General features: G+C 44.1%; 1 protein-coding gene across 4 annotated transcripts; it reads left to right on the forward strand.

Annotated features, from left to right (window-relative positions):
* The first annotated feature begins 43,291 nt into the window (after positions 1-43,291).
* On the forward strand, positions 43,292-91,580 carry KLHL10 (kelch like family member 10). Of its 4 annotated transcripts, none has more exons than XM_056519596.1 (5): positions 43,292-43,357; positions 49,150-49,639; positions 49,854-50,471; positions 73,352-73,501; positions 91,156-91,580. In XM_056519596.1, the coding sequence occupies exons 2-5, from the start codon at positions 49,223-49,225 to the stop codon at positions 91,534-91,536; spliced, it is 1,566 nt and encodes a 521-aa protein (XP_056375571.1). In that variant the 5' UTR covers positions 43,292-43,357; positions 49,150-49,222; the 3' UTR covers positions 91,537-91,580. The 4 variants fall into 4 exon arrangements, with proteins under 4 accessions (XP_056375571.1, XP_056375570.1, XP_056375572.1 ...); XM_056519595.1 differs by lacking the exon at positions 43,292-43,357 and adding an exon at positions 43,548-43,706; XM_056519597.1 differs by lacking the exon at positions 43,292-43,357 and adding an exon at positions 44,544-44,804 and having other exon boundaries at positions 73,352-73,494; positions 91,156-91,426.
* Positions 91,581-144,179: the final 52,599 nt, after the last annotated feature.

A 144,179-nucleotide genomic window follows, 5' to 3' on the forward strand; every position in this document is an offset into this window, starting at 1 on the left:
ATCTGTGAAAAGCTGTAGGTTCATACATTTTTCAGGTAGCTGTGGGGGCTTTCTTGCTGCCAATAATATTTTTTCTTTCATATGGAAAAAATGCACGTGTAGATTTACATCTCTTGGGAAGGTAGTGGGGACAGAATTAGGTTTGGGGAATCTATGTGCCCTATCCAGCGTGAGGTGTAAGGCAGATAGATGAGGCAATAGGATATGGAAGAAGTCCTTGAGATATAAAATCAGATTTTCCTGCTTAACCTCCTCCGGTAATCCTCTCACTCTGTTATTCCTCCTTGAGCGGTCCTCCATATCTTGGAGTTTCAGTTTGAGGCCAGCTACTTCATTCTCCAATTTTTTTACAGAATAAGCCACTGTATTATGAGCTATTGTATGCTCTTCTAGTTTTTGCTCAATATGCACAGTACGGGTGGCAAGTGTCTGTATTTCTTTCTGGATATCCTGTACTGCAAGAAATACAGACACCTGCCACCAGTACTGCTCATATTGAGCAAAAACTAGAAAAGAACACAGTGGCTCATAAAACAGTGGTGGATTCTGTCAAAAATTTGGAGGATGCTCTATATAGCTAATGAATGATATTTAGACAAATAAAAATAGGTTGGTGAGAGGGAAAGGATGGGCTTTGGGTTTAGTTACCCGGAGTACCCCTTTAAGACACCAAATTAAAGCATCCCAAGGTCAAATACATCTACAATAGACATATGCAAATCCTATTGCAAAAGTACTAAAGAAAAATATCTGCTTAAAGCTTAGTCTGCAAACATGCACTACAGTAGTCCCTCAACATACGATGGTAATTCGTTCCAAACGAGCCATCGTTTGTCAAATCCATCGTATGTTGAGGGATTCGTGCAATGTAAAGTATAGGAAGCTGTACTCACCTGTCCCCGCCGCTCGCGATGGTGTCTCCGCCGCTCCTGATGGTGACCCCAGGCCTCCGCTGGGCTCTCCTGGTCCTCTCCGGTCCTCCGATGTCTTCTCCGGTCCTCTGCCTATAGTTGTTCACTAAATCAGAAGTCTTTTTCCTGGGGTAGGAACAGCTTCATTTTGAAATGGACTTATGCGGTTTATCTTTGGACACAGAGTTGCACCACTGAAGCCATGTAACACATCGGGACTACCACCCTAATCATGTAGAAGAAAGATTATACCCAGCACTCACCAGTAATGCACAGTGAAGATTTATTATGCAGTGTAGTACAAGGACGCGTTTCGGCGTGGGAGCCTTCCTCAGCTGTCTGCCTTAGGCAGACAGCTGAAGAAGGCTCCCACACTGAAACGCGTCCTTGTACTACACTATAGCATAATAAATCTTTACTGTGCATCACTAGTAAGTGCTGGGTATCATCTATCTTCTACCTGCAGGAAGAGAGATAAAAAACAAACACTTGAGGTTTTTTTTATCTCTCTTCCTGCATTTCCAACCCATATTGAGTTTTTTCAAGATTTGGGCACCACACTGCGCACTCCACCATCTCAGTGGATCTTTTTATAACAGGATATAAAAGGGCCTTGCGTTCCTCTTTCTCTCCAAATTACCATCTGTCTGGCTACAGGTGTCTTGGGGCGCCATTTCACTCTGGGTGGCTCCCCATGCGCACCTGGTGAGTCCAGTCTTTTTTATTGTATAATTGTAGTACTGGATGATTGCTTTTCCTTTTGTAATTTTGTCTGTTTTTCTTTCTTCTACCTGTGGCTTTACCCTACATCGTGCACCACCGCAGATTCCACGGAAGTGCCGACATATCCCTATATTGTACCACCCTAATGATGAACCCACTTACTTCATTTCCCTATGGGCACCATACACTAACAAAAGTTGTGATCAAAATGTATACTAACAACCTGTTAGTTTTTTAAATTATGCTGAGAAGCAAGTAGATCAAATTACAAATGGTGGATGTGCGGCTGTGTTTCTCTTTTTGTGTTGTACATTTATGGTCTCTCCCTTCTCCCATAGCCAGCACTCCACTCCACCCATTTGGCCCAGGCGTTTTTAATTAGCAGGAAACTGCATAAGGGTTTCCTCCTACCATTCTCCCAGCCCTCTGGCAGTGAGCACATGGTAGGTTTCATACTGGTGTGGTTCTCTGTGGCGGGCATTGTTTCTGTGATGCTTTGTCTGTGGGGTGGAGTGGCCCAGAGCTAGGGGTTTGGTCGGGCAGAAGTGGGGCTGCCTGGCCACTGGGTCGCTCCCCCCTTTGGGCATGGGGTCTCGGAGGCAGTGGTCGCCACCGGGGGCTACGCCAGTGTTAGGTTAGGGACCCACTCTAACGAGGTGACCTTGACGTGGTAAGTGGGCTTGTACTTTTTGATCAAAATGTATACTAACAACTTGTTAGTTTTTGAAATTATGCTGAGAAGCAAGTAGATCAAATTACAAATGGTGGATGTGCGGCTGTGTTTCTCTCTTTTTGTGATACACAAACAAAAGGACAACTAAGGCTTCCCGCGCATTATACCCTGGAAAGAAGTGAAAGTGGAAGTGCAGAGCAAAGTATAAACACAAAGGATTGTAGGTATCCATACGCATTCTCCCAGTTCCTCAATACATATGAACACTCACCACAGCTGAGCCTTCATGTGATCTGAATGGAGAGAAGGGGAGCAAGCCATTCTCATATCCCTTGGCTTATTTCTCTGAGAGCAAAGTAATTGGGCAATTAAAATATCTTTATCTAAAGGTGAATGTTTCATTTTTTTTTGCCTTTTCTTGTCATTCTATCTGGCTGTATTAAAGGGGTACTCCACTGGCCAGCATTCTGAACATTTAGTTCCGAATGCGGTGTGCGCTCTACATGGGTTGGCCATGCCCGCTCATGTCATGCCCGATGTCACACCAAGCCCCCTCAATGCAAGTCTATGGGAGGGGGCATGGTGGCCACCATGCCCCCTCCCATAGACTTGCATTGAGGGGTGTGCCCCGACATCACAAGGGGGCGTGGCCAACACCAGCAGTGCAAACACAGCGTTTGGATCTAAATGTTCCGAATGCTGTCCAGTGGAGTACCCCTTTAAGGGGGTTATCCACCATAAGGTGATTTTAGTGCGTACCTGGCAGACAGTAATGGACATGCTTAGGAAGGATCTGCACTTGTCTTGGGGCTAAATGGCTGTCATGAGATTACCATAACACTGTGGCTAGCTTTTTGTGAACTTGTATTTCCTGTTTGACTTTTCTTTTTTTGACTACAAATCCCACAGTTCCATTTTCCTCTCTCCCACACATCAGCCACCCCACCCATTGAAACAAAAGACCTGTGGTTTTCAATCAGGGTGCATACAGCTGGTGCATTAGTTGCAGATTGATCTGTCTCCCACCAAGCGTTCTCTCCACCCATTGAAGCAGACAGGCTCCCTGTCATCAACTGACTAGTGAGTCAGGTCTCGGCAGCATTGCACCCTGGGAAAAATCTGGGACAACAGTCATTTTGTATGCTGTTAAAAATAAATATTGGGGGTGAAAATCACATAACAATTGTGAGAAAACCGTCACGCACAGGTACAGACACTATATTATGAACTACACTAACTTTATAGCCCCTGTAGCATAGTCAAATAAAAAAAATCCTGGAATACCCCTTTAATACAATATTCTGAGAAATTTGCCTTTACTATTACAGTTACCTATTACTACAATATCATAAAGTGTGGAATTATAATTTCAAAGTAAACCTAATAGTGCAGTCTCATGTTATACTAATGTAGTAAATATCATGGCTAGCCTACAAACAATGTACATGATTCATGATATCAGACGACATGATGACTTCATTCTAGACAAACCCTACTCACTAAAAAATAACAAATTAACATTGGGATTAACATGATGTCAGTGAGATTACTGTCTCCAGAAAATCCAGTTCAGGTGCCTTAATAATCACTAGTTAGGTTCTGATGTACAACTATACAGTTAGATATCCTGTGCAATCTTCATATGGCTAGACTTCTGCATGCATCATAGGCAATATGCTATGTAAGCATATAATATTCAGTCTACAAATCTTGGGGCTCTGCGTGAATTTAATGTCCAATAAACTCAAACTTTTTTAAACTTTTCTTTGTGTGATATTATTGTGTAATGGCATATGTGACCTACTAATACACTGATTCACAAAAATGATAAAACTCCAAGAAGTAGTCAAATGAAACTTTATTTGTGTGAATGTGATTAAGATATATGTAAGTGATTGCAGTGTAAGGCTGGGTTTACAAAAAGGATTTTGCTCAGTGTTTTTATCCAAAACCAAGTGGGGAACGGACACAGAAAAAGGTGCAAATCTTTCCATTTTCTCTGTGTCGGTTCCATTCCTGATTTTGGTAAAAATAGTTTGCAAAGTACTATGTATAAACCCAGATTAAGAGCGAAAGGATAGGTGCATTTGGGAAAACTATATAAATTAATCCCTTAAGGACTGAGCCCTTTTTTCACCTTAAGGACTCAGCCCTTTTTTGCAATTCTGACCACTGTCACTTTATGCATTAATAACTCTGGGATGCTTTCACTGATTATTCTGATTCCGAGATAGTTTTTTCGTGACATATTCTACTTTAACACAGTGGTAAATTTTCGTTGTTACTTGCATCCTTTCCTGGTGAAAAATGCCCAAATTTCATGAAAATTTTGAAACTGTAGCATTTTTCTAACTTTGAAACTCTCTGCTTGTAAGGAAAATGGATATTGCAAATAAATTATATATTGATTCACAAATACAATATGTCTACTTTATGTTTGCATCATAAAATTGACGTGTTTTAATGTTTGGAAGACACCAGAGGGCTTCAAAGTTCAGCAGCAATTTTTGCAATTTTCCACAAAATTTTCTAAATCGGAATTTTTCAGGGACCAGTTCAGTTTTGAAGTGGATTTGAAGGGCCTCCCTATTAGAAATACCCCATAAATGATCCCATTATAAAAACTGCACCCCAAAGTATTCAAAATGACATTCAGAAAGCGTGTTAACCCTTTAGGTGTTTCACAGGAATAGCAGCAATGTAAAGGAGAAAATTCTAAATCTTCATTTTTTACACTTGCATGTTCTTGTAGACCATATTTTTGAAATTTTACAAGGGATACAAGGAGAAAAATCCCCCCAAAATTTGTAACCCAATTTCTTTCGAGTAAGAAAATACCTCATATGTGGATGTCAAGTGCTCTGTGGTGCCAGAACAGCAAAAAAAAAAAAAAAACACATGGCATAGTATTTTGGAAACTGCACCCCTAAAGGAACATAACAAGGCGTACAGCCTTAACACCCTACAGGCGCCTGACAAATTTCTGCTAAAGTTGGACAGGAAAATGTAAAATTAGATTTTTTTCACTAAAATGCTGGTTTTACCCCAAATTTTTCATTTTCACAAGGGGTAATCGGAGAAAAATCTCCCAAAATTTGTAACCCCATTTCTTCTGAGTATGGAAATACCCCTTATGTGGATGTAAAGTGCTTTGCGGGCGAAATACAATGCTCAGAAGAGGTGGAGCGCCATTGGGCTTTTGGTGAGAAAATTTGGTTGGAATAGAAGTGGGAGGCCATGCGTGTTTACAAAGCCCCCCATGGTGCCAGAACAGTGGACCCCCCCACATATGACCCCATTTTGGAAACTACACCCCTCACAGAATTTAATAAGGGGGTGCAGTGAACATTTACACCCCACTTGCGTTTGACAGATCTTTGGAACAGTGGGCTGTGCAAATGAAAAAATGTTTTTTTTTTCATTTTCATGGACCACGGTTCCAAAAATCTGTCAGACACCTGTGGGGCATAAATGCTCCCTGTACCCCTTGTTACATTCCGTGAAGGGTTTAGTTTCCAAAATGGGGTCTCATGTGGGTATTTATTGTTTTGCGTTTATGTCAGAACCACTGTCAAATCAGCCACCCCTGTGAAAATCACCAATTTAGACCTCAAATGTACATGGCACGCTCTCACTTCTGAGCTATGTTGTGTGCCCGCAGAGCACTTTACACCCACATATGGGGTATTTCCGTACTCAGGAGAAATTGTGTTACAAATTTTTGGGGTCTTTTTTTTCCTTTTACCTTTTGTGAAAATTAAAAGTGAGGGGCAACACTAACATGCTGGTGTAGACCCCAACTTTACCTTTTCAAAAAGGGTAAAAGGAGAAAAAGCCCCCCAAAATTTGTAACACAATTTCTCCCAAGTATGGAGATACCCCATATGTGGCCATAAACTGTTTCCTTGAAATACGACAGGGCTCTGAAGCGAGAGAGCACCATGCACATTTGAGGCCTAAATTGGGGATTTGAATCCGCCACAAAAATACCCTACGGCAGTGTTTCCCAAACAGGGTGTCTCCAGCTATTGCAAAACTCCCAGCATGCCATGACAGTCAGTGGCTGTCCGGCAATACTGTGAGTTGTTGTTTTTCAACAGCTGGAGGCTCCATTTTGGAGACAGTGCCTTACAAGACTTTTTTTTTTATGGGGGGGGGGGGGGTGTAGGGGTATGTAGTGTTTTACTTTTTATTTTGTGTAGTGTGGTGTAGTGTTTTTAGGGTACATTCACATGGGCGGAGGTTAACAGTGAGTTTCTTGCTGGGAGTTTGAGCTGCGGCCGCATCTCAAACTTGCAGCAGAACTCGTTGTAAACCAGCCCATGTGAATGTACCCTGTACATTCACATGGGGGGGGGGCAAAACTCCAGCTGTTGCAAAACTACAACTCCCAGCATGCACTGACAGACCATACATGCTGGGAGTTGTAGTTATGCAACAGCTGGAGGCACATTGGTTGCAAAACACTGAGAGTCTGTTACTTACCTCAGTGTCTCGCAACCAGTGTACCTCCAGCGGTTGTAAAACTAGAACTTCCAGCATGTACAGCCTCTCAGTGAATGCTGGGAGTTGTATTTTTGCAACAGCTGGAGGCATACCGGTTGCAAAACACTGAGTTAGGTAACAAACTCTGTTTCACAACCAATGTGTCTCCAGCTGTTGCAAAATTGCAACAATCAGCATGCATTGACAGTCGAAGGGCATGGTGAGAGTTGTAGTTTTGCAACAGCTGGAGGCACACTGCTACAACTCCCAGCATACCCTTTGGTAGTCTGTGCATGTTGGAAGTTGTAGTTATGCAAAAGCTGGATGCACACTTTTTCATAGAAAAAAAGTGCCTCCAGCTGTTGCATAACTACAATGCCCAGTATGCACAGACTACCAAAGGGCATGCTGGGAGTTGTAGTTGGAACTCCAGCTGTTGCAAAACTACAACTCCCAGGATGCCCTTTGGCTTTGAATGCCGAGATTTGTTGCTAAGCAACAGCAGGAGGTGAACAGGCCTCACCTCCTGCTGTATCCGGCGGCCGGGACTGCCACTGTATCCTGCCACCGGGACCGATCCTGCTGCTCCTGTTGCCGCCACCGATCCTGAGGGGAACCCCGCCGGACCAGGGCAAGGTAGCAGACCCCCACCGGCGCCGATCTCCGCTCCGATCACCTTGCCCGATCAACGCCCAGCAGGTCCGTGATTGGTCGGTCGTTCCTATCGATCAATCACGTCATCGTGAGGCGGCCGTGCCACCTCACTTCTGCTGGGTAAGGGTGAATGGGGCTGTCTCGGACAGCCCCATTCACCCTTTTTTTTCATGTCATCGGTCACCAGAGACCCGATTGACCCGGCAATGCCGCAAATCGCAGGTCTGAATTAATGCGCGATTTGCGATATTGGGGGACCTCAGGACCCCCCTGGGCGATATGCTGGGATGCCTGCTGAACAATATCAGCAGGCATCCCGGTCTGGTCCCAGGCCCATACGCCCTGAGTCCTTAAGGACTCGGAAATCGGGGCGTATGGATACGCCCTGTGTCCTTAAGGGGTTAAAGGAGACATCTCAACTGGATTCATGGTGAGATTTGGTTGGGCATAGAGGCCTACAGATTTCATATGGCATTTCCAGTGGTGTATGTAGGTTTTGTGCTGCCCTAGGTTTCAGAAAACTCATGCACTCCTGAAATATAAATTTGTTTGTCCTTTCTTATCAAGACCACACCCTTTTCTGTTTAAGACCCACCCCTTCTATTTAAACATCACCTTTTACTATTCTGACCCCACTTTCCCTCTGTATGCTCTGCCCTTTCCTTTTTGGGCTCCACCCTTTCCTCTGTTTATTGAACATTCATACGGAGTGCCTATTTGTATATTTTGTTGTTTGGTGTACCATTTGAAATGTTTTGTATATTTTGTTTAGGGATAATGGATCTTTAACCTTTAGCCAACATCAGGCATAAATAGATGCGCTTGCCGTCTGGGACTTAACGCACCAGGGTGCAAATGTATGCCCTGGAGCATTAAATGACTATAAAACGAGCACAGGAACTTCATAGCAGTGCATGTAGGCTACTATCAGTAGCAGGACACTCACCACTAATGACGGGAAGTGTACCTCTGCTCATCATTAACCCTTTAGATGCAGTGATTGATGCCAATCACGGCATCTAAAGTATTAAATTAGATATGCCAGTTAGCCCAGGGAGCTCATCGGACCCCCACGATATGATAGCAGGTGTTTAATGAGCTAAAATGTGGTGGAGGGTCCCCTTACTTGCCTCCTGCGGCCGGATCGCCGATCCAATGACGCAGTCTGGCTTAGACTTATAGACTACAGCCTTTATAGACTTATAATGGAGTCTATCTACTGCAATGGTGTTTGTGTGACACGTCAAAAGTTTTTTTTTATGTCAGTAATGCTTTAAATACATGAAAAATTAGTTAGTTTCAAAATATTGGAAATATTTCATTGGTTCATAGATGGATTTTCTGATACAGAGGACTTAACTCCCTTTTTCTTTGTACACAGCAATAACGTTAGTTGATAAAATTTGGAAACTGTTTGGCCCGCGAGCCATGCTGTTTATGTAACTCTCAAAGTTACGTAAACAGAGACTCCTGGAAGGCTGCGCAATTGTGCATCCCTCATTGAAGTTAATGGGAGTTTGCTGCTTTTGGCTTTCCTGACCACTTCTGGCCACTGCAAACAGGCCGGAGGAGCCAGAGAAAGCCATAAGGAATGTGCTGGGCCAAACCTTTAAAGAGAAACTCCCTCTTGTTATCCTGCATACATTTTTGCTTGACTTAAAGGATTACTCCACCCCTAGACATCTTATCCTCTTTCCAAAGGATAGGGGATAAGATGTCTGATCGTGGGGGTCCCACCTCTGGGGCCCCCCGTGATCTCCCTGCTGCACCGAGTGAGCATCAGGTGCAGTGTCGGAGGCTCGTGACGTCACGACCGTTACACCCCCTCCCATAGGATTGCATTGAGGGGGCGTGGCAGGGATGTCATAAGCGGGGTGTGACCACGACGTCACTAGCCCCCGCCACGCACCGTCAGTCATTGATCAGACATCTAATGCCCTATCCTTTGGGTAGTGGTTAAGATGTCTAGTGGCGGAGTACCCCTTTAAATTCATAATGGTGGCTAGTTGTGATTTTATAGGACATATGTTCAGGTGCTGAGGACATCTATTTTATATTTTCAGCAATGTCTGTTTAGATCCTCCCTAATGTACTCTAGGTAGTACCCATACCTAGTAGCTGAACCTTCCTATAGTGCGATTGTTTGGATATATTGAGACTATTATCAGTTGTGTTTATCGCCCCAATTATCATGTGATCTGCCAAATTTTGCACATTGTGGGTTGCTGTCTGCACTCCAGGGTTGCTTTTCTTTTAGATCTTTGTTGTGAAGATCACAAATGGTAACAACAATGTGTTTGCACCTAGAACTTTGTGGAGAATTGAGAACATTCCATTCTGTTAAGCAATTCATGTCATAAGCAACGGCGGCAAAACTGCTGAGATAGCGACACAGCTCCCACGTGGGAATAATCGCGTGTGTCCAGTCACAGAGCAGGAGCTGTCAGAGCTGCATTGTGCAAGACCAGTAGCAATATCGGTATTCTTGTGTTCAACTAAAGGGCTGTATAGTCAATGCATTCTACACTGTCAGTGATTCCTCTCTTGGAAAAAAATGCTGCTTTTTGTAAAACAAACGAAGAGCCTATATTTAACCCTTTCCCACCCTATTACTTATAGTTACGTCATGAGTGAGAAAAATAATTACGTAAAATGGCGTGCAATTATGTACATTAACAGTCTTTACAGCGAGCGCAGGATGCTCGGCATTAACTCTTTAGACTCTTTGATCAAAAAGTAAAATTTCTGGGTTAGTAGGGGGTTAGTAGGTCGGGGCTGATCAGAACTGATCAGCTGGGATAATGGCCAAAGAGTCAAACCTGCCTTAGTTCCGTCTGATCATTGATCCAGCCTCAACAGCTGAACTAATTTATGCAGGAAAATTCATCAACTGCCGAGCCGAGAAGTTCGTGACGAATCGAATTTACTGTAAGTTCGCTCATCTCTAGTAGGCATAGCATGGAAGAACAATGTAAGCCAGTGTTTCCCAACCAGGGTGCTTCCATGTGTTGCAAAACCACAACTCCCAGCATGCCTGGACAGCCAAAGGCTGTCCAGGCATGCTGGGAGTTGTAGTTTTGCAACATCTGGAGGCACCCTGGTTGGGAAACACTGATGTAAGAAATTTTAAAAATTTTTTTGTAACAAATAATAGGTGCAATGTCCAAAATTGATGATTTTGTGGTCACTTCATTACCAGAAAAAAGGAATAAAAAGCGAACAAAAGATTACATCAAAAGACAAATAACAGGTACCTTATGTGGCATCATACATATAGAAAAAAAAGTGCTATAGGGGTCAGTAAAGGAAAATTGTAACCCCTTCCCACCCCAGGATGTACTGTATGCATACGTCCTGTCAATCACTGCCGCAGCTGCCGAGACCGGAATGGCGCCGGTCTTGTCAGCATTAACCCCATAGATGCAGTGATCAGTCTTGATCACGGAATCTATGGGGTTACAGGGGAAGGGGGCTTTCCTTGTCCACCAGCGGGGTTTCCGCGATGCGATGTCGGGATCCCGTTAGTTGCCATGGCAGCAGGACACAGCTGATGGCCTCCTACCTGCCTAGTACGGAAGCCTGTGAGGTCCAGCCATAGTAGTGTACACTGACAGTTATACTGTGCTGCAGTTCAGATGTACTGCAGCATAGTATAACCGGTAAAAAGTTAAAAGTAAAAAAATTTAAAGGTTTGAAATAAATTAATAAAGTGTAAACAAAAAAGCTAATTGTATCTATCCGGCACTGTGAACGCCGTAAAAATAAAACAACAAAAAAATGCAAGAGAACATAATTTTGGTTCAAAAATGGTACCGATAAAATGTACAGCTCGTCCCGCAAAAAATAAGCCCTAACACAGTGGGGTAAGACAGAAAATATTGTCAGAACATGACAACCCAAAAAAGGGGAAAAAAGCATTTTGTTGAGAAAAGAGAAAAAGGATATAAAAAAGCTATATAGGGTATATAGTGGGTATCACCATAATTGTACCAACCTAGAGAAGGGTTTCCCAACCAGGGTGACTGCAGCTTTTGCAAAACTACGACTCCCAGCATGCCTGGTCAGCCAGCGGCTGTCCAGGCATGCTGGGAGTTGTAGTTTTGCAACAGCTGGAGGCACACTGTGTGGGAAACACTGACCTAGAGAATATAAATAAACATCATTTTTACCATACAATGAATTCCATAAAAAAATTATTTTAAAAAATGCCAGAAATTTTCCACTTTTTCACAATATTTTAGAGTTTTTCATAAAAAATGCTGCATGAATCAACAAAGATTTACCACTAATATAAAGTACAATATGTCATGAAAAAACAATATCAGAATCGCATCGCTAAGTAAAAGCATGTCTGAGGAATTACCACTTAAAGGGGTACTCCAGTGGAAAAAAATGTTTTTTTTTTAAATCAACTGGTACCAGAAAGTTAAACAGATTTGTAAATTACTTCTATTATAAAATCTTAGTCCTTCCAGTACTTATCAGCTTCTGTTTGAATTTCTTTCTGTCTGACCACAGTGCTCTCTGCTTACACCCCTCTGTCCATGTCAGGAACTGTCCAGAGCAGGAGAGGTTTGCTATGGGGATTTCCTCCTGCTCAGAACAGTTCCTCACATGGACAGAGGTGTCAGTAGAGAGCACTGTGGTCAGACAGAAAAGAAATAAAAAAAGAACTTCCTGTGGAACATACAGCAGCCAAGTACTGGAAGGGTTAGGATCTTTTAATATAAGTAATTTACAAATCTGCTTAACTTTCTGGCACCATTTAGAAAAAAAAATTTCCACTGGAGTACCCCTTTTAAAAAAGCAGGACAGATTTGAAAAATTGGGGCCGGTCATTCAGGTCAAAACAGGTGGCGTCCTTAAAGGGGTACTCCACTGGAAAACATTTTTTTTTTTTTATCAACTGGTGCCAGAAAGTTAACCAAATTAGCAAATTACTTCTATAAAAAAATCTTAATCCTTCCGTGCTCTCTGCTGACACCTCTGTCCATGTCAGGAACTGTCCAGAGTAGGAGCAAATCCCCATAGAAAACCTATCCTGCTCTGGACAGTTCCTGACATGGACAGAGGTACCAGCAGAGAGCACGGAAGGATTAAGATTCAGACAAAAAATGAAATTCAAAAAGAAAATAACCTCCTGTGGAGCATACAGCAGCTGATAAGTACTGAAAGTACTGTGGTCAGACAGAAAGGAAATTCTAAAAGAAAAGAATTTCCAGTGAATCATACAGCGGCTGATAAGTACTGGAAGGATTAAGATTTTTTATTTTTTTTTAAGTAATTTGCAAATTTGTTTAACTTTGTGGCGCTAGTTGATAAAAAAAAATAAATAAATAATATTAATAATAATAATGTTTTCCAGTGGCTTACCCCTTTAAGGGGTTAAGCATATTACATTTTATTAAAAGTTGTATTTTCTTTAAGTAGTAAAATCAAACAAAACTCTACAGAATTAAGATAACCTGTTATTTTATTCATTTGCCCTTTTTTTTTTTATATTTCTTTTTTTGTCCTGACCACAGACTTTGCAGTAAAATTAATGAAGTCATTGCAAATACAACTGGTTCCACATTAAACAAGCCCCCCAATATGGCTCTGTAGGTGAAAAGTGAGACTTAAAGGGGTACTCCGGTGGGAAAAAAATGTATTTAATCAACTGGTGCCAGAAAGTAAAACAGATTTTTAAATGACTTCTATTAAAAAATCCTTATCCTTCCAGTACTTAACAGGAGCTGTATGCTCCACAGTAGGTTTAATAGTTCTTTCCAGTCTGACCACAGGCATTGCCCTCTATGGGGACGTCAATGTCTGTGCGGTCCTTGCCTCGACTGATTAAGTTGACGCTGCCCACACTCGGCACACCGGATTTTGTCTGTCCGGAGATTACACAGTGCCAACGTGGCCTAAAAGTGAAATATGTTAACATCTAAACACAGATTCTTGCCTCCCAGTGTTTCTTCTGCCTAAAAAAATGTGTCAATGTGTGTTGCATTTTTCGTTACTTTACTTTGTAAGAAAATCCTGCTGATCAAACAATCACTTGACTTATAAGAGGAAAAAAGCAAAAAAAAAAATAAATAAATAAAAAAAAAAAGGCAACAAAAAAATCCCTCACATACTAAAATTCACTTATTTTGGAAAAAATAAAACTTATACCATGGCAATGGCAATTCTGTTCTGTGGAAACATACCCTATGCCAGTGGTCTCTAAACTATGGACCTCCAGTCGTTGCAAAACTACAACTCCCAGCATGCCCGGACAGCCGTTGGCTGTCCGGGCATGCTGGGAGTTGTAGTTTTGCAACATTTGGAGGTTCACAGTTTGAATCCCATTGCCCTATGTGATACAATTCCATTATGTTTTTTTGCCTTTATAATGCTTAGAAAGTTGCGCTTTCCTTCCTCTAGCCAGGAGATGGCAGTCTTGTTCCAACATTTGTATGGTAAAATATAAACTGACAAAAGTAATGTTTTCTTCTTTTTTCTTATAGTGGTCTTAGATGAGTAATTGCTAAACAGTGAATATTTTATGTGCACCACACAGTGCTAGTGCAGTAGGTGTAAGGTGGGAAAGTGTTTTACTATATATCAACTGGTGCCAGAAAGTTAAACAGATTTGCAAATTACTTCTATAAAAAAATCTTAATCTTTCCAGTACTTATTAGCTGCTGAATACTACAGAGGAAATTATTTTCTTTTGGGAACACAGAACTCTCTGCTGAATCAAGAGCACAGTGCTCTCTGCTGACATCTCTGTCCATTTTAAGAACTGTCCAGAGTAGGAGAAAATCCCCATTGCAAACATATGCTGCTCTGGACAATTCCTAAAATGGACAGAGGTGTCAGCAGAAAGCACTGTGTTCCAAAAAGAAAAGAATTTCCTCTGTAGTATTCAGCAGCTAATAAGTCCTGGAAGGATTAAGATTTTTTCCACCAGAGTACCCCTTTAACCCCTTAAGGACCCATGATGTACCGGTACGTCATGAGTCCGCTCCCGTCCGGGTCGAGCCTGGCCTCTAACAATAGAGGCTGGGACCCGTGGCTAATAGCGCACGGCACTGATCGCGGTGCCGCGCGCTATTAACCCTTTAGACGCGGCGTTCAAAGTTTAACGCCATGTCTAAAGTGAAAGTAAATCATTACCGGTTAGCTCCGGGGGCTGTTCGGGATGTCCGTGGCGAAATTGCGGCATCCCGAAATGGCTGTGACACAGCCGAATGACTGCTCAGTGTCTGAGATCCAGCCATGAGCAGTCAAGTGGCAGAATCATTGATCAATGGTTTCCTATGAGAAACCATTGATCAATGTAAAAGATCAGTGTGTGCAGTGTTATAGGTCCCTATGGGAGCTATAACACTGTAAAAAAAAAAAAGTGAAAAAAAAGTGAATAAAGATCATTTAACCCCTCCCCTAATAAAAGTTTGAATCACCCCCCTTTTCCCATAAAAGAAAAAGTGTAAATAAAAATAAACATATGTGGTATTGCCGCGTGTGGAAATGTCCAAATTAAAAAACTATATCATTAATTAAATGGCGGTCAATGGCGTACGTGCCAAAAAATTCCAAATCCAAAATAGTGTATTTTTGGTCACTTTTTATATCATGAAAAAATGAATAAAAAGTCAATATGTAATATCAATACAAAAATTGTACCGCTAAAAACTTCAGATCACGGCGCAAAAAATGAGCCCTCATACCGCCCCATACGCGGAAAAATAAAAAAGTTATAGGGGTCAGAAGATGACAATTTTAAACGTATTAATTTTCCTGCATGTAGTTATGATTTTTTCCACAAGTACGACAAAATCAAACCTATATAAGTAGGGTATCATTTTAATTGTATGGACCTACAGAATAAAGAGAAGGTGTCATTTTTGTGTAGAAACGGAAGCCCCCAAAAGTTACAAAATGGCGTTTTTTCCGTTTCGCCGTAGATTTTTGGGTAAAATGACTGACGTCATTACAAAGTAGAATTGGTGGCGCAAAAAATAAGCAATCATATGGATTTTTAGGTGCAAAATTGAGAGTTATGATTTTTTAAAGGTAAGGAGGAAAAAACAAAATTGGGATTAAGGACATTCAGGAAAGAAACAGTCCAAAATTAACCATAGTTACATGGTGTTGCATAGACATTTATTTCAAAGCAGCTGGGCCTCCAAATGTCTATGCAACAGAAGTGGAGACGAGTGGGCTTCGAGTAATAAACATTTTTTTTTCATATGAATTGACTCTGGCAAGTTAAACAGATTTGTAAATTACTTCTATTAAATAATCTTAACCCTTCCAGTACTTATCAGCTGCTGTATGCCCCAGAGAAAGTTGTATAGTTTTTTCAGTCTCTCTGCTGACACCTCTGTCCATGTCAGGAACTGTCCAGAATAGGAGCAAATCCCCATTGCAAACCTCTCCTGCTCCGAATAGAGGTGTCAGCAGAGAGAACTGTGGTCAAACAGAAAATAACTATACAACTTCCTCTGGAGCATACAGCAGCTGTTAAGTACTGGAAGGATTACGTTTTTCTTTCCACCAGTGTACCCCTTTAAATTTTATGAAATCATGCTCACTCTAAAATTCAAACTTTTTTTAAATCTATTTAACCACTTCTAGACTGGGCCAGTTACCCCCCCCCCCCTTCCACCATTTATGAATAGACACAATTTCCTTTTTTGAAATGCAAATCTGAAAGCAATAGTTTCCTCTCATTTGATTTTTCACATATCTTGTATGCTGTTTTTTTCTATGAAACATACATTTTTAAATTTGTGTCATTTTTTCATTTTTTTTATGTCATATTTATATTAACATTATATATTAAAGGGGTACTTGGCCCCTATACATGTTATCCCTTAACCAAAGGATAGGGGATAACATAACTGATCACGGGGGGTCTAGCCACAGGGACCCCCCACAATCTCAGGGCTGGCGATGCGGCTTTACAGTCACGGAAGCCTGGGGCTTCCACGATCGTGACGTCACGCCACGCCCCCTAGATTCATGTCTATGGGAAGGGGTGTGGCCAGTCATACAGAACTGCACGGAGTTCGCACCGCACATCGGATGACCGGGGTGCTGCGGCAGAGATCGTGGGGGGTCCCCAGCAGCCGGACCCTGGCGATCAGACATGTTATCCCGTATCCTATTGATAGAGGATAACATTTCTAGCAGCAGAGTACCCCTTTAATATCACTAAGTGACTCTAGATAACTTTTTAAAATTGTGTTCCCTTCCTGGTGCAGTTTTCATGTAGGAGGAGAGGCCAGAAGCTGTGGTTTGAACATTTTTTTTTGTTTTATTTATTTATTATTTTATATTTAATTTGTTTTTGTCTTTTGTTTTTGTTTGTTTACTTTTTGTATTTTTTTAATTGCGTCCCCCTTAGGTCATAAAAGACCTTTTGGGGAGCATCTTAACATTCCAATACAGTTTCATTTTATTTCTGATTTTCCTGTAATTGGGGCTGACAGATTAGCCTTACTTTTAGGGGGAATACAGTCCCCTGGCACTGCCGCTGCCCGGTGTAATGAAGAAAACTGTGTCCCTGTAGTGGAATGTGACCCTTCACATAGGGACACAGTTTTCTGCCTTACAGCCCGCTCCCTCTCACTCCATCCCCGCTACCCTCTCTCCGTAGGATGGGGACTAAGTTTCCCACAGTTTCTCATCTCCACAGCCTTTCTTTCACCTGCCCGCTCAGCACATGGGGGGTTACACAAGAATTATGGCTGTGCTGTGTTTACAAACCTTAGTGATCATTGTGTATTACAATCGGTAAGGCAGGAGTAATAATAAGCCATTTCTACCTATTCTTTACAGATTCCACCATGTCTTTCCCCTGCAGTGACACCACCTCTGTGCTACTGCAGACTTTGCAAGGACACGTGGAGGCTTTCATGTTTGTGCACAATAGATAATCCAAAGATAAGTAAAACTTGTAAGCACTAGTCCTGCTTGCTTCAAAGAGACAATGTTGTCCTTATAAAGTCACAAAGAATAATTTATTTGGCACATAAATAATGCATTTCTGGCCCGAAATGGGCCCTTTGTTAGGTACAGTACCTGACGAAGGGCCCATTCCGGACCAGAAACGCGTTGCTTTTGTGCCAAATAAATATATAAGGACAACATTGTCTCTTTGAAGCAAGCAGGACCAGCGCTTACAAGTTCCACTTTTCTGAGTATTATCTGCCATTTTAGTTGGGCTTACTTGGGCTACTTCACTTGGGGCGTGTGTCCTTTTTTCATTTTTTCTTTCTGATTGTTCATGTTTGTGCAGAAAGTATTATTCATTTTAGCTGATGCACCATTTCTGTATTGATTTCTTGACTCCCAATGCAGTCTACATTTCCTATGATGCCTCTGGCTTTGAAGAGAAAGAGTGCACAGTCTCATCACTGTACATGCTCTGCTTCATATACATCCCAAATATTCTCTGACAGACAGTGTTGGGGTTGAGAAGGATTGAGCATGCTGACCGCCCAAACCTTTTGTTCCAGGAGAGATTAGACAAGTCTTTCAGCAGCTTAACCCCCTCTCTTTCTTACGAACACATGAACGCTAGGCCAAGCTGTTTACTCTATGTGTATAGATAGTGAGAGATAGCCTTCATTCAGATAAGAATAGTCATATTTATAAGGTCAGTTTATGTGCAGAAAGTGACAGATCAATGTCCCCTAATTTACACTACAGAGTATAAGTGTATCCTGTGGTCACATCCTTTTATCCTTTACCTGTCAGCTCTAACATGCAGGAGCCAGGGGAAATCATTGTTAAGCTGCATCCAGGGTCAGCCCTACCATCCATGTTAGTGTTGAGCGCGAATATTCGTAAGGCAAATTTTTACGGTGAATATCGACACATCGCGATTTTTGGAATATTTAGAATATAGAGCTATACATTGTTACGCTGAGCGCTCCGGGTCCCTGCTCCTCCCCGGAGCGCTCGCGGCATTCTCCTCTCTGCAGTGCCCCGGTCAGGCCCGCTGACCAGGAGCGCTGCACTGACATTCACGACGGGGATGCGATTCGCATAGTGGGACGCGCCCGCTCGCGAATCGCATCCCAAGCCACTTACCCGTCCCGGTCCCCGGCTGTCACGTTCTGGCGTGCCCGGCTCCGCTCTCTAGGACGCGCGCGCGCCAGCTCTCTAAGATTTAAAGGGCCAGTGCACCAATGATTGGTGCCTGGCCCAATCAGTCTAATTAGCCTTCACCTGCTCTCTGCTCATATAACCTCACTTCCCCTTCACTGCTTTGCCGGATCTTGTTGCCTTGTGCCAGAGAAAGCGTTTAGTGTATGTCCCAAGCCTGTGTTCCAGACCTTCTGCTGTTGCCCTTGACTACGACCCTTGCTGCCTACCCTGACCTTCTGCTACGTCCGACCTTGCTCTTGCCTAGTCCTTTTGCACCGCGCCTGTCTCAGCAGTCAGAGAGGTTGAGCCGTTACCGGTGGATGCGACCTGGTTGCTACCACCGCAGCAAGACCATCCCGCTTTGCGGCGGGCTCTGGTGAATACCAGTAGCAACTTAGAACCGGTCCATCGGTACGGTCCACGCCAATCCCTCTCTGACACAGAGGATCCACCTCCAGCCTGCCGAATCCTAATATACATTTATAATGATGAATATTCAAAGCTTGTGGTCAAAGCTTGTGGTCAAAAGAAGGCTCCAGTATTATTTACTGTGTGAGTCGTTATGGAGTGCGAATATTTCGTATATGCGAATATGCAAATATTCGTGAATATCGGCATTTCCGGAGGACACTGATCCCTCCCTTTTTTTTTAGCTTTAGATAGGGTAGGTTAGTTTAGCAGATAGGTTCTAGTGTAGGTTTTAGTGTTATTTAGTTGAAAGATATAATCGCACATGCGCACTATACAAATTTCATTATTATTTTCACATAGCGAATATGCGAATTTCACGATCATAGGGCGAAAATTCGACCATATATTCGCAAAATATCGCAAATTCGAATAAGGCCCCTGCCGCTCATCACTACCATCCATTTAACAAAGGCTGCACCTTGACAGGGGCGAGCAAAAAAATGTTTTCCCAACACAAGTGCTCCCTAGCTAATGGGGATCCCCAATTGAGCAAGCACCACTTTCAGCTGTATGCACACAAGCGCATGGAGTTAAAAGTTTCTTTTCAATGTAAGCACAGGACTTGAGGGGTGAGGAGACCATGACCTCTGCAGTGCAGGCACAACCCCACGCAGTGCAGGCACAACATCACTCATTGGCACCTGTCTTGTGGAGAAGGAAGGATAGGTCTTGCTATGCAAGGGGTCATTACTCTGGATAAGACATATGTTTTTGTTTTTTATCTTGGCATAAGGTGAGGGGATATAGATACTGTGGGGATGCCTAGCTAGCTACCTACCAACCTGGCTACCTAGCTAACTGGCTACCTACCTGGCTACCTACCTATTGTAGTGTTTAACTTCCTATACACTAGTGGACAGATATTTGGCTGACCGCTGTTCCTCTTTCCTTCAAAATACTATGTACATAATGACTTTCCTTATACTACATATATTTTCAATAAGAAGAGGGGCATAGTCTTCTGTTAGACAACACTATAGGAACAATGGACTAAGCATGCAAAATCTTCCTTCCTCCCAACATCTGTCAATGGGGAAAAATTGGGACCAGTAAGTTCAGCCAACTTTAGGAAGTCATTGAAATCCTGTTTATAGTCCATTGTTCTCTCTGTTATTATGAAGCCTGTTATGGCTAGCATATATTTTAAGTAAAATTAGAAACGGGTGTATCCAGCTCACCCTTGGATTTGCGCTCGGACTGGACCAGGACTCGTCCACATGATATGCAAAGAGAAAGACTGTCCAGCGCCAGATCGTGGAAAGGAACTTCTTTATTAGGTTGCCATAAGAAACAACAGGAAATCAAGTGACGTGACCCGCAGGCCGAAACGCGTCATGTCACTTGAGTTCCTGTTGTTTCCTATGGCAACCTAATAAATAAGTTCCTTTCCACGAGCTGGCGCTGGACATTATTTTCTTTGCATTTTGAGTAAAATGTCTGATCAATTAATAGAGATTTATAAAATTTTCTTGGAAAATTACAATTTATTACAAATTCGTTTAATTCTGTTTTCAAAATCTACTTACTGTGAAGTCTGTAATAGCTATAATTTCCAGCTGTCATTGTTGCTTATAAAATTGGCAGTCTAATAAGAGATCATCTGTTTGCCAACAGGAAAAATTATTAATAGTCTGCATTTTCTTGCTGTTATATGGCCTGTAAATATATGAAAACTGAGATATAATTCATGCCAAGCTGTGCAATTGTAAAAGTACTGTACTATAACTGAGGAGTTTTGGTTATTATGAATTGTTGGCCACTGTTGATAAGAGAGACTATAACTGTTAGCGGCTTCTGCTTACTGGTCGGGAACCTCAGATCAGATATCATGATTGCGGCGCATCGGTTCCATTCATGAATTCTAGTAAGCCTGTTACCATGTATCGCCACGCGCTACTTTGTTTACAAATGTAACTGAGTGGCGCATGCACAGATTAGGTATACCGGCTTCACGGAGAGTCGGCATGAATAGAAAGTTAATAGGAGCCTCCAGCGCTGCCGAACATATAAATATGGGGAAATTTTACCCAGGGAACAAAGGGTTCCTTATAATACATATGTTTAACGTGTTATTTTTGTATTTCTGTTATTTTATGTCAAGCTTTTATGTGACCTTTTACCCGGAACAAGTGTGTTCCCGGGTCTTTTTAAATGTTTGTTTCACTGATTTATATATGCCTGATGAAGAGTCCGGCACAGGGACTCGAAACCTTTGTGTTGCAATAAACCTTCTTCCATATGGAGCTCCACGCTTAAGCCTACTATTACCTACTAAGGGGGAGAAGCGCCCGTAACCGAAGTCCTCATTTTCAGTTGTGCTCCTTCTTCTTGGTTCACATTGGCCTTTATTGTACTAGATCAGATATCATGGCTGGCTGACTGTATCGCCTAAAGTGACTTCAGCGTGAGGTCACTATTTCAAACCAGCAGACTGAATGAATGATGGCTATTAGGCTTCCTTAGTTCCTCACTTAAAGGAAATCTGTCACCAATGTCATCTGCACTAACCTGTCGGTACCGACAGGGGATGTTCGGTAATCTTGTCTGTTAGCTTCAGCTCCGGGCCCGGCTTTGGGCACGGGCGGAGCTTAGTAATGTCCCTGCTGCTGGGACCCAGCAGACAGCAGCGAGGTCACTAAGCTCCGCCCATTCCCCAAGTCGGGTGCTTGGAGCTGAAGCTAACAGACACGATTACCAAAGATCCCCTGTCGGTACCGACAGGTTAGTGCAGGTTACCGGATATCCCCTGCACGTAACAGGACAAGGTAAGTACCGTTGTCATCAGTGTCACCTGCCCTACCTGTCGGTACTGACAAGTTAGTTCAGGTGACACTGGTGACAGATTTCCTTTAAGGCTGGAACAAAAGGATAGAATTATTTACTAGTCTGACTGTCTGGTATGTACTGTGTATATAACATGTACTGTATATGCACAGAGATATAAAAGTAGTGCCCCAACACAGTAATTATCCCCCCCACTAGTGCCCACACAGTAGTAAGCCACCAAATGGTGCCCTACAATAGTTAACCCCCTAATTTTTCCCCCACAAAGTAGTTGGCCACCATTGGTGCTCCAAACAGTAGTTAGCCCCAGGGTCAAGTCCAGGGAATAAAAGTGTGGAAACTCACCCCAGATTTTCACTCCTTGGGAACAGTGTTCCTGCTGTTCCCATACATTTCTGTAGGACTTTATCCCAGGTTAGCCCCTATTAGTGGCCTCAAATTGTAGTTAACCCCCTATTAGTCCCCCATATACTGGTTATCCCATTAGTGTCTCCAAAAGTTTGCCCCTCAATAGAAACCTTGTGCCCCACACGGTATCCCCCCCAACTTAAAGGGGTACTCCAGTGGAAAACTTATTTTATTTTTATTTTTATCAACTGGTGCCAGAAAGTTAAACAGATTTGTCAATTACTTCTATTAAAAATTCTTAATCCTTCCAGTACTTATTAGTGGCTGTATACTACACAGGAAATGATTTTCTTTTGGGATTTCTTTTCTGTCACGAACCACAGTGCTCTCTGCTGACACCTCTGTCCATTTTAAGGACTGTCCATAGCAGCATATGTTTGCTATGGGGATTTTTTCCTCCTCTGGACAGTTCCTGACATAGACAGAGGTGTCAGCAGAGAGCACTGTGGTCGTGACAGAAAATAAATCCAAAAAGAAAATAATTTCCTCTGTAGTATACAGCCACTAATAAGTACTGGAAAAAATAAGATTTTTTTTTAATAGAAGTAATTTACAAATCGGAGAACCCCTTAAAGGGGGGGGGTGTACTGTGTGGGGCACAAGGTTCCTATTGAGGGGCAAACTTTTACCTAACAGAGTGCCCTTTGCACCAATTATAAAAATATAAAAAAAAAAAAAAAAAGAATCTTTCTTTTCCCAGCTGTTGCACTGAGGCTCCTTTTCCAGCAGGATGTGCCTAGTGTAGGAAGTGTGCGTGATGATGTCATCATGCTGCCTGTGTCTGGACGTGACCTTGTTGGCGATTGTTGAGTTGAGAAAGTAAGGAGCAAGGAGCTGATACTATACTCGGTCCATCACCAGAACTTAGTGCTTGCCTAGGAATGTGGGACAAGTAGCTCTAGATTCCCAGAGCAAATGTGGCTGAGCTTGTGGTTATGCTTCCTTTCCTTCTCCCTGATGTACAGGATGTTATGCATTATAAACCTTTATCTCCACTGCTCCATGGCTCGTCTTCCTCTCCGTCACAGGAGGAATTGTGTTTCACATACTGGACAGCAACTCTAGTGAGCAATAGAACAGAAGAGTTGTATCTTGTAGCAGAGCTTGTAGCTACATTGGGTTTCTCTTGGTGCCTCCAAACCCCTTCAATAGAATATAATCACAACACACTTTACTTGCATTGGTATAACAAGCTTGGTGGTTAGACTACTGCAACGAGCCACACAATCTTTGTGTTAACATTACACACAAGGTGGCACTGCTGCTTTAATGTTTCTGAATACAACTCTGACATAACAGTTAACCAAAATGTGTTTGTCTCTATCACTAATTTCAGATTTTCACTGACTTTATAACAGCTACCTGAACCCCTTTATATGGGCCTTCTCTTATATTCCCACTGTATGACTACTAGTTAACCCTTACCAACCCAGGCCCCAATCCAAAAGGCCCTCTTCAGAATCCTTGTTCTAACAGAAAGGAGGGTAGTCGCTGCTTCCCAGACCTCATTCTCAAGGGTTACACTCTGCGACCCCTACTCTTACCATCCAAGCTAAGTTTATATTTCTTCAGGACTCACCCGTTCAGGCTACACTACTTGTCTTATCATCAAGGCCACTTCTCAGGCCTCCAGGGAAACCAAAACTATATTGCATCAAATGGCCCCCCAAGGTCAGCCACCAACAGGATATAGCTCCAGCTTTTTTCAGATTTGAGCACATCCCTCTCTTCCCTAAGTGTTTTACCTGTGCTGATGTTCCTTAAAGGGGTACTCCACTGCCTTAGCATTTGGAACATTTTGTTCCGAACACTGAGTGTGGGCGCCGGGGCTCGTGACATCATGGCCACGCCCCCTCCCATAGACTTGCATTGAGAAGGGAATCTGGGCTCGGGATGTCACGAGCCCCAGCGCCTGCACTCAGTGTTCGGAACAAAATGTTCAGAATGCTGGAGCAGTGGCGTACCCCTTTAACTACAGCCCCAGCAGACTGTCCTTGAGCCATTTAGTCCCAGGCTGACAATACAGCTGTCACATACAGCTAACACAATGCTGCAACATAACAAAATGTGAAAATAGTGAAAGGGTCTGAAAACTTCCTATATGCATTGCAAATATATGCAATGATTTAAAAATTGTCCACATCGGAAACAAAATTGAACAACAATTGTCATATAGACGTATGGCCAGTAGAGGTCGCTCAGGTCACATTGAGAGTTAAGAACATTTAGATGAATACAAAGCAAACAGAATATGAGGTAAAGACCACATCTAATTGGTACATACACAATACAAGTCATGAAGTGAATTGTAATTTCACATCAAATCTGAAAGTATTATCCACTTGTCCTGACTTAGACCCCTTCTTGCTGCAGGTAAAAACAAGAAGATGAAAATGCTGTTACTCATCCTGATATTTTACGCTTTTGGCTTTAGATCGCACCCTCCTGTTATTTCAGTATCTATCTGAATATCATGCAATCATATTTAAAGGTTTCAGTCATATTGCTCTTCTTTCCTCAAGGTTATACTATTCCTCAGGTTTAGGCTCACAGATATGTTTTATGGCCCATATTTTCTCATCTGTCAGTATTCTCTATCTCAGCCCCTGTTCACTTCTATGTCGTGATTTATGTTTTTAAAAGAACCAAATAAAAATGGTTAATACATGGAAAGAATCATGATGTAAAGTAATAAAATAAGGTAGAACAAGATTGCGGCAAGACACTTTTTTCAAGAGTAGCTCATCACCGGAGAATATCACCTCTTAGGCCTCCATAACGTACCTGTATATCATAGTGGTGTTAATATGGTGGTGCAAAAAATCTCTTGTACCTGGCGCTGCTACTTCTGGTCGAGGAAGGAGGAGAAACTCCAGGGATACCGCCAAGCGATTTACTAAATAAAATAATAAAATACAATGATGCCTTTCGGGAGTCACCACCACCTTCTTCAGATTGATGGGGTACAAACAGTTTAGAGGCACAATACAGCAACAAATGGGCACCCAAACACATTGTGGGTGGAGTCACAGTTACCACATGTGTGGTACTATACATCAAAAATTCACTATACACAGATGTACCTATAACATAATTACAATGAGTTTATTATAAGTACATATAGAAAATAATACACACATAAAAGTAAATACTTATATCCTTTTGGGCAACCACAATGAGGCTTGAAGTTGAATGGGAATGAGGCTTTACACACAGTGGATAAACACGTGGATCCTGCCGCTAACAAACAAAACAAAGCATGGCAGAAGCAAGGCCACATGGATATTAACACATATTATGCAGTGTAGAAAAAGAGATAAATAAATGGCCAAAATTATACAAATAAAAATAATTTTATATATACAGACACCGTATATACATAAAGCATATAATTTATAGATAAGTAGAATAAATATTAATAATGGTGAATATAATAAAATTGTCATAATAATGATTTTACTTTATTTGAGTATATTCACCATTATTAATATTTATTCTAATTATCTATAAATTATATGCTTTATGTATACAGGTATATAATTTTATTTATTTGATTTTTATCACCGCTATATATCATAATAATTTATTAATATATAATTTTGACCATTTATTTCTCTCTTTTTCTATACTGCATATTAAAGGAAAGATCCAGTGGAAAAAAAACTTAGCCCCTATCCACAAGATAGGGGCTAAGTTTTAGATCACAGGGGGTCTGACCGCTAGGGCCCACCGCGATCTCTTGTATGGAGTCCCATCTCTCCTCCACAGTAGCACGTCACGACACCCGCCCCAAGCCCCCTCCATATAGCTCTATGGGAAAACCATTCTACTATCTTTGCTCTCCCATAGAGCTATATAGAGGGGGCGGGGCGGCCCCCTCTTCAGGATGGGGTTGTGACGTGCCACTGCTGAGGAGAGCCATACAGGAGATCTTGGGGGGCCTCAATGGTCGAACCCCCCCGCGATCTAAAACTTATTTACAAGACTATCCACAAGACATCTCCTTTAATATTTTAATATTCATGTATCACTCAGTTGATGTGAGCGGCCATCTATCAGAGACGTCAGTCCCTGTGGCTTTTTGCTCTTTTGTTCTTGGGTAATACACGAGGCGCCAGTGTTTTTCTATGGAATGGGCTCGGGTGCCAATAAGCCTGTTTTGTGAGTTATCACAAAGCCTCAGTGTACAGAGCCCTGCTTGTCCTCAGTGTACAGAGCCCTGCTTGTCCTCAGTGTACAGAGCCCTGCTTTTCCTCAGTCTACAGCTTGTCCTCCTGCTTGTCCTCAGTGTACAGAGCCCTGCTTGTCCTCAGTCTACAGCTTGTCCTCCTGCTTGTCCTCAGTCTACAGCTTGTCCTCCTGCTTGTCCTCAGTGCACAGAGCCCTGCTTGTCCTCAGTGTACAGAGCCCTGCTTGTCCTCAGTGTACAGAGCCCTGCTAGTCCTCAGTGTACAGAGCCCTGCTAGTCCTCAGTGCACAGAGCTCTGCTTGTCCTCAGTGCACAGAGCCCTGCTTGTCCTCAGTGCACAGAGCCCTGCTTGTCCTCAGTGTACAGAGCCCTGCTTGTCCTCAGTGTACAGAGCCCTGCTTGTCCTCACTGTACAGAGCCCTGCTTGTCCATACTGTACAGAGCCCTGCTTGTCCATACTGTACAGAGCCCTGCTTGTCCTCAGTGTACAGAGCCCTGCTTGTCCTCAGTGTACAGAGCCCTTCTTGTCCTCAGTGTACAGAGCCCTTCTTGCCCTCAGTGTACAGAGCCCTGCTTGTCCTGTCTGCAGCTTGTCCTCCTGCTTGTCCTGCCCGCAACTCCTGTATTTTGTCTCTATACTTAAAGGAATATTCCAGACAGAAGCATTTAACATCTATCTATTGGATGCTTACTTGGTAAATCAAGGGTTGAAGGGGCGGGGGGGGGGGGGGGGGGGTTTGGGGGGGGGGGGGTCAAAAGGGAACCCAAGTTTTCCACTGTGGAGGTCCCAGCAGTCAGACTGTCTCTGATCTAGTATTTGTCACTTATCTGAGCAATAGGAAATAAATTCTTTTGGAAGGAATAGTCCTCATAGGGTTTTCCTAAAAATACATTTTTCTCACATCCATTAGACACCATAAAATAATGATAAAAAATGATTTCACCCCGGCTCATCCTGCCAGCAGTGAACCTGCCTGATCTGATAACACTAGTCTTTAATGTATTCTGACACGACAAATGAAATCCTAAAGCCTCCCTATCTTATCCAGCAACTCAATTGCATGTTGAGCCCTGCAATACATTACTCAATACCCTGCCTTAATATGGCCAGCGATATTAGAAATTGTTTAATTTATATGTAGATTACAGGATATACCTGGAGTAATAGACTTTCAGCAAAACTAATAAAACATTATTGTCGGACAGAATAATAGATCATTATCGTCACATGTCATTGACATATTCTATTGCTGTGTTCTAGTGTTATGTAATTCGTTTTAAAAAACTAAATTGGCCATGCCACTGCAGTTGGAAACAAAGTTACTTCCAAATGTTTTAGAGAAGAGGGGTCTTGGCTCTACGAACAAGATGGCCCTGTTACTACAGTGCAGTATGGACAGTGCTTTAGGCAAAGCTGTAAGCTTAGGAAATCACAGTTCTAAAGTGGTAAAGTAGAAAGGGAAAAGATTGTGGCACCCACCCAGAGCTGAAGTAATCTTTTTAGGCTTTATTTAGCTCAAAACAAGGCAAGATGTGTTGCAATCTTCTTCCTTCCCTACTTTACTACTTTGGAAATAAAGTTACTTGTTTAACCACAAAGTTTTGCCTTGTGAGCAAGGAATGCCCTGTTACAGGCTAGTTTTGGCCTTAAAAGGTTTTAACCATCTTTAAAAAAAAAAAAATAATAATAATTTCTTGCTAGGGGCCAGGAAAAAAATATATAAAAACCTTTACTCACCTAGTCCTTGTCCCACACTGGTCCCCCTCAGTTCCAGTTTAGCATTGTTAGGTCCCCTGATCTTCAGCCTACTTCCTGCTTTTGAGATGAGCTCTAGTTGCAGGACCTGCCCGTTTAGCCAATCACTGGCTAAGGTGGGGCACGACTGGCCAAGGTGGGACGCTACCACCTATTAAAGAAGCTTTTGCCATCCAGGATAAGTAACCCCTTTGTATGTTTTTCCCTCTACTGTAGGTCAATTTTGAACACCCTTACTAGCTTAAAAAATAAAATAAAACATGGGCTAAGCCCCCTTTCTCCACAGATCCCATAGCAGCTGAATGATCTGCCTTTATGGTATTTCGTATATTACTCTACCGATGCTGAGCACAATTACGTATAAGATGCCTTTTGAAGTGGAAATATGTTTTGGCCTCATGTGAATTTTATTTAAATGACTTTATAAAAGTGCTTTCTATTAATGTTCCAGTGTTTACATCAAAAGCTTATAAGACTCACTTGTACAATAACATCATTCTCCACATAACAGTTCTAAATTGCTTACTTTAAGGCTTTCGTTGTCACGATAATTTGGGAACAAATGTGAGTTTATTAAGAAGGGACAAGTAAATAGACTTTCTCTACTCTACATTATGCTTTGTCATTATCCAGATATTGTGTATAAACAGATTTGTCAATAAGCCTTTGTTCTACGCCTGCAGCCTCATATTTCCTATCTTAAGAATAGATTGAACAGCTCTGTGTAACATTAAGGTGTTAATTCATTTTAGTTTCATAACTGTATATATCGTCTATTCAAGGAAAAAAGTCCTTTGAAATCGTCTGATGCCTTTTACTTGTAACCTATTGTCTATGAATCATATCTGATTTAGAACAAAACAAGTTACCAGCACAAAGTAAACTGCGATGACAGCTGTCAGACCAGGATAAAACTGTAGACTTAATTATTCTTATTCCACTTTTAAAGGAAATATGACATTTTTAGTGCTTTTGTTTTCCCCATTGAACTCAATAGAGAACAACCATGAAAAGGCTGCAGGAATTGGTAATTTATGTTAAAGGGAAACTGACAGCAGCATCACATGCACTAACCAGATGGTACAGGCTAATAATGTGAGTGACCCTGATTACAAGGGTCTTTACCTTTTTTGCCCAAAAATCCTAATATGTACATTATTGACACATTTGAGACTTTGTAAGTTTGCACACATGTAATTTGTTTTCACTTTTATGATTACAACTTTCACATTTATGTCACTAGTTATGTCCCGTCATTAGGTAGGTAGGATGCTTCAATTGGTAGGCATTTTTCTCCAGTAAGTAGTTTTATCCATTACGTAGGTTCCCCTGAGTAGATAGGTGCACCTTGTAGGTAGGACCCCATGTAGGTAGGTTCTCCTATAGTTAGGTCCTACTGTAGGAAGATCTCCTTATAGTATACCCCTGTAGGTAGATTTTCCCCTGTATGTAATGCCAACTGAAGGTAGCCCCCCACTGTAGGTAGGCCCCCCCATATATATTATCTCCCCTGCATGTAAGCCCCCCTGTAAATAACATCTCCTTTGCAGGCAGGTAGTTTTCATCCTCTTCTATACATAAAAAATATCCATACACCTTTCCCTGATCTTGCTCCTTGTTCCTGCACAGTCCACCAGTATCTACTTTTCCCTGCCTGCTCTGCAGGTGCATGGTGATGTTACATGCAGTAATCCAAAACAATGATCCGGTGAAAAAATTCATTTAAATCTATAACCTTAATTCCAAAATCATTAAAAAATCCAAAACAACATAGAAAATGTAAACATATAAACTAATCTGACCTGATTAGTTTGTATGTTTACATTTTCTGTTCTGTTTTGGACCCCCCCAAAGTTGCAAAATTGTCTTTTCAAATTCCTCCCACAAATAATATTTTGTTGGCTGCACTGTACATTTATTGTGAAAAAAAGGGGTTATTACAAAGTACAATTGGTTGCGAAAAAAAACAAATCCTCATATGGATCTGTGGATGGAAAAACAAAAGAGTTATGGCTCTTAAAAAGAAAGGAGGAAAAAGCGAAAATGCAAAAATGAAAATCCTCGAGGCCTAAGTGGGCTGTTTCCTTAACCCCTTAATGACCAAGCCCATTTTCACCTTAAGGACTGCGCTGCGGGCGATCTGATCATCCAATCAAAGTGCCGCAATGCTGCAGATGCCGTGATCTGTATTGATCACGGCATCGGAGGGGTTAATGGTGGACATCTGCGCGATCGCGGATGTAGGCCATTACGGGCGGGTCCCCGGCTGCTGCTAGCAGCCGGAACCTGCCGTGAATGACGCGAGCACCCTTCCGATGCGCTCGGTCATACACAGGACGTAAATATACGTCCTGGTGCGGGAAGTCCCGCCAAACCAGTACGTACATTTACGTCCGTGGTCGTTAAGGGGTTAAAGTTTTCATTTTTTTTCTTTTTACACTTTTTAAGTCCCCTGCAGTGTTTTTTTTTATTTACTTTTTCTTTACTTAGTCTATGAAACTGAAGAACTTTTGTTTTGTTTCCTTTTTGTTTTCCCTTTTCAGATGATACCTAGAAGACTTGGAAAGAACATTCGCCCTACAATGTGCTGTATGTGGACACTGCTTTAACCCCTTAAGGACACATGACGTACTGGAACGTCATGTGTCCACTCCCGATCTATAACGCGGGGCCACGGCGTGGCCCCGCGTCATAGCGGTTCGGGCCCGGCCTCTAACAACGGCCGGGACCCGTGGCTAATAGCGCGCGGCATTGATCGCTGTGCCGCGCGCTATTAACCCTTTAGACGCGGCGTTCAAAGTTGAACGCCGCGTCTAAAGTGAAACCGAAAGCATGCCGGCTAGCTCAGTGGGCTGTTCGGGATAGCCGCGGTGAAATCGCGGCATCCCGAACAGCTGACAGGACAGCGGGAGGGCCCCTACCTGCCTCCTCGCTGTCCGATCGCCGAATGACAGCTCAGTGCCTGAGATCCAGGCATGAGCAGTCATGCGGCAGAATCATCGATCACTGGTTTCTTATGAGAAACCAGTGATCAATGTAAAAGATCAGTGTGTGCAGTGTTATAGGTCCCTATGGGACCTATAACACTGCAAAAAAAAAGTGCAAAAAAAAAGTGAATAAACATCATTTAACCCCTTCCCTATTAAAAGTTTGAATCACCCCCCTTTTCCCATAAAAGAAAAAACACAGTGTAATTAAAAATAAAAATAAACATAAATGGTATCGCCGCGTGCGGAAATGTCCGAATTATAAAAATATATCGTTAATTAAACCGCACGGTCAATGGCGTGCGCGCAAAAAAATTCCAAAGTCCAAAATAGTGCATTTTTGGTCACTTTTTATATCATGAAAAAATGAATAAAAAGCGATCAATAAGTCCTATCAATGCAAAAATGGTACCGTTAAAAACTTCAGATCACGGCGCAAAAAATGAGCCCTCATCCCGCCCCATACACAGAAAAATAAAAAAGTTATAGGGGTCAGAAGATGACAATTTTAAACGTATAAATTTTTCTGCATGAAGTTATGATTTTTTCCAGAAGTGCGACAAATTCAAACCTGTATAAGTAGGGTATCATTTTAATCATATGGACCTACAGAATAAAGGTAAGGTGTCATTTTTACCGAAAAATTTACTACGTAGAAACGGAAGCCCCCAAAAGTTACAAAATGGCGTTTTTTTTTTCAATTTTGTCTCACAATGATTTTTTTTCCCGTTTCACCGTAGATTTTTGGGCACAATGACTGACGTCATTACAAAGTAGAATTGGTGGTGCAAAAAATAAGCCATCATATGGATTTTTAGGTGCAAAATTGAAAGAGTTATGATTTTTTAAAGGCAAGGAGCAAAAAACAAAAATGCAAAAACGGAAAAAACCCCGGTCCTTAAGGGGTTTTTAAAGGAAATTCATCTGTGATAAATTATAGTAGTTATAATAATGACCAAAGTGGTATTTTCAGAATGTGATTTGTGAGTTGCAGGTTGCTAATACAATAACACAAGACACACAATGAGATACCTTTCTGTTTCCCGGAAAACCTCTTTAAATGGACAAGGCCACTTAATTTTTTTTTTACTATGTCCTAGAGACATGTAAGAAGCTTTGATCAGTCAAGGTCTCATTGCTGTTAATCTTACCGATCAGAAAAATGAGGCAGGAGAAGTGCCAAGAAGTGCAGTTTACTCCCTAGTTTGTAGTGATCCATGTATCGCGGCTCCAATCTATGTCTATGGAGTACCATAATAAAGACTGCTGAGAGCCGGGAAGTAAACTGCGCCGCCACTGGCTTATCCTTGCTCGTTCTCCTGATTGGTGGAGGTCTCTGCACTGAGACCCCGGCTGATCAAAACTTTTGGCATGTCTCATTGATCAGGGTTCGATAAGGAAGATTCTTCTATTACATTCATTTGCTCTAATAAGGCACATGGAAAGGAGTTTACGCAATGAGCCATCCCCTTTTAATGTTCCAGTTTCTTGTGCCATTAATCTAAGTGTTAACTTTATTTTCCACAGGATACTGATAAACCTTAATAGGCTCAGGGATGAATTTTATGCATTGCTAATGGATTCTTTGTTTCTCAATCTGTTCCAGTTATCTTGTCTACATGTCTGATTGTAAGTCTGTGCTGCTTATCTGTTCCTCTGAGGTTCATTATACTGTATCTATAGATCATCCTGTATGGGCGATTTATTAAACCGTATGTGCAATCAAGCAATACATTAGAAGCTTAATTGTTATAGCTCTCTATTATCACATTAGTATGTTTTCGTATATATAACCCATTGCCAGTAAAAGTGATGCTCTCAGTTAAAATCAATCTATCTACTTAATAAAATGATTCTGTGCGATTGTTTACAAACAATATATACACAATATATATGTTTGTGTTACGCCAGGGGACTTGTAGTGGTAATGTAGTGGGTTGATGTGATAAGGGTAGCATTCCTTGATATGTGACTTAGCTTGAGTGGCATAACCCAGAGTCCCTCTATGAGCCCACACATTTGACAGTTTAAAATGTTTTTTTCTAATAATGAGCAACAAGTTTAAAGGGGTACTCCGTCCCTAGACATCTTATCCCCTAGCTGCACCCCAAACATCCGATGCACAGAGCGAACTTTGCTCCGTGCCGGATGACTGGCGATGTGGGAGGGGACAGTTGTCACGTCCCCTCCCATAGACTTGCATTGAGTGGGCGTGGCCATGACATCACAAGCTTGGCGTGACAAAGACTTAGAGAGCCTCTGGCGCTCTAAATGAACGCCAGGTGCAGCAGAGAGATTGCCGGGTTTCCCAGTGGCGGGACCCCCACAATCAGACATCTTATCCCCAATCCTTTGGATAGGGGTTAAGATGTGTAGGGGCGGAGTACCCCTTTAAGTTCTAGCTTCTATTATTTATCTATGAGTTCTTTATTTATCTGTTGGATGCAGGTTACATGTACTTACATATTTATTTTATGCCACTTGGCAGTATTTTGTACCAGTCTTTGTAAATCAAACCCACATAGGCAGAGAAAACTAAAATGGAAAAGATTTGCACCTCTTCTTCTGGACCCATTCCTGGTCTTGACTTACAAACACTGATGGAAAATATTGACCTGCTGCGTGAAAGTGGCCTCAGTCTGTGTTTGCAAAAGGGAGTTTTTTTTTTAGGAAATGTAAAATATGTGTAGCTCACTTAGGATAAAAGAAATAATGTGCTTGAGGTTAAAGGTGTTGCCTTCACCCAAAAGGCCTAATGTAATATGTAGAAATTATAAATAAAAAATATTTATGTGAACCAGTCCTCAAAAGTACAGGGGAGAGAAAAAGGAAAAGACTAGTGGAGATGGGATCCAAGAAATGGTCTTTATTATATAAAAAGGATATATATGACCAATCGCCTAGCAGGGCCCTTGCTAAAGGCGAATGGAATATACTGGGTAAAAAATAATAAAAAATACAGAATATAGTAGGATTAAAATGAGATAAATATGATGGGTAAGTAGCACCAAAGAAAATTCATTAATTAAATATCTGCTGCATATATCAGGAGAAAACGTTCTCAGTCCATGTAATTCATAGGGATATTTCAATGAAAAATCCACAAGAAATGTCCAGAATGAAAAGTCACAATTAGTTTGGGTGTGTCCGGAGTAACGATATATGGTAGTGAGTGTAGCCACAATAGCTACAATAGGAAATTCATGGACAGGTAATGCAGACAATGTGGCAAACACTGTCAGCGATGAAGATGTCAAGTCTCGGTGCACAGCACCACTCACCCTCCTTTGGAGTCCTCAGGTCCGGGCTGGCACGGCTGAGTCCGGCACTCTGGATATCAATGCCCGCCTGGGTGGTATACTGGGTGAATGGCTGAATCTCCGGGGGTCCGAGTGTCCTGGGCTGGCACGGGAGGCGTCCGGCCTTGGGGAGGATGATGTCCAGGAGTAACTCTGCCGACCGGGGCTGTGAGAGGATGCAGGTAACAGGTGGTGCGGATTGCACGTATGAATAAGGTGCTAACAGCGCGCGTGCAGCAGTGGTCCCGGAATCGTGGGCATCCAGCTGTTGCAATTGGAATATGGCAGATACAGTCTATTTGAAGTGATATACACTTATGGATAAGGTGCAGATAATGGGCTAGACGCGTTTCAAGGCCTCGGGCCTTTTCTTCAGTAGCTATAGGTGTGGATAAAGGGTGGAAATGCTGGTTTTATATAGTCTCCATGCAGTGATGATGTAATACTAATTGGAAAAGAGGAAAAAGTGGAGACTGGAAGTTTCAGGTATGTTGTAAAATGGGTAATGGATCCAGATAGAAAATGGGAATAGGGAAGAGAAGAAAGAAAAGAAAACATAGGGATAAAGATGGTGGATTAAATATGAGTGTGAGTCAGGAGAAAAAATAAATAGATAAATAAATAAAAAAATAATGGTCATTGGGTATGTGTAGAGATGCACTATGGATCAAGACTATAGTGGAAATCATGAGAAAAAATATGAATAGTAAAATTCTTAAAAGGTGTGTGAAAAAATAAATAAAAATAAAAATAAATAAATAAATAAATATTTTGATAAAAAAGTGAACAACTGCAATGCAAGATATGATAATGTATTGATAATGATGTAAATGGTACATATGTAGTTTATGGTGTGTATAGAAATTAAAATTATATAAAGTTAAGCCACAGTGGGAATGGATTAATTGATGAAATTTAGTAAAAATGTATATAAAAATTAATTGATAAAAGATAGAAATTAATTAATAAAAAATATGAAAATGGATGAATATGATATAAAAAAATATAAAAATGTAAAAAAGCAGGAGGAGGGCACTTCAAAGGAGAGGTCCATAGACATGTTCTGTCGCTGACAGTGTTTGCCACATTGTCTGCATTACCTGTCCATGAATTTCCTATTGTAGCTATTGTGGCTACACTCACTACCATATATCGTTACTCCGGACACACCCAAACTAATTGTGACTTTTCATTCTGGACATTTCTTGTGGATTTTTCATTGAAATATCCCTATGAATTACATGGACTGAGAACGTTTTCTCCTGATATATGCAGCAGATATTTAATTAATGAATTTTCTTTGGTGCTACTTACCCATCATATTTATCTCATTTTAATCCTACTATATTCTGTATTTTTTATTATTTTTTACCCAGTATATTCCATTCGCCTTTAGCAAGGGCCCTGCTAGGCGATTGGTCATATATATCCTTTTTATATAATAAAGACCATTTCTTGGATCCCATCTCCACTAGTCTTTTCCTTTTTCTCTCCCCTGTGCTTTTGAGGACTGGTTCACATAAAGAGTTTTTTTTTTACTTCTGTGAGTTTAAAGTTGGTGTTTGTTGTTGAAGCTTCTGTTTTAACTACAAAAGAAGAAAAGTTGATCCAGCGCTTGAGTAAAATCTTCAGCTTTATTGTAAATCCTTTAAAAAGCAAACTTCACTCCATAGTGCAGAAAACTTAGCCATCTGGACGTGTTTCGTGCAGATCACCTCTCTTTATCACAGTCTGTGATAAAGAGCGGTGATCCGCTTGAAACGCATCCAGATGGTCAAGTTTTGTGTACTATGGAGTGAATTTTGCTTTTAAAAGGATTTACAATAAAGCTGAAGATTTTACTCAAGCGCTGGATCAACTTTTCTTCTTTCCTGCTTACACAACGTACCCAGTCAGTACAGATCCGTGCGGAGAGGTTCAGTGGGAGATCAGCTGACTAACTTTCTTTTACTGCTACTTCTGTTATAACCCACTTATTTTAAGGCCAAGTCAAGCTTTTCGAAGAAAATCACAGAATTTCTTTAATTTACAAGTCTCATGGAAAGACGTCTAATTATCTTGGTATCTAATGTGAATGACAAAATCAATACATACAATGAACAAGCTTCTAACTATTATGTCTGTGCGTCCCTTGAGGACAAAGCTAAAAAAGCTAATAGTGGATGTAATGAAACTAGACTTTGGAAATGTGATTCCTTGTTTGTAATATCTAGAAACGTATGTCTACCCTCTGATCTGTCTTGGTATCTGCTATGTGTTAACATTTCCCTATTCCCTTTATTTGTTATCCAATTTACATTTGACTGTGGGTATTAAAATATCTCTGACACCTAAAAACCTTAATTTTGCTGTGATCTTTATGGGGTGTATTTAATAAGACTGGCATAAAACTTTAATATATCCCCCCCATGTTTGTAAATGTGTCAACTGTGCACCAATTAGCTACATACAGTGTCTGGTAAATAATATATATATATATATATATATATATATATATATATATATATATTTTTTTTTTTTTATTTTTTTTATTTTTTTTTATTTTTATTTTTATGGGAAACTATCACTAGGAAAAATATTTTTAAATCAACAGAAACACATAAAGCCTTAATAATAATTCTGCATCTGACCGTGTCCTGACTGACTTTGATCCCATAGCTTTACATACAGTATATAAAGCCTCATTCAATACACTGCGGTGGGTACTTGCGATCATCGCATGTAGTGACCTATGGCCACAAGATGTTGCTACTGGAACATCAGTAACATCTGGCAACAATTGGTCACCACCTGTGGGCATCCTTGTCTTTCATGTGATTATCTCCACAGAGTAACCTCCCCCCATCTCTGAAGGTATACTTTCGAGACAACACTGAGGCAGAAGTGAAGCGCTGGGGAGCAAGGAAAGGATATTTCTTTCCTTCTTCTGAATAACACCTATAAATTATGCCGAACATTAATAAGAGGATTTTCTGACAACAACGCTTTATCACATCAATCAGACATTTTAAATACAGTCAATTTTATCCTATCGACTTCCTATCTTATTCATCAAACCTGTTACATGTTGAACCCTGCAATACCCGGATTTAATTTGTGCAGCAATATTAAAATAGTTTTTTTTAATTGAATTGAATTTTTTTAATTTATGTGCATAACTTCCAGCAAAACAAGTGAAACATTATTGCCAGACAGAATAAGAGATCGATATCATGACATCATCAACTTAGTTTATTCTTGTGTTCTAGTGTCAAGCCTTGTTCTGTAACTCATTTTTAACTAAATGACTTACTGATAAAAGTAGGATTCATATAATTGAAAACATTTTGTTATATATACCACGTACTTGCTGTGTACTGTAAGTGTATATATTTACACATACAATATATGTTGTAGCACTTTTCCATCTCAAGGCCAAGAGGAGGGGTAGCAGATAAGAAGGGCACAATTTATAGAATTAAAGAAGCCCTCCCGGAAATGTTTTTCTCCATATATATATATATATATATATATATATATATATATATATATAAGGATAAGTTGGCCAAACATACGAATACACAACTATTCCATGGACCTGGCATACAGGTGCATGCTGCTAGGCTAAATTTACACAAGCAGGAGAATACAGCAGCACGCTGCTAGCACAAAGATATATATGAAATATGAAATGCTATATTGCTACAATGCAAAAAATGCAAAAATTTAGGTGCTTTGCTCACCATTTGGCGGCCATATAGTTTGGACCATCCCACCACGATAAGGTGACCTCAATGGGACGGACCCTACACTGTGAATTTGCCTCTGTGCAATCAGTTACTAGGCTTGCAAGGTCTGGAACATCCTTTTTTGTGTTATACATATGGGGGAGTGGCTACCTCCATGTTGGCTCCTGCCCCCCACCCATCTTTATAAGGTGCTGGATGTTCCAGACCTTACAAGCCTAGTAACTGATTGCACAGAGGCATATTCACAGAGTATGGTCCATCCCAATGAGGTCACCTTATCGTGGTGGGATGGTCCAAACTATTTGGCTGCCAAATGGTGAGCAAAGTAACTTCATTTTTTGCATTGTGCTAGCAGTGTGCTGCTGTATTCTTCTGTTTATGTCTATTTAGCCTAGCTGCGTGCACTTGTACACCAGGTCCATGCAGTAGTTTGGTATTAGAATGTGCTGGCCAACTTATCCTTTTTTGTAACTACCTGGCTATCTACCTACTTTCCTGGCTACTTGGCTACCTAGCTACCTACCTTCCTGGCTACCTAGCTACCTACCTGGCTGCCTACCTATCTGGCTATCTAGCTATCTAACGACCTGAAAAGCCTTGAAAATGGCTGGGTGAGCCAGCTGAAACGTTGCCTAACACGTCTTTTGAATAAATCACCTTTTTTTTTGCTGACACCTGGTGTGCCACTGTCTATTTGATTTTTCTGTATTTTGGAGGGGTAACCAACCTAGACCCGACACAGTAGGCACCCGAGCACCTTTTTTATTTACCCTGGAGTGCTGCTTTCCTGCTCTATCTATCTAACGACCTGGCTCTTTTCCTACCAACCTGGCTACCTACCTACATATCTGGCTACCTTCCTTACAATGTATTTACCTTATTTGGGGGAGGGGTGGAATTAATCTACCCAAGTGAACATCTAACTACTGTGGGACATACTTACCTAATGAGGGAAATACCTACTAAACACTTTTACTGTGTTGGGCACCAAGGGGGTATTATTGAAGTTTTGGGGCCTATAGATGGGGAGTTCACTGGAAAAATTTGGAGTCTAAAATATTTGTCCTGCAGATGCTGGAGAGATACATTTTTGACTGCAATCCCTGAATGTATCTGTAATTACCTACATGTTACACAGATCTTACACTTATATGTCATACAGATCTGTGTACAGCTTGTATATACCTCTATTTAGTCCTGTATATAATCACTTATATAGTATACAGGTACTGTGTACAGCTGGTATCTGCCTCTATAGAGTCCTGTATATAATCACTTATGTGATATACAGCTCATGTGTACAGCTGGTATCTACCTCTGAATAGTTCTGTATATAATCACTTACAGTGCCTTGCAAAAGTATTCACCCCCTTGCCTGTTTTCATATTTTGGTGCCTCACAATCCATTAACATGGATTGTTTAAGGATTTTGATAATTTAATTTACAGAACATACCCACAACTTTGAATATGTTTTTTTTTATTTATTTATTGTGAATCAAACAACAAATAGGACAAAATGACAGAAAAAGTCAATAGGCATATCAATTCACACCCCTAAAGTCAATACTTTGTAGAGCCAACCTTTTGCGGCAATCACAGCTCTAAGTAACTTTGGATAAGTCTCTATGATCTGCCACATCTTAACACTATGATTTTGCCAATTCCTCTTGGCAAAACTGCTCCAGCTCCTTAAAGTTGGGTGGTTTGCGCTTGTGAACAGGGCTCTGACCAGGCCATTCCAACACATTTACATGTTTTCCCTTAAACCACTTAAGTGTTGCTTTAGCAGTGTGTTTGGGATCATTGTCCTGGGAAGGTGAACCCCCGTCCTAGCCTCAAATCATGCACAGAGTGGTACAGGTTTTGCTCAAGAATATCCCTGTGTTTAGCACCATCCATCTTTCCCTCAACTCTGACCAGTTTCCCAGTCCCAGCTGCTGAAAGAAATCCCCAAAGCATGATGTGGCCACCACCATGTTTCACTGTGGGTATGGTGCTCTTTGGGTGATGTGATCGGTTTGCGCCAGACATAGCGTTTTCTTTGATGGCTGAAAAGTTCAATTTTAGTCTCATCAGAGTAGAGCACCTTCCTTTTGGGAGACTCATACATGCCTTTTCGCAAACTCAAAATGTGCCTTTTTGTTTTAAGCTGAAAGTAATGTCTTTCTTCTGGCCACTCTGCCATAAAGCCCACCTCAATGGAGTGTACGGCTTATTATTGTACTATTTACAGATAATCCAGCCTCTGCTGTGGAACTCTGCAGCTCCTCCAGGGTTACCTTAGGTCTCTGTGCTGCCTCTCTGATTAAAGCCCTCCTTGCCCGGTCAGTGAGTTTTGGTGGGCGTCCGTCTCTTGGCAGGTTTGCTGTTGTGCCATGTTCTTTCTATTTGGTTATGATAGATTTGAGGGTGCTCCTGGGGATCATCAAAGATTTGGATATTTTTTTTATAACCTTACCCTGACTTGTACTTCTCAACAAGATTGTCCCTTACTTGTTTGGAGAGTTCCTTGGTCTTCATGGAAGTGTTTGGTTACTGATGCCTCTTGCTTAGTTGTTGCAGCCTCTTGGGCCTTTCAAAAAAGGTGTGCATATGTAATGACAGATCATGTGACACTTAGATTGCACACAGGTGGACATCATTTCACTAATTATGTGACTTCTGAAGGTAATTGGTAGCACCAGAGCTTTTTATAGTTTTACTAACAAAGGGGGTTAATACATACGCATGTACAACACAAATAGAGAAACATAGCTGCACATCCACCATTTGTATTTTGATCTATTTGCTTCTCAGCATAATTAAAAAAAAATGAACAGGTTTAAGCATACATTTTGATCAAAAAGTACAAGCCCACTCGCCACGTCAAGGCCACCTAGTCAGAGTGGGTCCCTAACCTAACACTGATGTAGAGCTGGGCAGCAATCACTGCCTCCGGAACACCATGCCCACAGGGGGAACGACCCAGTGGCCAGGCAGCCCCACTGCTGCCTGACCAAGCCCCTGGCTTTGGACCGCACCACCCCACAGACAAATCATCACAGAAACAATGGCTGCCACAGAGAACCACACCAGTGTGAACACCTACCATGTGCTCCCTACCAGGGGGCTGGGAGAATGTTAGGAATAAACCCTTATGCAGTCTCCTGCTAATTAAAAACACCTGGGCCGAATGGGTGGAGTGGGGTTTCCCCCTGTGGGCATGGTGTCTCGGAGGCAGTGGTCACCGCCCAGTGCTAAGTCAGTGTTAGGTTAGGGACCCACTCTGACTAGGTGGCCTTGACGTGGCGAGTGGGCTTGTACTTTTTGATCAAAATGTATACTAACAACCTGTTAGTTTTTTTAATTATGCTGTGAAGCAAGTAGATCAAAATACAAATGGTGGATGTGCAGCTATGTTTCTCTATTTGTGTTGTACATTTGTAATCTCTCCCTTCTTCCATGGCCTGCACTCCACTCCACCCATTCGGCCCAGGTGTTTTAAATTAGCAGGAGACTGCATAAGAGTTTCCTCCTAACATTCTCACGGCCCTCTGGTAGGGAGCACATGGTAGGTGTTCGCACTGGTGTGGTTCTCTGTGGCGGCCATTGTTTCTGTGATGCTTTGTCTGTGGGGTGGTGCGGCCTAGAGCCAGGGTCTTGGTCGGGCAGCAGTGAGGCTGCCTGGCCACTGGGTCATTACCCCGGTGGGATTGTTGTCTCGGAGGCAGTGGTCGCCACCCGGCACTATTCCAGTGTCAGGTTAGGGACCCACTCTGACCAGGTGGCCTTGACGTGGCGAGTGGGCTTGTACTTTTTGATCAAAATGTATAGTAACAACCTGTTAGTTTTTTAAATTATGCTGAGAAGCAAGTAGATCAAAATACAAATGGTGGATGTGCGGCTGTGTTTCTCGATTTGTGTTGTACAGGAATACATACGCACATTACAATTTTCTGTTTTCATGGGTCAGGAAGGAGTTAATGGGACAATGCCTTTAAAGGGGTACTCCACTGGAAAACATTTATTTTTAAATCAACTGGTGCTAGAAAGTTAAACAGATTTGTAAATTACTTCTATTAAAAAATCTTAATCCATCCAGTACTTATCAGCTGCTGTAATGATCCACAGGAAGTCCTTTTCTTTTTGAATTTCCTTTCTGCCTGACCACAGGGCTCTCTGCTGACACCTCTGTCCATTTTAGGAACTGTCCAGAGTAGGAGCAAATCCCCATATGAAACCTATCCTGCTCCGGACAGTTCCTAAAATGGACAGAGGTGTCAGCAGAGAGCACTGTGGTCAGGCAGAAAGGAAATTCAAAAAGAAAAGGACTTCCTGTGGATCATTACAGCAGCTGATAAGTACTGGAAGGATTAATATTTTTTAATAGAAGTAATTTACAAACCTGTTTAACTTTCTAGCACCAGTTGATTAAAAAAAAAAGGATTTCCGGTGTACCCCTTTAAGTAAAAAAAAACTTCCTGTGAGTCAGGCTGGAGATCATATGACCACGTTAAAGTAAAAAGACATGTAAAATGTGCTGTAGGACTAGTGATGGTACGTGTATTTGAATTTTTTTTTAATTTGATCTTTTTTCACATTTTTTTCACTTTTTAAATTTTTTCCACCTTTTTCACTTTTTTTTTTAAACTCATAATTCAATGGAGTACACATCTGTACTCCATTGAATTATGCCCACGCCTGTCAGTACTGACAGGCATAGGATAGATCAGTGCCTACCTTAGGTAGGACTGATCGCTCATATTGCCATGACAACGGAGGCAAGTGTAAGGCGCTCTGCTTTCGCTTTGCAGAGCGCCGATCAGTGACAGAGGGAGCTCCCTCCCTCTGTTACCCTTATAGACGCTGCGGTCTCAGTGATGCCCCCCCTTCACAATCGATCGCTTCACACAGTGAAAACAGTGAAGTGAAAGAGGAGAGTGTGGAGGAGGAGACCCACAACAGATCCCTGCTATTGGTCTGTCTGTACTGACGGACCAATAACAGGGATCGCCAGCCGGGGACTGCTGCGATTGGTCCGTTTCCGGCTTCAGGGAGGCTCGGCTATGAAGCACAGTCGAGCTCAATAAACTGTCACAGCGCCTGGCGGCACTGTGACAGTTTATTCTCATCAGTTACATGTGCACGGTGTTGCGGAAAGTCATCCCTAATCATCAGGTACATGTACCTGATTTTGCGAGAAGGGGTTAATTTAGATTTCTACAGCCATTTAGATTCTATGGGGGAGATTTATTAAAACCTGTGCACATGAAAACTGTAGCGGTTTCCCATAGCAACCAATCAGATCGCTTCTTTTTATTTGTCAGTGGCCTTTTTAAGAAGGAAACAAACAATCTGATTGGTTGCTATGGGAAACTGGTCAACTTTTTCTCTAAACAGAATTTCATAAATCTCCCCCTGTGTCTGAACTGTGTCTGGTAGTACTGCAGCTTCCAGGGTTACATTCCAAAAAAGGTGTACTAATGTCTATGGCAGTTTCCCTAATTTTGGGGGAAAGAAGGTTCAGGTATTTTGGATTATGCTAATAATCTTGATAATAATCATATATTATTTATATAGCGCTATCAAATTACACAGAATTTTTTTGTCTTGAATTTTGTGGAGTTGAGGGAATTTTATTAAAAGTTTGCAAGATGTGGGGCAAATGTTGTGCAAGTACACTAAAGAAGGCTGTGAGGCTAAAAACATGTAAGGATACCTTTTTCTAGAGCTCTGCTTGGGGTGATGAAGATTTGCGAATTTTTGGACCGTTTTCATTGTATTTTTGTATAAATAATAAATTTCTGACCACTGCATGCACAACCAGTGAAAAATGTCTATCAAGTCAGTATTGCAAAAATTCCTTCAGATACAGGGATGTTAAAAATATTCAAAAAACATGGCACATGCAAAAAATACTCAAAATACATACACAAAAATAAGGACCAAAAACAGGCATAACTACTGCCCCTAAACATTTAGCTGAGCTACTAGTTTCACAAGGTTTTTTTTTCTTTTTCTTTATAACATTGTTGCCCTTTTGCTTCACTTACTAAAATCATGGTACAATAAAAAACAAAACATAAAAGCAACTGATGAAGTCGGCCTGCTGATCAGCTGTGATCGCAGGGGAAGCTCTGGTCAGCCATACAGTGTGTGTAAATGTATAACTGCATGGGGACCATTCAGAAGATATGCCTTGGCCAGGCCATAGCTTTTGGTATTTAAGGGCTATTTTAGGGCTCTAAAAAACATAATCAGATAAAGAAACAAAAGACTAGATTTGGTATTTAGCTGAGACACAGATATCCTATTTGACCGCTGTGTTCAGAACTCCATCACACATGACAGAGTATGATGTCATAAAAGAACTTGAGACTTTATTCCACAATGTGAAAGGCTTGGAGAAGAGATGACAGGATAGGACACCATACAGTATTCTCGTCATGGATAGTGGTGAACGTTTCCCAACCAACAACATGGATACCAAACCGTGTCACATGTTTTGCTCTATTTATAATGAGCTGAGAGTGGATGGCAAGTTATGTGATGTCTTCATCCAAGCCAGCGGGGTTGAGTTTAAAGCTCACAAGATCATACTATGTGGCTGCAGCCCATACTTTAGGTAAGTGTTTATCATGTTTAGAGAGAATTACATTTTTAGGCCCCCTTGACATATATTTTTCTCCGGCCCTTTACTGCTGCTCACATTGATTTGAATGGGACAGTTCAGATCATCCAGCACTTCAATTGGAGCTAGATCGCCAGACACACTGGGCAGAAGAACGTATCTTTCAGTGCTCCCATATCTGGCATCTAAAACACATCCATCGCTGGACACATTGATGCACAAACTTCAACATGTCTAGCACTGGATGTGTTAGAGCGCTGGAGGCATCGCTGGGGAACGCAGCACATGAGGAGTGTCAGGACATGCTAGGAACTGTTGTCTTGCAACAGCTGGAGAGCAACAGCTCAAAAGCTTTCACCTTAATTAACCGTTTTCCAATTCTTTAAATAAAATAAAAATAAACATATTTGACATAGTCACGTGTGGAATATTCAGAACTATTAATATAACATATAATATTCAAAATCAAATGTAGGCAAAAGTTGTAAAGAAAAATAAAAAGTTATAGGGGCCAGATTTTATGAATATCTATTTTAATGGATTTTCGATAAATATAAGTCTAGGCTATCAATATGAATCAGTGTACAGAACAAAGGGGTCCTTTAATCGCTATACAGGCACAGCAACTTGTCTGTACATGGAGTTATGTCTGCTGCTGCTGCTCACCCCATTCAGTAGAAGATGATGAGCTGCATTATCAGGTACAGTTACATATATAATGATTATCATTTTTTTATAGCGCACACAAATTCTACAGTGCTGTACACTTAAAGTGGTATTCCGGGTAAAAATATTTTATCCCCTATCCAAAGGACAGGGGATAAGATGTGTGATCGCGGGGGGCAGGCTGCTGGGACCCCCCGCAATCTCCCTGCAGCACCTGCATTCTATGCGGGAGCTGCGTCTCCAGTTTTGGAAACCTCCGGGTTTCCGGGACTGGGGACGTCATGCCACGCCCCCTCCATTCATGTCTATGGGAGGGGGCGTGATGGCTGTCGGGCCCCCCGCGTTCGCACATCTTATCCCCTGTCCTTTGGATAGGGGATATAATGTTCTTAATACCCCTTTAAATCAGTTCCTGTCTCCTTTGGGGCCCACAATCTTACTGATCAGTGTGTTTTGGTGAGTGGGAGAAAACACAAGCAAATGGGGAGAACATACAAACAACTAATATAGACCGCCTCAAACTTCTAATATAGACTGCCTCAATCAATAATAGCATGAATATACTATAAAACAGAAAGAGGCAGAGCTTCCCATGGGATGGTATTGCTGGATTCTAGGTGTGTTCATGTAGGAACAAAAAATTGCAAAACTGCTCACCTTTGGTAGTTGGTGTGTGAGCCACAACTACTGTTTCTGTAGGTATCCAAGGAAGTGGTGCCGCTTTTCCGGGGTCGGTGTGGAGAGATTCCAGGCCGATGGTTATAATGGAAAGAGATGCAGGAAAAAAATGGAATGATAGCGCAATCCACTCAGATGTTGGTTTAAATAATAATCTTCTTTATTAAAGCCAAATCACAACGCATTTTGAGACTTACACATGCCTCTTCCTCAGGTAAAAACAGGCTTACATACCTGCAGAATAAAAGTGTCTGTTTAAAAGGATTTTCTTGGCACCAAAAATCACCAGGCCACGCCCCCTGGGGGCAGGGCTACGGATCTGAAATATTAAACAAATAAATAATAATAATCATTATAATAAATGGCCTCCTTATTTGGTGTATGTGTCACGTTTTTTTTAAATTGTGATTTTGAGGAACTGGGTTAGTAGAGGATTTTAGTATGTATACACATGTATAAACGGTGGATGAAAATGGAAGAAAATGTTGGACGGTGGTGCATCACCGGACTATGTCCATACATTCCTTGAGGCCTGCAGGTGACATCGTATTCAGTTTGTAGATCCAATATGACTCCCTGTCTTGTAGTTTTTCAAATCTGTTGTGTGTTTCAATGGGGATGCTTTCTATGGCTATGATTTTGTATGCAGAAAAGTTATTGTTGTGAGATTCCTTTGCTTGGTGTGAGATGCTGTGGAACAAAAAGCCCTTTTGGACGTTGGACCGATGTTTGTTCATCCTTGATCTTAGTTGTTGTATGGTCCGTCCGACATATTGTAACTTGCATTCACATTCCAATAGGTAGATGACGTGTTGTAGAACAGTCGATTTTGTTTTTTATTTTGAAGGTTTCCCCTGTGGTGTTACTTTTGAATATTTTTGTCCCATGCTGAATATTCAGGCAGCACTTACAGGAATTGCTCCCGCATCTGAAGGTACCAGGTCTTTTTTCTATGACTCTTGCGGCTGGTTGTTGGCTCTTGAGTCGACTAGGAGCTAATTTGCTTTTGAGTGTGGCAGCCCTTCTGTATGTTAGGTGTGGTTTTTTGGGAATGTGCTGATTTAGGACTGGGTCTTTTAGGAGAATGTCACAGTTTTTTTCCAGAATCTGCCTGATGGTGTTGTGTTTCATGGAATAAGTGGTTATAAAGTTGTGTTCATATTCGGTTTGGACTTTTCCCTTTTGTCCGCTCTTCTCTTTCTTCCTGTTTGGGTTCACCACTCCACTGAATTCCACATTATGGTCTCTGGAGTCTATGCTCCTTTCAACAGTGCCATTTCTCTCCTCCCATTCCTCTGTCAGGGCTCGCTGGTAGGCTGCTTTTATAATTTTTTGGGGGTATCCCTTTTCGATGAGGCAGTTGGATATGGTGTTGCTTTGGGCTTCATAGTCTTTAGTTTTTGTACAGTTTCTACGTATATGGTTAAATTGTCCATATGGTAGATTTAGTTTCCACTTCCTGTAGTGGCAGCTGCTGTAGGATAGAAGGCTATTACAGTCCACTTTCTTGAAGTATGTTTTGGTTATGATCTTACCTTTTTCACTGAATAGTTCAAGGTCCAGGTATTCCATATGGTTGTCACATTTGCCAGTAAGTGTAATATTGTTATGGTTATTGTTTAGATGATTTGTGAATTCCATGAATTCTTCTCTTTTTCCACTCCAGATAAATAGCAAATCAACTATGTACCTCTTGTATAGTTTTATGTTGTTTGTCCAGGGGTGTCCCAGTTCCTCAAAATCACAATTTCAAAAAAACGTGACACATACACCAAATAAGGAGACCATTTATTATAATAATAATATTTTTTTTATATATTTATATATATATATATATATATATATATATATATATATATATATTTATATATATTTTTGTATTAATATTATTTTTTTTATTAATCATTTTTTTTATAATATGTGTATGTGTATGTATATATATATATATATATATATATATATATATATTTTTTTTTTTTTAGTTCAATCATTCATTATACAAACTGTTGCAGGTTGGCGCACTTCCCTCCCCCCCCCCCCCCCCACAGCGCAAGCTATGGCTTCTCCAAAGGCTCCACCATCCCTGCAACATCTAAACTGTCATCACTAGTATCTTGCACAGCTGGCGCCTGCACACCAGCGCCCAGCATGTCTTCAGTTCCAGCTCCGATCGCCCCAACACAAGAATCGTCATCATTAGTATTTTTCACAGTTGGCACATACGCAGGAGCGCCAGCTAGCGCTTCTCATGCTGGTACCCAGCAAACTAACAGGACCGGCTCCTCAACACAGGAGCGCATTACAAAGGAAAAAACCCCGTGTGTTTATTGTCACTAAGAAAAACTGTTTTCTACTGTTCTATCTGCATGCCAAAACCACTGGAGCTCATTATGCTATTTTAAGTTTATTTTAAATGCATGTTTAGTCATTAAACTGACGTCAGGTCCATAGCCCCGCCCCAGGGGGCGTGGCAACACAATTTTCAAATGCGTGTTTAGTCATCTAACATTAAACTGATGTCTGGTCCATAGCCCCACCCCCAGGGAGGAAGAGGCATGTGTAAGCCTCGAAACACGCTGTGATTTGGCTTTAATAAAGAAGATTATTATTTAAACCAACATCTGAGTGGATTGCGCTATCATTCCGTTTTTTTTCCTCCATCTCTTTCGATCAATAATAGCACATTTCTAACAGGCATTGTTCTTTGTGAGATTTGAACCTAGGACCCCAGTGCTGCAAGGCAACAGTACTAACCATGGAGCCAACCTAGCTAGCTTGGGGAAAACACTAATAGGGTTGCAGTGATCAAGAAAGCCCTGCGGCCCCTTTAGACTGATAACATTTGAGGGAACAAAAAACAAAACCACTTAATCACACTGATTTTTACTTTTAAGGGTAAGATATATTTTTCTTTCTGCAAAACCCATGTAATCTATTTTTATTCCATGGTTGATGGTTATATATGCTCTAATTCCTGACTTCATTTTATTTGCAGAGTATTGTTCACAAGTAATTGGAACAACAGTGAACAGAAAATATATGAAATCCCTGGCGTGTCTCCAGACACCATGGAAATGATTCTAGAGTATGCCTATACCTTGAAGGTCCGAATCAACATGGACAATGTGTTAAATCTCATTATTGCGGCAGACTACCTGAACATTGTAGACCTTGTAGAAATTTGCTCTAACTTCCTGATGAACCAACTCTGCCCGCAAAACAGTATCGGCATCTACAAGTTCACTGACTATTATTATTGCCCCGACCTCCACCAGAAGACATGTATGTACATCTTGCATCATTTTGAAGATATAATGAAGACCTCAGATGAATTCCTTGACCTTTCACCTTCAGATCTTAAAAGTCTTATAGAAAAAGAAGAGCTGAATGTTAAACAGGAGGAAATTGTATTTGAAGCCATTATAAAGTGGATCAATCATAACCCAGCAAGCCGGAATCAGTATATCTCACTTCTTCTCCCAGAGGTATGTTCACCTAAATATTTAAAGGGTTTCTGTGTATAGTTGATGTTTTATCGCTCACATATGCCAGTACTGGTGTTGGTCTGTATACTGTATAATGTTGATTTTTATTTACTTCATCTTTTTTTTTTTTTTAAGGAATAATTAGTTGTCTTACTGTATACTGCTTTAATTAGTTGTCTTACTTAATGTATACTGCTTTACTGTTTTTTTCTAGGTTCGCTTTGCCTTTATGCATCATGACTACTTTAACAACATTGTCAAAACCACCAACTATGTTAGGGATGATAAAAAGTGTAAACCTATCCTTCAAAATGCCTTCAGAGCTCTACATGACCTGACTATGGATGGCTTCCCAAATTTTGAATTTGAAAACCTTATGAGCACACCCCGCATTCCTTATTCTGTCTTGTTAGCTACTGGAGGCTGGAGTGGAGGAGGCCCAACCAATGCTATTGAGTCATATGATGCGCGTGCTGACAGATGGTTCAACGTTACATCTGAAACGGAGAATCCGAGAGCTTATCATGGAGCAGTATACTTAAAGGGCTACGTCTACATCATTGGTGGATTTGACAGCGTGGAATATTTTAACAACGTAAAACGTTTCAACCCAGTCCTAAAGACATGGCAGGAGGTAGCACCTATGTACTCAAAAAGATGTTACGTCAGCGTCACCATCCTGAATGAAAATATCTATGCGATGGGAGGCTTTGATGGCTATTTTCGTCTAAACACTGCTGAACGATATGAGCCAGAAACCAACCAATGGAGTTTGATTGCCCCTATGAATGAGCAGCGGAGTGATGCTAGTGCCACCACACTTAATAACAAGGTAAGAGGATACTGATCGATGTTAAAGAGAATCTGTGAGCAGGAACATGGTTCCAGATCTCAGAGCATTATCTCATAGCTCTAAAAACGTTGACTGTAGGGATATAAACATTTAAACATAATCTGTCATCAGCATCACCCATATTAACCTGTAGGCTTGTAGTGCGAATGGCACTGATAACAAGGTGTTTACCATTTTGTGAACTGTGGCTCCGTTCCTCTGTTATGTCTGTTTTTCTGTATATGCAAATGAGCTGGCTTGGTGCACATGGGGTGTTCCCAAGCCCAAAGTGCACCCTGACATCCTGCCTGCTTCCTTCTATCAAACACCCTCTTGGCACGTACTGCACAAGAGTGATTTCACAGTGGAAGGGTTATGCACATTCAAAAGGTGTTCGTTTTGGGTAAATCAAGTTTTTACGTTTACTGAACAGTGAGGCATACATTGTATGACTTACCAGGGTGACATTCACATTCATTCAGTAAATGTTAACTGGTGTAGAGTGAAGTCCAGCTCTTCTCCCAAGCCCGCAGCGTGGACTGGCGTGGGCAGCGCCTGAATATGTAGACTGAAATACAAATGGATGTCCAGCGCAAGTGGATGCAGAACAGTGCTCTTTTTTGCGGTAAAAACTTAAGTGCATGCGAGACATACGGTAGGTACAGGTGACGCGTTTCGCCCCTGGCGTCAGGCCTTAGTCATATGACTAAGGCCCGACGCCAGGGTCGAAATGCGTCACCTGTACCTATGTCTCGCATGCACTGAAGTTTTTACCGCAATAAAGAGCACTGTTCTGCATCCACTTGCGCTGGACATCCATTTGTATTTCATTCAGTAAATGTGTCAGGCTTCTTGGAGGTAATCATCCCCACTTACACATGTTTCCTGGGGCAGCCTAGAGACTGTTAACTGAGTGGTGAGGCATACAGTGTATGCTTTGCCTCTCAGTGAGTGTAAACTTCTAAACACTACTTCTGTGATGATTCAGAGGACTCCAATTTCTCATGAATCAAATACTGTAAGACTCACTGGGTACCCACATGTGTAAAGCATTTCTCACCATCCACCTCAGGATATGTTGAGTTTAGTGATAAATTAAGTAAGGACACATCTCTATGCCTTGTCACTGCATTACTGACTGTGCACTCAAATGTGAACCCCTTGCCAGTGGCATCATATCATTCAAGGCAAGAAATATTTTGCAAATAGTATTCATAATCTTTACTCAGTACTTAGTTCAAGCCCTATTTGGCAACGGTTACAGCCTACAAGCCTCCTCTTGGGTTGGATCTCACCAAATTGGCACACCTGGATTTGGCAATTTCTGCAGTTCTTCTCTGCAGATCCTCCCAAGCTCTGTCAGATTGGATAGAGACTGTCAGTGGAAGCAATTTTAAAGGGGTACTCGGGTGGATTTTTTTTTTTAAATTAGCTGGTTCCAGAAAGTTAAACAGATTTGTATATTACCTTTATTTAAAAAAAATCTTAACCCTTCCAGTACTTATCAGCTGCTGTATGCTTCACAGGAAGTTCTTTTATTTTTGAATGTATTTTCTGTCTAATCACAGTGCTCACTGCTGACACCTCTGTCCATGTCAGGAACTGTCCAGAGCAGGAGGTTTGCTATGGGGATTTGCTCCTGCTCTGGACAGTTTCTGACATGAACAGAGGTGTCAGCAGAGAGCACTGTGGTCAAACAGAACATCCCATGGAGAATACGGCAGCTGATAAGTACTGGAAGGATTAAAATTTTTAATAGAAGTGATTTACGAATCTGTTTAACTTTCTGGCTCCAGTTGATGTAAAGAAAATTGTTTTCCACTGGAATAGCCATTTAAGTCCTTCTAGAGATGTTTGGGTTTGCTTATATGCAACATATTTACAGGGGGGGGGGGTGATAAATTTGGCACACATAACAAAAAACAAAAAAATCACTTCAGAACACCACTTTGTATGACTCCTCCTCTCCTCTGCAATTTTTCTGCATGCTTTTTGTGAGACTTTTCAACCCGTTTACGCAAACTGTTTACCATTAGTGGTGACTTCTCGCAACATTAGGTACAAGTACCTGATGACTTTAAACAGCCGCAGCGCCGCGATCCCAGTTACACACTGCCTGGTAATGGGTGTCATCATCCAGGGACCAATCGCACAGGTCCTTGGCCCAGGATCACTGCTATTGGTCAGTCTGTGTGACAGCTGACCAATAGGCAGCATTTTAAGCCCGGGAAGCATCGCTCCTCCTGCTGACTGTCTCCGACGCTTCAGTGTGATGAGAGAAGCGATCGGAGAAGCAGCCTGTATAGGAGAGCCAGCATCTTACCACAGATTGCCCCCAAATATCAATAAAAAGCATATGTTAACCCCTTAAGTGACAATGACAGTGAGGCAGGAAGGAGCAGAGTGTAGTAAACCTGCCAGCTGTCAGTGTGTCAAAGATCATCATAACCACAGCTCATCCTGTCAGTCACTGTTTAACGCCTTCACTGCCAGTGGTCATCCTGTCAGTTGTCATCCTGTTTCGTTCCTTTGGTTTATTAAAAAAAAGAAAAAACTAAAAACAAACAAACAAAAAAATACACTTTTAGTAGCATCTAGGGAAAGTTTAAAGTTGGATTCGCCCTTATTCGCCTTCACTATCAGTGGTCATCCTGTCAGTTGTCATCCTGTTTAGTTCCATTGGTTTATTAAAAAGAAAATACAAAAAAGTAAAAAAGTTTTAAAAAAATACACTTTTAGTTAGCGTCTAGGGAAAGTCTAAGGTTGGAGTTGCTCTTATTAGGGCGAGTGCTCTGTTACATACCAGCATTCAGTGACACAGTTTTTACATTTTACCTGCCTCCCAGATCTATATCTAGGGTGCCATCAGTAGGGAGTTGAGACACCTAGTTGTATCGCCATCACTGTCCTGTACCTTATCACTGTCCACCTGTGCTTGACATCTACAAAAATGACTAAGCGTGTCTACAGTGCAGAAGAGGCCTATGAGATGCTGTTTGCCGTTTCTGGCTCTGACAGCGGAGAGGATCTGGAATTTTTAGCATCCTCATCATCCTCATCTGATGAATCCCCTGAAAGGCGCCCTAGGCCTAGTGCACAAGAGCAGCCAAGTTCAGATGTCCATACACGGATCCCCACTAGTAATTTTATACCCCAGATCCCCGATTTAACAGCCACCCCGGGCATCCATGTAGACACCACAGGGTTTTGGGAAATTCATTTTTTAATAGTTTTTCTCGCTTGACCTGATAAACCTCATGGTGGCAGAAACAAATTTGTTTGCAGAGAAATTCATTGCATGCAATCCCAGCAAATATTATGCTAAGCCCCACAATGGACCCCTACTGATGCCACAAAAATGTACAAGTTTTGGGGACTTGTACTAAATATGGGCCTTTGCAAAAAAAAACACTATCAGGTCCTATTGGGATAAAGACGTCCTATACCATACCCCTCTTTACCTGCTTGTTATGTCTAGGACTTGATTTTAAATTTTATTTAGATTCCTGCACTATAATAATAATGATGAGTGCCTACCTCAAAGTGACCCCGCCTTTGATAGGCTATCTAAAATTCAGCCTATAATTACTCATTATAATTGTAAATTTAGTCAAGTTTCTACCCCCCCCCCCCAAAAAAAAAAAAAAAAAGGATTTCAGTCTACGAATCTCTGGTCCATTTCACGGGCAGGCTACGTTTCAGGCAGTACCTTCCCAACAAAAGGGCTAGGTACGGATTAAAGCTGTATAAACTTTGTGAATGCGCCACAGGTTATACATTTAATCCATCCCTTACTGGACCATGGTTACCACGTGTATTTTGATAATGTTTACAACAGTGTCCCCCTTCTGAAGTCCCTTGCTGCCACAAGTACAGTTGTGTGTGGCACCATCAGAAAAAATCAAACAGATCTACCGAAAACTTTTATTGTGACACCAGTGCCCAGAGGACAAAGTACGGCTGTTTGTTCAGACACTCTGATGTTGCTCAAATACAAAGACAAATAAGATGTCCTTGTGTTGACAACACTCCAAGGTGACCAGTCAATCCCAGTCCCAATCCGAGGGACCATCAAGCGTGTGTGTATCCAGGATTATAATAAATACATGGGAGGGGTGGACCTTTCCTATCAGGTCCTGCAGACCTACAGCGCCTTAAGTAAATCTAAGGCATGGTATAAAAAGGTGTCCGTGTACCTGACCTAAGTTGGGCTGTATAATTCCTTTGTCCTTTATAGGAATGCTGGCCACAGAGGGTCCTTCCTAGAATTCCAGGAAGCAGTCATTAGATCTCTCATATTTGGGGAGTAGAAAGAAGAGGCCACCACTTCTCCCCAAATGGAGGTCTCAAGAATTGTCCGTGGACAACATTTCCCTGGCATATTACCTCCCACAGAAAAGGAGACCCCAAAAACTTTGTTGCATCTGTTATGCAAAAGGGGTTAAAAAATATACAACCCATATTTGTTAAACGTGCCTCTCTAACCCAGGCCTCTGTATTGGCGAATGCTTTCGAGCTTACCATACAGCCCCTGAATTGAAAAAACTGTAAAAACAAAATTAGTTTCTCATACTTCCTGATTTCTTTAATTTAATTTTACATCTGCTTTTCCCCCATTTTACCATCTGAAATTCCCTTAAAAGCCCCCCAAAAATTCCCATTATATTCCTAGATGAATAGTTTGATGAGTAAAATAAAACAAGGAAAAATTCCCATTATATCCCTAGATCAGTGATGGCGAACCTTTTTGAGCCCGAGTGCTCAAACCGTAATGCATGCCAACTTTTTTTCCCCTCAAAGTGCCAGCACAGCAATGAAATCAGAATACTGATGTGTGTGGGATGATGTATGCTTGAGGGGTGCTGTGTGTGTCTGAGGGGTGCTGTGTGTTTCTTAGGGGTGCTGTGTGTTTTTCTGTGGGGTGCAGTGTGTTTTTGAGGGGTGCTATGTGTGAGAGGTGATGTGTGTTTGAGGGGTGCTGTGTATTTGCCTGAGGGGTGCTGTGTGTCTGAGGTGCTGAGTGTGGGGTGATGTGTGTGTGTGTGAGGTGCTGTGTTTGAGGGGTGCTTGTGTGTGAGGGGCTGTGTTTCAGGGGTGCTGTGTGTGTCTTTGGGGTGATGTGTGTTTGTGGGGTGCTGTGTGTGGGGGTGATGTGTGTGAGGTGCTGTGTTTGAGGGGTGCTGTGTGTGTGAGGTGCTGTGTTTCAGGGGTGCTGTGTGTGTGAGGTGCTGTGTTTCAGGGGTGTTGTGTGTGTGAGGGGCTGTGTTTCAGGGGTGCTGTGTGTGTCTCTGGGGTGCTGTGTGTTTGTGGGGTGCCGTGTGTGGGGGTGATGTGTGTGTGTCTGTGGGGTGCTGTGTGTGTTTGAGGGGTGCTGTGTGTCTGAGGTGCTGTGTGTGGGAATGATTGTGTGTGTGTTTGAGGGGTGCTGTGTGTCTAAAGGGGCTGTGTGTGTTTGAGGGGTGCTGTGTGTCTAAAGGTGCTGTGTGTGTGTTTGAGGGGTGTTGTGTGTGTCTGTGAGGTGCTGTGTGTGGGGGTGCTGTGTGTGTGTGTTTGAGGGGTGCTGTGTGTGTCTTTGGGGTGATGTGTGTTTGTTGGGTGCTGTGTGTGGGGGTGATGTGTGTGAGGTGCTGTGTTTGAGGGGTGCTGTGTGTGTGAGGTGCTGTGTTTGAGGGGTGCTGTGTGTGTGAGGTGCTGTGTTTCAGGGGTGTTGTGTGTGTGAGGGGCTGTGTTTCAGGGGTGCTGTGTGTGTCTCTGGGGTGCTGTGTGTTTGTGGGGTGCCGTGTGTGGGGGTGATGTGTGTGTGTCTGTGGGGTGCTGTGTGTGTTTGAGGGGTGCTGTGTGTCTGAGGTGCTGTGTGTGGGAATGATTGTGTGTGTGTTTGAGGGGTGCTGTGTGTCTAAAGGGGCTGTGTGTGTTTGAGGGGTGCTGTGTGTCTAAAGGTGCTGTGTGTGTGTTTGAGGGGTGTTGTGTGTGTCTGTGAGGTGCTGTGTGTGGGGGTGCTGTGTGTGTGTTTGAGGGGTGCTGTATGTCTAAAGGTGCTGTGTGTGGGGGTGCTGTGTGTGTGTGAGGTGCTGTGTGTGGGGGTGCTGTGTGTGTGTTTGAGGGGTGCTATGGGTGCTGTGTGGGGGATGGGATACATAATACATACATAATACAAAATACATACATAATACATTTAAAAAATTAAAAAATAATTTATTTCAGCTACCGGGTTGGATGCTAGGTCAGTGCTGTAGTAGTTTTTAGTATATTTGCTGGTACAAGAGCACGGACTGCAGAGAGTGGGCCGTGTCCCGTGTATCAGAACAAAGGAAAAAAGAAAGGTGCCTCTTTCAAGGTGCTTGTAGCTTTAAAACATCAAACCTTTAATCTGAATGCATTAAAAATAGAAAAAGGTGGACATCATAAAAGAGAAGCGAGACTCCAACATGTTTTGAGCAAAATGTAGCTCTTCATCATGGCTACATGTAGCCCGAAACGCACTGGAGTTTCACTTTTCTTTTATGATGTCCACCTTTTTCTATTTTTAATGCATTCAGATTAAAGGTTTGATGTTTTAATACTACATGCACTGTTATCCTTGGAAGAGCTGGAGGAAACTTTCTTTTATCTTTTGTTCTGATTCATAATACATATATACATACGTCATACATACATACACACATCACACATACATAACACACTACCATATATATATATACACACATCATACATACATAATGCATAAATACATCATATATAGAAACATACAAAGATCATACATAGATAATACAAACATCATAAATAGATAATACAAACATCATACATATATAGTACATGCATACATCATATATATAGTGCATGCATACATCATACATATATAATACATACATCATACATACATATGCACATCATACATAATACATATACAAATCCATAATATATACATATACACATCATACATAAATACATCATACATACACACATCCTACATACATAACATACATGTATGTATTATATATGTATGATGTTTGTATTTATGCATTATGTATGTGTGTGTGTCTATATATATATATATTATACATATATACATACATAATGCATAAATACAAACATCATACATTTATAATACATACATACCTAATATACACATGCACACATCATACATAAATACATCATACACACATAATACACACACCATACATACATATTACACACATCATACATACATATTACACACATCACACATACATTCCACCCCCCCTCCCGTCCTCGGTCACCTGCGGCAGCCATGTTGGGGTCAGAGGCCGGGCGCGTGCACTCCCATCTGCTGCAAACTTTGCACCATCGCCCACTTCTTCCTCACGCCGAGGAATGTACACTGGGCACCAGGAGTTGTGGCCAGGAGCATCTCAGGAGGTGGAAGCAGACGTGCGCACCTGCAGTGCAGCCCCTGCGCCTGCCATTAGCGCAGCAGTGTGCTCGGCCGGGGAAGGGGGGATAGAGCGGCCGGAGGGGATAGAGCGGCCGGAGCCGCAAATAAATAAAAAAATATACATTTTTAGAAATTCCGCCAAGACAGATGGCGGAAAGGCATCCATGGTGAACTATGACCGCGTGCTCACAGAGGGGGGCTCGGCGTGCCACCTGTGTCACGCGTGGCATAGGTTCGCCATCAACGCCCTAGATGAATACTTTGATGAGTGAAATAAAACAAGCAACAATTCCCATTATATCCCTAGATGAATATTTTGATGGGTGGAATTTTCTTCAAGGAGGCACTCATGTTCTTGGATCTTTTGTGAAGTGTTTCCTAAAAAAAAAAAAAAAAACATTTAGCTCTCATTTCCCTTCATATATTATCTCATAAAGTTTACAATAGCAAAATTGATGCTCTGAAATCCTTTGGGGACTCCTATTGTTTTGGGCCCTGCTATGTGTAAAGACTTCAAATTAGGACCACAATGGGGATATTTTTGTTCACAAAAGAAATGGAGTTATAAACTCTGTGGTGCATTTTGTCATTTTTGTAAGTGCAGTCACAAAACATGACTTTAACGAGACATACTGGTGAAAAAAAACTGCATTTTTTTCAATTATTTCACCTATTTTGCCTAAATTTGTTAAAAAACTGTGGGGTCAAGATAATCATGACATCCAAAAATGAATTCCTCATGGACTCTAGTTTTTAAAATGGGGTACATTATGGGGAATTGAATTGTTCTGGAAAGTGTGCAATGGGGCCTGAGGCATTTCCAAGCAAAATTGATGCTCTGAAATCCTCTGGGGGCTCCTTTAGTTTTGGACCCAGCCGTGTGTCCAGACTTCGAGTAAGGACCACAACAGGGATATTTCTGATCACAGAAGAAATGGAATTATAAGTTCTGTGGTTCATTTTGTTATTTTCATGTGCACAGTACAAAATAAATTACTTTAAAGTTACACATTGGTGAAAAAACACTGAATTTTTCAATTATTTCACATACCGTATTTTTCGCCCTATAGGACGCACCGGCATATAAGACGCACCCAATTTTAAAGGTGCAAAATCTAGAAAAAAAAGATTCTGCACCCAACAGTGGTCTTCAACCTGCGGACCTCCAGATGTTGCAAAACTACAACTCCCAGCATGCCCGGACAGCCGTTGGCTGTCCGGGCATGCTGGGAGTTGTAGTTTTGCAACATCTGGAGGTCCGCAGGCTGAAGACCACTGGTAGGAGTTAATACTTACGTGTCCCCGCCGCTCCGGACCCGTCACCGCTGCCCTGGATGTCGCTCCATCGCTGTCGCCACGTCCCCGTGGTGTCCCTGACGCTCCAGACGTCTTCTTCCCCGGGATCCACGCTCTCCGTCTCCGTCATCACGTCGCCGTCATCACGTCGCCGTCATCACGTCGCCGTCATCACGTCGCCGTCATCACGTCGCTACGCACGCCGCTCCTGTTGGATGACGGGACGGCGTGCGCGACGTCGTGATGACGTCGAAGGAGAGCGCCACCATGCAGGGGATCCCGGCATGGAGCAGACACCGAGGAGGCAGGTAAGGTCCCGCCCGGTGTCCTGTAAGCTGTTCGGGATGCCACGATTTCACCGCGGCGGTCCCAAACAGCCAGACTTTCGCTTCAGATGCGGCGGTCAGCTTTGATCGCCGCGTCTGAAGGGTTAATACAGGGCATCACAGCGATCAATAATGTCCTGTATTAGCCACGGGTCCTGGCCGTTGATGGCCGCAGGGACTGACCCGAAAGGTGTATACGCCCCCAGTTTCCCCCCCAGTTTTGGGGAAGAAAAAGTGCGTCTTATACGGCAAAAAATACGTCACTTTGCCTAAATTTGTTCATACAACTGTGGGGTAAAAATGCTCATAACATCCAAAAATGAATTCCTCAGGGACTCTAGTTTTCAAAATGGGATATATTATGGGGAATTTAATTGTTCTGGAAAGTGTGCAATGGGGCCTGAGACATTCCCAAGCAAAATTGATGCTCTGAAATCCTCTGGGGGCTCCTATCGTTTTGGACCCTGCCATGTGTCCAGACTTTGAGTAAGAACCACATCGGGGATATTTCTGATCACAAAAGAAATGGAATTATAAGTTGTGTGGTGCATTATGTTATTTTCATGTGCACAGTACAAAATAAATTACTTTAACCTCTTAAGGACCAATGACGTTGAGGAACGTCATGGCACCCTGGGCTTTAAGGACCAATGACGTCCCACAACGTCATGGCGTTTTCCGGTCCCTTCCGCACGCCGGGCAGAGATCGGAAGCGGATGCCTGTTGAAATGCTTCAGCAGGCATCCAGGGCAAACGCCGAGAGGGGCCATGTGGGTCCCCCATGTCGGCGATCGCCGCAAATCGCAAATCGTCGCGATCTGCTGCGATACCGGCTGATCGGGTCTCTGGGACCCACCGCCCGGTAATTTTGCATGATCCCGGTTGTCACAGACAGCCAGGACCATGATGGAGGCTAGGAGCGAGGTGGCAAACCGGCCACCTCCTCCTATACCCTGCGATCTGTCGGTTAGCTAACCGACCAATCGCAGGGGGGGGGGTTACTTCCTCCCGCCCTGCCCGGCCCCTGGAAGTCCGGAGAGGACGGGAGGAAGACCGGAGGACGCGGCGGGGGACGGCCCAGGTACTTACCTCTTCCCTGAAGACCCGGATCCCGGCGATGAAGACGGCGGCGGCGACAGGTGAGTTCCTCTTCAGCCGCGTTCGGGCCCTTTACAGAAATGCACGTCGCCGTAAAGTGACATGCATTGCTGTATTGGGACCCTGTATACTACAACTCCCAGCATGCCCAGACAGCCCTTGGCGTCTGGGCATGCTGGGAGTTGCAGTTTTGCAACATCTGGAGGTCTGCAGTTTTGGGACCAATGTGCCCTTCCAGATGTTGCAAAACTACACATCCTCAGTATGCCCTTACTGTCCAGGCATGCTGGGAGTTGTAGTTCTGTAACATCTGGAAGAGCACAGATTGGGAACCACTGTATTAGTGTTCTGCAAACTGTAGTCCTCCAGATGTTGCAAAACTACAACTCCAAGCATGCTGGGAGTTGTAGTTTGGCAACATCTGGCTCTAAAGATGTTGCCGAACTACTACTTCCAGCATGCCTGAGAATGTTTGGGAGTTGTGGTTTTGCAACAACTAGAGGCACACTGGTTGGGAAACATTGTCTGTTTCCTAACTCAGTGTTTCCCAACCTGTGTGCCTCCAGCTGTTGCAAAACTATAACTACCAGCATGCACTGAAAGACTGTGCATGCTGGGAGTTGTAGTTTTGCAACAGCTGGAGGTTCCCCCCCCCCTGTGAATGTACAGGGGGCTTACAGTGAGTATCAGTCTGCAAGTTTGCGATGCAGCAAATTTTGCGCGGCAGTTCAAACTCGCAGCGGGAAACTCGCTGTAATCCCCCGCCCGTGTGACTGTACCCTAAAAACACCACACTACACTGCACTAACACAAAATAAAATAAAAAGTAAAAAACACTACGAATACACATACCCCTACACAGCCCCCCTCCTCTCCCCAATAAAAATGAAAAACGTCTGGTACACCACTGTTTTCAAAATGGAGCCTCCAGCTGTTGCAAAACAACAACTCCCAGTATTACCGGACAGCCGTTGACTGTCCAGGCATGCTGGGAGTTTTGCAACAGCTGGAGGCACCCTGTTTGGGAATCACTGGCATAGAATACCCCTATGCAAATCCCTAATTCAGGCCTCAAATGCACATGGCTCTCTCACTTCGGAGCCCTGTCGTATTTCAAGGCAACAGTTTAGGGTCACATATGGGGTATCGCCGTACTTGGGAGAAATTGCCTAACAAATTTTGGGGGGCTTTTTCTCCTTTCACCCCTTATGAAAAGGTGAAGTTGAGGTCTACACCAGCATGTTAGTGTAAAAAAATTAATTTTTTACACTAACATGCTGGTGTTGCCCTATACTTTTCATTTTGACGAGAAGTAAAGGGGAAAAAAGCCCCCCAAAATTTGTAATGCAATTTCTCCCAACTACGGAGATACCCCATATGTGGGCGCAAAGTGCTCTGGGGGCGCACAACAAGGCCCAGAAGGGAGAGTGCACCATGTACATTTGAGGTGATTTGCACAGGGGTGGCTGATTATTACAGCGGTTTTGACAAATGCAAAAAAAACAAAACCCCACATGTGACCTCATTTCAGAAACTACACCCCTCACGGAATGTAATGAGGGGTGCAGTGAGAATTTACACCCCACTGGTGTCTGACAGATCTTTGGAACAGTGGGCTGTGCAAATTAAAAATTTTGTACAGCCCACTGTTCCAAAGATCTGACAGACACCAGTGGGGGGTAAATGCTCACTGTACCCCTCATTACATTCTGTGAGGGGTCTAGTTTCCAAAATGGTATGCTATGTGGGGGTTATTTTGCTGTCCTGGCACCATAGGGGCTTTCTAAATGCGACATGCCCCCCGAGCAAAATTTGCTCTCAAAAAGCCAAATATGACTGCTTCTCTTCTGAGCATTGTAGTTCGCCCGTAGTGCGCTTCAGGTCATCTTATGGGGTACCTCCATACTCATAAGAGATGGGGTTACAAATTTTGGGGGTATTTTCTGGTATTAACCCTTGCAAAAATGTGAAATTTGGGGGGGAAACACACATTTTAGTGAAATTTTTTTTTTTTTACGTATGCAAAAGTCGTGATACCCCTGTGGGGTATTAAGGCTCACTTTATTCCTTGTTACGTTCCTCAAGGGGTCTAGTTTCCAAAATGGTATGCCATGTGGGTATTTTTTGCTGTCATGGCACCATAGGGGCTTCCTAAATGCGACATGCCCCCGAGCAAAATTTGCTCTCAAAAAGCCAAATATGACTCCTTCTCTTCTGAGCATTTTAGTTCGCCCGTAGTGCACTTCAGGTCAACTTATGGGGTACCTCCATACTCAGAAGAGATGGGGTTACACATTTTGGGGGGTATTTTCTGCTATTAACCCTTGCATAAATGTGAAATTTGGGTGGAAACACATTTTTGTGACATTTTTTTAAACATTTTTTACATATGCAAAAGTCGTGAAACACCTGTGGGGTACTAAGGCTCACTTCATTCCTTGTTATGTTCCTCAAGGGGTCTAGTTTCCAAAATGGTATGCCATGTGTTTTTTTTCCTGTTCTGGCACCATAGGGGCTTCCTAAATGCAAGATGCCCCCCAAAAACCATTTCAGAAAAACGTACTCTCCAAAATCCCCTTGTCGCTCCTTCGCTTCTGAGCCCTCTACTGCGCCCGCCGAACAATTTACATAGACATATGAGGTATGTGCTTACTTAAGAGAAATTGGGCTACAAATATAAGTATACATTTTCTCCTTTTTCCCCTAGTAAAAATTCAAAAATTGGGTCTACAAGAACATGCGAGTGTAAAAAATGAAGATTGTGAATTTTCTCCTTCACTTTGCTGCTATTCCTGTGAAACACCTAAAGGGTTAAAATGCTGACTGGATGTCATTTTGAATACTTTGGAAGATGCAGTTTTTATAATGGGGTCATTTGTGGGGTATTTCTAAGATGAAGATCCTTCAAATCCACTTCAAACCTGAACTGGTCCCTGAAAAATTGTGATTTTGGAAATTTTATGAAAAATTGGAAAATTGCTCCTGAACTTTGAAGCCCTCTGGTGTCTTACAAAGGAAAACGCTTGTCAATTTTATGATGAAAACATAAAGTGGACATATTATATATGTGAATTAAAAAAAAAATATTTGGAATATCCATTTTCCTTACAAGCAGAGAGCTTCAAAGTTAGAAAAATGCAAAATTTTCAATTTTTTCATCAAATTTTGGAATTTTTCACTAAGAAACGATTCAAGTATCGACAAAATTTTACCAATAACATAAAGTAGAATATGTCACAAAAAAAAAAATCTCGGAATCAGAATGATAGGTAAAAGCATCCCAGAGTTATTAATGTTTAAAGTGACAGTGGTCAGATGTTCAAAAAACGCTCTGGTCCTAAGTGACACATTGGTGGGAAAAAATTAATTTCTCCTTTTTTCCTCCTGCTTTGCATAAGTTTGCTCCAAAAACGGTGAGGTCAAAATACTCATGACACCCCTGAATTAATTCCTTAGGGGGTCTAGTTTTCAAAATGGGGTAATTTTTTTTTTGGGGGGGGGGGGTTTCTATTGTTCTGGCAGATTATTCCTTTGGCAATTGTGCAATGGGGCCTGAGTTATTCCCAAGCAAAATTGATTCTCTGAAATCCTCTGGGGCCTCCTATCGTTTTGGACCCTGCCATATGTCCAGACTTCGAGTAAGGACCACAACGGGGATATTTCTGATCACATAAGAAATGGAGTTATAAGTTTTGTTGTACATTTTATTATTTTCATATGCACAGTACAAAATACCGTATTTATCGGGGTATACCACGCAACGGCCTATAACACGCACCCTCATTTTACCAAGGATATTTGGGTAAAAAAAGTTTTTTCCCCAAATATCCATGGTAAAATGAGGGTGCGTGTGTGTGCATGTATACCCCGATACATCCCCAGGAAAGGCAGGGGGAGAGAGGCCGTCGCTGCCCGCTTCTCTCCCCCTGCCTTTCCTGGGGTCTAGAGCCCTGCTGCTGGCCCTTCTCTCCCCCTGGCTATGGGCGCCGCTGCCCATTCTGTCCCCCTTACTATCGGTACCGATGCCCCATTGCCGGCGCCGACAGCCAGGGGGAGAGAAGGGGCAGCGGCACCCATTGCCCCGTTGCCTCTCCCCATCCCCGGTGGCATAATTACCTGGGTTGGGTCCGCGCTGCTGCAGGCCTCCGGCATGCATCCCCTGCGTCGTTGCTATACGTTGCCGTGCAGCGCATAGCAACGACGAAGGGGACGCACGCCGGAGGCATGCAGCAGCGCGGACCCGACCCAGGTAATTATGCCACCGGGGATGGGGGGAGGCAACGGGGCAGCGGCAACGGCAATGGGTGCCGCTGCCCCTTCTCTCCCCCTGGCCGGTACCGATTGTCACGATGCCGGCTGGCAGGTGGTGGATCCTCTGTGCCAGAGAGGGATTGGCGTGGACCGTGCTAGAGGATCGGTTCTAAGTCACTACTGGTATTCACCAGAGCCCGCCGCAAAGCGGGATGGTCTTGCTGCGGCGGTAGTGACCAGGTCGTATCCCCTAGCAACGGCTCAACCTCTCTGGCTGCTGAAGATAGGCGCGGTACAAGGGAGTAGACAGAAGCAAGGTCGGACGTAGCAGAAGGTCGGGGCAGGCAGCAAGGATCGTAGTCAGGGGCAACGGCAGAAGGTCTGGAATCACAGGCAAGGAACACACAAGGAACGCTTTCACTGGCACTAGGGCAACAAGATCCGGCGAGGGAGTGAAGGGGAAGTGAGGTGATATAGGGAAGTGCACAGGTGTAAACACTAATTGGAACCACTGCACCAATCAGCGGTGCAGTGGCCCTTTAAATCGCAAAGACCCGGCGCGCGCGCGCCCTAGGGAGCGGGGCCGCGCGCGCCGGGACAGAACTGACGGGGAGCGAGTCAGGTACGGGAGCCGGGGTGCGCATCGCGAGCGGGCGCTACCCGCATCGCGAATCGCATCCCGGCCGGAGGTGGTAACGCAGCGCCCCGGGTCCGTGGAACCGACCGGGGCGCTGCAGTGAGGGAAGTGTAGCGAGCGCTCCGGGGAGGAGCGGGGACCCGGAGCGCTCGGCGTAACAGTACCCCCCCCCTTGGGTCTCCCCCTCTTCTTGGTGCCTGAGAACCTGAGGATCAGACTTTTGTCCAGGATATTGTCCTCAGGTTCCCAGGACCTCTCTTCTGGACCACAACCCTCCCAATCCACTAAAAAAAAAGTTCTTCCCCTGACCTTTTTGGAGGCCAAGATCTCTTTGACAGAGAAGATGTCCGAGGAGCCGGAAACAGGAGTGGGGGGAACAGATTTAGGAGAAAAACGGTTGAGGATGAGAGGTTTAAGAAGAGAGACGTGAAAGGCATTAGGGATACGAAGAGAAGGAGGAAGAAGAAGTTTGTAAGAGACAGGATTAATTTGACACAAAACTTTAAAAGGACCAAGATAGCGTGGTCCCAACTTATAGCTCGGGACACGGAAACGGACATATTTAGCGGAGAGCCATACCTTGTCTCCAGGGGAAAAAATGGGAGGAGCTCTTCTTTTCTTATCTGCGAATCTCTTCATGCGAGAAGAAGCCTGTAAGAGAGAATTTTGGGTCTCTTTCCATATGGTGGAAAGATCACGAGAAATTTCATCCACAGCGGGCAGACCAGAGGGCAAGGGGGTAGGGAGGGGGGGAAGAGGGTGACGGCCGTACACCACGAAAAACGGAGATTTGGAGGAAGATTCAGAGATTCTGAAATTATACGAGAATTCGGCCCAAGGTAGAAGATCTGCCCAGTCATCCTGGCGGGAGGAAACAAAATGTCGTAAATAGTCACCCAAGATCTGGTTAATTCTCTCTACTTGTCCATTGGATTGAGGATGGTATGCAGAAGAAAAATTTAATTTAATCTTGAGTTGTTTACAGAGAGCCCTCCAGAATTTAGACACAAATTGGACGCCTCTATCCGAGACGATCTGTGTAGGCAACCCGTGAAGACGAAAAATGTGTACAAAAAATTGTTTAGCCAACTGAGGCGCTGAAGGAAGACCAGGAAGAGGGATGAAATGTGCCATTTTGGAGAATCGATCAACGACCACCCAAATAACAGTGTTGCCATGGGATGGGGGTAAGTCAGTAATAAAATCCATACCAATCAGAGACCAAGGTTGTTCGGGGACAGGAAGAGGATGAAGAAAACCAGCGGGCTTCTGGCGAGGAGTCTTATCCCGGGCACAGATAGTGCAGGCTCGCACAAAGTCCACCACATCAGTCTCAAGAGTCGGCCACCAATAGAAGCGAGAGATGAGTTGCACAGATTTCTTAATGCCCGCATGACCTGCGAGATGGGAGGAGTGACCCCATTTGAGGATCCCAAGGCGTTGGCGTGGAGAAACAAAGGTCTTTCCTGGAGGAGTTTGCCTGATGGAGGCTGGAGAAGTGGAAATCAGGCAGTCAGGAGGAATGATGTGTTGAGGAGAGAGTTCAATTTCAGAGGCATCTGAGGAACGAGAGAGAGCATCGGCCCTAATGTTCTTATCAGCAGGCCGAAAGTGAATTTCAAAATTAAATCGGGCAAAGAACAGAGACCACCTGGCCTGACGAGGATTCAGCCGTTGGGCAGACTGGAGGTAGGAGAGGTTCTTGTGATCGGTGTAAATAATAACTGGAAATCTTGATCCCTCCAGCAGATGCCTCCATTCCTCAAGTGCTAATTTAATGGCTAGAAGCTCTCGATCCCCGATGGAGTAGTTCCTCTCCGCCGGAGAGAAGGTCCTGGAAAAGAAACCACAAGTAACAGCATGCCCGGAAGAGTTTTTTTGTAGAAGGACAGCTCCAGCTCCCACTGAGGAGGCATCAACCTCCAATAGGAAGGGTTTAGATGGGTCAGGTCTGGAGAGCACGGGAGCCGAAGAAAAGGCAGACTTGAGTCGTTTAAAGGCGTCTTCCGCTTGAGGAGGCCAAGACTTGGGATCGGCATTTTTTTTTGTTAAAGCCACAATAGGAGCCACAATAGTAGAAAAATGTGGAATAAATTGCCTGTAATAATTGGCGAACCCCAAAAAACGTTGGATGGCACGGAGTCCGGAGGGGCGTGGCCAATCTAAGACGGCAGAGAGTTTATCTGGGTCCATTTGTAGTCCCTGGCCAGAGACCAAGTATCCTAGAAAAGGAAGAGATTGGCATTCAAACAGACATTTCTCTATTTTGGCATAGAGTTGATTATCACGAAGTCTCTGAAGAACCATACGGACATGCTGGCGGTGTTCTTCAAGATTGGCAGAAAAAATCAGGATATCGTCCAGATATACAACAACACAGGAGTATAGGAGATCACGAAAAATTTCATTAACAAAGTCTTGGAAGACGGCAGGGGCGTTGCATAGACCAAAGGGCATGACCAGATACTCAAAGTGTCCATCTCTGGTGTTAAATGCCGTTTTCCATTCATCCCCCTCTCTGATGCGGATGAGATTATAAGCACCTCTTAAGTCCAGTTTGGTAAAAATATGGGCACCTTGGAGACGATCAAAGAGTTCAGAGATAAGGGGTAGGGGGTAGCGGTTCTTAACCGTGATTTTATTAAGACCTCGGTAGTCAATGCAAGGACGTAGAGAGCCATCTTTTTTGGACACAAAGAAAAATCCGGCTCCGGCAGGAGAGGAGGATTTACGGATAAAGCCCTTTTTTAAATTTTCTTGGACGTATTCAGACATGGCAAGAGTCTCTGGGACGGACAGAGGATAGATTCTGCCCCGGGGTGGAGTAGTGCCCGGGAGGAGGTCAATGGGACAATCATAAGGCCTGTGAGGAGGTAGAGTCTCAGCTTGTTTTTTGCAAAAAACGTCCGCAAAGTCCATATAGGCCTTAGGGAGACCGGTTACATGAGGAAGCACAGGGACACGGCAAGGTTTACTGGGAACCGGTTTTAAGCAGTCCTTGGAACAAGAGGGCCCCCAACTCTTGATCTCCCCAGTGGACCAATCCAGGATTGGGGAATGGAGTTGAAGCCAGGGAAGTCCAAGAAGGATTTCAGAAGTGCAATTGGGGAGGACCAACAGTTCAATCCTCTCGTGATGAGATCCGATGCACATTAGAAGGGGCTCCGTGCGGAAACGTATAGTACAGTCCAATCTTTCATTGTTTACACAATTGATGTAGAGGGGTCTGGCGAGACTGGTCACCGGGATGTTGAACCTGTTGACGAGAGAGGCCAGGATAAAATTTCCTGCAGATCCAGAGTCCAAGAAGGCCACAGCAGAGAAGGAGAAGGCAGAGGCAGACAACCGCACAGGCACAGTAAGACGTGGAGAAGCAGAGTAGACATCAAGGACTGTCTCACCTTTGTGCGGAGTCAGCGGACGTCTTTCCAGGCGGGGAGGACGGATAGGACAATCCTTCAGGAAGTGTTCGGTACTAGCACAGTACAGGCAGAGATTCTCCATGCGGCGTCGTGTCCTCTCTTGGGGTGTCAGGCGAGACCGGTCGACCTGCATAGCCTCCACGGCGGGAGGCACAGGAACAGGTTGCAGGGGACCAGAGGAGAGAGGAGCCGGGGAGAAGAAACGCCTCGTGCGAACAGAGTCCATATCCTGGCGGAGCTCCTGACGCCGTTCGGAAAAACGCATGTCAATGCGAGTGGCAAGATGGATGAGTTCATGTAGGTTAGCAGGGATTTCTCGTGCGGCCAGAACATCTTTAATGTTGCTGGATAGGCCTTTTTTAAAGGTCGCGCAGAGTGCCTCATTATTCCAGGATAATTCTGAAGCAAGGGTACGGAACTGTACGGCATACTCGCCAACGGAAGAATTACCCTGGACCAGGTTCAACAGGGCAGTCTCAGCAGAAGAGGCTCGGGCAGGTTCCTCAAAGACACTTCGAATTTCCGAGAAGAAGGAGTGTACAGAGGCAGTGACGGGGTCATTGCGGTCCCAGAGCGGTGTGGCCCAAGCCAGGGCTTTTCCAGACAGCAGGCTGACTACGAAAGCCACCTTAGACCTTTCAGTGGGGAACTGGTCCGACATCATCTCCAAGTGTAATGAACATTGGGAAAGAAAGCCACGGCAAAACTTAGAGTCCCCATCAAATTTATCCGGCAAGGATAGTCGTATTCCAGAAGCGGCCACTCGCTGCGGAGGAGGTACAGGAGCTGGCGGAGGAGATGATTGCTGGAGCTGTGGTAGTAACTGTTGTAGCATAACAGTCAGTTGAGACAGCTGTTGGCCTTGTTGCGCAATCTGTTGTGACTGCTGGGCGACCACCGTGGTGAGGTCAGCGACAACTGGCAGAGGAACTTCAGCGGGATCCATGGCCGGATCTACTGTCACGATGCCGGCTGGCAGGTGGTGGATCCTCTGTGCCAGAGAGGGATTGGCGTGGACCGTGCTAGAGGATCGGTTCTAAGTCACTACTGGTATTCACCAGAGCCCGCCGCAAAGCGGGATGGTCTTGCTGCGGCGGTAGTGACCAGGTCGTATCCCCTAGCAACGGCTCAACCTCTCTGGCTGCTGAAGATAGGCGCGGTACAAGGGAGTAGACAGAAGCAAGGTCGGACGTAGCAGAAGGTCGGGGCAGGCAGCAAGGATCGTAGTCAGGGGCAACGGCAGAAGGTCTGGAATCACAGGCAAGGAACACACAAGGAACGCTTTCACTGGCACTAGGGCAACAAGATCCGGCGAGGGAGTGAAGGGGAAGTGAGGTGATATAGGGAAGTGCACAGGTGTAAACACTAATTGGAACCACTGCACCAATCAGCGGTGCAGTGGCCCTTTAAATCGCAAAGACCCGGCGCGCGCGCGCCCTAGGGAGCGGGGCCGCGCGCGCCGGGACAGAACTGACGGGGAGCGAGTCAGGTACGGGAGCCGGGGTGCGCATCGCGAGCGGGCGCTACCCGCATCGCGAATCGCATCCCGGCCGGAGGTGGTAACGCAGCGCCCCGGGTCCGTGGAACCGACCGGGGCGCTGCAGTGAGGGAAGTGTAGCGAGCGCTCCGGGGAGGAGCGGGGACCCGGAGCGCTCGGCGTAACACCGATAGTCAGGGGGACAGAACGGGCAGCGGCGCCGATAGCCAGGGGGAGAGAAGGGCCGGCAGCAGGGCTCTAGACCCCAGGAAAGGCAGGGGGAGAGAAGCTGGCAGCGACGGCCTCTCTCCCCCTGCCTTTCCTGGGGGTGTATCGGCGTATAACACGCACATAGACTTTAGGCTAAAAATTTTAGCCTAAAAAGTGCGTGTTATACACCGATAAATACGGTAAATGACTTTACAGTGACACATTTGTGCAAAAAACTGAATTTTTCCTTTTTTTCCTCCCGCTTTGCATAAGTTTGCTCCAAAAACTGTGAGGTCAAAATACTCATCACACCCCTGGAAGAATTCCTTAGGGGGTCTAATTTTCAAAATGGGGTCATTTGGGGGGGGGGGGGGTGTTCATCATTGTTATCATAATGAGCTTTTACAAAATGTTTAAAAATGCTAGCTAATAAAGTTTGAAGTCTTATAAAGTATTCAAATTTTTTTTTTTAACTGATGGCAAAATAAAGTAAAAAAATTGAAATATGTAACTGAAAAAAAAATTCATAGTATATAGATACTTACTTCATATATAACAGTTGAAAGTAGCAAAAAACTTAAATTTTTTAAAATTTCTTGCAAACTGATATTTTTCGCCAATTTATAAAAATGTTATCACTTTTTTTTTACACGTAAATGAAGTACAATATGTCACAAAAAACTATCTTGGAATTGCGTTGATAAGTAAAAGCGTTCAAAAGTTATTACCACATAAAGAGACACATGTCAGATTTGAAAAAAAGGCATTGGTCATTAAAGGGGTACTCCGGTGAAAAACTTTTTTTTTTTTTTTAAATCAACTGGTGCCAGAAAGTTAAACAGATTTGTAAATTACTTCTATTAAAACATCTTAATCCTTCCTGTACTTATTAGCTGCTGAATACTACAGCGGAAATTCTTTTCTTTTTGAAACACAGAGCTCTCTGCTTACATCACGAGCACAGTGCTCTCTGCTGACATCTCTGTCCATTTTAGGAACTGCTCAGAACAGCATATGTTTGCTATGGGGATTTCCTTTTACTCTGGCAGTTCCTAAAATGGACAGAGATGTCAGCAGAGAGCACTGTGCTCGTGATGTCAGCAGACAGCTCTGTGTTTCAAACGGAAAATAATTTCCTCTGTAGTATTCAGCAGCTAATAAGTACAGGAAGGATTAAGATTTTTTAATAGAAGTAATTTACAAATCTGTTTAACTTTCTGGCACCAGTTGATTTAAAAAAAAAAAAGTTTTTCACCGGAGTACCCCTTTAAGATCAAAACAGGCTGTTGAGTAAAGGGGTTAAAAGTGCTCAAAAAAGGCGGTTATGACCTGGCTTTGACTTACAACATTTTGAAGGGTTTGTGTCTTTTTTATGCCTATGTGTGCCATTTGCACATCATAAATTCTTGACCACTGCAAAGGGAAAACTAAAATTTGCTTAGGTAAGGCTGTTTCCAACTTTATGCGTGCCCACAAAAGTCCCCAAAATCGTGCTTAGGCGCATGTGAGACTATTTGTGCGCCAGGAGAAAGCAAAAAAGAAAAAAATGCTTTAAATGCAATGATTAATCTCCCCCATTGTCTTTTTGGAAGGTAAAAATTCAGCCTATTCGAAGCTCGGTTTTCACTCTGATACTCTGAGATCTTATATAGACAGGGCTGTGTCTTCCTAAATCCTGTCTAATCAGCTGAATTTTCCACAGCTGACTTCAATCAAGGTGTAGAAACATCTCAGAGATGATCAAGAGAAATGAGAGCAAACCCCCCCCCCCCAAGCTAAATTTCAAGTTTCATAGCAAAGGGTCTGTAAACCAAAGTTTAGTTTTTCCTTTATACCCCAGAGAGCAAAGTAAAAACAGAATTTTAGAAATGTTTGCAATCTTTGAGATATAAAAATGTATCTGCTATCCTAAGGGTGCGTTCACACGTCGGAATTCTCGCGGATGAATTCCGCGAGCTGAGCTTCCGCCTGGCGGCCGCCACCGATAGGACTTTGGCGCTAGGGCCGCGGGGCACTGAGCAGTCACCATTGACGGCTATGCAGTGCTCGCGGAATCCGCGCAAAGAATGAACATGTTCTTTCTTTGCGCGGAACACTTTCAGCGGCGGAAATGTCGGCTGCTGAAATTCCGCAGTGTGAACGGGTCTCGCGGAAACCCGTTCACACTAATGTTAAAGTTCACACCGCGGAATTCCGTAGTGTGAACGGGGCCTAAGATAGGGAAAAGTGTCAGATTACTGGGGGTCCCACCGCTAGGACCTTCCGTGATCTCCTGTACAGGGCCCCGGCTCTCCATCTAAATGAAGTTTGTCAACCACCGCACAAAGCAATGGCCAACATTCCCCCTTCATGCAGCTCTACAGGAGAGCTGGAGATTTCCTAGTGCAGCGTTCCAGCTCTCCCATAGAGAAGCATCGAGGGGGCGTTTTAGCCATCGCTTCATGTGGTGGTTGACACGCCCCATTCAGGAGCAGAGCAGGAGATCATGGTGGGTCCCAGTGGTCGGACTGGCACAATCTGACACTTATCCCCTATCCTTAGGACTTTTTCTATCTTGAAGATCTCTTTTTAATAAAATTGCAAACATTTCTAAAATTCTGTTTTCACTTGTATCCACTTGTATCCAGGGGGTATCCAGAGCAAAATAATTGAGTAAAACTTTATTTATTTATTTTTTAACTTAGGCACAAGGCTGCAACATAGCAAAATGTGTAATATAATAAAAAATGATGTCTGTTTTTTTATACAGATATATATATGTGGAGGATTCAATGGAAATGAATGTTTATTCACTGCCGAGATGTACAACCCTGCTACAAAACAATGGAATATGATCACTCCAATGATGACCAGGCGTAGTGGAGTGGGAGTTATTGCCTATGAAGAAAAAGTGTATGTGGTATGGACTCCTATATAATACCTGTTATTAGGCATGCAAACCATGAAAATGTGAAAGCTTACGCATTCAATAATCAATTACTTACTTGTTGCAGGATGGTAAAGAGGTATTCCGGGCTAAAACATCTTATCCTCTATCGAAAGGATATAAGATGTCTGATCGCGGGGGGCACGCCGCTGGGACCCCCCGCCATCTCCCTACAGCAGCCCGCATTCTATGCATAGCTGCGTCTGCAGTTTCGGAAACCGAGCTTCCCAGACGGGGACATGAGGTCATGCCATGCCCCTCCATTCATGTCTATGGGAGGGGGCATTGCGGCCGTTACACCCCCTCCCATAGAAATTAATGGCGGGGGCGTGGCGTGACGTCATGTCCCCGTCTCAGAAGCCAGCGGTTTCCGAAACTGCAGACGCAACTATGCATAGAATGCGAGTTGCTGCAGGAATATCGCGGGGGGTCCCAGCGGCAGGCCCCCCGCGATCAGACATCTTATCCCCTATCCTTTCGATAGGGGATAAGATGTTTTTGCCCGGAATACCCCTTTAAGGACTCAGCGTTTTTAGTTTTTGCATTTTCGTTTTTTCCTCCTTACCTTTTAAAAATCATAACCCTTTCAATTTTCCACCTAAAAATTAATATTATGGCTTATTTTTTGCACCATCAATTCTACTTTGTAGTGACATTAGTTATTTTACCCAAAAATCCACGGCAAAACTGAAAAAAATATATAATTGTGCGACAAAATTGAAGAAAATACACCATTTCGTAATTTTTGGGACTTCCGTTTCTACGCAGTGCATTTTTCGGTAAAAATAACACCTTATCATTATTTTGTAGGTCCATATGGTTAAAATGATACCCTACTTATATAGGTTTGATTTTGTCATAATTCTGAAAAAGATCATAACTACATGCAGGAAAATGTATATGTTTAAAAATATCCTCTTCTGACCCCTATATGGGGATGTATGAGGGCTCATTTTTTGAAGTTTTTATCGGTACCATTTTTGTTTTGATTGGACTTTTTGTTCGCTTTTTATTCATTTTTTTTAATGGTATATAAAGTGACCAAAAATAAGCTATTTTGGACTTTAGAATTTTTTCACGTGTACACCATTGACCGTGGGGTTTAATTAACGATATATTTTTATAGTTTGGACATTTACGCATGCGGCGAAGCTGGATGTGGATCCTCTAACCTGTGTGGCTCATGACTTGGACCGTATCGGGGAGCAGAGTCTAAGGTGCCACTGGTCTTCACCAAAGCCCGCCGCAAGGCAGGATGGGCTTGCTGTGACAGGCGACACCCAGGTCGCTACCCCCGAGACGGCTTGACCACACAGGTAGCTGGGCAAGGTGAGGTACAGGAGGATAAGGCAGTAGTGGAGTCAACGTAGTAAAAGGTCAAGGCAGGCGGCAAGGTCCAGAGTCAAATAATGTAGCGGAAGGTCTGGGTACATGGAAAAGGCAAACAGGCTATAGGGAACGCTTAATCTCAGGCTAGGGGCACTGAAGATCTAGCAGGGAAGTGTGGGAGGTGCAGGGACTTTATAAGTAGTGTTGAGCGGCATAGGCCATATTCGAATTCGCGAATATTCGCGAATATATGGACGAATATTCATCATATATTCGCGAATATTCGCATATTCGTTATATTCTCGTTTTATTTTCGCATATGCGTAAATTCGCGTATGCGAAAATTAACATATGCGAATATTAGCATATACAAAATTAGCATACGCGAAAATGCGCATATGCGAATATTAGCATATGCGCATTTTCACATATGCGAATTTTCGCACGCCAGTCTCACACAGTAGTATTACAGCCTTCTTTACACCACACAAGCTGGAAGCAGAGAGGGATGATCACTGTGATGTGTACTGTGAAAAAAATAAATAAATAAATAAAAAAACGAATATTCGTAATTACGAATATATAGCGCTATATTCGCGAAATTCGCGAATTCGCGAATATGCGATATTCGCAAATAATATTCGAATTGCGAATATTCGTGAGCAACACTATTTATAAGGTAGTGTCAGGTGCAAACAGAAATTATGGGCGTACTGGCCCTTTAAATCTCAGAGCTCTGTTGCGCGCGCCCTAGAAGACGGGGGCTTGTTCGACTGAGCCGAGACACAGGAGTGGAAGCGGCAGCAGTACAGGGTGAGTAACGGGCTGGGATTCTCATGTGGGCCCGTCCCGCGAAACAAATCCTGACCCCCCCTGGCAGCCAGGGACAGGCTGGGATAACAATACCCCTCCCTTTGGTCTCCCCCTCTTTTTTGAGGACAAGAACATGTGAATAAGGTCACGGTCTAGAATTTTGTCATGCGGCTCCCAAGATCTTTCTTCTGTGCCAAATCCTTCCCAATGCACAAGGAAAAAAAGTTTTCCTCTGACCAACTTGGAGTCCAAAATTTCTTTGACCACATAAACATCGGAGGTACCAGAGATTGGAGTAGGAGTGATTACTTTTTTAGAGAAGCGGTTATGAATAACAGGTTTCAAGAGGGATACATGAAAGGAATTCTGGATCCGGAGAGAAGAGGGCAGATGGAGAGAATAAGCCGCAGGGTTTAAACATTTTTTGATTTTGTAGGGACCCAGTTTATAACACGGAACTGTTACGCCGAGCGCTCCGGGTCCCCGCTCCTCCCCGGAGCGCTCGCTACACTTCCCTCACTGCAGCACCCCGGTCGGTTCCACGGACCCGGGGCGCTGCGTTACCACCTCCGGCCGGGATGCGATTCGCGATGCGGGTAGCGCCCGCTCGCGATGCGCACCCCGGCTCCCGTACCTGACTCGCTCCCCGTCAGTTCTGTCCCGGCGCGCGCGGCCCCGCTCCCTAGGGCGCGCGCGCGCCGGGTCTTTGCGATTTAAAGGGCCACTGCACCGCTGATTGGTGCAGTGGTTCCAATTAGTGTTTACACCTGTGCACTTCCCTATATCACCTCACTTCCCCTTCACTCCCTCGCCGGATCTTGTTGCCCTAGTGCCAGTGAAAGCGTTCCTTGTGTGTTCCTTGCCTGTGATTCCAGACCTTCTGCCGTTGCCCCTGACTACGATCCTTGCTGCCTGCCCCGACCTTCTGCTACGTCCGACCTTGCTTCTGTCTACTCCCTTGTACCGCGCCTATCTTCAGCAGCCAGAGAGGTTGAGCCGTTGCTAGGGGATACGACCTGGTCACTACCGCCGCAGCAAGACCATCCCGCTTTGCGGCGGGCTCTGGTGAAAACCAGTAGTGACTTAGAACCGATCCTCTAGCACGGTCCACGCCAATCCCTCTCTGGCACAGAGGATCCACCACCTGCCAGCCGGCATCGTGACAGTAGATCCGGCCATGGATCCCGCTGAAGTTCCTCTGCCAGTTGTCGCTGACCTCACCACGGTGGTCGCCCAGCAGTCACAACAGATTGCGCAACAAGGCCAACAGCTGTCTCAACTGACTGTTATGCTACAACAGTTACTACCACAGCTCCAGCAATCATCTCCTCCGCCAGCTCCTGTACCTCCTCCGCAGCGAGTGGCCGCTTCTGGAATACGACTATCCTTGCCGGATAAATTTGATGGGGACTCAAAGTTTTGCCGTGGCTTTCTTTCCCAATGTTCATTACACTTGGAGATGATGTCGGACCAGTTCCCCACCGAAAGGTCTAAAGTGGCTTTCGTAGTCAGCCTGCTGTCTGGAAAAGCCCTGGCTTGGGCCACACCGCTCTGGGACCGCAATGACCCCGTCACTGCCTCTGTACACTCCTTCTTCTCGGAAATTCGAAGTGTCTTTGAGGAACCTGCCCGAGCCTCTTCTGCTGAGACTGCCCTGTTGAACCTGGTCCAGGGTAATTCTTCCGTTGGCGAGTATGCCGTACAGTTCCGTACCCTTGCTTCAGAATTATCCTGGAATAATGAGGCACTCTGCGCGACCTTTAAAAAAGGCCTATCCAGCAACATTAAAGATGTTCTGGCCGCACGAGAAATCCCTGCTAACCTACATGAACTCATCCATCTTGCCACTCGCATTGACATGCGTTTTTCCGAACGGCGTCAGGAGCTCCGCCAGGATATGGACTCTGTTCGCACGAGGCGTTTCTTCTCCCCGGCTCCTCTCTCCTCTGGTCCCCTGCAACCTGTTCCTGTGCCTTCCGCCGTGGAGGCTATGCAGGTCGACCGGTCTCGCCTGACACCCCAAGAGAGGACACGACGCCGCATGGAGAATCTCTGCCTTTACTGTGCTAGTACCGAACACTTCCTGAGGGATTGTCCTATCCGTCCTCCCCGCCTGGAAAGACGTCCGCTGACTCCGCACAAAGGTGAGACAGTCCTTGATGTCTACTCTGCTTCTCCACGTCTTACTGTGCCTGTGCGGATGTCTGCCTCTGCCTTCTCCTTCTCTGCTGTGGCCTTCTTGGACTCTGGATCTGCAGGAAATTTTATCTTGGCCTCTCTCGTCAACAGGTTCAACATCCCGGTGACCAGTCTCGCCAGACCCCTCTACATCAATTGTGTAAACAATGAAAGATTGGACTGTACTATACGTTTCCGCACGGAGCCCCTTCTAATGTGCATCGGATCTCATCATGAGAGGATTGAACTGTTGGTCCTCCCCAATTGCACTTCTGAAATCCTTCTTGGACTTCCCTGGCTTCAACTCCATTCCCCAATCCTGGATTGGTCCACTGGGGAGATCAAGAGTTGGGGGCCCTCTTGTTCCAAGGACTGCTTAAAACCGGTTCCCAGTAAACCTTGCCGTGTCCCTGTGCTTCCTCATGTAACCGGTCTCCCTAAGGCCTATATGGACTTTGCGGACGTTTTTTGCAAAAAACAAGCTGAGACTCTACCTCCTCACAGGCCTTATGATTGTCCCATTGACCTCCTCCCGGGCACTACTCCACCCCGGGGCAGAATCTATCCTCTGTCCGTCCCAGAGACTCTTGCCATGTCTGAATACGTCCAAGAAAATTTAAAAAAGGGCTTTATCCGTAAATCCTCCTCTCCTGCCGGAGCCGGATTTTTCTTTGTGTCCAAAAAAGATGGCTCTCTACGTCCTTGCATTGACTACCGCGGTCTTAATAAAATCACGGTTAAGAACCGCTACCCCCTACCCCTCATCTCTGAACTCTTTGATCGTCTCCAAGGTGCCCATATTTTTACCAAACTGGACTTAAGAGGTGCTTATAATCTCATCCGCATCAGAGAGGGGGATGAATGGAAAACGGCATTTAACACCAGAGATGGACACTTTGAGTATCTGGTCATGCCCTTTGGTCTATGCAACGCCCCTGCCGTCTTCCAAGACTTTGTTAATGAAATTTTTCGTGATCTCCTATACTCCTGTGTTGTTGTATATCTGGACGATATCCTGATTTTTTCTGCCAATCTTGAAGAACACCGCCAGCATGTCCGTATGGTTCTTCAGAGACTTCGTGATAATCAACTCTATGCCAAAATAGAGAAATGTCTGTTTGAATGCCAATCTCTTCCTTTTCTAGGATACTTGGTCTCTGGCCAGGGACTACAAATGGACCCAGATAAACTCTCTGCCGTCTTAGATTGGCCACGCCCCTCCGGACTCCGTGCCATCCAACGTTTTTTGGGGTTCGCCAATTATTACAGGCAATTTATTCCACATTTTTCTACCATTGTGGCTCCTATTGTGGCTTTAACAAAAAAAAATGCCGATCCCAAGTCTTGGCCTCCTCAAGCGGAAGACGCCTTTAAACGACTCAAGTCTGCCTTTTCTTCGGCTCCCGTGCTCTCCAGACCTGACCCATCTAAACCCTTCCTATTGGAGGTTGATGCCTCCTCAGTGGGAGCTGGAGCTGTCCTTCTACAAAAAAACTCTTCCGGGCATGCTGTTACTTGTGGTTTTTTTTCCAGGACCTTCTCTCCGGCGGAGAAGAACTACTCCATCGGGGATCGAGAGCTTCTAGCCATTAAATTAGCACTTGAGGAATGGAGGCATCTGCTGGAGGGATCAAGATTTCCAGTTATTATTTACACCGATCACAAGAACCTCTCCTACCTCCAGTCTGCCCAACGGCTGAATCCTCGTCAGGCCAGGTGGTCTCTGTTCTTTGCCCGATTTAATTTTGAAATTCACTTTCGGCCTGCTGATAAGAACATTAGGGCCGATGCTCTCTCTCGTTCCTCAGATGCCTCTGAAATTGAACTCTCTCCTCAACACATCATTCCTCCTGACTGCCTGATTTCCACTTCTCCAGCCTCCATCAGGCAAACTCCTCCAGGAAAGACCTTTGTTTCTCCACGCCAACGCCTTGGGATCCTCAAATGGGGTCACTCCTCCCATCTCGCAGGTCATGCGGGCATTAAGAAATCTGTGCAACTCATCTCTCGCTTCTATTGGTGGCCGACTCTAGAGACTGATGTGGTGGACTTTGTGCGAGCCTGCACTATCTGTGCCCGGGATAAGACTCCTCGCCAGAAGCCCGCTGGTTTTCTTCATCCTCTACCTGTCCCCGAACAACCTTGGTCTCTGATTGGTATGGATTTTATTACTGACTTACCCCCATCCCATGGCAACACTGTTATTTGGGTGGTCGTTGATCGATTCTCCAAAATGGCACATTTCATCCCTCTTCCTGGTCTTCCTTCAGCGCCTCAGTTGGCTAAACAATTTTTTGTACACATTTTTCGTCTTCACGGGTTGCCTACACAGATCGTCTCGGATAGAGGCGTCCAATTTGTGTCTAAATTCTGGAGGGCTCTCTGTAAACAACTCAAGATTAAATTAAATTTTTCTTCTGCATACCATCCTCAATCCAATGGACAAGTAGAGAGAATTAACCAGATCTTGGGTGACTATTTACGACATTTTGTTTCCTCCCGCCAGGATGACTGGGCAGATCTTCTACCTTGGGCCGAATTCTCGTATAATTTCAGAATCTCTGAATCTTCCTCCAAATCTCCGTTTTTCGTGGTGTACGGCCGTCACCCTCTTCCCCCCCTCCCTACCCCCTTGCCCTCTGGTCTGCCCGCTGTGGATGAAATTTCTCGTGATCTTTCCACCATATGGAAAGAGACCCAAAATTCTCTCTTACAGGCTTCTTCTCGCATGAAGAGATTCGCAGATAAGAAAAGAAGAGCTCCTCCCATTTTTTCCCCTGGAGACAAGGTATGGCTCTCCGCTAAATATGTCCGTTTCCGTGTCCCGAGCTATAAGTTGGGACCACGCTATCTTGGTCCTTTTAAAGTTTTGTGTCAAATTAATCCTGTCTCTTACAAACTTCTTCTTCCTCCTTCTCTTCGTATCCCTAATGCCTTTCACGTCTCTCTTCTTAAACCTCTCATCCTCAACCGTTTTTCTCCTAAATCTGTTCCTCCCACTCCTGTCTCCGGCTCCTCGGACATCTTCTCTGTCAAAGAGATCTTAGCCTCAAAAAAGGTCAGAGGAAAAACTTTTTTTTTAGTGGATTGGGAGGGTTGTGGTCCAGAAGAGAGGTCCTGGGAACCTGAGGACAATATCCTGGACAAAAGTCTGATCCTCAGGTTCTCAGGCCCCAAGAAGAGGGGGAGACCCAAGGGGGGGGGTACTGTTACGCCGAGCGCTCCGGGTCCCCGCTCCTCCCCGGAGCGCTCGCTACACTTCCCTCACTGCAGCACCCCGGTCGGTTCCACGGACCCGGGGCGCTGCGTTACCACCTCCGGCCGGGATGCGATTCGCGATGCGGGTAGCGCCCGCTCGCGATGCGCACCCCGGCTCCCGTACCTGACTCGCTCCCCGTCAGTTCTGTCCCGGCGCGCGCGGCCCCGCTCCCTAGGGCGCGCGCGCGCCGGGTCTTTGCGATTTAAAGGGCCACTGCACCGCTGATTGGTGCAGTGGTTCCAATTAGTGTTTACACCTGTGCACTTCCCTATATCACCTCACTTCCCCTTCACTCCCTCGCCGGATCTTGTTGCCCTAGTGCCAGTGAAAGCGTTCCTTGTGTGTTCCTTGCCTGTGATTCCAGACCTTCTGCCGTTGCCCCTGACTACGATCCTTGCTGCCTGCCCCGACCTTCTGCTACGTCCGACCTTGCTTCTGTCTACTCCCTTGTACCGCGCCTATCTTCAGCAGCCAGAGAGGTTGAGCCGTTGCTAGGGGATACGACCTGGTCACTACCGCCGCAGCAAGACCATCCCGCTTTGCGGCGGGCTCTGGTGAAAACCAGTAGTGACTTAGAACCGATCCTCTAGCACGGTCCACGCCAATCCCTCTCTGGCACAGAGGATCCACCACCTGCCAGCCGGCATCGTGACAGGAACTTTAAAACAGATGTACTTGGAAGACAACCACACTTTGTCCCCTGGAGAGAATTCTGTAGGAGGACGTCTTTTCTTGTCCGCTTGTGATTTCATACGAATCTGGGAAGGCAATATGGGAGGGCAATCCATGCAGGCAGAAGATAGGGCAGAGGAACAACTTGGCAAGCTGTGGTGCAGAGGGTAATACCGGTAATGGCACAAAATGAGCCATTTTAGAGAATCTATCCACAACAACCCAAATTACAGTATTTCTGCCAGAAGAGGAAAGATCAGTGATAAAGCCCATTGCAATATCGGTCCAGGGCTGCTTTGGAACTGACAAAGCATGTAGTAGACCAGCAGGCTTGGAACGGGGGGTCTTGTCCTGGGCACAAACTGAACAAGCTCGTACAAAGTCAACGACATCCTGTTTTAGAGTGGACCACCAATATTGTCGGGCGATGAGCTGTATGGACTTACGTATTCCAGCATGACCTGCCAATAAAGAGGAATGACCCCATTTCAGGACTCAGAGTCTTAAATGAGGAGGTACATAAGTCTTCCCTGGTGGTAAATGCTGAAGACACGCTGGCGTTGCTGATATGAGACGATCTGGGGAAATAATATGCTGAGAATCGGATTCCAGGCCTTGAACATCGGAGGATCTGGACAGAGCATCAGCATGAAGATTCTTCTCAGCAGGACAAAAGTGGATAAGGAAGTTAAACCTGGAGAAAAACAGAGACCAACGAGCCTGTCGGGGGGTTGAGCCGATGAACAGACTGAAGATAGAGCAAGTTCTTGTGATTGTAATAGATAGTAAGCGGGTGTACAGAGCCTTCCAAGAGGTGACGCCATTCTTCCAATGCCAACTTAATAGCCAAGAGCTTGTGATCTCCGATGGTGTAATTTCTCTCCGCAGGGGAGAAGGTTTTGGAGAAAAATCTGCAGGTTAAAGGTCTCCCCTTAGACTTCTGTGTCAACACTGCACCTGCTCCAACAGACAAAGCATCTACTTCCAAGATAAATGGCTTGCTAGGATTGGGTCTAGACAGAACAGGAGCCCAAGCGAAAACAGACTTTAACTGTTTGAAAGCTTCTTCAGCCTCAGGAGTCCAGACTCTTGGATTTCCAGTCTCCTTGGTAAGCGAGACAATACTGTCGATAGTAATTGGCAAATTGGCAAAGCCGAGAAAGCAGTTCTTTACCCTAATTTTATTCAGACCACGGTAGTCGATGCAAGGTCACAGAGACCTGTCTTTCTTTTTCACGAAGAAGAAACCAGCTCCGGCAGGGGAAGAGGACTTCCTGATGAATGGCTTCTTGTCACGATGCCGGCTGGCAGGTAGTGGATCCTCTGTGCCAGAGAGGGATTGGCGTGGACCGTGCTAGTGGACCGGTTCTAAGCCACTACTGGTTTTCACCAGAGCCCGCCGCAAAGCGGGATGGTCTTGCTGCGGCGGTAGTGACCAGGTCGTATCCACTAGCAACGGCTCACCTCTCTGGCTGCTGAAGATAGGCGCGGTACAAGGGAGTAGGCAAAAGCAAGGTCGGACGTAGCAGAAGGTCGGGGCAGGCAGCAAGGATCGTAGTCAGGGGCAACGGCAGAAGGTCTGGAAACACAGGCAAGGAACACACAAGGAACGCTTTCACTGGCACTAAGGCAACAAGATCCGGCAAGGGAGTGCAGGGGAAGTGAGGTGATATAGGGAAGTGCACAGGTGAACACACTCATTGGAACCACTGCGCCAATCAGCGGCGCAGTGGCCCTTTAAATCGCAGAGACCCGGCGCGCGCGCGCCCTAGGGAGCGGGGCCGCGCGCGCCGGGACAGAACAGACGGAGAGTGAGTCAGGTAGGGGAGCCGGGGTGCGCATCGCGAGCGGGCGCTACCCGCATCGCGAATCGCATCCCGGCTGGCAGCGGAATCGCAGCGCCCCGGGTCAGAGGACGTGACCGGAGCGCTGCCGCGGGGAGAGTGAAGCGAGCGCTCCGGGGAGGAGCGGGGACCCGGAGCGCTCGGCGTAACAGTACCCCCCCCCTTGGGTCTCCCCCTCTTCTTAGAGCCTGAGAACCTGAGGAGCAGACTTTTGTCTAGGATGTTGTCCTCAGGTTCCCAGGATCTCTCTTCAGGACCACAACCCTCCCAGTCCACTAAAAAAAAATTTTTCCCTCTGACCTTTTTGGCAGCTAAAATTTCTTTGACCGAGAAGATGTCCGAGGAGCCGGAAACAGGAGTGGGAGGAACAGATTTGGGAGAAAAACGGTTGAGGATGAGTGGTTTGAGAAGAGAGACGTGAAAGGCATTAGGGATACGAAGAGAGGGAGGAAGAAGAAGTTTATAAGAGACAGGATTAATTTGACACAAAATTTTGAAAGGACCAAGATAGCGTGGTCCCAACTTGTAGCTCGGGACACGGATCGGACATATTTAGCGGAGAGCCATACCTTGTCTCCAGGGGAAAAAACGGGGGGAGCTCTTCTTTTCTTATCCGCGAACTTCTTCATGCGTGATGAAGCCTGTAAGAGAGAATTTTGGGTCTCTCTCCATATGATGGAAAGGTCACGAGAAATTTCATCCACAGCGGGCAGACCAGAGGGCAAGGGAATAGGGAGGGGGGGAAGAGGGTGACGGCCGTACACCACGAAAAATGGGGATTTGGAGGAAGACTCAGAGACCCTGAAGTTATACGAGAATTCGGCCCATGGGAGGAGATCTGCCCAGTCATCCTGGCGGGAGGAAACAAAATGTCGCAAATAATCACCCAAGATCTGGTTAATCCTTTCTACTTGTCCATTGGACTGGGGATGATATGCAGAAGAAAAATTTAATTTAATCTTGAGTTGTTTACAGAGAGCCCTCCAGAATTTAGACACGAATTGGACGCCTCTATCCGAGACAATCTGCGTAGGCAACCCGTGAAGACGAAAAATGTGTACAAAAAATTGTTTAGCCAACTGAGGCGCAGAAGGAAGACCAGGAAGAGGGATGAAATGTGCCATTTTGGAGAATCGATCAACGACCACCCAAATAACAGTGTTGCCACGGGAAGGGGGTAAATCAGTAATAAAATCCATACCAATCAGAGACCAAGGCTGTTCGGGGACAGGCAGGGGATGAAGAAAACCAGCGGGCTTCTGGCGAGGAGTCTTATCCCGGGCACAGATAGTGCAGGCTCGCACAAAGTCCACAACATCCGTCTCCAGAGTCGGCCACCAATAGAAGCGGGAGATGAGTTGCACAGATTTCTTGATACCCGCATGACCTGCGAGATGGGAGGAGTGACCCCATTTGAGGATTCCGAGGCGTTGGCGAGGAGAAACAAAGGTCTTTCCTGGAGGAGTCTGCCTGATGGAGGCAGGAGAAGTGGAGATCAGGCAGTCAGGTGGAATGATGTGTTGCGGAGAGAGTTCAATTTCTGAGGCATCCGAGGAACGAGAGAGAGCATCGGCCCTAATGTTCTTATCGGCAGGACGAAAGTGAATCTCAAAATTAAATCGGGCAAAGAACAGAGACCACCGGGCCTGGCGAGGATTCAGCCGTTGGGCAGACTGGAGGTAGGAGAGGTTCTTGTGGTCGGTGTAGATAATAACAGGAGAACTTGATCCCTCCAGCAGATGCCTCCATTCCTCTAGTGCTAATTTAATGGCTAGAAGCTCTCGATCCCCGATGGAGTAGTTCCTCTCCGCTGGAGAGAAGATCCTAGAGAAAAAACCACAAGTGACAGCATGCCCGGAAGAATTTTTTTGTAGAAGAACAGCTCCAGCTCCCACTGAGGAGGCATCAACCTCCAATAGGAAGGGTTTGGAAGGGTCAGGTCTGGAGAGGACGGGAGCCGAAGAAAAGGCAGACTTGAGTCGTTTAAAGGCGTCTTCTGCTTGAGGGGGCCAGGACTTGGGATCAGCATTTTTTTTGGTTAAAGCCACGATAGGAGCCACAATGGTAGAAAAATGTGGAATAAATTGCCTGTAATAATTGGCGAACCCCAAAAAGCGTTGGATAGCACGGAGTCCGGAGGGGCGTGGCCAATCTAAGACGGCAGAGAGTTTGTCTGGATCCATCTGTAGTCCCTGGCCAGAGACCAAATATCCTAGAAAAGGAAGAGATTGGCATTCAAACAGACATTTCTCAATTTTGGCATAGAGTTGGTTGTCACGAAGCCTCTGAAGAACCATACGGACATGCTGGCGGTGTTCTTCTAGATTGGCAGAAAAAATTAGGATATCGTCCAGATATACAACAACACAGGAGTATAACAGATCACGAAAAATTTCATTGACAAAGTCTTGGAAGACGGCAGGGGCGTTGCACAGTCCAAAGGGCATGACCAGATACTCAAAGTGTCCATCTCTGGTGTTAAATGCCGTTTTCCACTCGTCCCCCTCTCTGATGCGGATGAGGTTATAGGCGCCTCTTAAGTCCAATTTAGTGAAGATGTGGGCACCTTGGAGGCGATCAAAGAGTTCAGAGATGAGGGGTAAGGGGTAGCGGTTCTTAACCGTGATTTTATTAAGACCGCGGTAGTCAATGCATGGACGTAGGGAGCCATCTTTTTTGGACACAAAGAAAAATCCGGCTCCGGCAGGAGAGGAGGATTTACGGATAAAGCCCTTTTTTAGATTCTCCTGGACGTATTCGGACATGGCAAGAGTCTCTGGGGCAGAGAGAGGATAAATTCTGCCCCGGGGTGGAGTAGTGCCCGGGAGGAGGTCGATAGGGCAATCATAAGGCCTGTGAGGAGGTAGAGTCTCAGCTTGTTTTTTGCAGAAAACATCCGCGAAGTCCATATAGGCCTTAGGGAGACCGGTTACTGGAGGAACCACAGAGTTACGGCAAGGGTTACTGGGAACCGGTTTAGACAGTTCTTGGAACAAGAGGACCCCCAACTCTTGATCTCCCCAGTGGACCAATCCAGGGTAGGGGAATGAAGTTGAAGCCAGGGAAGTCCAAGGAGAATTTCCGAGGTGCAATTGGGGAGGACCAAAAGTTCAATCCTCTCATGATGAGATCCGATGCTCATAAGAAGGGGCTCCGTGCGGAAACGTATGGTACAGTCCAATCTTTCATTATTTACACAATTGATGTAGAGGGGTCTGGCGAGACTGGTCACCGGAATGTTGAACCTGTTGACGAGAGAGGCCAAAATAAAATTTCCTGCAGATCCAGAGTCCAAGAAGGCCACCGTAGAGAAGGAGAAGGCAGAGGCAGACATCCGCACAGGCACAGTAAGACGTGGAGAAGCAGAGTAGACATCAAGGACTGTCTCATCTTTGTGCGGAGTCAGCGTACGTCTTTCCAGGCGGGGAGGACGGATAGGACAATCTCTCAGGAAGTGTTCGGTACTAGCACAGTACAGGCAGAGGTTCTCCATACGGCGTCGTGTCCTCTCTTGAGGTGTCAGGCGAGACCGGTCGACCTGCATAGCCTCCACGGCGGGAGGCACAGGAACAGATTGCAGGGGACCAGAGGAGAGAGGAGCCGAGGAGGAGAAACGCCTCGTGCGAACAGAGTCCATATCTTGGCGGAGTTCCTGACGCCTTTCGGAAAAACGCATGTCAATGCGAGTGGCTAGGTGAATAAGTTCATGTAGATTAGCAGGAATTTCTCGTGCGGCCAGAACATCTTTAATGTTGCTGGATAGGCCTTTTTTGAAGGTCGCGCAGAGGGCCTCATTATTCCAGGACAATTCTGAAGCAAGAGTACGGAATTGTACGGCATACTCGCCAACGGAAGAATTACCCTGGACCAGGTTCAACAGGGCAGTCTCAGCAGAAGAGGCTCGGGCAGGTTCCTCAAAGACACTTCGGATTTCCGAGAAGAAGGAGTGTACAGAGGCAGTGACGGGGTCATTGCGGTCCCAGAGCGGTGTGGCCCGTGACAGGGCTTTTCCGGACAGAAGGCTGACTACGAAAGCCACCTTAGACCTTTCAGTGGGAAACAGGTCCGACATCATCTCCAGATGCAGGGAACATTGGGAAAGAAAGCCACGGCAAAACTTAGAGTCCCCATCAAATTTATCCGGCAAGGATAAGCGTATCCCAGGAGCGGCCACTCGCTGCGGAGGAGGTGCAGGAGCTGGCGGAGGAGATGACTGCTGAAGCTGTGGTAGTAACTGTTGTAGCATAACGGTCAGTTGAGACAGCTGTTGGCCTTGTTGCGCTATCTGTTGTGACTGCTGGGCGACCACCGTGGTGAGGTCAGCGACAACTGGCAGAGGAACTTCAGCGGGATCCATGGCCGGATCTACTGTCACGATGCCGGCTGGCAGGTAGTGGATCCTCTGTGCCAGAGAGGGATTGGCGTGGACCGTGCTAGTGGACCGGTTCTAAGCCACTACTGGTTTTCACCAGAGCCCGCCGCAAAGCGGGATGGTCTTGCTGCGGCGGTAGTGACCAGGTCGTATCCACTAGCAACGGCTCACCTCTCTGGCTGCTGAAGATAGGCGCGGTACAAGGGAGTAGGCAAAAGCAAGGTCGGACGTAGCAGAAGGTCGGGGCAGGCAGCAAGGATCGTAGTCAGGGGCAACGGCAGAAGGTCTGGAAACACAGGCAAGGAACACACAAGGAACGCTTTCACTGGCACTAAGGCAACAAGATCCGGCAAGGGAGTGCAGGGGAAGTGAGGTGATATAGGGAAGTGCACAGGTGAACACACTCATTGGAACCACTGCGCCAATCAGCGGCGCAGTGGCCCTTTAAATCGCAGAGACCCGGCGCGCGCGCGCCCTAGGGAGCGGGGCCGCGCGCGCCGGGACAGAACAGACGGAGAGTGAGTCAGGTAGGGGAGCCGGGGTGCGCATCGCGAGCGGGCGCTACCCGCATCGCGAATCGCATCCCGGCTGGCAGCGGAATCGCAGCGCCCCGGGTCAGAGGACGTGACCGGAGCGCTGCCGCGGGGAGAGTGAAGCGAGCGCTCCGGGGAGGAGCGGGGACCCGGAGCGCTCGGCGTAACACTTCTGAAGGTTCTCCTGGATATAATTAGACATGGCCTGAGTTACAGGAACAGATAAAGGGTAGATTCTGCCCCTGGGAGGTGTGGTGCTGGGTAGCAAGTCAATTGGACAATCGTAGGGCCGATGTGGTGGTAACACTTCGGCTTGCTTTTCACAGAAGACATCAGCATAGTCCATAAGAAAGGAAGGCAAACCGGGCATAGGACAAAATGAGGGTTCCATCTTTGTGATACGTATGTGGATACAGTTATTGTTGCACTGCAGACCCCAACGAGGAACTTCTCCAGTTTTCCAATCCAGCTGCGGAGCATGGAGTTACAACCATTGTAGACCAAGCAAGAGAGGAGAAGTACAATGTGGGATAACATAGAAGGACAAGTTCTCCCTATGCGAGACTCTGACCTGCATAGTCAATGGTTCTCTGCGATATAGCACGGTACAATCCAGTCTTTCACCATTCACTGAGGAGATGAAGAGAGGCTTTAACAGGCGGAACACCGGCAGACGATGCCTATGCACTAGAGAAGCATCAATAAAATTTCCTGCGGAGTCAGAGTCCAGAAAAGCAATAACATAGATGATCTCTTTGGAAGGTAGAAAAAGCTGGATGGTCATATTTAAGCGTGGAGAGGTGGTATTCACACCCAGGGATGCCTCTCCCACAAACCCTAGGTCCGAGCGTTTCCCTCGCTGAGGACGCAGAGGACAGTCTTTTAGGAAGTGATCTGCACTGGCGCAGTATAGGCAGAGATCCTCAGTTCATCGGTGATTCCTTTCCTGCGCGGTCAGGTGAGACCGATCCACCTGCATAGCCTTCACTGCGGGAGGCAACATAGAAGGTTGCGGTGGTTGCTGGAAGGCTGGTGCCAGACAAGGAAAGTGCCGATGTTGTGCAGACTCCCTTTCTTGGTGTAGTTCCTCACATCGCTCTGATAAATGGATATCAATCCGGGAGGCCAACTGTACAAGGTTATTGAGATTAAATGGCAATTCCCCGGCAGCGAGAGCTTCCTTGATTGGAATTGACAGTCCTCTCTTGAAGGTGGCGCAGAGAGCTTCTTCATTCCATGCTAACTCCGATGCCAGGGTACGAAAGCGAATGGCATACTCGCCCACAGAGGAGTTGCCCTGAGTAAGGCTCAGCAATGCCGACTCAGCGGAGGGAGCTCAAGCAGGTTCTTCGAAGAGACCCCGAAATTCCATCAGGAACACCTGGAGATTGGTAGTGAGAGCTTCACCATGGTCCCAAAGCGGAGTTGCCCAGGCCAAAGCCCTTCCAGTTAAAAGACTGAGGATGAAGGCCACCTTTGCTTGTTCCGTAGGGAACAGATCCGCCATGAGTTCTATGTGCATGGAGCACTGAGTCACGAAACCATGACAGTACTTCAGATCCCCCTCATATTTCTCGGGAAGAGACAGGCGGAGTCTAGAACTGGAGACGACTGCAGGAGCGGAAGGCACCACCGGAGCAGGAGGAGGCTGTGCTTGTGACGGTTGCTGCTGAGCAGACAGCATCTGCTGCATCAAGGCGGATAACTGTTTCATCTGCTGTGCCTGCAGGGCCAACTGCTGGGACTGGAGGGCCACGGTGGAAGCGAGATCCGGACTATCGGGCAGAGGAACCCCAGCGGGATACATGGCTAGATCTTGCTGTAACGAAGCTGGATGTGGATCCTCTAACCTGTGTGGCTGATGACTCGGACCGTATCGGGGAGCGGAGTCTAAGGTGCCGCTGGTCTTCACCAGAGCCCACCGCAAGGCAGGATGGGCTTGCTGAGGCAGACGACACCCAGGTCCCTATCCCCAACACAGCTCGATCACACAGGTAGCTGGGCAAGGCAAGGTACAGGAGGATAAGGCAGTAGCATAGTCAATGTAGCAGAAGGTCAAGGCCGGCGGCAAGGTGCAGAGTCAAATAAGGCAAACAGGCTATAGGGAATGCTTAATCTCAGGCTAGGGGCACTGAAGATCTGGCAGGGAAGTGCAGGGACTTTATAAGGTAGTGCCAGGGGCAAACAGTAATTATGGGCGCACTGGCCCTTTCAAGCCGAGACACAGGAGCGGAAGTGGCAGCAGTACAGGGTGAGTAACGAGCCGGGATTCCCATGTGGGCCCCTCCCGCGATGCGAATCCCGACCCCCCTGGCAGCCAGGGACAAATGCACAATGCGCTCACGACGGCCGGAGCGCAGGGCATAACAGCCAGCTTACTGTCACCTTGGTGGAGAAACAATCCTGACTTGCTTTGGTGCTTAGTGCATCCTAGTTATGCCTATACTATGTAATGACTGAGAACAATGTATTATAGGTGACAGTTTGTTTAAGACGTTATTTCCTTAAGACATAACACTACCAGCACTGGTAAATCTGGTAAATATGGAAAACACCCAATATTCACCAACTTCTGTTAAAAAGTACTTTATAATTAAATATTTAATGATCTTTATTTCAATTTTCAGGTGGGAGGTTTTGATGGAACTAATCGTCTCAGTAGTGCTGAGACATACAACCCAGATGACGACACTTGGCGTGTGGTACCTTCCATGTACACAGCACGAAGCAACTTTGGAATTGAGGTTTTAGATGATTTTCTTTTTGTCATCGGAGGATTCAATGGATTCACCACCACAATGGATGTGGAATGCTATGATGAAATTACAAATGAATGGTATGAAATTTATGGCATGAGTATCAACCGCAGTGCCTTAAGTTGCTGTGTAGTATCTGGCCTCCCCAACATCAGAGACTACATACCCTGCCGCAATCCTCCTTCTAGAGATGAGGTCAGAGCTTCCTCCTCTTCAAGTTCTCTGCCATCCTTACACCAGATCAGCCAATAATAAAAGTTCCATAGACAATACTGAAATAGATTTCTTACTACAGTTTATGAGACAGGGACACTACAAACATCTAAGAGGTTTAAAACAGTATGCACTAAGGAGTCACAATAAACAGCCCCCCAATACAAAATACTCAAATTAATTGGTCAAAGAGATCATGCAATCTGAGGGGCTACTTGACCATCTGTGATGTCTGTTTAACTGTAATTTTGTATTTTCTGCTTTGGGTGCTGTTCAGACATTGTTTGTGTTGGAACAATTTTTGTGTTAATTCTCCCTAGGATTAGAAAAGTTTACCTTCCTCACTTCAGCACTGGGTGGATATATAAGGCTTCTTCAGTTGCTTTTCAGGGCTGGTTATTAGACCTGTACTCTGACCATGTTGGCATGATGTTCACTATGTCTGTCTGTGCACGTCCTCAGTTTTAACCATGGTTATCTTTCCTGTTTGATATACAGATTTTAGCCTTCTTGTATGTTCTTTCTGCATATGTTTTGTGTTTCCTGAGTCCGTATTCACACTGTGCATTTTGTCAGTCCTGTTTTGACCTTGTTTAATCCTGGATCTCCTAGGATAGAATCCTATTCTGAAACTTGTGCTAATCCGTCTATCTAGGAGTGAGTTAGTCTTGTGTCTGTACCCGTGTTTGCTTGTATTTTTGTTTCCTCCTAGGCTAGTATACTGATCACATGATGGAGTGTGCCCACTAGCTAGTATGATGACCCCATATTGTTAATGCTTTCTAGCCCTTTTGTTTATTTTGCTTGCTGGGACTACGCCTCTGTGCTTCTGGGTGTGGTTCAGCTTGCTTAGCCTATTAGAATCCTCCTGTTAGTAGCACAGGGATATTTAAGGAAGTCCTTCTCAGTCTTGCTTTGCCTGTAAAAGTTCTTGTAGCTGAAACTATCAACCTCTGTATTATTATTGTCTATCTGGTTCTGTGACTTTTTGGCTTGGCTTTTGACTCCTCTTTGGCTCTGTTATTGTACTCCGTTTCCCTCCTGGCTTTGACTCGACTTGTTGACTTTATATCCATTGTGTGTGCGTTTAGGTTTATTTCTGTTAGTTTTGTGTGCCTCCAGCTGTTTCCCGACCTTGTCTGTTTTTGTGGTTTTTTGTTTTGACCTGTGACTGTCCCTCACTTATTTAGGAAGGGAACGGCACTGTGGACCTGCTGCCTAGGGCGAGTATGCAATAGGCAGAGACAGAGGGAATGGGCGAGATCAGGGCTGCACTCTATCCCTGCCCGACGTTACAACTAGGAGCCTATTTGGCTTTGGTATTGATGTCCCTCCATGATTGGAGTGGGGTGTCCTGTGTGTTCCTTGTGCTGAGTTCAGTGTGAACAGTTCTCTTGATTTCCTGATCCGTTTAGTGTGATCCATTTAGTGTTCTGACAATCAGTTAACCTGTTCATCCCCTGCATCTCTTGGTTTTGTCTGCTGTAAACTTATCCTCATAGTCTTGTTCATATTATCATATCTGCCGTTAATCTTGATCCCGATTTCTGAACTGTATGTTAGTATGCTAAATCCTGCCTTGTTTGTATTTATTCATCTGCTTGTTGGTTATTGTACATAAAACCTAAAACCTAAAAAAATATGCCACACCATAACCAATAACAGTACAGACCGTACCGACCCTATTAGAGGTTACAGTGGAGTAACATCCAGTGATTTATAGGTGAAATCTTTTCTGATGAGAGTCCATCACTTTTATTCTCTATCTTACCCAGACTGCCAGGACAACTTTTTCTTAGGTTCTGAACTTTTTCAGAACCTATAGCACCTCAAACACTAATGATACCCCCTAAGTGTTGGGAGCCACCTTAGCAGGGAGTGAAGATAGTTTTTTAAATCCCAATGGCCGTCCTTGCTGTTCATCCGTCCATTAGTTGAGAAAGGTGAGGATTAGGGGCTGAAGGGGGAGACTAAGAAGATGGTGACACTGCCACAGGAGCTGAAATGGCTGGTGTATGTGACTGAGATCTAAACGATTTCATAATATTGGAGGGATCCCCTAATTGGGAGGTAATCTATGAGGAATTATCAGGTGAGACCAGGTGTATGGAAGAGATATGGAAACCGTAGCTGTGGAAGATTATTGCAATGGTACAGAAAAGGTGCAAAAGCATCAATGTTTACATATTAAACAGCGAGTCAGTACATGGAAAGGCTAGTTAAGGGATGAAAACACAGAATTAAGATTCACACTTCGTGGAGAGAAACATGCGAGGAAAAAGTCCTAAAGAAGGTTTCCAGTAAGCAGGTTGCAGCATAGTGAATTTCTATGCTTGTTTGGTACAATCTTGAGAGATGGAGTACCAGTGTCACCGAGTGAGCAGTTTATGGAATAACAAGCACAGCGTAACTATGACATGGAAGGTCTGAGCTGTTATTTTACTGGTTGTTGGCAAACAGAAGGCAAAAAACACAGTGAAAAGTGTGGCAAACAAAGAGTGCTAATGCACTTCTTCTACTAAGCCCACTCATCAGATCCAGAGCAAACATGAAAGGTTAGTGGTTTGGGCCTGAGCAGTCTAAAATAAAGAGAGAGGGGCAAAATAGAAATAACTGTTATGCTAGTGGAAAAAGCTACTTGTTTGTGTGAATCCCCTTTAAGGACACCCGGGGTCCCAGTGCATAAGTGCACCAGTGGGAGAAAGAGTTTCCTTTGCTGAGGCAGAGGGAGTACCAGGCCTATAGGCTGATAATCAGGCTAGCCCTATGGTTTTTTTTTTTTACGATAAGCTGGGAACGAGAGGAAGGAAAGCCTGGAACTGAACAGAGCAGGTTGAAAGTATTGTGGCAGGCAATCCAGCTGGACTAGGACCAAGATGGATCAAACCGATACTCCAGGTGAACATGGGTCCAAAGAGAGGTTTTCAACAAAATAAGTACTGTATCTGATGCAGAAAACCAGGGAACAGAGTGTTGGTAGTTGGAGCTACTGTCCCACATGTTTGTCTTGGAAAGTTAGCCACGACCCTCTGGAATACATTTATATGAAAAAGCATTTCACAGTCATGAGAGAAAAACAACATCCTTGAAATTAGGTAAATGCAACATCAGATGAACAACAACACATCAAATTACACTGTGTCATTGTTTATATAAGAAAAACTAGGCCAAAATACACAAATACTATGTGAAAAATTTGGTCTACCCATACTGCTTCCAGAGGAATTAAGAGGGAAACAAAAGGAAAAAAAAAGCAAAACTCACCATACACAGCAATATTCTGTAGGTTGACTTTAAGCAGGAAAAAATGCATAAATAACACATGCACAATTATAGATTAATGTTCTACTCACAGTTATGATGCTTCTGGATCCCTGTGAATACGATGCAGGAAAATAAACCAATAGCTACTAAGGTCTTTTTCAGTGCTTCTAGCAAATATGGGAAATTTTTTCTAGTAGCACTAAAAAAAACTTATTTCATTTTATAACTGTACATGGGTTATTTGAGCACTTTTTTTCCTGCTTTAAGTCAACCTACAAAATATACCCGTATATGGTAGACTTTATGGTCCTTGTTTGTCTAAATTCATTATTTTTATTTATTTATTAAAAGTTATATTTTAAAGGGGCTTATCATTTTTCAGTAGTATTGTTTTGTTTATTGACCCACCAATTATTGATTTATTCTGTGCTGTGAAAGATTACAAAATTACAAAAAAACACAAGATCTACATCTCAGACGTTCTTGTCGACAGTTAGCATATTAAATGTTTATTACAGTACAATTAGAAATAGAAGATTGAATAAGTATAGCTTGTTTGAAAAGGTTGTTAGGTGAAAGCTTCTTTTTTCTAAAAAAGAAAAAAACATGGCAGCACGGCTTAAAGGGTTATCCAACATAAGGTGGCTCAAGAAATTAAGTGTCATACAGTAATGAACATGCTCACCAAGGATCTGTGCTTGTGTTGGTGATAAATGGCTGAGTCCTGTGTCCATCACGCTGCTGGTATGTTTTTGGAAATGGGCTACTACCTTTTTGTGTGACTTCCCTCAGACTACAATACCCAAGATCCTTTGTTTCAAGGAGGGAGGTGAATTATTTCCTTCCCACACATTGGTCGCCCTCTCATATCAGCACAGCCACGCTCCCTTTAATCACATGACTTGACCAACATCTCCTGACACATAAGCTGTGGATCTGTGTGATGTTGAATGCGTGCACGTGTGCTGAGTATCGTCATCATAGGGCTGGCTTCACACACACAACAGACAAAGCAGCCAAGCCCCCTTTTAGCACCTGACTTGTCATGTATTGTCTCGGGCCACACAGCAAGTTGAGAAAGGTGTTACATAGTTACATAGTTAGTACGGTCGAAAAAAGAAATATGTCCATCAAGTTCAACCAGGGAATTGTGGGGTGTGGCGCGATATTGGGGAAGGGATGGGATTTTATATTTCTTCATAAGCATTAATGTTATTTTGTTCCAGGAATGTATCTAATCCTGTTTTAAAGCTGTTAATATTTCCTGCTGTGAACAGTTCCTGAGGTAGACTGTTCCATAAGTTCACAGTTCTAATGGTAAAGAAGGCGTGTCGCCCCTTGAGACTAAGCTTTTTCTTCCCCAGATGGAGGGAGTGCCCCTTCGTCCTTTGGGGGGGTTTAACCTGGAACAGTTTTTCTCCATATTTTTTGTATAAAAAAGAAAGTTGCAGCAGCACTCTAGGTCAAAAAATGGAGGCTCTTAGCGCACTTTTGATCACAGCACACTTTTTGAGCACAGCAGAGGTGAGTTATCATGTTAGGGTCCCATCCGATATGAGGCCACCTGGTGATGGATGGGGGGACACATTTTGATCAAAAAGTGCGCTAAGAGCCTCCATTTTTTGACCTAGCGTGCTGTTGCAACTTTCTTTTTTGTACATTTTGTATTTTGTATTTGCCACAGCAGCGGGCACCTGTGTATTAGGTTGTTGTGCTGGCTATTTTTCCTTTTGTTTTTCCTTTGTAAGTTGGGGGTGTGGCACCCTCTTTAGCCGTGCACCCCACCCCTCTCAGACTGGAGGTGGTTTAGTCAATGGCTGATCCAACATGTCACACAGTCAGAGGCTATATGCACAGCAGAGGTGAGTTATCATGTTAGGGTCCCATCCGATATGAGGCCACCTCCGTGTGGTGGATGGGGGGACACATTTTGATCAAAAAGTGCGCTAAGAGCCTCCATTTTTTGACCTAGAGTGCTGTTGCAACTTTCTTTTATGTACATTTTATATTTGCCACAGCAGCGGGCACCTGTGTATTAGGTTTTTGTGCTGGCTATTTTTCATTTTGTTTTTATATTTTTTGTATGGGCCATTAATATACTTATATACATTTATCATATCCCCCCTTAAACGTCTCTTCTCAAGACTAAACAATTGTAACTCCTTTAATCGCTCCTCATAGCTAAGATGTTCCATGCCCCATATTAGTTTAGTCGCACGTCTCTGCACCCTTTCCAGCTCCACAGTGTCCCTTTTATGGACTGGTACCCAAAACTGAACAGCATATTCCAGGTGAAGCCGTACCAATGCTTTATAGAGGGGGAGTATTATGTCCCGGTCCCTCGAGTCCATGCCTCTTTTGATACATGACAATATCCTGCCGGCCTTGGAAGCAGCAGCCTGACATTGCATGCTATTCTGTAGTCTGTGATCTACAAGTACACCCAGATCCTTCTCTACCAGTGACTCTGCCAGTTTAATCCCCCCTAAGATATATGGCGCATGCAGGTTATTAGTACCCAGATGCATAACTTTACATTTATCCACATTGAACCTCATTTGCCAAGTGGATGCCCAGACACTTAGTCTATCCAAGTCATCTTGTAACTTATGCACATCCTCTATAGACTGTACCGTGCTACAAAGCTTGGTGTCATTTGCAAAGATAGAAACAAACCTGTTAATACCATCCTCTATATCATTGATAAATAAATTAAACAACAGCGGGCCCAGTACAGAACCTTGGGGTACGCCACTAATAACCGGGGACCAATCAGAGAACGAATCATTGACCACCACTCTCTGGGTACGATCCATGAGCCAGTGTTCAATCCAGTTACAAACTAAAATTTCCAAACCCAAAGACCTTAACTTACCTGTCAGATGTCTGTGAGGGACAGTATCAAACGCTTTAGCAAAATCCAGAAACACTATATCCACAGCCATTCCTCTATATACAGAGCCCCCCTCTACATACACAGCCCCCCTCTATATACACAGCCCCCCTCTATATACAGAGCTCCCCTCTATGTACACAGCCCCTCCTCTATATACAGAGCTCCCCTCTATATCCACAGCCATTCCTCTTTCAAGGCTTCTACTCACCTCTTCATAAAAGCAAATTAGATTGGTTTGACAACTTCTATCCTTAGTAAACCCAGGCTGGATATCACTTATAATACAATTATCCCCTATGTATTCCTGTATGTAATCCCTTATAAGTCCTTCAAACAATTTACCCACAATGCACGTTAAACTTACCGGTCTATAGTTTCCTGGGGAAGACCTAGAGCCCTTTTTGAAGATTGGCACCACATTCGCCTTGCGCCAGTCCCTTGGCACAATACCAGACACCAGTGAATCTCTAAATATCATGAACAGGTGTACAGATATTACTGAACTTACCTATCTAAGAACTCTTGGGTGCAATCCATCTGGCCCTGGAGATTTGCTTACATTTATATTACTTAACTTACCTTGTACCATCTCTACATTAAGCCAGTTCAGTACATTACATGATGTGTTACCAGCACTGACCTGGCCAATGTCAGCTCCTTCTTCCATAGTGTATACAGAACTAAAGAACCCATTCAGTAGCTCCGCCTTCTCTTTATCGCCTGTGACAACCTCCCCATTATCATTATTAAGGGGTCCTTCATGCTCTGTCCTTGTTTTTTTTTTGCATTTATATATCTAAAAAAATATTTAGGATTAGTTTTGCTTTCTTTGGCCACCTGTCTCTCATTTTGAATTTTTGCTGTTTTTATTACATTTTTACAGATTTTATTAAGCTCTTTGTACTGTTTAAATGTTATAGCTGACCCATCAGATTAGCATTTTTTGAAGGCAATTTTTTTGTTGTTTATTGCTCTTTTAATGTCATGTGTCAGCCATGTAGGATTTAGTTTTAATCGTTTATATTTGTTCCCCTTTGGTATATATTTAGCTGTATAGTTATTTAGAGTTGATTTAAAGATGTCCCATTTACCTTCTGTATCAGTATTTGACAACACCTCCCCCCAGTCTATGTCCTGTAATGCAGATCTCAGCCCAGGGAAATTTGCCTTTTTAAAGTTATATGTTTTTGCCTTCCCCGCCTGTCTTTGTTTTCTACATTTTAAGTAAAAAGTAACTATATTGTGGTCGCTATTACCAAGGTTTTCCTGCACAGTTACATTACCAACCAGCTCTGTGTTGTTGGAAATGATCAGATCCAACAAGGCATCACTTCTTGTTGGGTCCTCCACAAACTGGCCCATAAAATTATCCTGCAATAAATTTAGGAATTGTCGCCCCTTTGTAGTTTTAGCCAACCCCGGACCCCAATCTATATCTGGATAGTTAAAATCTCCCATTATTACCACTGTATCTGCCCGGGCGGCCCTCTCTATTTGTTTATACAGCTGACCTTCTATCTCTTCAGTGATATTAGGGGCTCTGTAGATTACACCAAGTATTATTTTTTCAGTATTTCCCTCCTTTTGTAATTCTACCCACAGTGATTCCACATCCTCAGAATCATCACACACTATGGCATCGTTCACACTGACTTTCATACCACTTCTTACATACAGACAGACTCCACCACCTTTTCTGTTCATTCTATCCTTGCGAAACAATGTAAACCCCTGCAGATTGACAGCCCAGTCATGCGAGGAGTCCAGCCATGTCTCAGTGACCCCAACTTTATCAATATGTTCCTCCAGTATCAAGGCCTCAAGCTCCCCAATTTTATTTGCTAGACTTCTGGCATTTGTGAACATACACTTTACATTTCCATCCTTTATGTTATTGGGGTTAATGGGATTCAAGGGTGTAAGTTTTATTTTCCTATGAAGCCTATTCCTATTAACTATTCTAACCCCTCCCTCCGCTCCACCCCCAGGTATATTTATAATTCCCACCTCTCTATCTACACTATCTTCCCCCTCTTTGCTGTAGGTTCCCTCCCCCCAAGTCCCTAGTTTAAACACTCCTCCACCCTTCTAGCCATCTTCTCCCCAAGCACAGCTGCACCCTCCCCATTGAGGTGCAGCCCATCCCTACGGTAAAGCCGGTAACCGACAGCGGTCAGCCCAGTTCTCCATGAACCCAAACCCCTCCTTCCTACACCAGCTTCTGAGCCACTTGTTTACCTCCCTGATCTCCCGCTGCCTCTCTGGTGCGGCTCGTGGTACTGGTAGTATTTCAGAAAATACTACCTTGGAGGTCCTTGCCTTAAGCTTGCAGCCTAAGTCCCTGAAATCATTTTTAAGGACACTCCACCCACCTCTTACTTTGTCATTGGTGCCAATATGTACCATGACTGCTGGGTCCTCTCCAGCCCCGCCCAGCAACCTGTCAACCTGATCCGCGATGTGCTGAACTCGTGCGCCAGGCAGACAACACACTGTTCGGCGATCCCGGTCTTTGTGACAGATCGCCCAGTCTGTCCCCCTAATAATTGAGTCCCCCACCACTAGTACCTGTCTGGCCTGCCCTGTACTCCTCCCTCCCTCCTTACTGGAGCAGACACCCCCCTGGCGGTCAGAGGCAGTATCCTGCTGCAGTTCTGCTAGCTCTGTAATGGCATCCCCCTCATCTGCCAAGCGGGCAAACTTGTTGGGGTGTGCCAGTTCAGGACTAGCCTCCCTGACACTTTTTCCCCTACCCCGCTTTCTAACTGTAACCCAGCTAACTGCCTGACTGTCCTGCAACTCCGTCCCACTGTCCTTCTCCACCTCTACTCCCGAGAGTGCCTGCTCAGTAAGCAGGAGACTCCTCTCCATGTTGTTAATGCTTCTCATTGTTGCCAGTCGCTCCTCTAGATCCAGGATCTGGGCTTCCAAATGAACAACTAGCACACATCTCGCACAACAATATGCACCCTCAAACTGCTGTTCAAGGATTGCATACATTGAACAGGATGTACATTGGACTGCATTTTCCAACATGGAGGCCATCTAGTTATGGGGATTTCACAAATGTATAGGCAAAAACAGACAGTCAAAATTACACTTCAAATTTTTGTAGACCTTGTGGGTTCAGAAATTAACACTCACAGCGATCTCAACCTCCTGCTTTCAAACTCCTGTTTTTGGAACTCCTCTTTCACGCCCCCTCATACACAGCAACTCTCAGAAGAGCAACACTCCTTCCTGGGAAAATAAAGACAAATAAATTTGATACTAGCCATCAAGCATGGGTAAGTAAAGTATATTAGTAACTAGACTAACTTTGCTGCCCCTGTCTTACATAATAAAAAAAAAATAATAAATAACGGAATACCTTTTTAAGTTTTGCAAAGTCCAAACACAGCACATCAGCACAAACACCTCCTACCAGCTGTCAAGTACAGTGGTGAATGGTTTGGCTTGCTTTGCGTGGACTATAAGCTCCTCTATATACCAAAGTATTGTAGAGTCAAATGTGATTCTTAAACAGTTTAATCTTAAAACTAGGTCATGCAACAAGATATCAAACCCAAGAACATCAGCGAAACTACAACAGAATGCTGTTGCAATCAAGATGTTGCAATGACCCAGTCAAAGTCCAAACTTCAAAATAATTGAGATGGTGTGACTGGTGAGTTGTATACTCCAAAACACATCCTGCAGGGAACTACCACTGCAAGGTAACATATGATTGGGACAGTGTCTCAATTATTAAATCAGCACCCAAAAGAAAAGGACAATATCCAAGCCAATATATGGAATAAAAAAATTATTTTTATTGAAAATAACAAGAATAATGATAAAACATTAAAAGAATAATAGCACAATAGAAGAACCCTATGGTAAACACACACCATGGAAGGCTGTTGAATAGTGTACATGTAGATATAATCAACTGAACCCACTCTCATATGTGCCGTAATAGCTGAATATAAGTATATAGCATAGATATCAATACAGATGCAGAGGGAAAGAGTAACAAAAAATAACCAGTACTAATCATGTGATAAGCCTCACCAGGGCATGTGCCAAACCCCTACATATGTTTTGTTCCTTTGAGCTTCCTCAGGGGGCGTGGGGTCACTTGTGGCTATATATGGCTGACATTGGCCAATCACATCCATCTTCACATTCACACCATCCATACTAACCAATTATACACAGCCTGATAACTCTGTCAATTCTACCTCATGCTGCCAATACACAGCTGAAGTATTCATTAGAGGTACGTCATATCTCTGAGTCTGTGGATCCGAGTATCATCCCATATCTCGCGAAACTATGCACCAAGAGCCAAAGTCACGTGATCAGTATCCGTACTCCTGTCGAGAATATCGTTCCCAGTATCGCGATGTATGCAGCTATGAATTGCCGTTCAACTAGCGCATGCGCATAAAGGTGAGAGATCATGATAAAACTACAAAGTATAATGTGAATACACAGCGAACAAACTAATAAAGTGACGTGATCAGTGCAACATGCGTGAGTGAAGTACATACCCCCATCTGTGAAAACGGTTATTAGTGTTAAAATAAATAATCATAGCCATGTTGTGTTCTAAAGCCTATAGGGATATGAATGCTGATATGCATTCATGCAATATTAAAAAAATTATTATAATGGTAAATATATGAGAGGTACGTACTATGATAAATATACAAATATTATAAGAAAACAGTGAAGTGAATATCTAAGATATATAATAAACATCAGAGTGGAAAATTCATGACTACGTGTATATACAGTGTATATGTGAAAAAAATGTAATAGTATAGTGTATATATAGCATATAATATTGTGCACTATAGTGCAATTTAATAAATATAAATAAAAACTTTATGTGAAAAATCCATATGAAAATTTGCGATAGTGAGCAATAATAAATGTGTAATTATGTATGTAATTATAATAAAAGTGGATTTAATATCTAATTAATCCAATTTGTATCTCATATAATAAAGTGCATGCAAATCATCAAGACTTATTATCTCATAGCTACTGGGATCAGGATAAAATAGTTACAGCTGTACACTGGGTATACATTAATATAAAGTGTCCAGGCAGGAAAAAATTTGTAAAAAGAGAAGAAGACAACTGGAGTCCAAACAGCATAGCTGAGTGTCCTTTTCTGCACTTTAGAAATTAATAAAATATCACGGAAGAGATTGTATGACAATTCCACACTCCCCCAACGCATGGCATGAGAGGAATTAAAACAAATGGCTGATGTTATTATAAAGCCATCGGATAAAGGGGGCAATTTGGTGGTGTGGCCGGTTAAACTATATGAGACATCTTAGGGACACCACATGTTATAAACGCCTGACGTTTAACCCCCTGAAGAAATTCCAAGATGAGCTTAACATAATCCACTTACATGCCCATTCACAGGGAGTTATTACATCACAACAATTGACAACAATTGAGATGTCTTACTGTCACTAACCCAACAATTGCTACATTCTATTTATTACCCAAGGTGCACAAACAAATACAGAATCCAACGGGCCGTCCAATAGTCTCTGGCTGCAACAATCTCTGTGAACCTGCCTGTAAAATGATATACCACGTCTTGCGGCAAAGGGTTGAAACAGTGCCTTCCTTTTTGCAGGATACAATGGATGTCCTTAGATGGTTGGAACATATTCAATTGGACACAGAAAATGTAAAGTCACGCGTGAAGTAGAGGCATTATATACCTCCATCAGACATGAAGAGGGTCTCCGAGCAGTGAAATTTTTCCTCTCCATGACAGATTACACCCCTGAATTTAGTGAGTTTATTACCCAACTTTTGGAATTTGTACTTACCCAGGGAGACATTTTATGTCCAATTACAAGGCACGGCCATTGGCGCAGCTTGCACGCCCACGTACGTAAACCTATTCTTGGGTTTTTGGGAAAGATGCATTTTCCTTATTGATCCACACCCTTTGATTGACAAGGTTCAATGCTGGGCCTACTATATAGATGACATCTTCTTTATATGGCAGGGCCCAGTAACAACTTCAGGAATTCATGTCGGACCTAAACAAAAATGACCTCAACATTAAAAGGGTATTCCAGGATTTTTTGTTTGACTATGCTACAGGGGCTGTAAAGTTAGTGTAGTTCATAATAGAGTGTGTGTACCTGTGTGTGACAGTTTTCTCACAATTCTTCTGTGATTTTCACCCCAATATTTATTTTTAACAGCATACAAAATGAGTGTTGTCTCAGATTTTTCCCAGCTTGCAATGCGGCCGAGACTGACTCACTAGTCAGCTGATGACAGGGAGCCTGTCTGCTTCAATGGGTGGAGGGATCAATCTGCAACTAATGCAACAGCTATAGGCACCCTGATTGAAAACCACACTGATTTGAATGGATGCAGCTCATTTATGCTTCAATGGGTGGGGTGGCTGATGTGTGGGAGGGAGGCAAATGGAATTGTGGGATTTGTAGTCAAAAAAAGAAAAGTCAAACAGGAAATTATAGTTCACAAACAGCTAGCCACAGTATTATGGTAATCTCACAACATAGCCATTTAGCCCCAAGACAAAGGCAGATCCTTCCTAAGCATGTCCATTACTGTCTGCCAGGTACGTACTAAAATCACCTTATGCTGGATAACCCCTTTAAGTTGACTTACAAATATGGTCGCCAGAACATGGATTTTTTGGATGTAAACTTTTATGTGGATGAGGAGGGTGTTATCCAATCTGATCTCTTCAGAAAAACCATGGCTGTCGACTCACTTTTACAGGCTCACTCTTCTCACACTAAGAAAGCTGGTACAAAGAATCCCTATTGGACAATTCTTGAGGATACATCATATATATTCCATGGACCAGGATTTTGAAAAACAAGCCCAGGAATTACGTTCTCGCTTTCATGAACGGGGGTACAGTGAGAGATCTCTTAGAAGTGCCTATTGGAGAGCCAAATGTTCCAATAGAAGAAAAGCTCAGAAAAGGACACTCAAGTGTGATTCATCACTAAGTTTTATGCACAGGCTAATGAAGTACATCAAGTATTGCAGAAATACTGGGATATACCCAGAGCAGACCCAATTTGGCTTCTTTATGTCTAGAAGGTTCCATCTATTATTTACCAGACATGAGAAAGCCTCCCGTGGATCCAAATGGGGCTACAAAACTTGTGGGAAATGTGTAGCATGCGTGAACATTGAAACAGCCAATATCTTTGTTGATTCACAGGGAAAGGAATACCAGATCACCCACAGTATTTCATGCAACACAATGGGTATCATATACCATGCCAAATGCCCTTGCGGCTTAACATACATAGGACTTACCACTTGGGAACTACGCAGACGGGTCCATATATTAATAATAATATTATAATAATAATATAATAATGTTACTTCACGCTGTTACATCACAATGGCTTATTGTTTCATGGGATGTACTTAAAGAAGTACTACATGGAAGTCAACTTATCCCCTGTCACTCCCGTTTGTCTCGAAAGGTAGGCCCTTGAGTGCTTTGAGCACATGTGAATTGGTGGTTCCTGAACAGGAGATAATGGTTAGATACCCAGTGATCAGACAGGATAAGTTGACTTTCCCAGAGTACTCCATTAATTTTTAATTTATGGCTTTTCTATTTTACTTTAAAGGAGAACTCCAACCAAATGAAATTACCTTTATATAGCTGCACATGATAAAGATTTGCTTTATATAGCTGCACATGATAAAGCATACTTTTTTGTTGGCAGATGCCTGTTGGTGTTAAAAATTAACACAGATTTATTGGAAAACGTAACGGCTTTTTATAAGCATTCCAAAAATTCTCCCTTTTTGGGAGAGGCAACAAATTTTGAGTTTGGCAAGTAAAGACGCCATTGATTTTTATAAGCATTCCAAATATTCTCCCTTTTGGAAGTGGCATAAATATTGGTGTCTCAAAGTAGTAGACAATAAAAAGCTTATCACTTAAAGGGGTTATCCACCAGAAGGTGATTTTAGTACGTACCTGGTAGGCAGTAATGGACATGTTTAGGAAGGATTGTCTTGGGGCTAAATGGCTATGTTGTGAGATTACCATAACACTGTGGCTATGCTTTTTGTGAACTGGTATTTCCTGTTTGACTTTTCTTTTTATGACTACAAATCCCACAATTCCATTTTTCTCCCTCCCACACATCAGCCACCCCACCCATTGAAACATAAATGAGCTGCAACCATTCAAAAAGACCTGTGGTTTTCAATCAGGGTGCCTACAGCTGTTGCATTAGTTGCAGATTGATCCCTCCACCCATTGAAGCAGACATGCTCCCTGTCATCAGCAGACTAGTGAGTCAGGTCTCGGCCGCATTGAAAGCTGGGAAAAATCTGAGACAACAGTCATTTTGTATGCTGTTAAAAATAAAAATTGGAGTGAAAATCACAGAAGAATTGTGAGAAAACTGTCACACACAGGTACAGACACTATGGCTGACATTTATCATTATCTTTAGACTGTTTTTTGTGACTAGAAAAGGGGCAAAAAAGGCGCAAACAGGGTTTATTTGCGCCTTTTTTGCGCCTTTTGGTTTACACATTTCTGCTGATTTTGAGTTGCAATCCACTGATTTTTGCAATATGATCTGTGCCTTTTTGTGAAAAGGCACAAAAAAGGCGCAAAGCCACTGAAAAGTCTCTAAAACAACACCAGCCCAGACTTAGCTTAGCTTTTTGGTGTATGTGAAGAGAGAGATTTCAGAAAATATGGCCTGCACAAAATGTATTAAATGCTCTGTCACCATTTAATAAATTTGGTGTTCCTACACATTACCAGCACACAAAAAATAGGTGTAGAAAAATGCTTCACTTACACCTACAATGATAAATGCTGGCCAACATTATGAACTACGATAACTTTACAGCCCCTGTAGCATAGTCAAATAAAAAAAAAATTCCTTTATTTTTTTTGGTTCATCGATTTTGTATGTGTAGACCTGGCCAGTAGTAGCAGCAGCAAGTGTGATGACTAGAGATGAGCGAATCGAAGCTGACGAAGCCGAATTTGTTAAGAATTTTATGAAATATTCAATTCTCAACGAATGCGAATATTGCCGCGATTCTATTGCGTGAATCGCTTCATTAAACTCCGTTTACTGCAGTCAAAGCTCCAGAGCATCTAAAATGGCAGATCCACATGTCAGTACATGGGGCAAGGAACGATGGGAAGGCGGGAAGGCAAGGCTGAAGGGAAGTAGGTGGGATAACCCTGAATCACATGCGGGATGCAGCCTATCAGCAGCCAGTCACCCCTGTGATGTCACAGCCCTATATATTCGGCAGCCATTTTGCGGCTCGTCATATCATTCATTACAGTGCATAGAGATAAAACGGACATCGCTGTGTGTGTTACACAGAAAAGCTCATTCCAGAAGTGTTTCACATCCTAGTCACATCAGCGTTCTGGTGGACAGAGAGCAGTGTTTTTTTTTAACTGAAAAGGATTTTTACTGCAGCCATTAACCCATTAACGACCACGGACGTAAATGTACGTCCTGGTTTGGCGGTACCTCGCGTCATACACGGCAAGTTCCGGCTGATATCAGCAGCCGGGGACCCGCCGGTAATGGCTGATATCCGCAATCGCGCGGGTGTCCGCCATTAACCACACAGATGCCGTGATCAGTACAGATCACCGCATCTGTGGCAATGCGCAAGTTAAAATGGATGATCGGATCGCCCGCAGTGCTGCTGCAGTGATCCGATCATCTGTAATGGCGGATGGAGGTCCCCTCACCTGCCTCCATCCATCTCCCGGCATTTCCTGCTCTGGTCTGAGATCGAGCAGACCAGACCAGGAGATAGCCGATAATACTGATTAGTGCTATGTCCTATGCATAGCACTGAACAGAATTAGCAATAAAATGATTGCTATAGATAGTCCCCTATGGGGACATATAAAGTGTAAAAAAAAATGTGAAAAATTTTTAAAAAATTTAATGATCCCGCACGGTGAACGGCGTAAACGTAAAAAATTTAAAAATGCTGCTTTTTTGTCCCATTTTCTTCCCAAAATTTTTTATAAAAAAACTAATCTAAAAGTTTTATATAGGCAAATGTGGTATCGATAGAAAGTACAGATGACGGCTCAAAAAATTTGCCCTTATACCGCCCTATATACGGAAAAATAGGTGGTCAAAATAAGGCGATTTTAGATTACTGATTTTGTACAAAAAGTTTTAGATTTTTTTTAAGCGGTACAAAAATATAAAAGTATCTAGTCATGGGTATTATTTCAATCATATTGACCCATATGTCACATGTCATTTTTAACGTAAAGTGTACAGTGTGAAAACGAAACCCTCCAAAATGTGCAAAATTGTGGTTTTCATTTAAATTACCTCCCTAAAAAAATATTTTTTTGGGTTTGCCGTACATTTTATGGTAAAATGAGAGGTTTCATTACAAAGTACAAATAGTCACGCAAAAAACAAACCCTTATATGGGTCTTTAGATGGAAAATAAAAGAGTTTTGGATTTTAGAAGGCGAGGAGGAAAAAACGAAAACACAAAAATAAAATTGGCCTGGTCCTTAAGGTTAAAATGAGCTTGGTCCTTAAGGGGTTAACCTCCCAGTCACTTTCTTCAACATTGTATTACAGAGAGGGGCAGATAGCTGTGTGTTGCATTTCAACAAGCTGCCTCAACTTCATGAACCTTAGCAGAGGAGGCAGGAATAACTTTTCAGCGCAATTTTGTGTCTTTGTTCCACAACAAATCATCTGCTGGTTATACTAGTCTGTAGACGGTATAATACCCAACAGTCCATTCCTAATAGTCTTTGACAGAGTGCAATTTTGTGTTTAGTACACAGCATTTTTGTGCTGCAGCACTGTTGTGTACTGCTGGTGTTGTGCAAAAGTACGTTTATTTTAAGCGTACTGTACTGTATTTTTCTGCCCTCATAAGTGTGTACCGCAGAAAGGGCTTCATCATCATCAGGAGAAGAGAGTTGCAGGTTGCCCGTGAGGCAGCAGCTGAGCCAGCAAGGTGGTTGCATGGTTGGCAGTCAGCATGGTGGCAGAAGTGGAAATTCTGGAGCCAAACGTGCCCGAGGGAGACCAACTGCTTCGTGGCAGCCTACCTTCCCGGTAGGCAGTGGAACAGGGGTTCCTGGAGACAGTGCCAGTAGCAGTCAGTTAGTGTGGACTGTTGGTGGAAAAATCAGCTACTCAGCGGTGTGGCAGTTTTTCATCAAGCATCTGGAGGAGGTTCACATAGCCACATGCAAGATATGTCAGCAGAAGGTGAAGCGTGGCCAGGGTCCTAATGTTGGCACCACGGCTCTGCGTCAACATATGCTTCGCCACCATAAAGTAGCCTGGGAGAACCGTGGCTCCGATGTAGTGGCCCAGCCTGCTGCATCAACCAGTGGCACGCTGCTCCCTCTTTCATCCAGCCAAGGCTCCACCACCTCAGCTGAAGGGAGCTGTGTGTCATACCCTCCTTCTGTCACTCTAGATGCTCCTGCTTCTCCCACTTTTAGTCAGCCCTTCCGTCAACAATCCATCAGCGAAGCCATGTCCAAGAGACAACAGTATGTGCCCACTCATCCTACAGAAGCTGAATGTGCTCCTGTCTAACTTGCTGGTGCTGCAGTCCCTCTCTTTTCAAGTGGTGGACTCTGCACCTTTCAGAGAACTGATGGCTTGTGACAAGCCGAGGTGGAGAGTGCCAAGCCGTCATTTCTTTGCGAAGAAGGCAGTACCAGCCCTGCACAATTTTGGGGAAGAGAAGGTGGGCCAGTCCTTGAGCCTGTCGGTGTGTACCAAAGTGCATGGCAGCGCAGACGTCTGGAGCTGCAACTATGGTCAGGGACAATACATGTCCTTTATGGCTCACTGGGTGAATGTGGTTCCTGCACAGCCACAACACCAACTGTCACGTATGGGCAGGGAAGGAGTGCACACTAATTTCACCCGCTCCCCTATCCCTGCCTATTTACGTACCTGCCCTAAACGACAGGTCCGTAACACAAAGACAATCCCTTCCTGCATACATGAGGGGAGTGATTGTCAAAATAATAAACTACAATGACACTGACTAGGTCCGGGGACAGTGGGATAACAGACAGACTAATATAATACAACTACACACTCACACAATAGTCCAGAGTCAACTACCGTGTCAAAGCCAGGAGAAGTCAAAGTACCAAGTCACTAATACCAGAGAGAAGTCGAAATAAAAGCCAAAAGTCAAGGATGCTGGGTAATACAGGAGAAGCAGGGAATACATGCTAGTTACTGTAGCAAAATGTCTCTTTCACAGGCGCTGACTGAGAGCCAACTGCCAGGTTAAATAGGCAACTCACAGATGCTCTCATCAAGCGGTCAGCTGACCAGCTAGACAGCTAGGTGTAACCTAGCAACAAAAGCAAACAAAGAACCTGTCAGAACCTTTTAACCCTATAGGTTCTAACACCAACTTGGAAAGGTCCCGCCGCTTCCTCATCCACGCTCTAAGGCCATCGGTCCTGTGACAGTGTGCTACTCCGCCTCCTCATCCTCCACCATGTCCTAAGCCTCCACTGCCCAGACAAGTCTGTGTGCAGGGCACGGAGGTGTCCCGCTGTTCTTCACATGGTTTGCCTTGGTGAAAAGATTCACACATGGGAGGAACTGCTAAAAGTAATACGTAAAGAAATCAGAGCATGGCTTACTCCAGGAAAACTGGAAATGGGAACCATGGCAACTGACAATGGGAAGAACATCTTGCATGCGCTGTGACTGGGAAGGCTGAGCCATGCGCCCTGCATGGCACACGTGTTCAATTTGGTTGTGAAGCAGTTCCTGAAGTGTTCCCCCCTTTGCAAGACATTCTAACAATGGGAAAGAAACCTCACATGCACTTCAGCCACTCGAACACTGTAATGTACACCCTCCTTGAGCTACAGTGTCAGAACGGTATCCCCAAACATAGTCTAATTTGTGACATTGCCACACGTTGGAATTCCACCCTCCATATGTTAGACCGACTGTACGAACAGACAAAAGCCATCACCGATTTCTTGATGATCCAAGCGGATAGGGGGACTCCCCTGTGCAACTTCAATGTGAACCAGTGGCAGCTCATACGTGACACCTGCCGTTGGCTCAGGCCCCTTGAGAAAGCCACATTATTGGTAAGTCACCAGGATTACGGGATGAACAACATCATTCCACTGCTTCATTTCTTACAACACGTGTTGGATACGATGGCTGGTCAGGGTACTGGAGACGTGGCGCCTACATCTCACGGCCACATGAGCCCTGTGGGGGCTGAAGTGGAGTAGGAGGGGCACAGAGGAGCACAGTTTAGTATTTGCCAAATTGGAGTTTTTTCTAGTAATCTGACAGGAGAGGAGGAGCAGGAGCAGCCAGAGGGCCATGAGGAAGGCGAGACAGAGAACCCAGACACACCGTGGCAGTATGCAGTGGAGATGGAGGTAGGGAATCCCTCCATGTACTTGCACAAATGGCATAATGCATGCTCACTTGCTTGTGTAGTGACAGACGAATTGTCACCATTTGGCAGCCGGGTGACTTTTGGATCTCCACCTCATTGGACCCTCGCTTCCGCCATAAAATAGGGCCTTTTTTACACCCACTGAGAGGGAGGACAAAGTGACCTACTAAAGAGGCATCCTTCCTATGTAATCAGTTGGCCGATGCCTATTGCTGCCATTGTCAATCTTCTTGCAGGTCTGAATCGAGGTGCCCCCTGTGGTGTGGCAGGAGCAGTACCAACTCAAACAGCAGCAGCCTGAGTCTACAGTCGCTGATGAGTAGCTTTCTTCACCCGCATAGTGAAGCAACTAATCAGCAGCAGGTAGACCTGGAGCAGGACCTGAACCAGCAGGTGGTGGCATACCTTGAAATGCCCATGCCAACGCACCTTGAAGATCCGCTGGACTTCTGGGCAGCCAAACTTGATTTGTGGCTGCAACTAGCAGAGTTTACCTTTTGTAAAGCTGTCCTGCCCGGCCAGTAGTGTACCATTAGAGCGGATGTTTAGTGGTCACCCCAAGGAGAACTCGTCTGTCCACAAAATATGTGGAGAGACTGACCTTTGTAAAGATGAATCAAGCATGGATCAGCCAGGATTTCCAACCACCAATGCCTGATTCAATAGAGTAGATTGACCATGGTGCCACACCAACACTTCACAAATATGGATAGTGCCAAACAGATTTAAGGCATTGCTGCCCAGTTACAAACATTCCTCTGCATCAGACCTTTTTTCATCCATCTTCGTCACCGGGTACTGGTATTGCCAACGACCGCACCACTCTGTCACCGGGTCACTTTCAGGAGTCCTGATGCTGCCCCTACCACCTCCAGGCTGTCTCATTCAGCCACTATATGGTCTCTTTTTATGCTTAAGCCAACTGCAGGCTTTGTCATTCAGCAACTATATGGTTTCCTCATGCTTCAGCCGCCTCCAGGCTGTGTCATTCAGCCAATATATGGTTTACTGATGTTGCTGGGCCTGGGCCTAAAAATGTTTATTGTAGCACTAGCTACCACACATCTTCATTTTAAATTTCAAAATTCATCTTTTAATCTTAGGGGTTGTGAAGCCCTAGTGTCTGCTCATGCTGCTGCAAGCTCCAGGCTGTGTCATTCAGCAACTATATGGTCTCCTCATGCTGCCAACACCTCCAGGCTGTGTCGTTCATCGAATATATGGTTTACTGATGCTTCAGCCACCTCCAGGCTGTGCCATTCATCCAATATATGGTTTACTGATGTTTCAGCCACCTCCAGGCTGTGCCATTACTCCAATATAAGTTTTACTGATGCTTCAGCCACCTCCAAGCTGCGCCATTCATCCAGTACATGGTTTATTGATGCTTCAGCCAGCTCCAGTGTGTGTCATTCAGCAACTACATGGTTTAGTGATGCTGCTGGGCCTAGGACATTACCTATATGTGTTTATGGTAGCACTAGGTACCATACATCTTGTATGGAAATTTAAAAATTCATTTTTTATTCTTAGAGATTGTGAGGCTCTATTGTCTCCTCATCTGCCGCCAACTCCAGGCTGTGCCATTCAGACACTATATGGTCTCCTCATGCTTCAGTCAACTCCAGGCTGTGTCATGCAGCCACTATACGGTCTCTTCATGCTTCAGCCACCTCCAGGCTGTGTCATTCAGCCAATATATGGTTTACTGATGCTGCTGGGCCTGAGCCTAAACAAATTTATGGTAGCAGTAGCTACCATAAATCTTCAATTTAAATTTCAAAATTCATCTTTTAGTCTTAGGGATTGTGAAGCCCTAGTGTCTACTCATGCTGCTTCCAGCTCCAGGCTGTGTCATTCAGCAACTATATGGTCTCCTCATGCTGCCAACACCTCCACGCTGTGTCATTCAGCCACTATATGGTCTCCTTATGCTTCAGCCACATCCAAGATGTGTCATTCAGCCACTATATGGTCTCCTCATGCTTCGGCCACATCAAAGCTGTGTCATTCAGCCACTATATGGTCTCATCATGCTGCCAACACCTCCACGCTGTTTCAGTTAGCCACTATATGGTCTCCTCATGCTGCCAACACCTCCACGCAGTGTCATTTAGCCACTATATAGTCTCCTCATGCTGTCAACACCTCCACGCTGTGTCATTCAGTCACTATATGGTCTCTTCATACGGATGCCACCTCCAGGCTCTGTAATTGTGCCGCTCTGTGGCAGGGATTCTAAAAGCGATGCCTGTAATCTGCATGTCATATTTAATAATAGTATTATTTCACTACCTCAGCACACTCCATATGCGTGTTAGAACACAGCAAAGTGTTCTACACCCCTATTGAGGCTCTTTGTAGTCCAGAAATAACCGTTTTTCATATAGATTTGCAGCGAATAAATTCGGATCGAACCAAATTTTTTTTGAAAAATTCGGCAAATCGGCCGAATTGAATCTTTCTAATATTCGCTCATCTCTAGTGATGACATACTCGTGAGAGTTCTAGCCAGCATACAGCAAGCTGTGATGGACTGGTTGTAGTTGTAGCCAGCGAACAATGCAGCAGGCAGTGGTGGACTAGTGATAGTTGTAGTGTCAGCAGACAGGAAAGCAGGCAATGTTTGAACTAGTGGGAGTTGTAGTAGCCAGCGGATTGCACAGCATGCAGTATTGGACTGGTGGGAGATATAGCCAGTGGACAGCAAGTAAGCATCTAGCTAGCTATCCTTGCCAGCTTTTCCCAGCTTGTTCTACTTCCATTCCATACTGCAAAGGTTGATCATGGTCCTCGTCATCATCAGTGTCGCCTTGTGGTCCTTGTCCCCTATCCCTTTCACAGAGTTATTCTCCAAATTCTCCTCCTCAGGTCTCTTTTACTCTATCTCCTCATCCAACTACTCTGCACAAGGAGAACATCTGTACTGCTGCCAAACAGATGGGAACTCTCCTCCATCCCACCTTCTTCAATCATCACTGTTAGCATTTGCTCTAAAAGGAATATCAGCAGCATACATCACTAATTTCACTTTTGTTTTTGCTGACAAACCTTGTAGTCACATCGAAAGGCCTGACACGTGTCCCTGATTAGCTGTCAATCCCTCAGCTGAAAGTCGCACTGGCTCCAAAAAATGTATTTCTGCTGCATTAGTGTTACGCCATGCGCTCCGGGTCCCTGCTCCTCCCCGAAGCGCTCGCAGCGTTTCTCTCCCTGCAGCGCCCCGGTCAGACCCGCTGACCGGGAGCGCCGCACTGACATTGCCGGCGGGGATGCGATTCGCATAGCGGGACGCGCCCGCTCGCAAATCGCATCCCAAGTCACTCACCTGTCCCGGTCCCCGGCTGTCATGCTCTGGCGCGCGCGGCTCCGCTCTCTAGGGCGCGCGCGCGCCAGCTCTCTGAGATTTGAAGGGCCAGTGCACCAATGATGGTGCCTGGCCCAATCACCCTAATTAGTTTCCACCTGCTCCCTGGCTATATGACCTCACTTCCCCTGCACTTCCTTGCCAGATCTTGTTGCCTTGTGCCTAGAGAAAGCTACTCTGTGTTTACCACTACTGTGTTCCTGACCTTCTGCTATCACCATTGACTACGAACCTTGCCGCCTGCCCCGACCTTCTGCTACGTCTGACCTTGCTCTTGTCTACTCCCTTGTACCGCGTTTATCTCAGCAGTCAGAGAGGTTGAGCCGTTGCCGGTGGATACGACCTGGTTGCTACCGCCGCTGCAAGACCATCCCGCTTTGCGGCGGGCTCTGGTGAATACCAGTAGCAACTTAGAACTGGTCCACCGACACGGTCCACGCCAATCCCTCTCTGGCACAGAGGATCCACCTCCAGCCTGCCGAATCGTGACAATTAGGAAGTCTGTTACCACTTTGCACTGCTGGTACAGGTGGTTCAACATGTGTACTTTTGAGTTTTACTGTGCTGCAATGTTGCAAATGAGGTGATGTGGAGGTAAAGGAAGACATGTTTAAAAGAATATGAACTGCTTAACATAATGCATACTTTCCTGCACAGAGCCAGCACTTGTGAGAAACCAGCACAAGTGCTCAAGAAACGTTTGATGACAACATTTAGCATGTGTCTAACAGGGATAGTGTGTCATGTCACCTAGATGCAGGGCTTTAACAATGTTTTACTGTTATCAACAACCATGTTTCTTAATGTCAGATCATGACCAGAAAGCCAGTGGGAAACTTCCTGTTGCAGACAGGGCAGCAGCTCCTCTGCAGTGTGTCACCCAGGCTCAGAAGATGTAACACAGCATGGCAGCGTTTGATTTTTCACCGATGGAGGGGAGAAGGAGGAGGGTAAGTTACTCTCTTCCTCGTGGGGGATACAAGATGTAAGTGGAGGAGGACCCACGTGAGGAGAATGGTAAACAAGTGGTGTCTGCAGTTGAACTTGATCCACGCAACCGTGAAGGAGTTACTACAATTTCCTGGCCTTGTTCTGTAGGATGTTGTCCCAGTTGGCCATAAAAGGCCGTAGGTACTACTCCACATATCTACTGTGGCATGCACTGTTATGCACACAGACAACTGCATGAAGTGACCTACCCTCTCCGCCACATGATTGTATAAAGCAGGAATGGCTTTCATTGCAAAATAATGGAAACTAGGTATGCCCAAACTGGGCTGAGCATACTCCATTAGTTGCCTTAAGGAAGTGGAGTCAACCAGATGGCAAGAGAACGCCTGTGCCACCAACAGTACGGCCTCCATCAGTGCAGTGCAAACGCGTGTGGAAAATATGTCCATGTACTTTACGGTCTACTGTTCTTCTTATGACACAATGTGTTCTTTCCCTTTCCTTCACAGACTACAATGACATTTTTGCACCACTATCTTTACTTGACCTTTCAGAAGAACCCTTAACATTATTTGTTCTACTTAGAATTGTAAGTGTAACTTTTCTCACTTATCTCTCAGAGGTCTCCGGGGAAAATCTCAGTATTGTAAAGTGTGACAAAGTGTCTTCTGTTGCAGCTTTCCCTGTGCACCTCCCAAGGCTCTAATTCCAAATTGTGTTATTTCACATCCACTTTCTGAAATACTGTATATCAAATATGTAATGTGCATCAAAGCTATCTAAAATTAGCAACATTCATCCTGAGTAAATAAAAATGTAATAGAAGGTTGTGAACATGACCTGAATATTTTCACGATGCATCTTTGATGTTTAATTACTTGTCACAGAAAAGATGACAATTGCCATCTACCTTATATAGGTGCATTTATTTCTCAGTATTAGGTGCTAGGAAGACATGGATAGTATACATAATAAGTTGCAGTGTCCAGTAACTGTCTGGTATTCCTTCATTATTGCATATATCTAACCTTGCATTTTGATGACTTTTAAATTGTTGGCCAGATCAATACTACTAGTTCAATAGGTACTGAAGGCAACTGCACTACTTCATTGTACTGTATTATCCAACAGTAGAAAAACTTCAACTCTAAGGCTTGGTTCACACTACAGAATCCACGATCAGAATTCTGGATGGAGATTCTGAGTGTGGCCAGTGATTCTCGTTAGATGCCAATATCTGCAGCGCGGATTCTGCCAGAACAATGTGCAAGTTCAATATTCTGGTGGAATTTTTAGATGGAATTTTCTGACTAAAATTCCACCCAGAAAATTCTGCAGTGTGGAGGAGTTACGGTTAAAACCCATTCACTCACATTTTACCCTCAGGCAGCTGAATGTCCGACCTAAATTCAAAAGCCGATTTCCGCTCGGAAATTCCAAAGTGTGAACTTGGCTTACCATACCTTAACATCCAGAGCCTAACAAGGCATGTTGAGAGCTGCAATCCTGCAATGGCAAGGGAGCCATAGATTGCAGACCATCAATGTAATGTAGAGTTCCCAAACCCAGTTCTTAAAGGGGTACTCCGTTCCAAGACATTTTATCCCCTATCCAAAGGAACCCTGGCGATCTCTCCTGCAACACCCTGTGTCATCTGCTGCACGGAGCGAACTTCGCTCCATGCCAGATGATGGGCAATACTGGGGCCGGAGAATCCTGATGTCACGCCCCGCCCCTCAATACAAGTCTATGGGAGTGGGCGTGATGGTTGGGACCCCCGCGATCAGACATCTTATCCTCTATCCATTTTAGGGGATAAGATGTCCAGGGGCACCTAGTCCAGGATTTACATTTTTAACTATTCTATTTAAATGGAGCAACTGAAAAAACCTGGGAAATTGGTGGGCCTTGAGGACTGGGTTTGGGACCTAATGAATCACCTACAGCCATGACTCTCCACTGACAGTGAACTCTTATGCTGGAGACTGCAAAGAGCATCATTGTTGTTGTTAGCAATATTGATTCTGGAACGCAGCTGTAATTGGGCAATATTCTGCAAGAACCACAGAATATTTCTTTATGTCAGAAATATAAAAAAATACTACAAGAAGGGCTGACCACAAATTCTTATGTATACGATGAGCAGCTAAACATTTTTGTAATATTCACCATATGGAACATAGTTAATTTTAGTTTTGCACATTATATGTAAAGTTATTTAACAACAACTTGAATTAACTCACATATTTAAAGTTTTCCTCAATATATGATATATTTAGTGTTGGTTGAAAAATGCAGGACTACACTTGTGCAGTAATAAAAGTTATAAATACAATAGTTATACCCATTTCACATTGTCTTTGCAAAATAAGTTATATTTTCAGTATGTGAAAAGAGATATGGTCTATGTGCTTGGCCTCTATGGACAGTATGACTATAGTTTTTACACACTTGGCATGTTAATGATCCAGTTTGGTGAAGATTAACATGCAAGGGCATCCTTTGATCTGTAGGATGCACAAGTCCTATTGTTTAAGCCAAGATTTGTAGTTCAGTGGAGAGGTGGCTGCACATTTGTGGTCAGAAGAACCATAGAAATAGGAGATAGAGACCTATGTGTTTTTTTATAAGTTCTATTCTTCATAGAGAATGGTCATACAAACAGCTGACCACATGAATCTGGCCAGGAGCCCATCCACAGTTTTGACAAAGCTCTACAGCTGTAGGTAATGATGATTCACGACAAGTCATTGCCCAAAAGTTATGACACTGACACAAATTTTAGTTTTCTCAAACTTTGCTGCTTCAGTGTTTTTTGATCTTTTAGTGAGATATTTCTATGGTTACTGAAGTACAATTATTAGCATTTCATAAGTTCTAAATTTTTATTTATAATACAAATACAAGTTTATGGAAAGACTCAATAACTACAGTGTTACCCTCCTTCTTTCTCATGACTTTTCTAATTCTTCCTGGCAGGCTGGGTAATAGATTCATGGTCAAATCCTGACTGACAACAACTCATTCTTACCTAATCATTGCTTGGAGTTTATCCCAATTTCTGTGCTTTTGTTTAGTGACTAACCCACTTGTTGAGGATAGACCACAGGTTCTCAATGGGATTTTGACTTGGGGAGTTGCATGGCCCTGGATCCAAAATTTCAATGTTATGTTCACTGAGCCACTTAGTTATTACTTTTGCCTTGTGACATGGTCTTTTTCATACTGGAAAAACCATGGTTTATTGCTTCTGGATCATTGGGAGAATTTGCTTGGTAGAAGTATCCTGATCGCTGTTGTTTTGGACCACTCTCGGGCTACAAAATTGCAAAAGATGTAAACAGATAGATGCCCATGACAAGGAAATAATTAAACTGCTGTACAAATCACTAGTCAGACCACACATAGAATACAGTGTACATTACTGGGCATCAGTGTACAAGAAAGATATAGTGGAGCTGGAGTGGGTTCAAAGGGTAATACGGGGAATGGGAGGACTAAAAGTACCCAGAAACATTATCAGAATTAGGGTTATTTAGTTTAGAAAAAAGAAGGCTTAGGGGAGACCTAATAACTATGTATAAATATATCAGGGGGCAGAACAGAGATCTCTCCCATGATTTATTTAAACCAAGGACTATATCTAATACAAGATCCTCTTTGTTTAGAGGAAAGAAGGTTTCAACACCAGTACAGATGGGGATTCTTTATTGTAAGAACAGTGAGACTGTGGAACTCTCTCCCGGAGGAGTTGGTCATGGTGAACTCGGTAAAAGAGTTCAAAAGGGGTCTGGATGCATTTTTGGAGAATAATAACATCGCTGGTTATGGATACTAGATTTATAGGGACAGAACCTTGATCTCGGGAAGGGATTTTTACCTCTAGTATGAGGGTTTTTTGCCTTCCTCTCTGGATCAACTCAGTAGGGGCTCATTAGGGATATAGGTTGAACTTGATGGTCTTTTTTCAACCTTATGAACTATGTTACCATGTTACTATTGCATTCTGATTTCAAGGTATTTTTATAATCATGAAACAGGATGCAAATACGCAGTGTGAACCTAGTTTCCCAGAATGCTTGTCTTGTACATGACAGGAGAGACGCTAAACTCCAGTGCAAAACTCAATAGACAGCTGCATAATAGTAAACCCTTACAGGGTTAAAAAGAGTGGATTCTTCTAATGAAAACAGATAACAGGAATGACGGACAGAAACATTTACATGGTAACAGTTTATTTTTCTCGGTTCTCTCTCCAGGTTTGCTATGAAGGTGTTGATATTCTCCTGAAGCATAGCCTCGAACAGCTGTTTTGTGATCAAGGAAGTGAGTTCTCTCGGGTAATTCTGCAAGACTCCTTTTAAGATGTTGATTCTCACAGACCTATATTTTATCAAAGATGTTATGCACTTCTTACTTTATAGATGTAAGGCTGCACAGTCAGTACAACCACCTAGCAGCCTTGCTTTTTTCTTTTCTTCTGAGGAATGTAGAGTACAGGGAGGGAAGAAGTCAACTGGCACATGAAGAATACTCATCATGCCATGATCATGGGTTCTGCATGAAGGAGAGTCTTCTGTATACAATAGTGTTGCTGTCCTCCATATAAAACTTTGCTTTCACAGCAGCAAGCTATAGTCCTTGGAATCCACAGAATCTACAATATTATTAGGACCTGGACCTGGTAGGTATCAGGTTCTTTAAAGCACTTTAGACACATCATGTGAAGGTTCTTAAAGGGGTATTCTGGCTTTAAACATCTTATCCCCTATCCAGAGTTTAGGGGATAAGATATATGATCGCAGGGGTCCACCGCTGGGGACCCTCGCGATCTCGGTGCAGCCCCGGGCATTCTGTACTGGGCACTGCCCCCGAGACGGGGACATGACATCATGACCACGCCCCCTCCATTCATGTCTTTGGGAGGGGGTGTGACGGGGGGCACCGAGATCGCGAGGGTCCCCATCGGTGGACCCCTGCGATCATACATCTTATCCCATATAGGGGATAAAATGTATAAAGCCAGAATACCCATTTAAGAGGATTTGGGCAAGGCATAAATTAAATCATCTTCAGAGCCCGGCTTGTACCTTATTTCCTTTGTTCCTTGTCTTCATAATTTGCTTCACTTATTAGTTAGATGTTTAATAAGCGAGTTTATGGCTTATATCAATCACAGGATGATATTTGTGAGTGCTCTTAGTTAGCCAATCCAGGGTCTTAAAGATGATGATTTGACCTTTCTAAAATTATTGTATAAACAATCGCAACCTTACATACTGTAAGAGAAGATGTGCGGCTGAAGAACAATGTTTTTCTTTTACTAGCCCAAAAGATGCGATCAGCTGTCAAACAAGTGTTTTCTTATTCATCGACTGATTCCTGGGCCTGTTACACAGGGAAATATGGGTATGTTTGGTTCATAATTGCCATGGTAATAGAACCTTAATATCTGTAGGAAATAAATATTAAAATGATTTCTTATGGAGGACCATAGGGGTAAACAGACTGATCGTGGGTGTCTGAAACTCTTACTGATCCTGAGACATTGTCCCTGAATGAATAGAGCACACTCTACATGCACAGTCAGCACTCCATTGATTCTCTATCGGACTTTCAAACATGGAAATGTTCTGTAGCCCCATAGAGAATTAATGAAATGCTGGATGCAGCACATCTGCATTGTGCTTAATTTGTTCAAAGAAAAACTTTATTCCCATTCTCTGGAACGGTGGGGGGCCCAGTGGTCAGATCCCCACACTTTAGCTTGTTATCCCCTATCTGTTGCATAGGGCATGACAAGCTGAGATAGGAAAAATCCCTAAAATCACTCTAAGGGTATGTTCACTTGGACAAATAAGCATTCTTTCACCTCAAAACCCATTTTGTTTTTTTTTGTTTTGTTATTTGTGTTGGATGAAATTTAAAGTCAATTTTATTGTATTACTTTGGTCCAGCACATGTTCCTTCTTTGTCTTGTATTCAGTGGTGCTTGTGGACAGTGACAGTTTTCAGGACAGGATCTCCTGAATCAATCGATAACATAAAACACATAGGGCAAATATGTGACTGTTCAAAGTAGTTCTATGCTTAATTAGCCCCCAAACTATTGTTGTTCAATCTATGACATGTTAAAACTATCAGCCAGAGATGAACTGTCAGCTAGAGATGAACACAATGCAGAAGTTAGGGTTTAATTTAGTTAAAGATGTTTGGAAGAATGGGAAATTTATAGAATGGGGAAAATTAAAGACAGACAGGGAATTGGGTTGGGAATTAGGGTTTAACCCCTTAAGGACCCAGCCATTTTACACCTCAGGACCCGGCCTTTTTTTGCACATCTGACCACTGTCACTTTAAACATTAATAACTCTGGAATGCTTTTAGTTATCATTCTGATTCCGAGATTGTTTTTTCGTGACATATTCTACTTTAACATAGTGGTAAAATTTTGTGGTAACTTGCATCCTTTCTTGGTGAAAAATCCCCAAATTTTATGAAAAATTTGAAAATTTTGCATTTTTCTAACTTTGAAGCTCTCTGCTTGTAAGGAAAATGGATATTCCAAATAATTTATTTTTTTATTCACATATACAATATGTCTACTTTATGTTTGCATCATAAAATTGACGTGTTTTTACTTTTGGAAGACACCAGAGGGCTTCAAAGTTCAGCAGCAATTTTCCAATTTTTCACAAAATTTCCAAACTCACAATTTTTCATGGACCAGTTCAGGTTTGAAGTGGATTTGAAGGGTCTTCATTTTAGAAATACCCCACAAATGACCCCATTATAAAAACTGCACCCCCCAAAGTATTCAAAATGACATTCAGTCCGCGTTTTAACCCTTTAAGTGTTTCACAGGAATAGCAGCAAAGTGAAGGAGAAAATTCACAATCTCCATTTTTTACACTCGCATGTTCTTGTAGACCCAATTTTTGAATTTTTACAAGGGGAAAAAGGAGAAAATGTATACTTATATTTGTAGCCCAATTTCTCTCGAGTAAGCACATACCTCATATGTCTATGTAAAGTGTTCGGCGGGCGCAGTAGAGGGCTCAGAAGCAAAGGAGCGACAAGGGGATTTTGGAGAGTACGTTTTTTTGAAATGGTTTTTGGGGGGCATGTTGCATTTAGGAAGCCCCTATGGTGCCAGAACAGCAAAAATCCCCCACATGGCATACCATTTTGGAAACTAGACCCCTTGAGGTACGTAACAAGGAATAAAGTGAGCCGTAATACCCCACAGGTGTTTCACGACTTTTGCATATGTAAAAAAATAAAAATAAAATTTCACTAAAATGTGTGTTTCCCCCCAAATTTCACATTTTTGCAAGGGTTAATAGCAGAAAATACCCCCCAAACATTGTAACCCCATCTCTTCTGAGTATGAAGGTACCCCATAAGTTGACCTGAGGTGTACTATGGGTGAACTACAATGCTCAGAAGAGAAGGAGTCATATTTGGCTTTTTGAGAGCAAATTTTGCTCGGGGGCATGTCGCATTTAGGAAGCCCCTATGGTGCCAGGACAGCAAAAAAAAAACACATGTCATACCATTTTGGAAACTAGACCCCTCGGGGAACGTAACAAGAAATAAAGTGAGCCTTAATACCCCACAGGGGTTTCACGACTTTTGCATACGTAAAAAAAAAAATTTAAAAAAATCACTAAAAGGTGTGTTTCCCCCCCAAATTTCACATTTTTTGCAAGGGTTAATAGCAGAAAATACCCCCCAAAATTTGTAACCACATCTCTTCTGAGTATGGAGGTACCCCAAAAGTTGACCTGAAGTGCACTACGGGCGAACTACAATGCTCAGAAGAGAAGGAGTCATATTTGGCTTTTTTAGAGCAAATTTTGCTCGGGGGGCATGTCGCATTTAGGAAGCCCATATGGTGCCAGGACAGCAAAATAACCCCCACATGGCATACCATTTTGGAAACTAGACCCCTTGAGGAACGTAAGAAGGCGTAAAGTGAGCATTTACCCCCCACTGGTGTCTGTCATATCTTTGGAACAGTGGGCTATACAACATTTTTAATTTGCACAGCCCACTCTTCCAAAGATCTGTCAGACACCAGTGGGGTGTAAATTCTCACTGCACCCCTCATTACATTCCGTGAGGGGTGTAGTTTCCGAAATGGGGTCACATGTGGGGTTTTGTTTTTTTTGCGTTTGTCAAAACCGCTGTAACAATCAGCCACCCCTGTGCAAATCACCTCAAATGTACATGGCACACTCTCCCTTCTGGGCCTTGTTGTGCGCCCCCAGAGCACTTTGCGCTCACATATGGGGTATCTCCGTACTCGGGAGAAATTGCGTTACAATTTTTTTCCCCTTTACCTCTTGTCAAAATGAAAAGTATAGGGCAACACCAGCATGTTAGTGTAAAAAGTTTATTTTTTTTACACTAACATGCTGGTGTAGACCCCAACTTCACCTTTTCATAATGGGTGAAAGGAGAAAAAGACCCCCAAGATTTGTTAGTCAATTTCTCCCGAGTACGGCGATACCCCATATGTGTCCCTAAACTGTTGCCTTGAAATACGACAGGGCTCCAAAGTGAGAGCGCCCTGCGCATTTGAGGCCTGAATTAGGCATTTGCATAGGGGTGGACATAGGGGTATTCTACGCCAGTGATTCCCAAACAGGGTGCCTCCAGCTGTTGCAAAACTCCCAGCATGCCTGGACAGTCAACGGCTGTCCGGCAATACTGGGAGTTGTTGTTTTGCAACAGCTGGAGGCTCCATTTTGGAAAGAGTGGCGTACCAGGCGTTTTTCATTTTTATTGGGGAGGGGGGCTGTGTAGGGGTAAGTGTATATGTAGTGTTTTTTACTTTTTATTTTATTATGTGGTAGTGTAGTGTAGTGTAGTGTTTTTAGGGTACAGTTGCACGGGCGGGGGGGGGGGGGGGTTACAGCAAGTTTGAGCTGCCGCGCAAAATTTGCTGCATTGCAAACTTGCAGCCCGATACTCACTGTAAGCCGCCTGCCCATGTGAATGTACCCTGTACATTCACAGGGGGGACCTTCAGCTGTTGCAAAACTACTACTCCCAGCATGCCTGAGAATGTTTGGGAGTTGTGGTTTTGCAACAGCTGGAGGCACACGGGTTGGGAAACACTGAGTTAGGAAACAATGTTTCCCAACCAGTGTGCCTCCAACTGTTGCAAAACCACAACTCCCAAACATTCTCAGGCATGCTGGGAGTAGTAGTTCGGCAACTTCTTTAGAGCCAGATGTTGCCGAACTACAACTCCCAGCATGCTTGGAGTTGTAGTTTTGCAACATCTGGAGGACTAGTTTGCAGACCACTAATACAGTGGTTCCCAATCTGGGCCCTTCTAGATGTTGCAAAACTACAACCCCCAGTATGCCAAAACTGTCCAGGCATGCTGGGAGTTGTAGTTCTGCAACATCTGAAGGGCCAGATGTTACAGCACTACAACTCCCAGCATGCCTGGACAGTAAGGGCATGCTGAGGATGTGTAGTTTTGCAACAACTGGAAGGGCACAGTGGTCTCCAAACTGTGGACCTCCAGATGTTGCAAAACTGCAACTCCCAGCATGCCCAGACGCCAAGGGCTGTCTGGGCATGCTGGGAGTTGTAGTTTACAGGGTCCTATTACAGCAATGCATGTCGCTTTACGGCGACGTGCATTGCTGTAAAGGGCCCGACCGCGGCTGAAGATCTACTCACCTGTCGCCGCCGTCTTCATCGTCTGGATCCGGGTCTTCAGGGACGAGGTAAGTACCGGGGCCGGTCCCCAGCACTCCCCCGTCCCCCGCCGCGTCCTCCGGTCTTCCTCCCGTCCTCTCCGGACTTTCAGGGGCCGGGCAGGACGGGAGGAAGTAACCGCCCCCCCTCCTGCGATTGGTCGGTTAACTAACCGACAGATCGCAGGGGGATCGGAGGAGGTGGCAGGCTTGCCACCTCGCTCCGATACTTCAGCATGGTTCTGGCTGTCTGTGACAGCCGGGATCATGCGAAATTACCGGGCGGTCGGGTCCCAGAGACCCGATCAGCCCGGTATCGCCGCAAATCGCAAGAGCGATTTCCCTTGCGATTTGCGGCGATCGCCGACATGGGGGGCCTACTTGGCCCCCCTCGGCGTTTGCCCTGGATGCCTGCTGAAGGATTTCAGCAGGCATCCAGTTCCGATCTCTGCCCGGCGAGCGGCAGAGACTGGAAAACGCCAGGACGTACGGGGACGTCCTGGGTCCTTAAGGCCCAGGGTGCGGGGACGTCCCCGTACGTCCTGGGTCCTTAAGAGGTTAAAGGGGTTATCCAGAAAAAAAAAAACTTTTTTTTTATATATCAACTGGCTCCAAAAAGTTAAACAGATTTGTAAATTACTTCTATTAAAAAATCTTAATCCTTTCAGTACTTATGAGCTTCTGAAGTTAAGGTTGTTCTTTTCTGTCTGATGCTCTCTGATGACACCTGTCTCGGGAACCGCCCAGTTTAGAAGCAAATCCCCATAGCAAACCTCTTCTAAACTCGGCGGTTCCCGAGACACGTATCATCAGAGAGCATCAGACAGAAAAGAACATCCTTAAAGGAGTAGTCCAGTGGTGATTCAGTGGTGAGCAACTTATCCCCTATCCTAAGGATAGGGGATAAGTTGCAGATCGCGGGGGGTCCGACCGCTGGGGCCCCCCGAGATCTCCTGTACGGAGCCCCGACAGCCCGCTGGAAGGGGGCGTGTCGACCTCCGCACGAGGCGGCGGCCGACACGCCCCCTCAATACAACTCTATGGCAGAGCCGAAGCGCTGCCTTCGGCAATCTCCGGCTCTGCCATAGAGATGTATTGAGGGGGCGTGTCGGCCGCCGCCTCGTGCGGAGGTCGACACCCGCTATCTCGGCGGAGAGCCGGGGCCCCGTACAGAGAGATCGCAGGGGGCTCCAGCGGTCGGACCCCCCGCGATCTCAAACTTATCCCCTATCCTTAGGATAGGGGATAAGTTTTTCACCACTGGACTACCCCTTTAACTTCAGAAGCTCATAAGTACTGAAAGGATTAAGAATTTTTAATAGAAGTAATTTACAAATCTGTTTAACTTTCTGGAGCCAGTTGATATATATAAAAAAGTTTTTTCCTTGAATACCCCTTTAATATATATAAAGATGGAAGGCATATATAGGAGCACACTAGAGAAGGGGTTGTTGATTATTGATACACAGGAAAGCGTAAGGAAAACTATAGAAAGTAGATTGAATAAGAAAATAATGTTGAGTGTGTATAAGACACTGGTTAATGCACCGGGAAAAAATTTGAAACACAGTAGTACACGCGCATGGTGTGAGGACCTAGGAATAAGAGATGATGAGCAATGGATGGGTAATACAGAAAGATTAACCAGATTCCGCGAAATAATAATCATGAAATTGTCCAATTCAATATAGTATATAGATTATACTACACCACAGTTTTTTGTGTAAGATAGGAAAGAGATCATATAGTAAATGTTTAAAATGTGGTATAGATGGGGCGGGATTTATGCATATGTTATGGAAATGTGATAAAATTCAGGAATTTTGGAAGGAGGTATATGAGGAAATAGGGAAACAATTGGGGGTAGCACTTGGGCCATCTCCAATAGTAGGTATATTAGGAGATTAAATGGGTTTGAATTAAGTAGAGGGAAAAGACAGCAATTACATGAAATGCTACTCTGCGCCAGATATATAATTGTAAAGAAATAGATTGATCAACCCCCCTCCGAGTAGAAGGGAATGGGTAGAAATGACAAGAAGAGATTACAAAACTAACTATTAAGGTATCAAAGTGGAGAAAAAGGACATTAAAAAAAAAATACAAACATTTTTTAGGGGGGGGGGGGGGGGAGAAATTATCTTTATATGTACTGAATAATCTTATTATGTACAAGGTTTATCTTTGTATAACTGTTTTAATGAATGATATAAATAAAAGATAAAAGAAAAAAAAATGTCAGCCTGTTCACCCAAACTAAACCCAATACACTGGTTAATAGTGTGGGTGAGCAGGAGTCCAACAAGGGGTCACTTACTTAAATATGTCCAGTAGGTCCCAACATATCTCCCCCAGTAGATCCTGTATTCAGTGAATTGAACACAGGGGGCAGGGCTTCACAGAATATGTCTGTGACTTCATATCACTAAAATGTGGAGTCACAGACAATGAATATGTAAATTGCGTCAGTGAAGCCCAGCCCCCTTCGTGCGATTCACTGAATTCAGCAAAGGATCTTCTGGGGGACATATCTTAGGACCTACTGGACATATTTAAGTAAGTGATCCCTTGTTGGACTCCTGTTCACCTACACTATGACCCAGTGTATTGGGTTTATTGTGGGTGAACAGGCTGACAGTTTTCCTTTAACCCCTTAAGGACCAAGGGCGTACAGGTACGCCTTTGCTCCCTGGTACTTAAGGACCAAGGGTGTACCTGTACACCCGTGGGAATTTCGGTCCCCGCCACGCGCCGGGCGGGGACCGGGCCGGGGTGACTGCTGATATCTAGACCCCCCCATGTCGGCGATCGGCGCAAATCGCAAGTGAATTCACACTTACGATTTACGCCGATTCCGGGTCATTACGGGTCTATGTTGACCCGGTGACCCGGAATAGAAGATGGGATCGCGGGTGTCCTAGACACCCACGATCCCCCTGTAGCGATAGGAGTGAGGTGGCAGGGTTGCCAGCCCTCCTATCTCTGCTATTGGTGGTCTACTTTCGATTTCCCCGTTCTGCCCACCCACAATAGGCGGGGCAGGGCGGGGAAACCGACAGGGACCGGCGCCGAAGATCCACTTACCCATCAGCGACGGCAGCGGGCGACGATCAGCGGCAGCAGCGGGTGACGATCGTCGGAAGAAAACTTCAACTCCCAGCATGTACTGATCGCCGAAAGGCATGCTGGGAGATGTAGTTATGCAACAGCTGGAGGGATCGCAACTACAACTCCCAGCATGCAGAGACAGCTGTTTGCTGTTTAGGCATGCTGGGAGTTGCAGTTTTGCAACAACTGGAGGTCTACAGTTTGAGACCACTGCAAAGTGATCTCTATACTGTGCACCTCCAGATGTTGCAAAACTACAACTCCCAGCATGCCCAGACAGTAGTTTGCTGTCTGGGCATGCTTGGAGTTGTAGTTTTGCAACATCTGGAGGTCCACAGTTTGGAGACCACTGTGCAGTGGTCTCTAAACTATAGCTCTCCAGATGTTGCAAAACTGCAACTCCCAGCATGCCTAAACAGCAAACAGCTGTCTCTGCATGCTGGGAGTTGTAGTTGTGATCCCTCCAGCTGTTGCATAACTAAATCTCCCAGCATGCCTTTCGGCGATCAGTACATGCTGGGAGTTGAAGTTTTGCAACAGCTGGAGGCACACTGGTTGGAAAATACTGAGTTAGGTAACAGAACCTAACTGAAGGTTTTCCAACCAGTGTGCCTCCAGCTGTTGCAAAAGTACAACTCCCAGCATGCACGGTCTGTCAGTACATGCCGGGAGTTGTAGTTTTGAAACAGCTGGAGGTTTGCCCCCCCATGTGAACATACAGGGTACATTCACACTGGCGGGTTTACAGTAAGTTTTCTGCTTCAAGTATGAGCTGCGGCAAATTTTTCACCGCAGCGCAAACTCCTAGTGGTAAATTCACTGTAAACGCGCCAGTGTGAACGTACCCTAAAAACACTACACTTACACATAATAAAGAGTAAAGCACTACATTTACACCCCCTTACACTGTCCCCCTAATAAAAATAAAAAAACGTATTGTACGGCAGTTTTTCAAAAACAGAGCCTCCAACTGTTGCAAAACAACAACTCACAGCATTTCCGGACAGCCACTAACTGTCCAGGCATGCTGGGAGTTTAGCAACAGCTGGAGGCACCCTGTTTGTGAATCACTGGCGTAGAATACCCCTATGTCCACCACTGTGCAATCCCCAATTTAGTCCTCAAATGCGCATGGCGCTCTCTCACTTCAGAGCCCTGTCGTATTTCAAGGAAACAGTTTAGGGCCACATATGGGGTATCTCCGTACTCAGGAGAAATTGCACTACAAATTTTGGGGGCTTTTTTTCCTTTTACCCCTTATTAAAAAGAAAAGTTGGGGTCTACACCAGCCTGTTAGTGTAAAAAAAAAATTTTTTTTACACTAACATGCTGGTGTTGTCCTTTATTTTTTATTTTCACGGGAGGTAAAAGGAAAAAAAGACCCCCAAAATTTGTAACACAATTTCTCCTGAGTACGGAAATACCCCATATGTGGGCGTAAAATGCTCTGCGGACGCACAACAAGGCTCAGGAGTGAGAGCGCACCATGTACATTTGAGGCCTAAATTGGTGATTTGCACAGGGGTGGCTGATTTTAGAGCGGTTCTGACATAAACCCCAAAAAATAAATACCCACATGTGACCCCATTTTTGAAACGACACCCCTCACGGAACGTAACAAGGGGTATAGTGAGCCTGAACACCCCACAGGTGTTGGGCAAATTTTCATTAAAGGGAGTGTGCATAAAATATAACTTTTAATAACCACCTCTAAAATATTATATTAATAGTGATGAATAATAATCAGCCATTTGACCCGGATAGGGGCCTCTTAGCAATAGTACGCCAAAGCTATGCTGCTAAAATATAGACCAGGGGAAAAAATCCCAAGTATATGTAACAAGATATCACATCCAGGATACAATCTGCCCAGAGGGACTAGATGTATCCCATGACACAACGGCCCTACGCGTTTCGGCACAAAGTAGCATGTGTCCTCCTCAGGGGCTCAACAAATGGATGCCATAAAACAAAACAAAAAATCATTTATCCACAGTGATTTATTGGATAATGGTCTATAGCCAGGATGTGGCTCGAAGTATCGGAAACGCTTCCTTCACCCTTCCCAGATTCAACCTGTAAGAAAGATGCAGACAACAGGAAACCATATTCAGTACACCATGTCGTAGCTGGGAAGGGGAGATGCTAGCCACAGTACAAAAACAATACACTCACGGTCCTGTCGGGACTCGACGTGAAACCTGTAATAAAGCATAGAGGAATATATTGTTCTCCACCTATCCCTTATGGTAGTTATGATCAATACCTGCAAGGGAAGAATTTTACTCACGGTTCTGGCGCAAGAGGTAAGTATGAAGCGCTCCGGACAATGTGTGTAACCCGCAGTGGCGGGGAGCCGAGCTGTATGCCGGCTTCTCACACACATGTCCGGAGCTAACGGCGTCTGACGTCTTATCCGCTTCCGGAGCCATGGGAGGAGTCTCCGCCCGTCTGCCGTCTCCATGCGAACGCCTGACGCTGGAGGGCGTAACCTACACACCGCTCGTATCGCGGGGTAGCGGGCAAAGAACAGTTAACCCTTTGAGCTCCGTGGGATAAGTACGGTTCATGGGTCAGAGGTAAGCTGGCCCATGAACAGAAAAGGGCTTTATTTGGATAAGTCCAGATAACACCAAAGAAAAAACCCGGATTAGTAATGATGAGGAAAGTGTTACCAAGTGATGTAAATGATACTGAACAAACATATCCAATCAGAAAAATAGTGGACCTCCTACTAAACAAAGAATCTATTTAAGGAGGAACGATGCAGGCAGAGGGACCCCAGAGGAGAGGCACAGGGAAGCCCATATCTTAATGAGAAATTGCGCATAGATTTAAACAAATAAGTAAGATAAAACCAGCTGTAATTGAGGCGCGATTGGCCGCTGGGGAGAGGGGAACCCCTAGTATGAAAAGGGGGGGAGGGAGAATATGCGGGGGCCTAGTGAACCTAGATACACGCTATTAGACTCTAAAACTAGTCCCTAAACCTAGGCGGGGTGGCCGCCCTAAAAAGGGCGGTCCCGCACAGGAACCTAGTCTAGGATACCCTACACATCCCTAGTTAAGGGGTGTGTCCTAGCTCAAAGGCTGACTACAGCCCCCACTAACTACCTATAGTCACCCCTAGAAATATCCCCAGCGGTCAAAGCCACAACTAAAGGAAACTAGTATAGCACAATTGCTCATTAAGTCCCTTGGGGGTTACTGAATCTAAAGTATAAATCCAACGTGTCTCATGTTGAAGCAGCATCTGGTCCAGATTACCTCCTCTCGGTGAGGGTACTGAAGAAGTGGGAGGAAGAAGCAACATCCTGTTCAGTGAAATTTTTACAAATTTTACTTGAAGAAGAGAAAAGACTTCTGGAGATCTCTGGCAAAAAACTTAAAGAACAGCAAGATATTGCTGCAAAATTTAGGGGTGAATCAGAATTTGTCTCAAAAGAGACACAACTTCAAAACACAATAGAAAGGTTTTGTTATCACCTTAAGGAACGAAAACATTCACAATTTGTCAGAGATCTCCAGGACTTTAGGGATAATAGAGCATATACAGTACTGGAAAAATCATACCCACAAAGGGAAACAGAGACGGAGCCTTCTTCCTCTGAAACTGACACGTCAGATAGGGAAAAGGGTAAAAGTGACAAAGGAAGGGGGAAAGGGAGAGGTAGACCATATAATAGAGGTAGGAATCGACATAGAGCCACAGTCAGAAATCAACAGTATAATCAAACATGTGGAAATACAGGCTCCTCCTCTGCTCCCTCTTCTTCCTCTGCCTATCCTCCTTTTTTAGAGGGGGAAAATCCCTATATGTTACGTCCAACCACAGGACGGGGCAGACCCCAAATGTAACCAGCAGCACCAAAGCTCCCCAAATAATGAACCTATCTGACCATGTCCTTACTGAGTCCCAGATAGCCGTACTCAATAAGGGCTTGTCCTTTGTACCTACAGTTGAATTTGATGCGTTCACATGGACAAAGGACATTAGCCTTTTCATACGTAAATTGGGTTGGCATAAATTTCATAAAGATATAGAACGTAAAAAGAGTAGTGAATTGGGGATCTCGGTAGAGGACATGGCCACGGTAAGGGAACTAACAGACCTTCTAGACTCTGGTGAAAGGGACCGTGGTTTAGGACCATTCACTGATTTACAACTAAAAAGCAAAGCACAACCACCGGTAGGAGAGACTTCTTGTATTGAAATTTTTAAAGAACTGGTTACACGCGACCTCAAACTCCTTGCCGCCCAGAAAAGTGGTGTCAGAAATAATCTCTCAAATAATGAAAAAAGGGCCATGAGGGATCTCATGACCAATGAGATGATAGTCATTAAACCCTCCGATAAGGGGGGGAACATAGTCATTATGGGTAGGAACCAATATAAAGAAATGTGCTACAAGATCCTTAGGGATAGAGAATCATACGAGATTCTACCCTCTGACCCTACATTGAGATACAAACAGGAGCTGATGGTTATTTTGGAAGAGGCAAGAGAGGCAGGCCTAATTAGCGACAAGGAGTTTGAGTTCTTAACACCAGTGGCTCCCATTACCCCCACGTTCTATGCGCTGCCTAAAGTCCATAAAGGTACATCTCCACTTAAAGGACGCCCAATTGTCTCAGGAATAGGCAGTATTTCACAGAACGTGGGGGTATATATAGATAGAGTCCTTAGGTATTTTGTTACATCATTGCCATCTTTTACAAGGGACACCATGGACCTTCTGTCTAAACTAGATGGGATTGAGGTGGAGAGCAACACCATACTGGGAGGTATTGATGTCGAATCACTCTATTCCTCAATCCCACATGACAAAGGTATTGAGGCAGTGACCTATTATCTCTCCACGAGGGGAACCTATATGCAGAGTCATAATGCCCTTGTCATTAAACTCATGGAGTTTATCTTGGTCCACAATTACTTTCTCTTCGACGGACGCTACTATCACCAACTCAGAGGGACTGCCATGGGCAGTCCCTGTGTGCCAACCTATGCTAACATCTTCTTGGGTTGGTGGGAGGCCACGGTGGCGTTCGTCGAAGAGAAGGAAAGATTTTTGGAATATGTCCCCTTGTGGACACGCTATATTGATGATGTCTTCATTCTATGGACGGGCACTGAGAGTGACTTTAAACAGTTTATGGACTCAATTAATGTTAATGATATAGGGTTGAAGTTTACATATACACTCAGCCTCTCACATCTGGACTTCTTGGATGTGACCATCAAGAAGGATGATCACGGTGGTCTAGTCACTAATGTTTTTCGCAAGGCTACTGCAACGAACAGCCTCCTGAGGTGGGAGAGTTGCCATCCGGGGCCCCTTAAAAAGGGGATCCCCAAAGGGCAATACCTCCGCCTCAGGAGGAACTGTTCACAGGAGAGAGATTTTATTGTGCAGGCGAGGGATCTGAGGGAGAGGTTCAGAGAACGTGGCTACCCTGATCAGGTGCTTACCCCAGCCTTTCAACATGCGGCAACAACTCCTAGGCAGGAATTGCTAGTCCCTAAAATCCAACTTGAAAAATCACACACTTGTAGAGTCATAGGTACCTTTGATAACAAATCTACACAAGTCCGAGAAATTTTACAAAGGCATTGGAGTATCTTAATGATGGACAAAGACATAGCACCTTTAGTGGGCAATTACCCACTAATTACGTACAGAAAAGGGAGAAGTGTAGGGGATAACATCACTCAAAGTCATCTAGCACCCCCCTCACCCTCTAAGACATGGCTGGGCAGTGGTACGACGAATGGATCTTACAAATGCGGCCACTGTAAGGCCTGCCCCTTTATGAGGAAAACGGAAAGTATCACGGTGCGATCACTTGATAAAATGTTTAAAATCAAAGGTATGATTAACTGTAGTACAAAAGCAGTTATCTATGTCGCCATATGCTCCTGCAACCTACTATATGTAGGCAAAACTATTAGAGAACTGCGCCGTAGAGTGCTTGAGCATATAGGTGACATCCGCAATAAAAGGGACACAGCAGTGGCGAGGCATATTAATGAATCTCATGGGGGTGATCCTCAACATCTAGAATTTTTTGGCATAGAAAAGATGCGACCCTCACCGAGAGGAGGTAATCTGGACCAGATGCTGCTTCAACATGAGACACGTTGGATTTATACTTTAGATTCAGTAACCCCCAAGGGACTTAATGAGCAATTGTGCTATACTAGTTTCCTTTAGTTGTGGCTTTGACCGCTGGGGATATTTCTAGGGGTGACTATAGGTAGTTAGTGGGGGCTGTAGTCAGCCTTTGAGCTAGGACACACCCCTTAACTAGGGATGTGTAGGGTATCCTAGACTAGGTTCCTGTGCGGGACCGCCCTTTTTAGGGCGGCCACCCCGCCTAGGTTTAGGGACTAGTTTTAGAGTCTAATAGCGTGTATCTAGGTTCACTAGGCCCCCGCATATTCTCCCTCCCCCCCTTTTCATACTAGGGGTTCCCCTCTCCCCAGCGGCCAATCGCGCCTCAATTACAGCTGGTTTTATCTTACTTATTTGTTTAAATCTATGCGCAATTTCTCATTAAGATATGGGCTTCCCTGTGCCTCTCCTCTGGGGTCCCTCTGCCTGCATCGTTCCTCCTTAAATAGATTCTTTGTTTAGTAGGAGGTCCACTATTTTTCTGATTGGATATGTTTGTTCAGTATCATTTACATCACTTGGTAACACTTTCCTCATCATTACTAATCCGGGTTTTTTCTTTGGTGTTATCTGGACTTATCCAAATAAAGCCCTTTTCTGTTCATGGGCCAGCTTACCTCTGACCCATGAACCGTACTTATCCCACGGAGCTCAAAGGGTTAACTGTTCTTTGCCCGCTACCCCGCGATACGAGCGGTGTGTAGGTTACGCCCTCCAGCGTCAGGCGTTCGCATGGAGACGGCAGACGGGCGGAGACTCCTCCCATGGCTCCGGAAGCGGATAAGACGTCAGACGCCGTTAGCTCCGGACATGTGTGTGAGAAGCCGGCATACAGCTCGGCTCCCCGCCACTGCGGGTTACACACATTGTCCGGAGCGCTTCATACTTACCTCTTGCGCCAGAACCGTGAGTAAAATTCTTCCCTTGCAGGTATTGATCATAACTACCATAAGGGATAGGTGGAGAACAATATATTCCTCTATGCTTTATTACAGGTTTCACGTCGAGTCCCGACAGGACCGTGAGTGTATTGTTTTTGTACTGTGGCTAGCATCTCCCCTTCCCAGCTACGACATGGTGTACTGAATATGGTTTCCTGTTGTCTGCATCTTTCTTACAGGTTGAATCTGGGAAGGGTGAAGGAAGCGTTTCCGATACTTCGAGCCACATCCTGGCTATAGACCATTATCCAATAAATCACTGTGGATAAATGATTTTTTGTTTTGTTTTATGGCATCCATTTGTTGAGCCCCTGAGGAGGACACATGCTACTTTGTGCCGAAACGCGTAGGGCCGTTGTGTCATGGGATACATCTAGTCCCTCTGGGCAGATTGTATCCTGGATGTGATATCTTGTTACATATACTTGGGATTTTTTCCCCTGGTCTATATTTTAGCAGCATAGCTTTGGCGTACTATTGCTAAGAGGCCCCTATCCGGGTCAAATGGCTGATTATTATTCATCACTATTAATATAATATTTTAGAGGTGGTTATTAAAAGTTATATTTTATGCACACTCCCCCCATTTTTTCCAATTTAATTTTTGGGAGCTGATTAATTACACTGGTCCGTAGATACCACACCATCTACTTATATATCAAATTTTCATTAAAGTTGGATGAGAAAATGAAAAAAAAATTTTTTTTTCACTAAAATGCTGGTGTCACCCTAAATTTTTCATTTTCACAAGGGAAAATAAAAAAAAGCCCCCCAAAATTTGCAACCCAATTTCTTCTGAGTAAGAGCATACCCCATATGTGGATGTAAAGTGCTCTATGGGTGCACTACAATGCTCAGAAGAGAAGGAGCGCCATTGGGATTTTGAAGAGAAAATTTGTCCGGAATTGAAGGCCACTTGTGTTTACAAAGCCCCCATGGTACCAGAACAATGGACCCCCCCATATGTGACCCCATTTTGGAAACTAAACCCCTCATGTAATGTAATAAGGGGTACAGTGAGCATTTACGCCCCACAGGTGTCTGACAGATTTTTGGAACAGTGATCCGTGAAAATGAAAAATTAAATTTTCCATTTGCACAGCCCACTGTTCCAAAGATCTTTCAAACGCCAGTGGGGTGTAAATGCTCACTGCACCCCTTATTAAATTCTGTGAGGGGTGTAGTTTCCAAAATAGGGTCACATGTGGGGGGGGGGGGGTCTACTGTTCTGGCACCACGGGGGGCTTTGTAAATGCACCTGGCCCCTGACTACCATTCCAAATGAATTCTCTTTCCAAAAGCTCAATGGTGCTCCTCCTCTTCTGAGCATTGTAGTTCGCCCGTAGTGCACTTCAGATCCACTTATGGGGTACCTCCAAACTCAGAAGAGATGGGGTTAAAAATTTTGTGGGGTATTTTCTGCTATTAACCCTTGCAAAAATGTGAAATTTGGGGGGAAACACACATTTTAGTGGAAATTTTTTATTTATTTTTTACATATGCAAAAGTCTTGAAACCCGTGTGGGGTATTAAGGCTCACTTTATTCCTTATTACGTTCCCCAAGGGGTCTAGTTTCCAAAATGGTATGCCATGTGTTTTTTTTGCTGTTCTGTCACCATAGGGGCTTCCTAAATGCGACATGCCCCCCGAGCAAAATTTGCTCTCAAAAAGTCAAATATCACTCCTTCTCTTCTGAGCATTTTAGTTCGCCCGTAATGCACTTCAGGCCAACTTATGGGGTGCCTCCATACTCAGAAGAGATTGGGTTACAAATTTTGGGGGGTATTTTCTGCTATTAACCCTTGCAAAAATTTGAAATTTGGGGGGAAACACACATTTTAGTGAAAAAAAATATATTTTTTTTTACATATGCAAAAGTTGTGAAACACTTGTGGGGTATTAAGGCTCACTTTATTCCTTGTTATGTTCCCCAAGGGGTCTAGTTTCCAAAATGGTATGCCATGTGGGTTATTTTTGCTGTTCTGGCACCATAGGGGCTACCTAAATGCAACATGTCCCCCAAAAACCATTTCTGAAAAACGTACTCTCCAAAATCCCCTTGTCGCTCCTTCGCTTCTGAGCCCTCTACTGCGCCCGCCGAACACTTTACATAGACATATGAGGTATGTGCTTACTCGAGAGAAATTGGGCTACAAATATAAGTATACATTTTATCCTTTTACCCCTTGTAAAAATTCAAGAATTGGGTTTACAAGAACATGCGAGTGTAAAAAATAAAGATTGTGAATTTTCTCCTTCACTTTGCTGCTATTCCTGTGAAACACCTAACGGGTTAAAACACTTACTGATTGTCATTTTGAATACTTTGGGGGGGTGTAGTTTTTATAATGGGGTCATATGTGGGGTATTTCTAATGGGAAGACCCTTCAAATCCACTTCAAACCTGAACTGGTCTCTGAAAAAAAGCGAGGTTCAAAATTTTGTGAAAAATTGGAAAAGTGCTGCTGAACTTTGAAGCCCTCTGGTGTCTTCCAAAGTAAAAACACTTCAATTTTATGATGCAAACATAAAGTAGACATATTGGAAATGTGAATAAAAAAAAATATTTTGAATATCCATTTTCCTTACAAGCAGAAAGCTTCAAAGTTAGAAAAATGCAAAATTGTAAAATTTTTCATCAAATTTGGGGATTTTTCACCAAGAAAGGATGCAAGTTACCACAAAATGTTACCACTATTTTAAAGTAGAATATGTCACAAAAAAACTATCTCGGAATCAGATTGATAACTAAAAGCATTCCAGAGTTATTAATGTTTAAAGTGAGAGTGGTCAGTTGTGCAAAAAACGCTCTGGTACTAAGGTGTAAAATGGCCTGGTCCTTAAGAGGTTAAAGGGGTACTACCGTGGAAAACTTTTTTTTTTAAAAATCAACTGGTGCCAGTTGTAAATCACTTCTATTAAAAAATCTTAATCCTTCCAGTACTTTTTAGGGGCTGTATACTAAAGAGAAATCCAAAAAAGAAATGCATTTCTTGTGATGTCCTGACCACAGTGCTCTCTGCTGACCTCTGCTGTCCATTTTAGGAACTGTCCAGAGCAGGAGAAAATCCCCATAGCAAACATATGCTTCTCTGGACAGTTCCTAAAATGGACAGCAGAGGTCAGCAGAGAGCACTGTGGTCAGGACATCACAGGAAATGCATTTCTTTTTGGATTTCTCTTTAGTATACAGCCCCTAAAAAGTACTGGAAGGATTAAGATTTTTTAATAGAAGTGGTTTACAAATCTGTTTAACTTTCTGGCACGAGTTGATTTAAAAAAAGAAAAAAAGTTTTCCACGGTAGTACCCCTTTAAAATTGGAAGAAGTGATACCTATTTACCTATACCAAGTGCATATGCACCATATAGGCCACCAGAGAGCAGTGGGCTCACCTGCGGCATTTCTTAATATATTAATGAAGGGGGTGGGGCAGACAGATAATATTGAGGATGCAGGGGAGGTGAGTGAGCCGGCTCCCTGCCTCCATTGCCCCATAGATAGCAAGGCAGCAGGAAGTTTACAGTACCAGAACTCTTCATATAGTCAACTGATTTAACTAAGGGACCGCTATTTGTAAAGCTGTTCACTCGCACTATAACCCAGTATCTTGGATTTAGTGCAGGTGAACAGGTTGTCAGATTCTCGTTAAGAAGGGAGGAGATCGACATCTATGTAATTACCCATTTTATACAGATTAATTTGTGTCTGTGTTCCCTGAATGTCTTTGTGACTATGCATCCCGTTATTCCTTCATAGCTGTTCTGTTTCTTTGGTATACAATAGAAGTAAATAAAAAATGTTATCTCATTACAATGGAACCTGTCAAGGGGTATGATATATATTAGACAGCAGGTGAACAGTCAGTTCTTGAAGTTGATGTTTTAGAAGCAGAAAAATGTATCACAGAAAACCGTGGTATACTACAGTTTTAGGTCCAGTCACAAAACCGGATACAGGGCAAAAATGAGCTGACCGTAGTCACTATCTGAATCCGATCAGCTCATTAAAGTGAATGGGTTTCGGTACTGCTGCTGAAACCCATTCACTTTAATGAGCCGACTGAAGTCAGATAGTGACTCCGTTCAGCTAATTTTTGCCCCATACCGGTTTTGTGACCGGATCTATGCATAGCACTGTTCAGTATAAGCAATCTAATGGTTGCTATAAATATTTCCCTATGGGGACTATAAAAGTGTAAAAAAAAATTGTAAAAAAAGTTTTTTTTGAATTTGAAAAATCCCCTTCCCCAATAAAAATTTTAATGGCCCCTTTTTCCTATTTTCTCCCAAAAATTTGTAAATTATAATAATTTATAAATATATTCGGTATCACTGCGTGCATAAATGTCCAAACTATAAACATATAATGTAAAAGATCCCGTACGGTGAATGGCGTAAACGTAAATAAAATAAAAAAGTCCAAAATTGCTGTCATTGGGTCTGTGGATGGAAATATAAAAGAGTTATGATTTTTAGAAGGTGTGGAGGTAAAAACAAAAATACAAAAATAAAATTGGCCTGGTCCTTAACCCCTAAGCCCTAAGCCCTAAGACTTAAGGACAAAGGGCGTACCAGTACGCCCGTGGGAATTTCAGTCCCTGCCGCGCACTGGGCAGGGACCGGACGGGGGTGATTGCTGATATCTATCAGCAGGCACCCCGCGCAAATGCCCAGGGGGATCATCAGACCCCCCATGTCGGCGATCACCGCAAATCGCAAGTGAATTCACACTTGCGATTTGCGGCTATTCCGGGTCATAAGGGTCTATGGTGACCCGGTGACCCGGAATATAACGGGGATCGCGGTTGTCCAAGACACCCATGATCCCCCTGAAGGCATAGGAGTGAGGTGGCAGGGGTGCCACCCCTCCTATCCCTGCTATTGGTGGTCTAAACGCGACCACTAATAGCAGATCGGGGGCGGGGGGCTTTACTTTCGGTTTCCCCATTCTGACATTAATGCAAAAAAATAAATACCCACATGTGACCCCATTTTGTAAACTACACCCCTCACGTAATGTAATAAGGGGTACAGTGAGCATTTACGCCCCACAGGGGTCTGACAGATTTTTGGAACAGTGGTCCGTGAAAATGAAAATTGAAATTTTTAATTTGCACAGCCCACTGTTCCAAAGATCTGTCAAACACCAGTGGGGTGTAAATAATCACTGCACCCCTTATTAAATTCTGTGAGGGGTGTAGTTTCCAAAATGGGGTCACATGTGGGGGGGGGGGTCCACTGTTCTGGAACCACGGGGGCTTTGTAAACGCACATGGCCGCTGACTTCCATTCCAAACAAATTCCCTTTTCAAAAGCTTAATGGCGCTCCTTCTCTTCTGAGCATTGTAGTGCGCCAGCAGAGCACTTGACGTCCACACATGAGGTATTTCCATACTCAGAAGAGATGGGGTTACAAATTTTGGGGGTCATTTTCTCCTATTACCCCTTGTAAAAATGTAAATTTGGGGAAAAACCAGCATTTTAGTGAAAAATTTTTTCATTTACACATCCGACTTTAACAAAAAGTCGTGAAATACCTGTGAGGTGTTAAGGCTCCCTGTACCCCTCGTCACATTCCTTGAGGGGTGTAGTTTCCAAAATGCTATGCCATGTTTTTTTTTTTTTTGCTGTTCTGGCACCATAGGGGCTTACTAAATGTGACATGCCCCCCAAAAACCATTTCAGAAAAACTCACTCTCCAAAATCCCACTGTCGCTCCTTCCCTTCTGAGCCCTCTACTGCGCCCGCCGAACACGACATACACCTATTCGGTATTTTCTTACTCGAGAGAAATTGGGTTACAAATTTTGAGAGGATTTTTTTCCTTTTACCTCTTGTAAAAATTCAAAAACTGGGTCTACAAGAACATTCGAGTGTAAAAAAATGATTTTGAATTTTCTCCTTCACTTTGCTGCTATTCCTGTGAAACACCTAAAGGGTTAACACACTTACTGAATGTCATTTTGAATACTTTGAGGGGTGCCGTTTTTTATAATGGTGTCATTTGTGGGGTATTTCTAATATGAAGGCCCTTCAAATCCACTTCAAACCTGAACTGGTCCATGAAAAATTCTGATTTAGAAAATTTGGTGAAAAATTGGAAAATTGCTACTGAACTTTGAAGCCCTCTGGTGTCTTCCAAAAGTAAAAACATCTCAACGTTATGATGCAAACATAAAGTAGACATATTGTATATGTGAATCAAAATATTATTTATTTAGGATGTTTATTTTCCTTACAAGCAGAGAGCTTCAAAGTTAGAAAAATGCAAAATTTTCAATTTTTTTCATCAAATTTTGGAATTTTTCACCAAGAAATGATGCAAGTATCGACAAAATTTTACCAATAACATAAAGTAGAATATGTCACGAAAAAACAACTCGGAACCAGAATGATAGGTAAAAGCATCCCAGAGTTATTAATGCTTAAAGTGAAAGTGGTCAGATGTGCAAAAAATGCTCTGGTCCTACAGTGAAAATTGGCCTGGTCCTTAAGGGGTTAAAGGGGTACTCAGGTGGAAAACAATTGTTTTTAAATCAACTGGTGCCAGAAAGTTAAACAGATTTGTAAATTACTTCTATTTAAAAATCTTAACCCTTCCAGTACTTATCAGCTGCCGTATGCTCCAGAGGAAGTTGTATTTCTCTCTTTAATCCTTTTCTGTCTGACCACAGTGCTCTCTGCTGACACCTCTGTCCATGTCAGGAACTGTCCAGAGTACAACCAAATCCTCAGAGTAAACCTATTGTAAGACTCACGGCAGTAGGCTATAGCACTCAAGGTAGTAGTGGGTCCGCTGGACCTGTGTGGTAGATGATGTGGGTCGTGCCAGAGAGCAGAGTCTAAGGTGCCACTGGTTTTCACCAGAGCCCGCCTCAAAGTGGGATGGATTTGCTGCGGCAGGCGGCACTAAGGTTGCTAGCCCTACCACACAGGTGACTGAGGGATTCAAAGCACAGGAGGGATACAGCAACTCATGGTCTGGATAGCAGAAGGTCAGGGCAGGCGGCACAGATGCGGGGACAGGAATGTGGCAGGAGGTCAAAGGCAGGCGGCACCGCAAGGTAAGGTCACGGAATAGAGGGGTCTGGAACACGGCAAGACAAGACACAGAATAGCTTTCTCTCAAGCACTAGGGCAAACCAAGATCTGGCAAGGGTTAGTGGGAGGTGCAGATACTTATAGAAACAGGTGCAGGAGTAAGTGATAATTACGGGTGCACTAGTCCTTTAAATCTAAGAGATCCAGCCTGGGTCGGCCCTAGGAGGCGGGGACACATGTGCAGGCACTCCGAGAGGACCGGAGGGACAACAGACTGGGAAAGTGAGTGGCGGGCTGATATTCGCAAGCGGGCGTGTCCCGCCATGCGAATCTCTGCCCCACCAGCAGATGAATCAGGAACAGGGAAGGAAAGATGATCCTCAATAGGCGCAATAAACAGCAGTGAAGGAGATTTCAATAGTCATCCATAATTCATATAGAGATATTTATTGAGCACACAGTGGCAACGCGTTTCTTGCCACTGTGTGCTCAATAAATATCTCTATATGAATTATGGATGACTATTGAAATCTCCTTCACTGCTGTTTATTGTGCCTATTGAGGATCATCTTTCCTTCCCTGTTCCTGATATCTCTGCATGTCGGCCAGCTACGCTGATACTGGAGGATCCAGGCTGCATTCAGCACACTGCATCAAAACTCGAGCTCATCTAGGTGTTGTGCCCATAGCGCAACACCATTTGGTAAGTGGAATATTAACCCCTTCCCTTACCCCAAGGTCTGGAAGTATTACACTAGGGGCGCGTGTCCTTTTTCTTTTTTTGTCCACCAGCAGATGAAGACAGAGCACGGGAGCGCTCATGGCCAGCGTTCTGGAGCGTCAGACGTAACAGTACCCCCCCTTTGGTCTCCCCCTCTTTTTTTGGCACAAAAAGTTCTGGAATAAATCACGGTCCAGGATATTCTCTTCTGGCTGCCAAGATCTTTCATCTGGACCTAATCCCATCCAGTCAACCAAGAAGAATCGTCTTTCTCTCACGGTTTTAGTGGAAGGAATTTCCTTGAGTCCATAGACATCCGAAGAACTAGAGACAGGCAAGAATACAACATTCTTTTGTGAAAAATGGTTGGTCACAAGTAGCTTGAGGAGAGACACATGGAAGGAATTAGGAATATGTAAAGAAGACGAAGTTTATAGGAGACCGGATTAATTCTTTGCAACACCTCAAACGGACCCAGAAAGCGAGGTGTAAACTTGTAGCAGGGAATTTTGAAATGGATGGACAGCCAAACCTTATCACTGGGAGAGAAGGACTGAGGAGGTCTTCTTTTCTTATCCGCTTGGTCTTTCTTATGTGAGGAGGCTTGAGACAGAGAATGCCGAGTCTGTTGCCAAATGGAGAAGTCTCGACAGGTTCATCTACAGGTGGCACACCCGAGGAGACTGGGATAGGAAGAGGAGAACGAGGATGATGACCATAAACAACAAAGAATGGAGAAGACCTCGTATACTCATAATCCTTATGATTGTAGGGAAATTCCGCCCAAGGTAGAAGGTCCACCCAATCGTCTTGTCAATCTGAAACAAAATGAGGGAGGTATCTCTCTAGGATTTGATTTACCCTCTCCACCTGACCATTGGACTGAGGGTGGAAGGCAGAGGAAAAGTCCAGATTGGTGACAAGACGGGAACAGAGAGCACGTCAGAACTTGGAAACGAATTGCACTCCACAATCCGAGACAATATGATTCGGAAGACCATGAAGGCGAAAAATTTG

Source organism: Hyla sarda, chromosome 5, assembly GCF_029499605.1.
Source record: "Hyla sarda isolate aHylSar1 chromosome 5, aHylSar1.hap1, whole genome shotgun sequence".
NCBI classification, from domain to species: domain Eukaryota; kingdom Metazoa; phylum Chordata; class Amphibia; order Anura; family Hylidae; genus Hyla; species Hyla sarda.

Excerpts from the sequence above, each read along its gene's own strand:
- KLHL10 (XM_056519594.1), top strand. The coding sequence starts at position 44,626 with ATGGATAGTGGTGAACGTTTCCCAACCAACAACATGGATACCAAACCG. Across the intron at positions 49,640-49,853 it reads TCTCACTTCTTCTCCCAGAG|GTTCGCTTTGCCTTTATGCA; the intron begins GTATGTTCACCT and ends GTTTTTTTCTAG. Across the intron at positions 73,502-91,155 it reads ATGAAGAAAAAGTGTATGTG|GTGGGAGGTTTTGATGGAAC; the intron begins GTATGGACTCCT and ends TTCAATTTTCAG.